We start from the raw sequence: 141823 nt of genomic DNA on the forward strand, positions 1-141823 counted from the left end.
TGGAAAATCTGTTTCTATGCAGCATTCACTCAGAACATGAAAAGCTTTATTGTTTCAATTAAAAGAGAAAACAAAAAAGCAAAATTGACAAGGAAACGTGGTTAAAGGGTGTTGTCACTGAAGAATTAACAGTCTGCACCCTTGAACACAATGAATGACGAGTGAGAAAAAATAAGCAGGGAAACATTTCAACAGCCGTAAACAACAAATCTATTGTTTCACGGCTATGGTATGTGCAAAATGACACCAGCTCTAACAATATGCACAGCTATAAAAGTAGACAGCAATGTTGGACAGGGCAAGAGCAGCACATTGGCAGCCTTGTGGAGAATGCAATAAGGAAGTGGTAAGAGTTTGCAGGGGTGGGTGGGGAGTTTTCGAATAATGTTAATGAGAAAATTCGATGCACATTTACTGCCTTTATTACAGGGAAATTGACTGTACAACTCGTCCCACTGCCAGTAACCTTGTCACGACACTGTCTGCAATATGGAGCACCTCTTTGTGGCACTTGGAAATTTAATTTCTCAGAATTAATCAAGCCTCATTATTGACGCTTTGATCCTGGGGCCAGTGGAAGTAGCCTCTGTAGCTCTTTGTAGTGCTAAAGTTAATGTCAGCATTCTAGAAATGAAAGGATGAACCACTGTTCAGGTGTCTATATAAATCAACCCTTGAAAGGTAAGGCCATGTTACATGCAGGCTTTGAAGATGAAGGAGCAGGTCAACCAAATGGCAGCATCTTGGCTCTGCTGCTACTGAAAACTATCATGGAAGAAAAATTTAAAATTAATTTAAAAAAGATAAAACAAAAAAAAAACTTTTTTTAATGGAATTACCCCAATATTGAGAAGAACTCAATATATTCCAAATAGTCTTTTATTGCAGATGAATACCAAAACAGGTTTATAGTGACAGACAGAACAACTACATGAGTCAACATTGTGATTTGTTGTAAAGTTTTTGGGAAATGGTCCAAGGTTATTTGGCTGCTACTTCTATCCCATTCCTGTTCTGGCAAGGCAGAGCAATACAACATTAGTTCTGGCTGGGAGGAACCAGCTGCAAACTACCAATTTAATCTTTGCTATCCTCACTGTACATGACTACAGATACAAAATGTGCTGTTGGCTGTCCTCTCTGACCCGTCAGCTGCTTCCGTTTGCAGGGGACTGGACGGCCGCCTGCAGGGTCCTCCTGGCCATCTCCAGGGCTCCTTCCTGGGTCTTGTTCCCGCCAATAAAGCCTCCGGCATGGACGAAGATGCAGCCCTTAATTCCGCTGAGTTCCGACAGTGCTTCATCTCGAACACCACGCCACTCTTCTGGCAGGGACAGCCTGGGACAGGAAGACAGAAGGGCAAACTGGCTTACAGATGGAGCCTCACTTCCTGTTGTCACATTATTTCAGTAAAACACATTATGCTGTACATGTCTGCACAAGCAGAAAATTATAAAATAAGTTATAGACCCAGAAAAAAATGCTAATAAATTGCAAAAACGGTAAAAACCAAATAAAGTTGCAAAAATAATACAATAAATGCATAAAGAGAACTATTTTGCTGAGTCACATTTCAAGCAAACACTTGCTGGTTTCTGAAAAGTGAACATTTGCTTTTTGTTTTAAATGACAGTATCTGTTATAGTAGTTATATAGACAAAATAAGCATAAATCATTTAACTGTGAAAATGATCATAAAACACTATTGAATATAATTGAATACTGTTTATAGCACCAAAAACAAAATTTTTGTTCCATTGTTTTTCAGATTATCATTCCCCCCTTTATTTCTGCATGGCATTGCACAAAGGCGTGAAAAGAATTTTCTGTGGCTGTGACCCCTTACCCTACCATCACTTCAAATCGATCCCAGTAAATAGACCAATAAACATCTGCTCTATTCTTCTCCTGTAATGTGGAAAAACACAGATTGGCCAGTGTTTGTGAAGAGCCACACAGCGGCAGTGGAGTCAACAGGCTATGTTTCAAAGTGGGGAAAAGATTGGCTCTGCAAGGGTCTACGAGCTGTCTGCGACAAAGTACCTCAGGATGTAGTGTATTGTGAGAGAAAATTCCAAAAATTGTAGAACAGTTCATTCATCACCCACTGCATATAGCAAATAACTCTGTCCACACCCTAGCAGATCCTTTAAAACACATAACCAGTTTGCTTTTGTAATGACAGCTTCACCACGATGATTCTGGGTGTGTTTGTGTTTCTGTAAGAGACATTCTCCTGCCCTTGATGGGGTTATTATCTCCATTACCTCAAAGTGCTGTTCCTCTCAGGGTATTGATATATGTAGCCATGCTTTATTCGGATTTTGATTTAAGTACAATTCCTCACTTTACTGTTCACCCCTAGTCCTTTTACAGTTTTTGAAAAAGACTTTAAATGTCTTAAAAATTGTTAAATCTGTTGGAAGCTTTAAAGTTCATGAAAAATCTCAGGCCTAACTCAGGTGCTTCTTTCTTGTTGTCACATGGTTGATGAATTATGGAACTGTGCTGTCAGAAATAAAGTGACATAGTTGTCAAATATGGCTGCAGTTTGAAATGTGTACAGTGTTTTCTATCGTTCGTGATTTTGAAGGGTCCATTGCCCAGACATTTTGCTTCTTCTTGAATATTAATTACCCTTTTGTATAACAACCTCTAAAAGTAGAAACCCGAGAGAGTGAGGTGCATTATAAGAGCTGAAGTGAACCTTAATGTCAAATGATTCACATGTAGACATGCAATTCTATTATCTCACAGTCTTGTTCCCATTAAGACTGTCAATGGACAACCTGGAGTGGAAAGCATGGCAAAGCCCTAATCCTTGTTAAATGAATAAACGAATCGATAGCTCCACAGTATGGCTAGAAAACAAGCTCTGAGGAAAGGTCAACAGGGAAGAAGCAGGAGGGGGATGACTACTGTTGTGACAGGCCAGGAGGCTGTAATTCTCAACAAGATGACCTGTCTAAGCATGAGTCGCCAATTAAGAAACTCCAGACGTTTACTATACCCCAATAAGAGTGACTAGAAGGAAAATATTACTAAAGATTAGGTCTACAGATTTTGTATTCATGCAGAAGAGCTCCTGCAGATAAATCACTGATTCATAGAAATGTTTGAATACTATAATAGCCCTAGGACTCTGAAAACTTAGCGAGGTATCACACTACAGGAAGAGTGTTCTGGCGTGACCAATCCAGAACGCTCCGACACACCCGTCAGGGGAAAGACCAATCATCTGTGCTCTATAAACCAGACTGCCCCCTCTTTATAATGACCTGAAGCTGCACACCTGATTGTCTCAAAAGGATTTCTTCCAATTGCCCCACACATGCAAGCAGGACAGTGTTAGACCTCACTCAAATTGCAGAGAACCCGGGCTACCTTAATAACCAATTAATATGGTAGATGCAATGGCCGACTCCCTGATTGCATGCTCCACAGCCTAAAACACCTTGACCCGAGAGAGGAGACGCCACAGACCATTCTCATGGGTTAGCACATTTAACCATCACTCAAGACTGGATACACTAATGAAGGTGCAGTTATGCATGTCCATATGGTAAAATTGCATAAATGTATGCAGGCATGCCCAACTACCAGTCGCACAATTGTCACTCAGACTCATCCTGAACAGTGCAGACTGCATTAAGCAGGATCTGATATTTGTTCGTGACAAGGGTTGAAATGGAATTTGCCTGGGATAATGGGTCCAGATGAGACATGGGTGCAATGGCAGCTGGGCGAAGTTATGTTAGTGACTGCTACAACTAGGGGGTCAGTGCCATAAAGCTCACTGTTCGTAATCTCCATAAGGCCTGGGACAGTGGGAATGAGCTGCTTTTAGCGGGATCTTGATGAAAAGGCAAGATCTTACCATTGTATAAATCCCTTTACTTTACCTTATCATCCAGCAATGCAGGCCAATCAATGCCCTGCTTGACTGCCAGGTCATGGCGCCATGGTGCCAGGCCACGACAGCTGGATGGAAGGAAGAATGCAGTGTTATCTTCAGCAGTCTTTATGCCAAGAAGATACATTTTGACATTATCCTCCTCTTCCTCTCTATCGTCAATCTCCGCTTTGGAGAAGCTGGTCAGAGAAATGTCCACAACTGGGTCCTCCGCTATAAACCCCAGCGTCTCTTTAGGTTTAGCTGCATCATCAAGGTTAAGGGTCAGACCACTGCCACCTACACTGACCACTTCCTTATCAGCAATGCACAGCAGTGCTCACATGACATGGGCTCCATGATCGACAGCTACAATCCCAACCCTAGAAGACCCAAATTCAAGATTATTTTAAACCAAGGGTTGATGAACAGTTGAGCAGGAATCCAGGAGTCAGGATGACCAAGGAGCTCAAGTGATCTTCACAAGGACTAAATTGAGTGTCCCTAAAGTGCAACTGCAGATAGTTGGGAAGGAGATTGTCTGGTCCAAGCAACACAGATGACTGCTTCTGATCCTACTTTAATCTATATTATATTTATGTCACACTTAATAGATCAGAAACGCATTAGTTTATTCATAAACTGTACTCGACAAATCTTTGGACTAATTACCAAACTTTACCAAAAAATTATAATATCGGCACAATTTATGAAATATTTTGTAGCTTTTAAAGTATTTCTTGGACACTTGGGCCTTTAGAAATTCTACTGGAACTATTTTCTGACATTCTGCTCTGTTGATTAATATGAAAATAAATAAATTAGTGAATGAATGAATAAATAAAACACATAAATAATAAAATTAAATAAATAAATAAAAATCCCTGCAAAAAGAATAAAGAAGAAAAGTCCCTAGAAGCACAACAGATAACTTCGAGAGCAGCCAATGTATTACCCAGGAAGGTCTTCCTTCCCCCGGTTCACATTTCTTAGCAATGTGGTACTGATAAAAATAGGCCCTTTCTCCCGAGGTGCAGTAGCAGGGACACAGGTGATAGCAACACTCCTTTTGCAGAGTTGGCACATGCTTACTGGGAGGAAGCAGCCCACCCATAGAAAGAGCCATCTGGAGCTATGTTTTTTTCTCTATCTCACAAGCCATTGTTCTCATGTAGCTCCACACCAACGGCCATGTTTGCATTAAATTAAATCTTTGAAGTGCCCGCAACCATAAACAGGTGCCTGTCTTTTTAGTTGAAAGCCTTGCCGCCTGATGAGATTCTGCAGCGGAGTGGGAAAAAAAATGAAGGGAGGGAGGAACGGAAGGTGTAAAAGGTGAGATAGGGGGAGTGGGTGGATGAAGGAGATGAGGGGAAAGACAGAAAAAAAAATTGGGATTAATGGGAAAAGAAACAACACAGGTAAGGAAAAGGTGATGAAATGGAAGAAAGTAATAATCAGAAAGACACAGAAATACTTTAAATCAGAAGAAAGAGAGACGTAGACAAGAAGCACTAACATGACAGCCAGATTCAAAGAAAACTCACACTAAGAGGTGAAAATAGAAGTCACGTAACCAAGCCGCTACTTGTCAGATCAGACCTGAATCAAAAGCCATTTAACCTTCTTATGTCTTTGGGCAGGATGTGCTCAGGAGACCACCTACTGCTCTAAAGCAACCCAGAGTATATTAATGAGACATGTCAAACCCATGATAACAGCACAAGAGGACATAATAGAAATAAGACACTCAAAATGTTACCCAGTATGAAGTAACTGAGATTCACACATTTACATTTGTCAAGCCGTTCTTATTACTGTTTGACAATTAGCATTATCTGTTTGACTAGATAATGCCCAAAGCAAACATTAGTGACTTTTATTGTAAGCAGTAACAGGCAATGCAGTTAATCTGTCACTAAGATTAGTGCAAAAGGCATATTATGAATTTTTCAAAAGTGATATTAGTTAGAGACTAAAGGATAAAAGGATTTAGACCAATTCACTTAGGTTTCATAACAGAATGTGTTTGCTCAGGGGTATCTGTACATAACACCTCAAATGCTAGGAGTGGTAATTATGTATGTGACAGTTTGTGACATAATATGATCCTCACTTTGACACTTTTTAAATAAGCTGTCATTTACAGTACATCAACTATTATATTTTCTATTAAATTTTCCCAGAGGATCAACCTGCATTTAATCTAGATAAAAATTGCATCTTTAAAAAAAACAGTCACATTGGTTTGGGATAAATAAATAAAATAGAAACACTAACATTTCTAATTATAAGCTGCATGACTTCAGCTTCAAGGCAAACAACTAATAGGAGTGAAAGTGTCAGAAGATAAAGATGGTTTTAAAAAAAAAAAAAAAAAAAAAAAACCACACAAAAAAGGACTATTCATTTTTTTGCTTTCTAACTGATGGCCCTGAACTACCGTTAAACATAATAGATTAAAAAAGATTGCACATTACTTTATAATCATGTATAGTAATAGGTGGAGTGAAGATTCAGTGTGACAAAAGATAAGGTCAAAATACTGTATATTTCAATCTTCTATGATTCATATGGCTCAAACATGGATACACATGAAGAAACACATACTCAACTGAGTCATAGAGACTTTATTAGCTGATCCACAAACACACACTAGTGACATTTTGCCTACATCATTCTCTACAATTTAATCTTCCTTCATTGCCATACGGCTATAAGTTACAGTCTCTGAGATTGAAGAGAATTTTATCAAATCATCAGGTTAAATACACTATCTTGTTCCCTTCTATAAAGCCAACACGTCTACTTGAAGCTACAAATCAAGTGTTTCAGTGGTTGAGAAAGTAGAAAGTTTTCAGTGTAAGATGAATTCATCTACACAACCTGGACCTACAACATGAAAATGAGATTAGTAGTATAACGAAGAAAATGTTGGTTAAATGCCCCTTTTAAAAACACAAAGTCTACTCATAGTTAATAGTTATACAGAGCTAATAAAAATCAATGCACCCATTCATTTGCAAATAAATCTACAGTATGGCTGCATTCAGCCTTGGACTGTTGCTGTAAAAAGCTCCTGTGACACTTGCTCACCCAACATCACTAGAAGCAGTGTAGAGATATTCACTTCTAAAGATTTTTAAATGAGGCTTGCCCTTCTAACCAATCAGAGAAGGTCACACTTAGTGCATCGCATGCCAACATGAAAGGGTTCCCAGGGAATAGATGCTGCAGGCTGAGACACAACATCAGTATTTGACACCCTGAGTGGACTGATTTTAACTCTTGTGCTACAGCTGGCTTAATTCTGAAACGTAGTGTATAGTAGCTTTAAGTGTACATGGTGAAAACATGAGAACCAAATGTAGCATAGGAAAAAAATAGCAACATGACAAGTGGAGTGGTTTTTATTGCTTAATTTAAAATTAGACCTTTTAAGCAGTTGCAACAGTTCCGTCTGTCATGTTCTGGTGTGAGATCAAATGGAAAATGTTTTTTCTGATGTGAAATATGAGGCTGTAAAAGACTCACTAGAAAACAGTAAAGGAGCCAAGAATCTATTTTACCTCCCCAAATAACCACAGAAAACTCTGGAGTAGGTTTCCATATGTTCCATGTGTTCTGTATGATTTAGAGCAGAAATCTAACAACACAGAACTAAAGCACGAGAGGGTCTTCAGATATATATAATTCACTTCTAGGGGTAAAACAGACTTGATAAGTTTTAACCATTATAATAGTCATTACTGCCATTATGTAAAGTGTCAAGACAAGAATACTAATATGGTTTAATAAGCATGAATGAGACACCGTTTGTTTGTCTGACATGTTTGAAATGTTTATTCATATCTACAAGATGCAGAAAGACACGCAAATGTAAAACAATTTCAGCTGCAATCAAAATTATACAATCTCTGCAACCTGCAGACATAAGATTTGGGCTTCATAAAAACTATTCCCCCAACAAATGCTTTTTTTACTAGTTTCTCACAAGCTTTGGAATTTCTAGAAGCCTTGGGTTTCTGTGCTGCTATGTATTTTTCAAAAAAAAACCAACCAAACAAAAAAAAAACACACCAAAGACTTTCACCAGGATTTAAATCTGGTTACTTTCCAGTCAAAGATATTCAAAAATACTTCGAAGCATTGGATCCTGCAGCACACTCACACCAACTTCTGGAGCACTAAAGTCCTAAATATTACTGCCAAGAAGATAAATCCTACTGACCTGATCCTATTGATCAATCCCCACTTTTGTCACCACTGTGAGGTCAAACGTCAGTGGCATGTCCTAACAACATAGAGTACATAACATGGTTCCCACATTCATGCTTCCTCCAGAATGATCTATAATTACTTTAGTGATTCCTTAACCTTTCATCAAGCATCATCAAAATATTAATTTGATACTTAGGTTTATGACTCAATTCCTGCTAAACTGAGGAGAATCCTGTCAGCATCAACTATACATTTGTAGATGCTTGATATATCATGTACAACAAAACCTTGCATGCCATCATAGCTGTATAGACCTAGTGTCGTTATAGTAAGAGAACTAGTATAATTTTTTTTTTGTCTTGGTTTAGCGTTTGAAATATATATCCGCAATACTAATATTGCTGATACGAGTTTACCTTGTATCCACAGAAAAGTCATGGTTAATTTGGTGATATTTCCTGTTTAACTACAAGTATAATACATTTTGGTTCAAGTTAATCACTTGGGCACATCATACCAGTGACGACTTCAGTGCCCACAAATGAGACTACACATAATGACACAGCTAACCAATTGTGGCCCTTTTCAATGGTCGTGACAATACAAAGGTGTAAATCTAATTTAAAAAATTCTGTTCTTCTATGACACAACAGTCTCTCCTTTAGCAAAATTCACCTCCTGGTGTACTTAAGGTAAATAGCTGGAAATAAACACTTTGTGTCGAACTGCCAAAACAACATGTTCTGTGTCTGACAGCTAGATTTACATGAAGCAAATGGGGTGATAAACCTTAGTAAAACAAAAAAGAAATGAGAGTGGGAGAGGTTTGAGCAAGCCATCAGGTGGCTTTGCTGAGGTGTTGTGGGGCCTTAAAGTCTTTAAAACCCACAGAGAGAAATGTGAGAACACAACATCTGCGTTATCCAAGAAGACCATATTCAAACAAGTGTTTCTTGTGAGTTTCTCTCTCACAAGATGACATGGCAACCCTCTGTGAGTAGTTGTCAAATGGTCCAATAAGCACCAAAGTTAAATCATACACTACAGTTTGTCTCCATCACCAGAGCTCAACTCGATTCAACACATCTGGGAAATTCGGGAGCTTTGCCTGTCAATGTGTTTTCCACCGGTTTTTAAAAAAAATAATAAATTCTGATAAATCTTGTGTGTGACACAGTGTCACAACATCACTTTGAGATCTGCATGCCTGATTTCTGCAATAGTAATTCATGCAAGGTGCTCCTTTCACACATGAGATCACATGCTGTACATCATGAAGCAGAAACAGTATTTAAATATCATTTAATAAAATCTGCTTGGAAATAGACTGAACTAAATTAAGTTGCAGCTATTTAGAATTAAAAAACAAATAATAAGAATAATAAGAATAATCACCTGTTCTGGAAAGTGTTAAGCCCAGCAGGGACACACTGGACTCTCCACTGTCCATTCTGGTCTTGGTAAAGGACAAACTTGATGGGTGCCTCCACCTGGAGCTCCTTCTCTAGGGCAAACAGATGCTCCTTCCAGGGACAGCCACCCTGGGAGAACAACACTACTTCCCCACTGGGATCTACCTGGAAACAAGAAGAACGAACCAGGAAATGATGCGTTACTAATGTGCATGGAACAGAACAAGCACAGAGTCAACACTTTCAGCTTTATAACATGCAGGTCTCTAAGTAATTAGGATTTCTTAAAAAATGAGAAGAGAAATGAATAAGCAAACAATCACTGATCTTTACATCTTAATAATAACTTAATTTATCAACACTGTTGATATTAAGGTAGTATATGATCTGAATAGAGATAATATGAGCAGTGTTTAGATTTTGGCACTGGAAGCACTATTAGTCCTCAAAATAATAACTAATGAAAAAAGGAAACAGTGGCATTAAAATACAAACAATTAGACATAAAGAGTGCACAAAAAATTTAAATAAAAACAAACACTATGTTGCAAGTGTACAGAAATTAATGTGTGTCAAATTAAATTTTATTGTCTCTAAAGCCATCTTTAATTCTTAACGCTACAGGATATATTTGGTGATTTGTATGCCAAGTTTTAGTTTCTGTATTGCCAGTAAATAGTTACTATACCAGTACATAATTTACACATTAAAACTGAATATTGACAGTGTTCAACAGGTAGTCAAACAAAGGAAACAGACACCTGATGCCTCTGTTTAACAGCTTCTTCCACGACTGTACGAGCCGGTAACCAAGAGGACTGGTAAAAATCCAGGCGGTCCAAGAACTCCTCGCCAACCATCTTCATAGCCTTCTTAAAACCCTCCTAGTGAAAACAGGAAACAACATTTATGGTTATTTCAACAGTGGATGTCATTTTTATGAAAAGAGGAGCTCACTGTTCATGGTTATATTCCTTATGTTCATTAACATATTTCTTCACTACAGCACCACATCAGAATTTCAATATGGTCCGATGTCAAATGCTTTAAGTGAGATTGTGTGCCACAGAAAATGGGTATAATGAAGTCTTGTCTAACAATCTCCCCACTGATCCCTGGAGTCCAGCTTCATCAGCTCTAACTCCAGTCTGACCTCCCTCTCTCATCATCTTATGAGCAGAAACCAGGAGAGCGCAAGAAAGAAAGACAGACTCTGATACAGGCACAAACACTTTGGTTGAGGGGGTTGAAGTGTCTTTGGGTTTGGGTCTTAACAGAGATGAAATTCTATGAGGGTGTTCAATTATCACAAAGGCAGTGTTTAGAGTTCACCAAGTCAGTCTAGTTGTCCAAAGAACATTTTTCAATACAAATATTTCTCACTTTGATTTCTTAGAGCTGCCTTTCTGCACACCGTGAGTGTGAGTGTGGGGTTCAAGAAACTGAAGGAAAGCGCCTGGACGTGAATAATAATAATAATAATAATGTCAGCTGAAATGTGTTAAAAACAAATAGGCCAGCTGCTCCACCGAGACAGCCCGAACAATGAAAAAAAAAAAAAAAAAAAAACAGCATATATGACTACTGGCTCAGTGAACAATAGCACACAGTATATGCAAAGCTGGCCTGCTGGTATCTCATGAGACTCTGCAGAAAACAGGTGCTATTTCCCTCCAGACATTCTCTCCTTCTTTACTAATGAGAGACAGAAAAGTCATACAGTGGCATTTATGGGCCCATGTTTTTTCTGCATGGATATAAAAATGACCTCTTACCATCCACTGCTCTGCATTGCACCTGTTAAGTTTACCCCATTCTCCACCTATATTCTAATTTGTTGCCCATTGTGTGTGGTTATCATTTAATACATTTTTATAACCTTTTTGTTAATTTTTCAATTGTCAAAACAAGACTGTGTTCAGGGTCAGGCCATAATTAAAAGTTATTGACTCATCAACTATAGAAGCGATCAATTAGATTTAATTGTTGTTTCTTGGCAATTTGATATCAATATTATTTGCAAAGATTTGCTTGCTGGTTAAATTCATGTTGTGTGTTATTATCTATCTGGGACTATGTTGTAAATAAGCAAGGCTGAAACAATTACTCCATTAATTGCTTAGTCAGTACATCACTACATATCATTTACCAAGGAAAACTCCAAGCCATACCCAATTCCAACATCCGGTCATTTTTTGAGCATTACAAAAACAAACAAATAAAACAAACAGTTTTACAATGCTTGTCTGTACCGTTTTACATATTTTTAAGTCAATAGATATATACACACACACATATTTACAAACCAAACCAAATATACCAAACCCAAATATCCATAAAAACCCAGGCAATCAAAACATTTTCAGAACACTATGACACACTAACAGAACCATTAATTTAGGCACACAGGATTAAAAGGCTGTAAAACCCGCTGCTAGTAGTGTTGGCATTTTCTAGTTTCTAGGCCAACAGTGAATGTGTGCGTGCGTGTGTTTGTTTTTTCCAAAGAAGTAGCTGGAGGATTAATGCAATGATGCACCACGATTTGTGTATGGTTGATGCAGGAACAGAGATGTTAACCAGCTCCACTAAGTCCTTTAAGCCGTTGGCTGTGACTTTAGGTATTTTTTTCCTCATACATTTTTCTTGTGCCTGATTCTCATTGACCTTCTGTGTCATGCTTCTCGAGTAGTCTTAGTGGCATAATTAGAAATATTCAAAGCAATGTTTCTTTAGAGTTCTCTTTTTATGTTCATATCAGCAAACACTTCTGCAAGTTTAAAACTATGATTTTTTTTTTGTTCAAAGTTGCTCTTACTAACATCTCCAGTCTAATTCCATTGACAGGACTCCAGGTTGGCTAATTCCTGATTAAAGTTAGCTTTTGGTGATGTTCACTTACTTTTTCCAACCTCAACTGTGAAAGTTCAAATGATGTAGCTGAAGAGGACAGATATCTCCCTAGCTAAAGACCACCTGACTGGAAAGTCATTTCGTCTTTATACTTGCAATAAATTATTTTCTGGGAACTTGGGGGTTGCAGCAATAGTTTTAAAAATACCATCATGCTCCTAATGACTTGTCATTTTAGGATTATTATTAGCTGTTACATTAGTAAGTGGGTATAAGCTTTAACGACAGTGTGAGACAACGTTGGAAAGGTCATCAAGTGAGCGTGGGAGAGACAGAGACACTGACTTGCTGAAGAGACTGACGAAGGATTTTCACATGCTTGTTTTGAGAACTAACCTATTCAAAAGAACTTTTAATTCTCCTCTAATAGATGTTTCTTCATGGTTTAAATGTAGGTTTCTGGTAAACCAAATCAACTGAAAGAACTGCCGGAACTGGCCCAAAACAGAGAGCAAGAACACTGAGCAGTGTGAGGGAAAACCTCAGGGCAGCGACAGAGCAGCAGACCACAAGGATACAGTGTAGTGGTCAAACCATGCTTCAGGCCAGATACCAGGAGTCAAGCTGCAGCACCAGTGATCGTTCACAGTGAGTGACAGCACTGGAAATTAGAGGTCAGCTCATGGATTCACTTATCCAGTCCAGCATCACATATACTTACAAACAACCACGTTTTAGGTAACAAGTTTGTTTAAATTCAATGTATAGTATTCACTATGAGAATGACATGCAGTGTATCATTGTTTAAAATGAACATATTAGCAAACACTGCAAACTGGGCTTTTGTGCCCAAAAATAAAAATGAGAAAAGCTAGATCTTCAACAAACAGCACATTCGTGTATTTTTCAAATCCAGTCACACATTGAGGCAGACTGTTGTAACCAGTTATAACCAGGGCAATGTTGCGTATGCAGTTCAGTAATTCAGATTTGAGATTCAGAAAAGTAGACCACATTACACACATTTTTAATGCTTTGCAGTGGCTCAGTATTGTTTCAATAATCATTTTAAAATCTGTTTACCTTTTTTTGTTTTTTCAAATCATGTAACCGCCTGTGCTGTACGTACATATGTGATCTACTAACTTCCTATGAGCCTATTAGAACCCTCAGAACCTAAGGTACTGACTCTCCCATGGGTCAGTACTAAACATGAAGAAGCAACTTTTACTTTTTAAGCTGTCTATCATTGGAATTTGTTACCCGTAAATTTAAGACGTAGATTTAAGAGTGTTGATACATTTAAAAGGCAACTTCACCAATTTTCAACTTGCTTTCTTAAGCTGTAATTTAGGGTGCAAGTGTACATTAATACATTAATGCTGACTTCCCTATATCAAAATGTTTCTCTGCTTCTAGCCGAAAAACTCCTCCAGCTGAAATCTCCAGTTTAGAGGATGTCATCTGGAGGAGCTCAGGAAAAGAAGGTTGACAATAATTACAAACTTCATAGTATGAGCGAAGAGATGACATAATGTGAACGGAAGAGAAGTTGAATTGCATTTACTTACATGTACTACCCAGACTAGATCCAAAAGAAGCAAATTCAAAATCAGTGAATGAAGGCCTACGTTTAATGCATACATAAAACATTTTCTCAAACCTTTAAATATTTATCCTAATTATTTGTTAATATATAAGTACATTTATTTTATAATTATCTTGTTTTTTAAATTTTTGTGTTTTATAATTATTTGTATGCAGATATATTTTATGCATTTTATTACATTTTGCCATTTTTTAAAGCACTATGTGTCTACATATGAAAGACATGGGATGCTCATTTGAAGACAGTGATCTGCACATTCTGCCCAAAGAAAACAGATAGGTGGAAGGGGAGTAAAGAAAGCCATGTATGTCAAACTTGGGCGACTAGGAGGTGGTTTACAACATCACTTATGACTCATTAATAGCAGAGTTGACAAATCTCCAGATGCATTTTCACAGTCGTTCACACTTTGACTCATGTGACCCAAATGACGCTCAGGATGGCAGAGTGCAACAAGGTGCTAACAGCTTAATGACCTTACACAGTTTAATGGTCTGGGACTCCTGAATCAGTCTATTAGAGTTGCATAAAGCTTTTGCATGAGAGGAGAAAAGACTTCAAGCATGTTTAGTTGCCATTTATTTACACATTAAGCATATACTGATTCATATTTATTATTCATTTGGAGTCATGTTTGTAGCCACCCGGTGGAGTATATGCTCTTCTAACTATGTTGTCTCTACCAATAAAATTAAGGCATCAGACATTAACATTCACAATTAGGTGTTTATTACACCAATCAGTGCGGGTGAAATGTAGGTAGATATCCTGTCTTATGGAATTACACACATAAACACACCTCCGTATCTTGAGTCTTGCTATTCCAGCGGGGGTTCAGGTGGCCAACACGTGCACTCAGCGTGCTGGAGATGCAGAAGCGAGCCTCGCCTTCATACTGTGAAATGCCGTTGTCTATTGCATCCACCTCCTCCACGAAGTTCTCATACAGCTGGAAGCATTACAAAGAGACATGTGACAGGAAAGATTATGAACCTGTAAAACAGGCCAGTCACCTGTTTTATGGCTATGCCCGTTTTAAATGGAAGCACTGGCTTGTAAACCCCAAATCAGTATGCTGCTGGATATGACTTTCACTGGATACAATGTACTGGAATTACTACATTAGTCTGAGTGAAACACATTTGGTCACAGTGTGTGGGCATTCACTCAAGCCAAAAGTGCATCGAGGGGTCATTAAACCAGAAATTCTCAAACTGCTGCCATTTTTCAGTTTGCTGGTAAATCTCCAAAATAGTGAAGGAGGAGCAGAATAGCAGAAAACATTTGGTGCTGAAAAGGCACTGCCTCAGTACATCAGAAGGGCAGTTACCAAAGAGTTGACATTTTTCAAGTGGCTTACAAGAGGATCTAGGCTTTGGGGCAAAAATAGAGGTTCAGTTTGTCTGAAGGATAAAACATGCATACCTAAAAGAAGTTCCAGCTGAGACTAAAAGACTTACTCTAGGCTGACAAACTGACACATCAAAAAGCCAATGATAATCTGTGTTAATAAAGTTAATATTTATGGTGTCCTAGCATTTTGATTGCTTAAATTGTCTGGTCATTAAAATGTTGAGTGTGTCAAGGCCTCCTGCTGGCCAAGCTGTCTGGAAATCATTACTTTCTGTTTGAATCTGCCACAGAAAAATTTTTTTTGTTCCAATCCACTGCAAACTGTCTTATGAAAGCAAAATGTCATAAATAAAACTTAACATGCATAACATATATACAGTGATATCTGTAGTGGCAAGAAAAAGTGGAGTTATCTCCACTTATTTATACAAGTGCTTTAAAATACTGTCGGATCTTCATTTTAGTGACACACACAAAAAAAACATTATTTTAACTAATGACACACAAATCATTGTACTGTCACATCACAGTGTAGTTTAAAAAATAAATGTAAACCCTTAAATTAAAGTCTATGAACCTCAATCCCCCACACAGATTCCAAAATGCTGAATAATTCTGTCTTCTATTTTTTAATAATCAGCCTATTCTGACATGATCACAAATACTACATTGTCAAGGCTTAGTATGAACTCAAAGACTTCTCAGAATCACAGTGTCTCTCTGTGTTGATCCTGAGAGACTGGAGACCTGCCCAGGGAATACCCTGCCTCTCACCCAATGACAGCTGGAATAGGCTCCAGCCCCAACAACCCTGAACAGGGTAAGCTGTTACAGATAATGGATGTATGTATAGATGGACAGAGGTCAGCATGGGAGAAATTTAATGGAGGCCATAATCAAAAAGTAAAGACATGCTCACTCTTGTCCTCAGTGTGTCTGCATTTTCTCTGCATCTTCTTTTTTTGTCATGATCATCATAAGTAGTGTCACAGTTCAGCTTACGCAGATCAGGCATAACATTATGACCCCCTGTTCAATTTGTTGTTGTAGGATGAAACTGTCAGAAAAGTGATAATTCTACTATGTGTTTATTATTGTATTAAAAGTGCGTAGTGGAGTGGATTAAAACACTATATAAAATAAATGAGGTGGCCAAAACAGTAGAACCAACTCTTTTTATAATGGTTTCCAGTACGACTACACTGCCCACTTTGACCTCAATAGAATTATCACCTTTCTGACAGTTTCAACCTGTCATAATGTTATGTCTGATCGGCGTAGTTATTAGAGCAGTAATCATCCGCAGAGATGATAATCACGAGTGCAGCAATGACAGTATTCCTCCCTGGTCAGCCAATTGTCATGTATTTCTGGTGTGATGCTTGGCATGTATAGTTAATGAAGCGTTGTTAAAAATAAAACCCTCTTGCTGAGTCCCCATAAACCACTCGCTGTTCCCCAATGCTCTACAATCGACTTTCAGTGTCACTGAGATCAGTTTGCAACCCCCACCGAGGCTAAATGACATCTACAAGCACTAATTAGAGCCTGGATTGGCCCAGTCAGAGCCAATGTTCAACCTGATGAAGATGCAGTTGATAGTCCTCAGAGGGCTGTCTACACCAGACAATAGGACTGAACATTATTAGTTTTCAAAACAATTTTGCAATTTAACTGTGCAATCTCATCATCTAGGTCAAAGCGTTGGGGTGACAGGGCCTTTGCTGTTGTTGCCCCGAAGCTGTGGAACTCTTTGCCTCCTGATATTCGTGTTATATCTGAACTCCACACTTTTAAATCCCAACTTTAGACTCACTTGCTTAAGCAGACATTTGATCCTTAAGTGATCTGAGTGTTGTTTTTATTATTCTATTTTATTGTTAAATGTTTTAACGTTTTGTTTCTGTTAAGTGCTTAGGTCAATCCCTGATGTGTTTTTAAGTGCTATATAAATGAAGGTCACATTACAATTTTCAATTCACAAAGCTGCAATTTCAGCAGATTACACTTCTCTACACACGAAGAGATGTGTAAACATCTGCAAACATCTGTCCCCACAAGTTCTACTTTCAATGGGAAAGACAAGATGCTCTGCAACCAAGTAAATATGAAACAATTTGGGGCCTTGATGAAATATAACATAGCCTTGAGCCAGACTAAATTAACTTATTACAGAAAGGAAAAAAAACAACAAATCACAATTGCAATATTGCTCTATTGATCCACGCACTTGAAGTTATGAGCTCTTAAATCCAAGTGTTCTTCTTTTTCAACCAGATTTGAATGTTTTATAGATGTGTTCAATATAGACTTGAACACTGAAAACCCCTAGTTCCATGGGGTTCAAATACTTTTTTGCCACTGTTGATTTTAACCGTGGAGAAAAAATATAACCTCTTTATTTTGTCTCCCAGCTCCATGTGGAAATTCTTTTTAGACTGTTTAGATTCAGTCAACCAGACAAGGCAGCATTTTGATGCTAATGACACAAATAAAAATATATATTTCTGATAAAGTGCTTTTGCTTTGAATTAAATACAATCATTGGCAATCCACTGCCTGCAATACAAAATGCATCGTGTTTGTCTTCTCACCTTGTCATAGAGCACCTCCAGCTGCCTGTCATCCTCTTTCAGCTGTGTTAGCTGGGACAGCAGCTGACGACCAAAGTGCAGGTAGACCAGGCCAGCTGAGCTGAGCTTGGTCACCCATGGTTTTTCTTGACACAAGCTGTGGAAACTCTCTGTAAAAGTCCTGAATAAAAAGAAAGAAGACAGAAAAACATCATTAACGTATAGATTCCACTTTATTCATCCTTATCTGGGGCTTCAACAAACAATTAATTTCATTGTCGATTGGTCTATTTTATTATTAAAGGTTTTAAAAAGAAATTGTGACAAATGATCACCAAGTTTCTAAGTCCAACGTCCAAATGTTTCTAAATGTTTTATTGTGTCCATTCAAGTGATTATACTGTTTTAATATTATAAAAACTACTTGTTTTACAAGTTTACAGTGTAACAAAATACTGCATGGACTACATTGAGTGCTAGCAGCTAACAATCTCCTATATTTAATACTTGAGCAAAAGTTTGGGTGATTAAATATGAGTTTCCTGCTCATAAGGAAATTATTCACATTTTTTCCAATAATTAGTCTTCAGAAGCGTGTCTGCTGCTACAAGATGTATGCTGTATATTGCGAGATGTGTTTTAAAAATGAATACAAAAGGACATCCATAAATATCTTCTCTAACCTCAGAGAGTGAGTTATCATTCAATGCAGAGAGAGTGCTCAGACAAGTTTCTAAGTGTGACCACACATGCAGTAAATAAAAGCAAATGAAGGTCTATTCCCAGACACGTGCTGAGATGGGTGAACTGCAGCACCGAGCCACTGCTGGTCATTTAATTCAGGCTTAATTAGAGTGCCTGGGCTGCAGCACAGCGGAAAAGAGACCGGCAAATGAATGAGTTACACGCTATGGAAGTAGGGGGGTAATCACAGCCATTAAGGGGCTAATTGGCCAAGCTGAAGCATTTCCACACTGATTATCAGGAGATGGAAGTGAATAAGAAGAGGGAAATGAGTAAAATAGAGAATAGCTGAAAAAGATATTCTTGGAAAAGAGAAGTCATCAAATAGTTGGTGTAAAATGTGCAAACGAGCACTGCACATACTTTATCAAGAATTAAGTCTTATTAAACATTGGAATTCAATGCTGCACTACCATGGCTCATGACACTCTGTCACTACAACGAATGGCCTCATGCATACTGTTTGCACTGTGTTCCTAAAAGTTTCTCCACCTTTTAATACCATAAAAAACACAAATACTTTGTGAAAGGCATATTAGTGGCCAATCATTTCTTATTACCCTGAGCGTAGTTGATCCTTAACAAATGATGAACTGGAAATTGGCTTGCAGAAAGACTGATATTGATTTCAGACATTGTAGTATTGATGAAGTCACAGATCTGTGAAAAACATGCAAGACTCCAGAACAACTTTGTAACTCAGTGCTACAAGATAAGTTATAGCATTAAATAGATTCACAAGAAAAAGTGATGACAGCTTGCACTTCTGGTTTACTGAATAATTTGTTTATGAAGTGTGATCTGGCTTTCACCAGTTTAACAAATTCCAAAAAACACAAAATTTCTAAGCTGATAAATCAAAAACAGTCATGATCTTTATGTAATTCTTGAACACACCCATAAAAAAAAATAATGATCAACAGCTTTTGGCTTGTCCCTTTCAGGGGTCCGTAGCGGAACGTGTTTCACACATCAATTTGGCACGAGTTTTACACCGCATGCCCTTCCTGCCACAAACCTCCCATTTTATCCGAGCTCGGCATTGGCACCAAGGTCACCCTTGATGGCTGGGCAGGGACACACCTAGTTTGGTGGGATTTGATCCTGCTGCCTTTTGCATCCCAACCCAATGCTATACCCACTGAATCACCAGGTCACCATAAAAATGATTTGGTACTGTGGTTACTGTGGACTGCTTGCCTTTGTGGAGGGGGAAATTAATTCTTGAGTTATTAAGGTATCCAACCAGATAATGTCAGAGTGGCTGTCTGCAAGCTGAAGCTCAGAGGAAGCTGGGTGATGCAGCAGGACAATGATCTTAAATGCTGAACTAAATCTACTACAGAATGGCTTCAGAGACCCAATCTCCCATCTGGATTGGTCCATTCTGAGCACAGAACGTTACCCAATAGAGATGCTGTAGAATGACCTCAAGATCAACAGTTATCCTTAAAATATGTATAAAATGTGGTTCAAAATTCACCCTAAACATTGTGCATTGCTAATCCACAGCCACAGGAAGCACATGCTCGTGGTTACTGTTGCCAAAGGTGGTTAAACCATCTAGTACTGTTGCCATTACTCACTTAATGTTTAATGGGTGAGTTTAATAAAGACAAGCTCATAACACATTTTTGTTCTTTTAAGAATATTGTGTTTGTTGATATTTGTGACTTTGGGCAATCTGGTCAAGATCAGATCACATTTAATGAAAATTAATGCAGAAAAGCACAAAATTCCAAACAGTGCCATTACTATTTTTGCAAATGTATTTCTCTTTAAAAAATGATCACTATTTGTTGTGAATATACCTCAAGTTAGACATGCACATAAAGTAACAAGGTATATGTATTAATCAAAAACAGAAACCTTTAAGGCCAAATGGCAAATTAAATTAATAAAATGTGATTGTGTTATCCTACGATGCTGTTATTTGTGGTGACTACAGGGAGATCCTGCTGTATTAGTGAGCAAGTAATACACAGTGCAACCACAAAGTAAATCATTATTAGATCTGATCTGTTGTGCTTTATTAACTTTCACTAAGAGTTTGGTCACCTCTACTTGAAGCAATTTCTTGCCCTGCTTAGGAAACTTCCACGACTTCTTAAATTATTTTTGAGAAACATGGCTTGTTTGCTCTGACTACATATTGGACAGGCAGATAAAAATGGTATGTAGCTTCCCATCTACAACTCGATAAGAGATGTAAATGTAGCTGCAATACCCCTTTAATGGCTTAAGTTCTAGCTCTTATTTCATATCTCCAACTGTTTTTCTGTCAACTTCATCTGTACACTGTCATTGTTTCTGGTATAATGATTATTGTCAGTTCCTTCTCCCACTTCCTGTAGCACCCCAGCCCACTTTATCCATCCATGCTGCTATCACAACCATCTTTTCCCCATATGCACATGTGAGTGACAGCCACATTCTCGAGCGGCCCCTAACAGTGCCGTGGCAGCCTCGGTGCCTCGTGAACCAACAGCAGGGAGCCATTCAATTGAAGGAGAGCTAATTATCACTAACCGCCTGCCAGGAAGGCAGACCTGGCGTATCTTTATCACCACGATCATAAAAGCTGTCTCTGATTATCATCAGGACATTAAACTTACAAGACACCTGCAATTGGCTGATTACTCAATGTGATGAGACTTCTAGTGAATGCAATCACTCAGAAGGAACTTTGGCAGAAATTTTTATAGGAGCCTGTTCTTCCATGAGTCATGCAGTCAAGGAGCTGAGATAACAAATGTGTTGATTATTGATTAATCAGGCAAAATCTCTCTTTTTCTTATTCTGTGTATAAAAATTAAAAATATAAAGAAAAATATTTGATGTACCTTAGCAGAATAGGACCTAATTTCTTTTGACTGAGAAGCAGTCCAAAGTCTAAAAATATTTCATTTGCCACTGAGGCAAATCCTCACATTAGAGCAACTGGAACTTGATTATACATTTATTTTACTGATGTGGCTATATCAGGAAAAGCTAAAATTTGCCTATGATATTTCTCTGATAAAAAACAAAAAGCAAGCATTAGCATAGGCATATGACATTTTAAGTAGGAAAAGCTTGGGTGTATTTAATTAGACTTAATGACCCACTGTTAATTATATTAGTTACATGCGTGCTCTGCAGCAAGACGTCAAAAAGTCTGACATGAAAGAGGCCCAGTGCGCTTCTTTACAAGGTCTGGCAAATTTTTTTCCTTCATTAAGGTTGTGCATTTATTTTAATTAAATCATGACGATTAGGAGTGTTTGTGGTACTATGACCACAGTAGACCACCTTAAACTGTTGATACTGCTGTATCAACCTCATAGTGATTGTTTTAAAAATTGCATCATTATTTATTAATCCAAAAAACAATTACAATGACAGTTGATGAAAGATAAATAAATAATAGCCAGTTGTGTCATCATCTACATCAATTATTTAATAATGTTAATTTCTATACAAAAGCTTTCTGTAAGTGCTGTACCTTTGGTGATGGTCATAGCGATGCCTCTTCGGGTCAAACTCTCCACCCACATCTACAACAATGTCACAATTTGCCAGCAGAGCTGGATCCCTTGTCCGAATGATCTCAGAATCCTGTGTAAAGAATAGAAAGATTTCTACATCTGTAAATATTTAATGGCGCATCTGATGGAAGTGAATGTGTTTTCTAAACCTACTTAAAACAGGAGTAATGTGGATTAAATTAAGTCTAACAATGTAGATTACTAATATAAACAAACTTGATACAGGACCAAAACAATAGCTGCTTAACCAATTATTATTTTAAATAGGGATGCATGATTGAAAAAAAATGACGGTAAGCGCTCAGGTAGCAGTTTATTAGGGATACATCTAGTAAAAATAAATGCAGTGTAAAAAAAAAAGTCCTATAACAAACCCTGCAATTAGGAAGGTAACATTTTTCTGTTTTTTTTTCTGTGGTTCTCTTATTTATCGTGGTGGGCTGGACACAGCAATAGAAACACCTGTAGGAATAACCCCACAAAGTACATCCTTGGCCATTAAATTGAATCAACACTTTTCTGAAGCACATTCAACAAAAAAGCAAACATTAAGGCCTTTAAGACCATATAATCTATTGCAGCACTAACCAGGTACAATTAATTAAACATTTATTTAGTGCATTTGTAACATGTTTTAAAGCTGCCAACTTTCACAGATTTTATCTCTGGTTGTATTAAACCATGGTCAGTATCAAACAATGGCTTTAACAAATATCGAATTTTTTTAAAAGATTTCTTGCTTTTTCAGGTATTTCATTTGGGTTTAAAAGTTTCTCGCCTTGGTTTCCAGAACATTTACTATATTAATATCTTTTATACGTAATTATTCTGTGACAGAGCATTTTGGTACTCATTCTTATTATGATGTTTAGATATACCTTAGTTTAAATTTAGGTGAGTGATTGTGCCTATACTGGAAAAATTTGTGCTAAGGATAATTTTTTGTTATAATTTTGGCTTCATCAACATTAAGGAATAGCAGGTGCCACTCTATCCAGATGGTATGTCATCTAAAAATTTTAAAATATAAATAAAAAAGACAAACTATTAGCATTCCCTCCTATAACGTATGATTAAAACGGAAATGTTGTATATATTTGTCATCTTTTCCATCTAGTCCTTATATCTATCCATTTATGCAGCAGCGCCCCCATTTGGCCAGTTAGAAAACTACACGGGACCCATGACAACAGAAGAAAATGAATGTCTCCGAAATGTAGCGCTAAGTAATTGCAAAAATTAGAGCTTATAGATTTAAAATGTGCATTTAAAGAAAGTATCTCAACGACAGTAGCAAACAAAACAATGAACTTAATTTTCTCTCCACTGAACTTACCTTGTACTCAGGCAGTTGGCGGAGGAAGAAACAGGCCAGAACCTCGTCACAGTGAAACGTTCCGTTATGTGTTCCGATCTTTTTAGCCGTCATGTTTTCTGTGCAGACTTTCTTCGGTTGACTGGACATGTATCGTGGTTTTAGGCGAATAACATCTACAGATCGCAAACAACAGCTGTTAGTCTGTGAGTTTAGCTGTCGTAAAACGCTGGCTGGTTTGCCTTTAAAGAATACTGACGTGAATTGAGTTAAATTAAGTGCTATCATATGTACACGGCGCATTCAAACAGAATTCCCACGCGGTGGTGACGGACTGATTTGGTAGCCGGACCGGAAAGAGTGCGTCTGTTTTCTGAACCGGAGAGGTCCGGGAAACAGACATTATTTTTTATTTTTTTCATACGTCTTCTACATTTTGAGTCATGTAATGTTAACATAACTAGGTTTAACGGAAGCATGCGATATATCTTTATTAAAATGTCATAAGACAGCAAAACGTTAAATATTTTAAAATAAAATTTTATTTACAGTGCTTTCTATAGCCTTTCTATAGTCCTAAACCATGAAAAACCTATTCAGACCATCAGAAGCCTCATAGGCTGAAGGATTATGTAGCAATTACTTTCCTTAATTTTAAATCAAGTCCAAAAGCCTACAGGGCCTGCATTTAAGCAAAAATAGCTTCTTTTTTTTTGCCATTGTATTACATTACATTATATACAAAATATTCTAGGCACTGTCAGCAGCAGTCTTGAAGTATTTATTAGACTATGTGTCAGATAAGTGTAGATTTAAAATATGTATTGTTGTTGTACATGTGGTTCCCACAAACAAATTTACACGTTTAATATATTGTGTACATTGCAAACAGCAAACCTGGTGGCTGACAATGATCTAGAATATGAGCAGGCCAATGATTGGTTTGTGGGGCTGTTTTTATTTTATTTTATGTTTTTAACTTAAAGGCTGAGGGGGAAGTGTACAGAAAGTGGCAATGAAAGGTGGACAGGAGCCCCAACACCTCATATTTGCCCCAGGGCTCACCTGAACGTCAGTCCACCTAAAACAACAACAGAAAAATGTTGTTGATCACAGTTTGAGAATCAGATACAACTACGATCATCAAGTCTAGTAGTAGTAATCTATAGTAGTTATTCCTAAAACATTTCCATTTTCCACCGTGTGACCTGTGTTTTTTACATAAAGCTTTGGGATTTGTAAATGTTGGTTTGGTTTGTTTGTTGCGTATTTTTGTAATGATTGTTGTACAGACTTATTGTTTGTCATGTCATTTGTCCTATATATTATAGAAAGTTTGAGATGTGGAATAACTTTAGAAATCTACATTGCCATTTCTGTGTCGCCTGTTGTCCATTTAGCGGACTTTAGAAGTCAAAACAAATGTTAATCCTGATAGAAGTCGCAATTGAGTCGCAGCAGGAGCGAGAGCACATACTCACCCCTAACTCTCGCGATGTTACTGTCAAGGTTTATTGACAAGGTAATTAGCCAGATGCGACTCTAGTAGTAGTCAGGCTAAACAGAGGTACCCCTGCCTTCAGGGCTTTCTTCTGTGGCTTTCACCTTCTTTACTTTCAGACCGACCTATCAGTAGAAAACCAAGCAGTCGCGAGGCTTCATTTACCAACACCGAGCCTACAAAAGGTAGGTTTTTTACTAGACTTATGATTGCAGTGTCTTTTTCCTTGATTCCTCTGCGACTGTGCGGGCGCTTACTGCGTTAAAAATACATCCGTTGAACACAGACAGGAACTGTGATTTCAAATGACTTCTGTCTCAATTTAGAGTCCATGGAAAAATCGTTCAATATTTCAATCTATTAATCTCGTAGCCAATGTGCGATTCAGTTTACGTCTGTAACAACCAGGTGGCGCTGTGGCTCAATCAATCTGCTTGAGCTGCTCTGTCTTGACCACATGTCCCCAGTTCACTTGGCAGTTTGGCAACTCTTTATCTCTGGGTAATGAACTCGATAAACATTGATCGGGGGGGTGTCCGTTTTCCTGAGAGTTTGAGTGCCGGGTTTCACTTTTGTTCACCCACTTCTTGTTATAAATATCTGACATTTCGCCTCATATTTGCTTTAACCATGTAGATGTGGGGGAAAAAAGTCTATAAATATTAAGTTACAGTTTTGATTGGTTTCATAACTACACGTTTATAAAATCACTACTTTATTTAAGAGAGAAATATTTTTATTAGAATGCCATCCAAGTGAAAGAAATTGAAATATTTTGGTCAATGATATAGCACTATTTCCATTGGGTGATTGGTTTTTATTTGGACCATTTCAGGACTATAAAAATTGCAACCTTTTACCATTTCCAACATCTTGTTATTATTCCCAGTTACAGTAAAAACATTAGGTACCTTTATACAGTAGGCTTTTTAGCTCTTCATCAGGACCATGGACAGTGGACTGCACTGAAACAACAAGCTGATTGGCCTAATGCTGCACAGTGAATGTTTCTTTTATACTTGGATTTGAAAGATGAGTCATTTTCATGTATATACTCACATTCTCAATGTACCATGACTTCCATCACAGCATGGTAACAAATAATAATTGACCTTTTGAGCTGAATGAATCACTCTTAATACACTTAATATTTGATCCAGTCAAGTGGGTAATTCGCATAATTCTGTATAATTGGTGACTGGTATTCCTCAGGAATACAAATTTGGGAAACAATGGAACTACCTCTCATTATGCCGAATATATTAGGCAAATTTAGGATCATCTCATCTTATGTGCGTCATTGCAGGATCTAGAAACCTAACAGACAAACGCAATGAAAGAAAAAAGGAAATTCAGATACAGACTTAGAATCCAGTTAGATTGATAAAAATAATAAAAAATAAAAAAAAACATGAAGCACCTTTCTTTAATTCAGATGTATTAGTTATAAATTAATTTTTTAGGGTGTTTGACTCATGTTCTTTGATTAATATTACCTTTCCTCCTTGATACAATTATTGGCACATGTTCATAATCTATAATTGCTCTTCCTTGAGTTTTTTGGGGTGAGGTCCTGTGTTTGTTTGTTTTTTTTTTGTTTGTTTGTTTTTTTCTTATCTGAATCATGGGTCTAGGCCTCCTGAGACATATTTGCAATTTCAGGAATGAAATTCCTGAAATCGTTATTTAACATAGGTAGAACAGTAGCACCTAATGTAACCTATAATCGATCTGATTGTATTGACAAAGTTAAAGAGATTGACAGTTTTGTCACACAAAATATAGGATATATACCAGTAAAATATAGGAAACCTATAAGGCCATAATGTATGATAAAGAATCAGATGCAAATATGAGTAGCTATATGTATCATTTTTGAGAGTTTGGGTGGTCACAAGACATTCACAGAGAACATCTAAAATAAACACAGTCAGGGGATATCAAGTTTTTGGTTTTGCCTCGGGGAGTACTGTAGTTGCTCCCTTTTCCCAAAAATCAAATGAGTCACACTCACACGTGAAATGATTAAAAACAACCCGAAGATATTGTTCATCAGCCAGGTTTCTACATTGTTGCAGGCCTGCTGCCCATTGGCTCGACCCATACCATGAGATTCAGCTGTGGGTGGTGGCCAAGAAAACGTCACAATGTTTGTGATTTTCCCGGGTGCTTCCAGTTTTATACACAGCAATGATGGGAAGTGAACCCTCCCTGGCTTTCCTTAAAAGGAAGAGCAAACCAGAGTTCAATCAAAAGTCAATTATTTGCTAGGGGCAAGTGTACGTCACATTGTCCTGCGGCATAACACTACAGTGGCTAATTTATCTTTTCCTGGAAGGCAGAGAGTTAAGATTGTGTGTGTGTGTGTGTTTTTGATTGTGCGTGAGAGACAGAGAGGAAAATATTTATACATGTAGCATCTACAACCCTCTATTTGGGCTCTGAATTAGAGCAGGTTGTTCACCAACCACTGGGTCGGTAGTTTGATTCCTGGCTGCTGTAGGTTGAAGTGTCCTTGGAAAAGACCCATCCCTGAGTAGTAACGCTTCAACAGCAACTGTCCACAACATTACTGGAATCTCCCTTAACATCAATAAAGTATATATTAATAAAATGATACAGCATATTTAAATTATTGTCATGGCATCTCATAACTGGATATTGATTATAACACAATGGAAGAAATCACTTCTTTAAACAGACATATGATGTTAAAAATGCTCATGACTATTTCATTAACTATTTATCAAAGCAAAATTATTGCAGTCTCTGCCCCTCTCAGTATTTACCTTCTCTCTCATTTAGCTGGGCTAAAATATTTGAATATTTAAAGATGCATGCAGTGATTAAAGAATGTTTAAGCATAATCAGGGATTTCACACATGTGATTAAAAAATTTTGTTAGCCAAATGTCTTGGCTGTCATAATAAATTGTTTTTCTTAACCCTGGAGCATCACACATCCCATGTATTTTTTGCTTTCTTGTGCCACACCCTGAGACAAAAAGTTCATTAGTATTTTCACAGATATAATGAGATACAAACGTGATCCCCTGCAGCCAAAAAGAAAAAAATCTTTGAAAAAAAAAACACAACCTAAAAAAATCATCAACATAATTATTAACACTTCCCCTGTAACAGCTGGTGAGTCTCTACACTCAAAGGCATATGGGAAGTGTAGTTAATCCAATGGTAATGTTGTGCATGGTTTACATAAATTATTTCTTTAATTGCCCTGCTTGCTGTGTAATTATACCATCACCAATTACACGCTATAGTTTCCTAGCCTGTCTAAGCATTTGCATCCCCCTAATAGGTGCCTTTTAGCAACGTGTGCAAGTGAAGCCACCCTACTCTAATGGATTTTCCCATTGGCTTAATGAATTAATTATATGTTTGAAATAAAATGGAGCAAGATGACGCTGATCCATGCTACCGATTAGTAGATATAGTGGAAGGAAAACGATGAGTTGGGTCAGAATGTAAGGTTGATTTATCCAAGAAAGGTGTATGGGTGTGGGTGTGTGTGTGTGGGGGGGGGGGTGCGTGAGCGTGTCTGCATGTGTGTCCATCCATTAGAATGCAGAGTGCGTCCTGTAGTGTGAGTCACCCCCTCCTCCCTCCCCTCCCATCCGCCCACCTCACACCACCAGCAGCATCTAACTGCAGTCACCGCCTAATATTACGCCTCTGACTTCAAACTGGCCAACTGAGGATTCTGTTTCTATGGCAACACGCTCCAGACTCCCCCTATCCACCCTCCCCCACCCCTCCCCTTCCTGGCACACACCATGTGACTTTCAGGAAGGTTTCTCCAACCTCCCCTTCACTGTCATTAACCCTCTCCTGACCGGGCCGCTGCCAGAGGCTCTCGCAGCAGGCGGCCAACTGGCTTCTCGTTTCAAAGAGAAATCAAATGTATCTGTAATCTCCCTGGAAGATCAAAGCAGTGCTTGATCGAAATGTGGGATTAGCATATTTTGAGACTCCCCAGAAACATCAGTATAGTTCATCCACTGGCCATCTATGAGGAACATATAATTACTATTAACATTTGTTTATGATAGTATGATTCCATCACCCAACACCGATGCTCTCATGAGCTCTAGAGAGTTTTATAGCAGCTGATGACTTATTGTTTTCTGGCGCATAAAATCACTGCTTTGGTTTGCCCTCACCATTTTTACAGCAAAAAAATAAATAAACTAAAAACCTAATGTACACAAGTGATTACAGACTAAAAAAAGACCAACAAAGGAGAGTTTATATTTATTTTATATAGTTTATATTTTTGTTTTATATTTATTTATATTTATTCATATCCCACAGAGCATTCTTACAGCATTCTTACAGCTACTTGTTTTATGTAAACTGCTCTAAAAACCCACTGTACTCTACTTGCTCATCACCAAACATAGGAACAGAGTCAGCAACTAGCTTGTGCACGTAGTGAGACATTTTTTTTTTATCTCTGGAGTATGTAGAGAGCAAATCCAAGCAATAATATGAATAAAATTTGACTTCATCAAGTGACCTATAGTGTGTTTCCATATGATTCCCAAAATGCTTCTATGTTTGCTAGATCTGTAAATAGCTACAATAATAAGTAACCATATGCTAAATGTGTGTATATGACTCGTTTTTGCTGCCCCCAAGTGGTCACAAAATCTGTTAATGCAGTTTTAAGCAAATTTAGAGAAACTGTAAATGTACTTGTATAGTTTATTACTAAAGATGCGCAAACTTATGTTCCTTTTGTCCACAGCATTAGTCTTCTGTGTCGATGTCTCTCCGCTTCACAGTTTGCTGCAATGCCTGACAAGATCAAATGATGAGAGACATCAAACACTTAAACACAACCCAGATAAAGATTTAAAGCGGAAAGACAGACCTTGGCACCCAGCACTTACCACACCTAAATATTGCCTCATTGGCTCAACTGTTTCCTCAGCATCCTGTTGGGAGACAAGTTAGTTATACAATACAATGTGTGTTTGTGTGCACTCTTTTGAGCACACTGAGCTTTATGAATGAAAACACTTATTCCTCGGCTGCAGACAGGAGGTGAGATCATTGTGTTAAAATGGAGAATCCCCCACCAACCGCCTCCCCTATGTGCCTACAAATACTGGTTGGCGCCAATCTTAATGAATCCATCAGTGGACAGTATGGACGAAACACAAAGCTGTGGCATCCTGATTGATGACATTGCTATCCAATATCAGCTTCCCCCAACAGACAGGAAGGAATACTGTACCTCCATACACAAAGACACAGACACACACTTACCTTTTTTTGTTTTTTGCCACCGTCAATGAGACGTTGAAGTACCAATTATCTTTACTTCTTTTGTTCACCTTCTGGAACAGAGCTGAGTGGGTTTGATGATTGGCTGTCTATTCAACAGAGTGTGGGCAAAGGTGACAATTAGCAACACAAGGGTCTCTTGATGAGGATCTATAAATAAGCTCTCCATTGAGCCAAAAGCTGCCCACCCCCGGAGTAATTCGCTAGTCTAACCCCCCCCTCCACACACACACACAATGTATACACACATGCACATGGACTGTTCCTGTTGACATCCTCCACTACAGGCTTCTGTTAAGTCCCTCCTACAGATTATGAAGTGTGTTGCCAAATTACACAGTGTTTTACATCAGCTAGTTGGATGGATACCTAGTAATTCCTGCAGGTTTACATATTTTCATTTATTTTCTCTGAAATGTAAAGGATAAAATTTTCGTCCATGCACTGGACATGTAATGCAAGAGTAAACAACACATAGCTCAATCAGAATCCGCTGTGCAATATGTTTTTTAAAAATCACTGGGAGTCCCACTGAGTTTATTTTTTAAAAGCTTTCACTTTGTAGATTTGAGGTTTTTATCTCTTAAGGAGTGATACCCTGCAGGAGTTTGTGCTGGAGTCAGCACAACAGAAGCAGAAGCTGTGTTGGTGCACACCAAAAGCAGCAGCACTGATCCTCCAAGGCCTGAACATCCATGACTAGGAGTTGTCTTGGAACTACAAGCAGCAATAAATAAATAATGGAAAAAGTTTTAAGAAAAAAAGATAAAAACAGAACAAAGGCTTTTCTACTCCATTCAGACTGCCTTAAGACAGAGGGAGAGGAACTGTAGATATGGATGGCATAAGAATGATTAAAGCTACTTTCTTGCACTATTTGTGTTCCATTTGATATTAAAACCGAAATGAAATATTAATAATCCCATTTTGGCTAGGGTTCTTTGAATATTTTGGGCTGTAATGTTTAATTCAGTCATAAAATTAAGACACACTTGATAGTCATCCCAATGACTGTCAAGATAATGTAATTAAATGTAGTCAACACCTTAATCCATGAGTGTCCCACTGTGATGTTTATTAAATATGCTGAAGGTGAATATGTAATTAAGTGTAAAAATTACGTCCAATATCATTGTGCCATTTCTCCCTGGTATCCTTTTATATAAACAAAACTGTTCTTAAACCTAAAAACAAATTGTTTTGTTGGTGAAAATATTATAGCATAGTTTGTAACGTCATTTTGCAAGGCTTCATTTGGAGGCAGAAGGTAGACCAAAAATGAACAAACAAAAACAAACAAATTGATTTTTCCAAAATTTTACTGGAGGTTTTAAAATCAGCTGGAGCACTGATCCTTTATCATCGGGTTTTCATAACCACAAACAGAGAAAAAGGCAAGGCTTTGAATGCTAGGGCGCGCACAGGTTTTTCAGTCTCACATGGATTGTCTGTGCACTAGTCAGTGTTTTCCTGCTGTCTACAAGCAACACGATGAGGTCATCGTTAGGATTTGAGCCCAACACGAGCTTAATCTCCAAGATAGGAACTGGATTTGGATTTAGCACTCAAAAGGGTCAAGCAGCTACAACCATTTAGACTCTCAGTAAATACACAGCTCAGACATGGGATCCCCAGCCAGTCCCACAAACTTGCATCTGCCTCTGTGTCAGCCAAATAGCTTGACTCTTGGAAGATTCTCATGTTTACACTGGTTTTACAGTCTCCCAGTGGGCTTGCAGTGTTAAACTGGCATCTATTTGTGATGTGGGATTCCCCTGATTTGAATGTGAGAGCTGTGTGATCTGGAAGAAGGGGAAAGTGAGTTTCTTTGGAACTCCGCAAGTTCACTTTTCCTGTGGAATAAACAGAAAAAGTCCTTAAGAATATAGGCTTAAGAAAGCCAAATATATATATATATATATATATATATATATATATATATACACACACACACACTTTTATTTTTTTTATTTATTTCAGACTTTGTTGGGACTTTCATAGGCTAGGAATGTTTTAATCCAGCGTTGTTTTTTTTGTAAGCCAAAGCTTGCAAAGTTTTACATATGACACAACAATGAAAACTTACTTAATTTAACTATGTATTGTACGAGTGCAACAATCAGCCTTAAAAATAACACTCATAATAGGATGCTCCGAAGTTGAGCCTCGACGGTTATTGGATCCTCAAACACATAATGAGATTTGTGTTGAAAGCTGCAGTTGTTTGAATTAGTGTTATATTTTCTTCCATTCAGGTTAATTAAAGTCGCTGAGGGAAACAAATCACGCCTGGGGAAAGTCCCACTTAGGGCCTGCATGTGCAGTCCCAGTCTCCCTGTCTCGGAGAAATGGGTCAGTAGAGATTGGAGGATATGATAATAATAAAACACGAGCTGCCGTTCTTTCTTCGCGTCCCCTCTGTGACAGACGGGGTGCTGCTCACAGATTGTGCACCAATTACACTCGATCGAGAATAGGGCGTTAATAGGGTTTGGAGGGATTTTCACGGCGCTGTCCAGTCAAATGCTGCATGCTTTGTGGATGACATCATTTTGATCACCTCACATACCAGCTGACCCCCTCCTCCTAAGAGTAGCCTCACTCATAAAGCCGTGTACCTGTTGTCCCGCGTCTCACCGGACCGAGAACGTCACAGCTGTTTCTCCTCTGATTGGTCGCCATCAGCACTCCCTCCCTCCCACCTTTCTACCCTTCTCTCCTCTCCTCTCCTGTCCTCTCCTCTTCACAACCAGTCGTGTTTACTATAGGTGAGAGAGGCCTATAAATTCCTGAGTGTGCGCAGATCGCATCCTCACTGGAGAATGGAAATAAAGGAGGAGGTGTAGAGGCAGGAAAACAAGCGAACCAGGGGAGCGTAGCTATAGCTGTGTTTACGGTTCACTGGAATAAACGCAAACTACGCTGTTCTCCACGGCTGGGCAAACGCTATTGGATGCACATAGAGCGTGGATGCTGATTGCACGGACAAACCCGCAAAGGAAGACGTATTATACAGTATTTATTACAATTAATTCTTAATTGGAATAAGCTTTCGCCTCCGCCAGTAATGGACCTAAGCTGAGGTGAGAAACGTTACACTGGCTACGACCAGTCAGCTGTGATAGGCGGGTCGATGATTACTAGGCAGCACAAAACACAGCATGTGTTTTAGTATTCGCAAATGAGCTACAGTAGTATGTTTGACTCCAGCATCAGTGCTGTCAGAGATGCGCCACTGGTGCACCGTGGTGCTGAAGCACGGAAGGTGCGACGATGCGCTTTTATCCGCATCCACAGCGCACTGGCCTGTGACACATAGCCTGCTCCTGCTGCTTCCTGAAGTGAGAGAAGGGAGCAGGACTATAAGGGGGCAGGATCCGTTGTATGTGAGGGATGTGTGATTATTCCAGATTTCAGACACCAGATGTGTCTCAGTGCAGATGCTTTGTGCAGGAAATTATAATGAGCATGGTATTTCCAGACTTTGGGGGTTTATGGATGTGGCTGTGTTGATGAATCCAGGCTGTCTTTCTTGTGTTGGACTATTTCCATGATTTCTCTCTTTGCATTTATTAATGCAACATACACTAAACAGGCTAGTGGTACCATGGCATAGTGGGCTTAGTTTTTGATAATACTTTTTGTCAGAGTATCTGCCATGGTAGGACTGTCAATATTTAGTAAATGAGTCAAAATACAAAACCGACATCCAGGGTAGGTTTAGTATTTAGAACAGGAAACAGTACACAGGAAACGATCCAGTACTGAAGGGCCCTTCACAAATAAACCCATAGGCTCTGTGTAAGGATTTTTTAAAAAGAAAACAGCTTTATTTCATGCCCTTTACTATACAATATGATGACTCGCCTACTGTGAAGGATTTAGATTTGTATCACTTTTTTTCTAAGCAGGTAAAACCCATCAACTTTTTGTCTTGTCTAGTCACAGACAGAGGAGGAGGCGTGGATCACTTCAACAAGCCTCTGACGAGAAATAATGTATTTTTATTGTCCACTGAGCGTGTATATGCTGTTGTCCTTGGAGAAATGACAAGCTTCAAAGTGGCTTGCAGAATTCTTCTATTATACAGCCATAATCAGATCTCTTCCATATCCAGCCATTTTCATCCCAGCGATGTGACTCAAATGCTGTGGCACCTTTCTGCTATTTAAATATTAGTTTTGTTTATTGTAAGCATGCTAAAAAAAATAACACATGTATGTGGGCGACACCCACATACATGGGAAGTTAACCCACAACAGGGGGCTCTTTCATTATTTGCTGTAGTGTAAAGTCTTGCTAGTCCAGAGAGGCTGCTGTTTTTTATTTTGACCCATATCCTGAATCATCTCTCATGTTTTAGTGTTGATTAGAGTTCTTCAGTAAACATAAATAATTTCTCATTTGTTAATTCAAATGCTTGGATCACAAGTGTATAATATGTTCACCGGTGTACTCTCACATTCACTTGTATCTGTCAAACAACAAAAATGCATCTGTTCTGCAATATCTATCGTCAGTGCTGATAATTTTTGCAATATTGATCACAGCTCAAAGGGCTTGTCTGGATTTGTAATGCTGCTTGGGTCAGATTGAGTTTCTTGGCCACACGTGATACTTTAATAACTGTGGCCAGAAGTTCCAGTTATAATATGCCTAAATAATCATCTTCAGGAGGTGACCACTTCCTTCAAACTCAATATTCAGCATTCAGTATTCAAAATTCATTCATTTGTTTCACTTTATTTTTGATCTGTAATAATTGACTTTTCCTCCTTCTCTTTATCTCATTGTGTTTGGCCATGTTTAGGCTCCCAGTTTTGAAGTTGTTCGGATGACTGCAGCCCCTCATGGCGCTCATTCATGAACCTCGTGGCCCCTCTCCTTCTCTTTCTGGCTTCAACACACCTCTTTCTGATCCTCCATCCTTTCGGCGGCTCGATGCAGAAACCCCCTGCACTCCAGAAATGGACCTTACCCCAACTCAGTGCGTCCTTCGCAACGTCCTCTCCATAGACACAGGGGCTCCTGTCGAGTCAGGGGGTGGAAGAGAAGAGGGGCAGAATACTGGGCATAACCAGACACCCGGCGAGGAACAACAGGAACACTTTGCCAACAGTGTCCTTAAGCTCCATGAGCATGATGGGAGTCCTGGAAGGACAGCGGGAGAGGGGCAAGAGCTGGACAACAGTGCTGTCAGGAGCCAGGCAGATGATGCCACCTTACAGTGTCAGTCTACTGGAGGGGGAGGAGGGTTTCTGGAAGGGTTGTTTGGGTGTCTGCGGCCTGTCTGGACTATGATTGGCAAAGCGTATTCCACAGAGCACAAACATGACCTGAGCGGTAAGTCTAGCAGTCAGATTCATTTCATAGTGCACACATCTACCGTGTATTTACACTGGGATCAATGGTTGCTTTTAGTTTTCCAATAAAAGCAACTACTAGCTGCCTTTTAATTCCAGTCCAAGCACTGATATGCTAATTAAATGATCTTATCCCCCAGTTTAATTACATTTAACAATCGGTGGAAAAATGACTCCCACAAAGGCCATGCTGTAAACAAACATTTTCCTTGATGTGAACAAGCCGCAGCCACAGAGAGAGAGACTGTCAAAGCGGCAAAGGGCTTATTTTCCCCTGACACCCCACTCCACCCCTCATCCTTTTGCCTGCTTGTGCACACCCCATCTTCCTCCTACTACTGCTACCCCCTCAATAAAACTAGCTCCCTGTGACGCTGTGTTGTTTATGTCTATAGCCCACTACAATAGGGCAGAGCTCCCCCGGGACTCCTCTGCCAAATCTGCTTCATGAATTATGCATGGCCACGTTCTGACCCTGCACCTCTCGTCTCTATTAACGCAAACCTCACACACGCACAGACACACGTATGTGAGCCTGTGCCCAAGGATGAATGCATGCACACATAAGCACGCCCACAAATAGACACTTTATACCAAGCACTGACAAGCACACAGATGCCAAAAGCAAACTTCATAAAATAAACACAGTGTCTCACATCCGGCATTAAGGTGGCAGTTTTCGATTTCTGTTTGTCTTTATAGCCTTCTGATATTTTATCACCCATTTGACTTCACATCTCCTCTTCAACCCTCCACCCCCATCTCTCATTGTCTCCTTTCCTCTTCTTTTAATCCTGTGCTGTTATCACTCACAGCCCATCTGCACCTCACTGCTCCACTCTAATGTGCAGAATCTCCCAGTCATACACACTAAGCGGAGGTTATAAACGTGAAATAAATAGGGGTATTGCAGCTGACTGCCTGCCAACTGTATGACAATGCCCTATTATTAAGCTTTGATTGGAAGGAACAATGTACCACAATAGAGAGCAGGAAAATTGTCTGTCCTTTATTGATTATGAAGGACTGTGGGGTCTCTGGTGACATGCTAAATTTCCTCAATTTTTTATATCAAACAAAGCAGATCTGGGGAAAATTCTGGTGTATCTGATGCTGTCTTTATTGTGGAAATTTAAGAGACTCATTAGAGACTAAGCCCTCAATCAGTCACTGGAGAGCATTATCATTTACATCATCCCTAATAATATGATAAATGTGTCTGCAGCTTCATTCCCCTTGTTAGGAACAGCAGCAGATCGGGCTGTATATTTTCTTTAAATTAACAGTCTGTCTTTGGTCACATGGACCCATGGGGAATCCTCCCCCCAGTCTCTTTCCTTACAAACACCCACAGACATCATTTCCTCTCCACCTCTGTCCTCACTACGCATCCAAATCATAGTCTCCCAAATCCCCTCCTTCTTCCAACCCTCTTTCTGAGCTTTGGACCCCTGTTTTGCGTCAACCCCACAATGGCACTAAGCAGGATTTAGAAGGCTGAGGGAGAATTACCCACAAGAGATTAGAGCTCTCTGTCTGTCTGCCTGTACTCCCCGAGTCTGAGGTTAAGATGAGGTTCTACGACAGAACAAGATATCACTGTGGGTTCTGTGTTAACTGTCAGAGACAGGTCTTACAAAAGCTTTATTTTTAAGATCTGTGGTGGTGCTACACTTCCAATGTACTCTTTACAAATATCTGGCAAATAAATATTGATTGAGATAAAAAAAGATAGATTTTTTTTAAAAATTAGCATTTTAATTATTTACAGTGGTACAGCACATTTTAATCATACATTTCTGTACAAATGCAATCTCTGTTACATAGTTGAGATGCTTCATTCTGGCTCAAAGTGGTGGATTGCCATCCACAGAGCTGCTAATGTAGTATTAAATATTCAGCTGCATTTGTGGCTTTATTTTGTCTCTCACACTCGTGAAATCACATAAGGCTAAGATAATTATTTTTCGGTTCTATAGCTATAATTTATATTGCTGCACAAATAAACCCACCAACCACTTTGCTTCTACTTTCTTTACCAATCACAGAGGCCTGGGAGGTCCCGTTTGAAGAGATATCAGACCTGCAGTGGGTGGGCAGTGGAGCTCAGGGTGCCGTCTTCCTGGGAAAGCTGCATGGGCAGGAAGTGGCTGTAAAGAAAGTGAGAAACATCAAAGAGACAGACATCAAGCACCTGCGCAAGCTCAAACACCCCAACATCATCACTTTCAAGTTAGTAGAAATTATTCTTTGGCTTATTATATTATAAGTGCAGAGTTTGCAAAATGAACCAAATAGTTCCAAAAGAGCATATGTGATGCCATTATAATGCCCAAAGACAGTTTCAAGTTTTCCCTCAATTACTGGCATAATTTTGAATGTAACATGTTCTACTTTAACGTACTGTACCTATTATTTTTCACTTCCAGAGGTATTTGTACCCAGGCTCCATGTTACTGCATTATCATGGAGTACTGTGCCCAGGGACAGCTGTACGAGGTGCTTAGAGCGGGCAGGAAGATCACTCCATCCCTGCTCATGGATTGGGCTATGGGCATTGCTGGGGGCATGAACTATCTTCACCTCCACAAGATCATCCACAGAGACCTGAAGTCACCGAAGTGAGTTTTGCGTGATTACAGTTCTGCAGTTCAAGTTTAAATCATAAGGTTGGAGAAAAACAACTCAATAAAGTTCCAGCCAAAGCATGAGTGCCACTAGTTAAGCTCAGGAAGCTGCCATACTAGAGACATATTACACAGTTGAATTTGTTAATAACAGTTTTCTGCGCTGTAACAACTGTGTGATTTACGTATAGATGCATAATATAAATTACAAAATTTAAAGTGACACTGTGATTTAAAGCAACACTGGGAATCTACTCATCCAATTACACTCCACTGTAAAGAAAGTTTTTATGCATGCATGCTGTGAGCAACAAAGTGGTCTGGTTAGTGCTGCCGCATCGCATCCATAAGAATGAAGTTAAATGTTCTTTTTCTAATCTGTAATGGGTGATTCCTCAATAAATAATTCATTATTATCAGTCTGAATTGGGTAAACTTTTGAGAGATCAGGAATGTTTCTCTTATGATTCAAGCTTAAGAAGAAATCCTTTTTTTATTTGGACCATATAGAAAATAAAAAACTTTTCACCCTATGTTGTATGTGTTAACCAAGTGAAATTGTATTTGAATGCATTTTATTCATCCCACAATAAACAAGAGAAAAACATAGTGCTTATGAAAAAATATAATATATGAAAAAATGCAATCCTTTGTATTTAGGTCATTACCAGTGATGAACCAATGCGTTGGATTGATACACAGGTGGACTAAACTTAATGATATAATTAATGGACAAATTTTTAAGCCTCTAAGATCCAGGTTTTGATCAAACAGGGAGTGATGATGTTTTGTGTTCTGTGTAGAACTGAATTAATTTAGATCATTTTAGTTTTTGTGTATGGAGAAATGTAAATTTGTAAACTTGAAAATTGTGTCAATCCAGCATGCTGATCACGTACGATGATGCAGTGAAGATCTCTGATTTTGGAACGTCCAAAGAGCTCAGTGACAAGAGCACCAAGATGTCCTTTGCTGGGACGGTGGCCTGGATGGCTCCTGAGGTCATCCGCAATGAACCCGTCTCGGAGAAGGTGGATATTTGGTAAGCACTATAACCATTTTAAACCATCTTTTGCATTGGTGAACATTTGTGATTTGTCTTATCTGTCGTTGAATCGACATAGAATCTCATTAGTTACAGCCTACTACAGTACAGAGTGAAGGATCCTATTTCCAGAAAATCTATTCAGTATTATGTACCATATTTCATTACATGAAATTCTATAGGGTCTCTGACATATCTGATGGCTTGCCCTGTGTATAGCCCTGGTCTGCCTCTCTCTTTTTTTCCCATCCCACATCCCTCCATCATCCCTCTTCCTCTCCATCCTGAAAGGAACGCTGGCTAATTTAATAATTGATTTGCCAGATGCTGCAGTACTCAGGAGAGGCTGGAATAACCTTCGGTGCCTGCAGATGGTTTGGCCCACGGCCAGTAGTGCATTAGTAGAGATGTGAAAATAGGATTAAAAAGCTTTTGATACAGAAAGAAAGCAATGCATTGGTGTATACTGTACATTTTTGCTTAAATTTATGTAACCAACTTGATCATAGGCCATACCACAAAAGAGGAAAATGCCGTGGTTAAGTCTAAATTTGTATGTATTCAGTTTAGTTTGTAGTGACATAGCATAACATCTCCTAGACTGTTGTTGTCTGACGTTTATTTAACAAAATATCCAGAGACAAAATTTAACATGATTGCCTTGTTTAGGTCATAAAAATTAACTAAAACAAAATTTTACATTTCAGATCTTCAACTCAAATTATTTCAACTATATTTATTTAACTTATTGAACGTATTTATTTTTTATTATTATTATCTCGCTGCAAGTGCAGTCAGTAATTACACAATAAACAGACGGCAAATATTCTTATAATTTTATTTATTCATTTCAAAGTTAAAACTAAACAACAAAACTGCTACTTAAAACATCAGTTTGTACAGAATTAAATGCTGATCCATCAAGTGGTTGTTTTGATATTTCAGCCTGTGTACAGTATGACAGAGCCATAGTGTACACATGGTTAAAAACACTAAAAATAATCGACCGATTATAAGACCAATATCTAAAAATTATATATGCAATAAATCAAAATATTTAAATCAGTACACATCAAATTGCACAACAAAAATGTCAATTAAAATCATCTTCTATATTAACCTATATATTGCTTATATATTATATATTGCTACATTGACAATTGTGCAATCTAGTTTTAAGGCAGCAAGAATTTTCTTTGCAGTCATAGCTGCTGGGTCTGAATATAAAATGCAAATAAATATGATTTATTGATTATATTATGTGGTGTAAAAAATACACCAGTACTTGCAGTCCAACATCTATTTAGCTCTATTTATTTCTCAGCATGGTGGTAAAATAAACAAATGCAGCCAGTTTATGCAGTTATATCATGAATCATAAACACGGAGATAGAGAGACGCTAAAAATACACATGTAAACCAAACATCACACACACCCACAATGCGATGCATGTGATGCTGTTCTCACCTTGGATACCGCATATGGTCACTATGGCAACCTAGATAGTCACCAACAACAGACTTTCTTTAGTTACTATCCCAGAGCGCCTTCTCTTACAAAACAGTTCCCTGTTTCATCAATGAAAAATTTACAGTAATACACTGTGTGTATCTTAATGGTGAAGGCAAATTTCTTTGCAAGAAAGTTAAAAATGTGACATTTCCATCCTGAATCCTTTCATATGTGCTCTTCACGTCTTTACAAAACCATCTCAAATTAAATGTGCGACATCTGTGTGCAGGTCATTCGGCGTCGTGCTGTGGGAGATGCTGACAGGAGAGGTGCCCTACAAGGATGTGGACTCCTCTGCTATCATCTGGGGAGTAGGCAATAACAGCCTGCAGCTGCCAGTGCCTGATAGCTGTCCAGAGAGCTTCAAACTGCTCCTGAGGCAATGCTGGTAAGCAGGCAGGATGGGAGGATGGAGAGGATAAGGGAGAGTAAAGATATGGGGGGAAAAAGAGTTAGGTTGACAGAATATAATAAAATTGTAAAGGCATTAAGAAGGCTTGGGGAAAGACAAGAATGAAGTCAAACATATCGGCATGTGGGCGACTGTGGTGCAGGAAGGTAGAGCGGTCGTCCACCAATCTCACAGTTGTTGGTTCGATCCCCGGCTCCTCCAGTTACATGTCTAAGTGTCCTTGAGTGTCCACTGAACCCCAACTTAGTTGCTCCTGGTGAGTGTTGGCCAGCTGTATAGCAGCTCCCCCATCGGTGTGTGAGTCTGTGTGTGATAGTGAGTGCGAATGGGTGAATAAGAAGCAGCGTAAAGCGTGTTTTGTGACTATTATATTACTGAAAAAACTATTCACAGGAACTGCAAACCAAGAAACAGGCCGTCATTTCGACAGATTCTCCTACATTTGGACATCGCCTCAGCTGACATCTTATCCACTCCACAAGAAACTTACTTTCAGTCTCAGGTAAGTGTCCTGTACTCCTCAACAACCCAAAGTCTAATCCTAAGTAACTTTTTTTTTGTTTGCTTAATGTTTGTTTGTCTGAATTAAACACATCAAGACAGGTGTTTGTTGTGTTACCCTTGTTCTTTGAGTTTCCTCAGACAGCGAAGATATACCAAAACTTAGTAAAACTTACTAAAATTACTTGCCATTGTCTAAGTCACATTGCAGAAGCTTCATACTTGCTTAACCCCGACTTGTACAAAATTTACCCCATTACATTGAAATTACTTTAATAAGAGATTTCTAATAAGACAACAGGGTGAACAAATTAAACCACCTACTGTACATATGGGCATGTCAGTATGTCTTTATTATAGTCACAGGCACCTAAAAGTTGTTTAATTAAATTTTTATTTTAAATTATTATCAGTGCCAGTGTGGATATCAGAGACAAAGCGGACATAAAAGAAGATTAAGGCCAAAAAACTATTTGAATGAGGAAACTATAATTGAGTCACCAAACAATTTGTTTCCAGGGTGCTCCAATACCTACAGGAAGTGAAGAGTGTGCAGCTGCACTATAATACCTGTCCTTTCAATGGCAACATATTAATGTTTTTTCCTTGGCCTTTGTTCCTTGTCACATGTGAGTGTTGATTTGTGATCAACAGGAGAGCCATTACCAACCTTCATCATATCAAAGTGAGAAAGTCTGTATGGTGGAGCAAGAGGGTGTGCGCCTGTCTATAATTGGGTGGGGGATGGGGCCCGTGACAAATATGATAGACAACTGCAAGCTCAAGCAGTTGAAGGACAGCAGGCACAGAAAATAATAATTGGGTGGAAGATATGTCTTTACTCTGCCATGCAGAACCCAAGAACTCATGCATGTATAATCCTGAGATATGCTTGTGGACACAAACACACAAAATAAGATGCAGTATTCCATCTTAGCTGCAACCCCATTTCCTCCTCAGGTTATGTCTCATGATGCAAACCTTTTTCACTCTCTCCACTTATCCATGGCCATTTATTTCTCCCCGCCCCCCTTCTCCAACCCTCCTTAGTTTCTCTCCTCTCTACCCCATAATGGATTTTACTTGTGACGTTAGAAAGAAATATTTGCTGCTGAAGTGTATTGATTGCTTTAATGGTAGGGAGCAAAGAGCACAGAGAGAGAAAAAGAGGGGACTGGAGACATAGAGAAGTGCACACGGGAGTCCATTAGCTTAATAAGAAGCAGACAGACAGAACACACACTCAGAAAGAAGGTACACACACATGCACATGCATGCACACACTCATATATCTGACTTCCTTCGTCCTCTGATATGACAGGTATCAGATAGCAGCTGTCACGGTCCACTGTGTACAAAAAATGCCCACTCTGCATTTTGTGTGTGTGTGTGTGTATGTTCATGTCAGGTTAGTTCATGTTCACTTTTGCTCCCTGTGTATTGATTAGCATCTGACAGCTTAATGGGTTTTGTTTCAGTGACACACATGAAGCTCAGTCTCTGCAAATTAAGAGCTTTTGTGATAGATCAAGGTGCAGTGAAATCTAATCTCAATATTTCTATAATTTGTTGTCAATATCATTACTCAAATGAAGTCCAGCATTAGTTTATTATCACAATGGAAAATACAACAATGGCATTTTGCGAGTATAATAAATTACATGTAAAACAATTTTAAAAAGGTGCTTAAATTGGTTGACATATGTTCTGCCAGCTATAAAATTTTAATTAATTTTTTTGTCCTTTCCACTTATCCCGTGAGTTCAGGGTCACCACAGCGGATAATTGTCTGCATGTTGATTTGGCACAGTTTTTATGGATTTCCTTCCTGATGCAACCCTCCTCAATTTCTACTGGGTTTGGACCTGACACAGCTGGGGAGGGGAATGGGCTGTGAGGGGTTCAGTGTCTTTCCCAGAGACACTTTGACATATAGCCAGGGCCAGGGATCGAACCACAGACCCTGTGGTCTGTGGATGACTGCCTTTACCAACTGAGCTACAGCCGCCTGCTGTTCTGCCAGCTGCCCCCTGTTCTGCCAAATATAAATGATCTAGTTAAATTTTCTCTGCATTCCCTTTAAGTCAAGGCCACTGACTGTTTTGATTGACATATACCGAACACTTTTAATTTAAGTAATAGTAAACGTAATAGCAATAAGGGGAATAATTATTGGGAGTACAAGCATTGATTATAGGGGTAGCAGTGGTAGTGTTAAAACGATGATCAGGATATCATTTGTTTAACCTATCTGAACCACAAACATAAGTAACAGCATCAAGACAATTTTTTAGGTGCAAAATAGTGAAATATTTATTCAGTGTAATGAAATAATACTTATGGATGTGTTTTGTTTCCCACTAAGGCGGAGTGGAGAGATGAGGTGAGGCACCACTTTGAGAAGATCAAATCTGAGGGGACTTGTCTTCACAGGCTGGACGAAGAGCTAATCAAGCGACGCAGAGAAGAACTCAGGTTAGAGAAATAACGCAAAGAGGGAAAGCGCAGAATAAAGAGCATGGAAATCTTAAAATATAAAAAAAAATGAAAGCTATTAAGAAAACTGAAGTGGTATGGCAGACACATCTGTTGTAGTAAATAAAGTGTGTGTTTATGTATATCTGTCCACTTTTCACTCTCTGCACAGACATGCACTGGACATCCGGGAGCATTATGAGAGGAAACTGGAGAGAGCCAACAATCTCTACATGGAACTCAATGCCATCATGTTGCAGCTGGAGATCAAAGAGAAAGAACTACTCAAGTATGAATATATTGGAATGAAGAGACAAATCCTTTAATAATTAGAAATTAAGGTGTAGGGAAATATAAAGTCCTACTTACAACTGTATCGTATCTTGTCAGAACTTGTTATCCGTCTATACTGGTTAAGAATCAGTAGTGATTGAATTGAAAAGTTCATCCATACTGGCTATTACATTAAGTCATACAGCATCATTATATGTAGCTACTGTAACAAATGGCTGACTATCTTCCATTGAATAAATATTGGCTTTGTGTTAAACAAAGGCGGGAACAATCTCTGGACAAGAAATATCCAGGCTGCTTCAAGCACCATGGTTCCAGACAGTCAGCCTCCTCCAACTCGATGGAGAAACTCATGAAGAAACGTAACATACCTCAGAAACTGCCCGCACACAGCAAGAGGTGAGACAGGGAGGACGTTTTCACATTTGAAGCATTCTAAGGCTATGCTAATGCATATGGTGAATCGTTTTGCAGAAAAAAGTATTGAAGAGCTCAGTCTTTTGATTACTCTGTCATTGTCCCTTCTAGGCCAGACTTGCTAAAGTCAGAGGTCATTCTGCCCAAACTGGACTCATCCATGACCCAGGTCACAATCCCCAACAAAAGCTCTACCTCCCCTGGCCGGTCACGCCGAGGAAAACCCCGCTATAGGAAGGCTGGAAAAGGCAGCAGTGGGGACTTGGCGCAGCTAAAAGCCACCCTCTCTTCGTCTTTAGCTATGGTTCACGCCACATCATCTGTTCCCTGCAGCAAGCACCATCTCGACCCTAGTGCAGCCCTCAGAGGCCTGCAGCATGACCTGCTGCTTAAGAAGATGTCCTCCTCCAGCCCCGATCTCATTTCAACCACCCTGGAGGCTGAAGGTCGTAGAAAGGGACAATTGGGTCAGGCGCTGGATAGAGCAGGCAGTCAGAGTGCCTCAGCTGGTCTGGGGGAGAGTAGAAGGACTGGAGTTCCAGCAGAGGGCCCAGATGTTGGTGTAGGGAATGATGATCTGGGAGAAACACCTCCACGCAGTGACACGCCCAGTGAAGATGCAGCTTCGATTCCATTCTCCAGTAGCCCCGACTCCCCGTGTGGCAGGGGAGCAGCTGCAGGGAGGGCGTCAGTGCTTGGGACCCCACGGGTCCCCCACGAGGGTGAGGAGAAGGAGGAAGGGACGGTGATCACACGCTCACCCAGAAGTCAGCGCCTCACACCTTCAGCACTGTTATATAGGGCAGCAGTCACACGCAGTCAGGTGAGACTTCAACAGCCCTGGAAATTGATGGGTACTGACTGTGGTTATTTACACAAAATGATTTTGACTTCTGCCCCAAAAGGGAGCATATTTTGGCATGTTTTGGGGGAAAGCAAATACATTTTGCCAGTTTTCACATCAGTATTTTAAAGAGTTATCTGTTAATAAAAGAGAAACGTTTACTCTGCAGATCAGAGACAACATGTTTTCTTCTTGCAGCAGCATTGATTTAACCTTAAAAAGTGTCAGTGTGTTCATAGATGTGTGAATGTTTCCCTCTTTTTAATGATGCAGACACTAGGTGTGTTTTTTTGCAGACAATTTAATTGGTAGTGAACAACTGTGCAGCCTTCATTTGTCAGTAGCGGTAGCTGCTTCTTCAGTTGCCTGCCTAACAAGTGTTAGTTGTGATGACCTGTTTATAAAAATGTAATAAAAATAAGTATGCTACAAAATAATTCAGTGAACCTCATGGTAAAGGATATAAAAACATAATCTGACTTGGAATTTAGATAGTGAGACATAGTGTATCCAAAGTGTCATCAGGCTCATGAATCTTGGCAGGATAATGGGGAATGTGAAACAGGTTAACACTGATGTTTTATACACATCCTTGACAGAGACGTGGTGTGTCATCAGAGGAAGAAGAAGGAGAAGTGGACAGTGAAGTGGAGTTGCCAAGAAGACGGTAAGAGTGCTCATTGTAACTGTAATCACAGAATTACATTTTAAATTAGATTTTAAATAGTTGTCAGGATATTCTTCAGAATTTTGTCTTGCATACTCAGGTGTACGCTGTTTCACACATATTTAACGCCTACACATTGTTGTTACACCCAAATTTTATTTAAATTTATCTGATTAGATACAATAATTCTCCTGTTAGTTTGCACCTGTGAGAATGAGACTAATTAGACCTTTATTATTCTTTCCAGTAGTGTTTGGCATCCTTGCTTACTTTAATTTAACATGAATAACTTGATTAACATGTTGTTTTGGAGTATGTCTGTGTCTCTTTATCTCTCTGCTTAGAAGCAATTTAAATAAATGCATTAATAGCAAGAAACTATATAGAAATGTTTAATGAATATATTATGTCTTTTTCAATGTGTATCCCCTCAGGCGTCCCCTGAGCATGACCAAATGCCAGTCCCTGTCCACCTTTAGCTCAGAGAACTTGTCGGTCTCAGATGGCGAGGAGGGAAACACCACTGACCACTCACATAGTGGCACACCTGATGTAGTCAGCACCAACACCGATGAGCGTCTAGATGACAAAAGCGACGATCTGCTGTCTCAGGGCTCAGAGATTCCCGCTGACCCGTCTGACCCGACCCAGCTGGGCTCTGATGGCTTGTCTGAGAAGGAGGCTATTCTACGGCAAGTCAAGACCCAGCTCACGTCAAATGACCAAAATTATGAGGTAGGCAAAAATGGAAAAGACACATGTAGACAAACATTTTAGCTGGTAGATACTGACAATGGTAAAAAGAATCAAATAATTCATGTTTTGTCCAAACCAGGGCCTGTATGATGACTCAGACTGTGACAGTGCTGAACTGGACCATTCAGGCAGTGCAGAGCCCAGTCAACCTCCACCCAACTGGTGAAAACATGACACTTCATCCCACTCAGACAACTATGGACCTCCCTCACAATACAGCTTTTCACTCCTACAGACCCTAGAAAACACTCAGTCATGATCAGAGACATTGCAGAGAGGCAGGAAATTAAGGTCTGCCTCCCTCATCACAAGCAAGAACAAGAAACAAACAATCCGGTATCAAGGAAAAGCACTGAACAATCCATTTCTCTTTGAGATAACTGCATCACAGAGATGTGATGTAAAACTGAACTGGGGCTCGAGGTTACAGAGCAGTCATCGTCACTGTTCCCTCCATAGCAACTGGCCCAAGATCAGCTTTGCAAAAACACATGCTATGACACCTCAGTGACAGAGGCCTCAGTTAAAGAAAAAAGGGGGCCACAACCAATTATGTATTTATGTCTCGTCATCTTCCATATCAATTTGTAATTTTATATGTCATAAAATTGTGTCATATAACAACACCGAAATCCGATCAGGGCTTCTATTTTATTTTATGTTTCTATTACTGGGACAGCCACTGATGTTGCAGCTTGCACTTAATTTATAAGTTGTACCACTGTCCTTGTGATTGTGTCATATCCTCACAAAATATTATGCACTATTTATAATTCACTTAGTGAATTTATTGTTTTTTTAAAACCGAGCTTGCATTTTTCATGTCATTTACATTTATTTATTTTATATTTCTGGTATGGATTATGTTGCCATTTTGTACGTTGTTTTAAGTGTAAATATGAGATATAAAATGAACAAATTTTAATAATGTGAGATTGTAATTAATTTAAAGGTGCTGATGTTTCTAATTGGGTGGCACTATTCTATGTGAACCTCAAAAAGTTTATGGTGGTAGAATGTACTGTAGCTGCTGTTCATGTTTAAGCTTTGAAACACAGAGAAAAGACCAACAACATGTAAAACAGCAATATATGTGCTCTGGTACCGTTAAGTCATAGGTCAAAGGAACTGCAGCTGGCTTTGTTCAGGGCAAATGTGCTTTTTTTTATTACTGTTGCAGTGTTACTGCATTAAAATGCAACACCAGTTTAAAAACAAATTTCCGAGCATCTTGGGGTACATATAGCATCAGAGAACCTGCTTGTGAGAAAATATGGATAGTCTATTGGGTATTTTGTGACTTAAGACTGTCACGGTTCATGACTTGGATCTAAACAAACCTTAAACCCATCCATAAAGAAAAAATGAAACAAGGCAAAGATAGGAAATTTTGTGTTTTATGTTTAATCTCTGAAAGTGTATCTTTGACGGGAACATGAACCCCAATAAAGACCTCAGGATAAATGAAAAACATGATCACATCACTGGCATCTAGCTTCACTCAGTTGCACAATTGCCAGATCATTAGGCACTTATGTGCTAAACGTAATGACTGGGCTCATTTGTGGGAACTCCATCTTGGTTTTATATGGTGAAGTTTATTTAAATCTGTGGTACAAATATTACATGACCAAAAAAAAAAAAAAAAAAAAGGGAAAAAAAGTGCCCATGTAAAGATGAGGCCTGTGATACTGAAGCATGATTTGTCCACTTTAGAGGGATATATATATATATATATATATATATATATATAATTTTATTTATTTTTTTTTTAAAAACCCTGTTTGAAAAGCCTTTAATAGACACATGGTTTAATCTGACTGTACAACAGCACATTAGATCCTGTTCCGTTAACCCACAACTGATCTATCACACTCAATAAGCTATCAAAGGCAGCTTATTTTTTCTTCTTCATGGTCATTAGGATTAAAGTTTAAATTTATAAGAAATATGAAATTATTGTCCCCTGTAAGATTTAGATCTAAAATCCTCATGCAGGAAATGTTGCCAAGAAGCAAGATTACTGCCCTCTAGTGTCTCAGTCAGAGGTATTTGTTTTTCGTATAATGCAGATTCAAAACAGCCTGTATAAAATGTTTGCTTTTTATACTGCATTTAATATAACTGTACAATAAATATATTTAAAACTGTTTAAAATAAAAACATGTAAAAATATTAACTTGTGTGTTCAGTATATTTTTAACAGTGACAACTCATAAGACGATTTGTGGTTTGAGCATTTCACATCTTTATTTCTGTATTTTTTTTAACAATGTTGTGGCACCTGGGTCTACAGTCTCAAAAACGTGCACAATTATTTTTCCTTTCCTGCAAATAAAAGAATAAAATAAATTCTGACATAAGCAAAGCAAAGAGCAGGAAACTAGAGCTAACAACCCTTTCTTTGTCTAGTTCCAGAGCTTTGATGATTTCAGTTCTCAGCCTCATCACATTAGGCAGATCTGTCAGTGTCCAGGAGTTAATCTCCCTTTGGTAGTTAAGAAAAAAATATTTCCTCCATTTAAAACAAATATTTAAACTTTTTTTTAGTATATAGCAGTCTTTACAAAAAAGCGAGGACAAGCCTCTGCTTCCGATCCCTTGAGCCAAACCCAAAAACCCCAAAAACCTCCCATCCCACCAAAATATCAACACATGAATCCAGGACCTGGATAGAGAGAGACAAAAAACAAAACAAATCCAAAAAAAAAAAAAAAAACCTCAAACATGTGACGTGTAGAGGGGGGAAAAGTAAAAAGTGACATGCATAGTAATGCACCTTTTAAAATAACGTGGACAACTCAGTGTTAGAACATGTTGTAATGACCAAATATGATTAGTGACAGTGCATGTACAGCTAAGTATACTGCTCAGTGACACGAGTGTAATTCATGTTACAAGCACTTCAATTAACGGGGACAAGGAGGGAGAATGCAGTCTATATTTAAAGCAAGTATGGACATGAAATGGACAGATCCACTTGTGGAACTAGGGGAGAAATAGGGTGTATATATAACCACAGAATAAAACAGTCACTCTAATCTTATTTTTAATACTTTTTTTATTTTTCCTTTTTAAAGAAAACCTGACTGTACAGAACTAACTATGCCTATTCAGAGTTTTCAAACTCTACTCCTCTGTAATGGCAAAATAAAGGGGGAAGAAAGCAAGGGATACAAAAAAAAGGTCTAGTAACAAATCATTAAAACCTCCAACCTGACTCAAAAAGGGAATTAAAAACCTAATGGTTTGCTTTACTTACTAAAACCAAAACAAAGAAAATAAATAATGACCTCAGTGGATCAAATCAGTGGTGGTTGACATGATTATAAATGAGGAAGAGGCGATATAATATATAAACTCTTAAGTTGGATAGTTGCATTGACTGCTTTATGGTAGCCGATGATATAAAAGTGAGATTTAGTGCAGTTGCAGTGTCATATCAGTTGGCTGCCAGTCCTGTGGCCTCAGAGGAAAGCCTGGAGAAAGAGACACCAGGAGACCAGGGAGAGAGAGAGAATAAGGCATGCAATCAGACAGACATGATAAATTTCAAATGTCTCATTTACTGTACAGTATATTGGTGTTATAAAATTCTGTACAAGGAGATCAGCTGGATTTCTTGAATGGAAAATGTGTGCTTTGATTGACTCAAAAATAATGAGATGTTTATTAAGTTTGTCTGTTCCTATCGTCAGCTGATCTGTTGGATCCCCAAATAAAAACACAATGTTTTGGTTATGGATCTAAATTAGAGGAAAGGTTCATAATTTTGGAATATATATATACACACACACTTGGCATGAGTTCAAAAAACAAGTAAATATCCAACTACAGCCAACAACTGGTTAGCTTAACTTAGCATAAAGCCTGGAAACAAGAGGAACAGCTAGATTGACTGAAGGTGACAAAATAGATGTTGTAACATCTCCGACAACGTAAAACACAAAATTATATTTGAACAAAGCCAAGTGAAAATAAAAAATAAATAAAACATGCATTGTTTTACAAGTGTTATGAATAGTACGATTTCTTGGCTGGGCAAACTAAGTTTGTGAGATTTTAGTTTTTGTTTGTAAATTACCAATTTAATAAATGCATTATGGCATTTAATTTACTGTTTGCAAATATGCAAACGATTAGTGAGGGCAAAAGGTGCTGGTAGGCAGATCTTGTTACATTTGGATATGTGGTAAATGTGTCCTCTCTGCCCCCCAGCCCATTTCCAGTCTTTATGCAAAGCTAAAAGGCTGAAAACATGAGCTGCATTGTCACTGTAGAGACAGGACAGTGGTATTGATATTGCCTAAAAGGCATGAAAAAGTAATCACATTACTCAAAAGGTCATACTAGTGCTTTACACTTCACAAGATGAACCATAACCCCAAGACCAAAAAAAGTTGGGAAAGGTTAAAACAAACAGAATGCAATGATTTGCAAATCTCATCAACGCATATTTTATTCACACTAGAACATAAACATATTAGGTGTTGAAACTGAGACATTTTACCATTTCATGGAAAATATGACCTCATTTTGAATATGATAACAGCAACACACACACTGTGTAGCATCCCCTCTTCTTTTAACAACTGTAAACATCTGGGAAGTGAGCTGACCAGTTGCTGGAGTTTTACGAGATAAGGGTTGTCCCTTTCTTGTCTTGATGCAGGATTCTAGCTACTCACCATTCCTGGGCCTTTGTTGCTGGATTTTTTCCTATTAGGACTTTTTGGTTTATAATGTACCAAATCTTTTGGTGAAAGGTCTGGACTGCAGGTAGGCAGTCAGACTCTTCTCCTGCGAAGCCATGCTGGTGTGATGGATGCAGTATTTGCTTTAGCATTGTGTTGATCAAATATGCAATGCCTTCCCTGAAGGAGACGTTGCCTAGATGGGAGCATATGTTGCTGTAAACCTCTGTTTTTCAGCATTGGTGCTGCCTTTCCAGATGTGTAAGCTGCCCATGCCATGGGCACTAATGCACGTCCAGACCATCAGAGATGCAGGCTTTTGAATGGTCTGCGGATAACAAACTGTATGGTCCCTCTCCTCTTTAGTCCACAGAAAATGGTGTCCATGGTTTCCAAAAAGAATTTCAAATTTTGATTCAGTTTGCCATTTTGCTTCAGACAGTTTTAAATGAGCTTCGGCCAGGAGAACATGACGGCGTTTCTGGATCGTGGTCACATACGGCTTCTACTTTGTATGACACAGCATTAACTTACATTTGTGGACGTAAACTACGTTCACAAACCGTGCACACAAAGACTCCTCCAGATTCTCTGAATCTTTTGATGATATTATATACTGTAGATGATGGGATCTTCAAAAGTCTTCACAATTTTATGTTGAGAAACTTTTTCTCAAACTGCTCGACACTTTTTAGAAACAGTTTGTCACAGTTTGGTGACCCTCTGGCCATCTTTACATTTGAGAGTCTCTACCACTCTCGATTGTCAAATGCTTCTCCATTTTTTTGCAGCAATTACTTCCAGCCTTTTGTTGCCCCTGTTCCAACTTTTTTTAAATATGTGTTGCTTCCATCAATTCAAAATGAGCAAATATTTTCCTTGAAAGGGTAAAATATCTCAGTTTCAATATCTGATGTTTGTTCTATTGTGAATAAAATCTTCGTTGATGAAATTTTCCAAATCGATGCTTTCTGTTTTTCATTTACGTTTTATACATTCTCTCAACTTTTTTTGGTTTGTTTTTTAAATTGGGGTTTTTCTTCAAAATCTTATTTTTCACATCAGCATGATTTTAAAGGATGATTTGGTACCTTTGATTCCTGAGGGCAGATTTGCTTGGAATTTAAATTACAATTATGTCTTACATTAACAAAAAACTATACATATATATTTTCTTACAACAGCTAACAGTAGTCACTTAAAATTCACAAACAGAAAAAACTATTCCCATAAATACAATGTGACATCTTGAAGAGAGCCGCTACCTGAGCAGAGCTTACACAAAGAGAGAAATGCTTCAGTAAATCAGTGAAATGATTCACTCTCCATGCTAAGTTCAAAGTCATTTAAAAATATAATGCACTCAACATTTACTTAATTTCTTTAGGAGACAGGCCAAATCAAGCTACAGATATCTATTGTATAAGTATGGCAACAACCATCTGTCTGGCTGTATAACATGTGTTTGTGTGCATTTCTTTTGTGTAGTAAGCATGGCATGGCACAGCCAAATACAAAAGCAAGTGCAGGTATAGACAACAAAGAATTGTCAGTACTTTAGTAGATGACTTATGTTTCCTTCATTAGTAAGGGGAGAGCCTTCGCCTTTTAGACTTGGAGCCCAGCTCTGGGGCGATTTTGGGCTCAGTGGGGATTGGGTGTGCGGGGTTACTGGGCCCGCTGACAACATGGAGGGCCAAGAGAGGGAGGGGCTTCAGATTGAGGAGACTTGACACACAGGCAGGAGAGCTGGGGAGCAGGGAATCAGTGGAGGAGGAAGAGGAGGAAGAAGAGGAAGGAGGAGGCGGCCCTGGAGCCAACAAGGACAGAGGAATGGAGGCTGAGGGGGGCACCACACAGGAGGAAGAGGAGGAGGAGGAAGAGAAGGAGGAGGTAGCAGCAGAAGAAGTGGTGGTGGTGGTAGTAGTAGTAGTAGTAGTGGTAGTAGTAGTAGTAGAGGTGGAAGGAGGGCACAGGCTGGTCTGTTCAGGGTTCAAGGAGGAGGAGGAGGAGGGAGGAGGTTTAGAGGACTCTACACTGTAGAAAGAAAGACAAGGAGAGAGGGACAACACAGTCGGGATGGGTCACAGGGCAGGCTGGTGATGAGCAATGGGCGGCGGGGTTGGGGATGGTGGAAATTAGGGGTAGTAGGAGTGGTGGGGTGTGGGGGAATCACTCAGGGATGTGAATAAATTGCTTCATTAGAAAGTAATGAATCAGCTAAAAAAAAAATAAAAAATAATAGCCAGAAAGAGAGAGAGAAAAAAAAAAAAAACTACATTCATGAATGTAAAACTAATAGAGAAAAAAACTAGAGATAAACACAAATGCTGGCAGAATTTGCAGACATATCCAAAAGAGGAAACTGCATTCCAGATAAGCAGATAGCCCAATTGTGTAGTTGCACATGATAATATATAGACAAACTGTTTTATGATTGTAGAGATAATAATTGAAGTCATTAGGCAAATTTCAATACTTTAAGACCAAATAAAGTAAAATTATAGTTTTAAAATTTACTGACAAAAACTTTCTTAAAGTGAATTATATTAGCTAATAGGGCGTTTTGGTGTTTTTTAAAACCTGTGACTGAACCTTTTTGGAGGTAATGTGGTGTGCAAGTTATTGTCTCACCTGGCGTTGATGAGGTACTCAGCCAGACTGATGCTGGCAGGCGAGCCTGTGATGGTGACCTGGCGGTCAGTTGAGCCATCCACTGGATTTGCGATCTTGATCTGGGCACCCGACATTTGTCTGATCTCGTTAATCTTTGCTCCCTGGCGGCCGATGATGCACCCAATAAGCTGTAACGCAAAGACGGCAGAAAAGTCAAGTGACACAATGACACTGAATATGATAAACCCACTCTTTGCAAAGAATTTTAGACATGAAAGGTTGTCATTATTGTAATTACTTTTTCTGATTTAATCCCGGTCTAACACTAAAATGCAGTTTTTGATGAATAAAATGAGTGGATATCAAACATGCCTTATTTAACAGTGGTACAATTTTTTTAATTACTTACATCATTTGGAATGGTCATCTCATGGGAACTGGTCTGGGCAGAAGCTTCTATTCCTGATAAGCAAAATTATCACAAAAATCGCAGCAAACCATGATTAAATGAGAAAGAAGTTGCACGTGTACACCTTGGAACTCATAACCAAGGTCTGTTAAAAAAATAAATAAATAAAAATAAAGTGCAGAAACCCCTTTGTGAGTTACCTTAAATTTATTTCTGATATGGGAACACTTGTAATACCTACTTGTGCAATAGATACTATGTTAATTAATAAAAAATTATTTTACTAAGATTTTTCAAAATAAGAAAATGCTAACTTTTTCAACAAAACTGTAAATAAACTTTACTTAATACAGTAAGGATTTTTGGACTTTTGAGGAAAACAACTTAACAAAATTATGCACTGAGAGGTGCACTTGGTCATGCCAATATACGTACCAGTGAATCCCTGGTTGCTTGGTGTGATGGGGAAGGGGCTCTGCTGCATAGCCAGCTGGTGAAGCTTGGTGAGCTGTGGAGAGATAGCAGCAGAGGAAGACTGTGAGAGTGAGAGAGGAGACAGGGAGAGAAATGGGAGAAAATGGAAAACACAGGAAGAGGAAAAAAAAAAGCAAAAAAAAAAAAAAAATCACAATCAGTAAAGATGGTTATGCAATGACTCTCCACAGGAAAAATTAATTTCCTCAATACCATGGTTTCCTTTGGTTCTACATGGATCACTGGTGTCTATGTAAGGTACCCCATATGCATTCCTCCAAGGTGCAGGTTGCATCTCTTAGTAATGCTTTCTCGCAGTCTTCAGGGACAGGAGTAAGTCCCAATACACAATGGAAGGAGCTCTCAATGTGCAGATGATTTTCTAACCAACAGCAATACAGGTCCCAGACATGAACTGACAGCGTTTAGGTAAACTGAGGCTAACTATTACAACCGCTACATCAGAAATTAAATATTTTACAAAGACTTCTGTGTATACAGATTTTAAAAACTGCTATAAGCAAGTGATCACACGGCTAAAAGACCTTTAAAAAATATTGTGACGGAATGAGTAGAGAATTATTATATCTGACTAGTACTTCCTTGCTCTTTTGGCAAAATTCAGTAGCAGCTAAGACTGATAATATTTAGCCTATCAAAGCAGCTGCCTTTGACGGAACATCTAAAAGTGATTTAGAAGAAAAAAAAAGATTAATTGAGTCAAGAGACAAGTGGGCAGAGCTCAAACTAATAATGAAGGGTTAATAAAGAGGGAGGAATGTGTTTATCTTGGAAAGTATAATGAATCAAACATGAAAAACAAGACAGAACAAAAAAAGAGAAACAGAAAGAGTGAGCAGCAGGAACCGATTATTATTCATGGAACAGTGGAGAGTTTGGACAAACACAAACAACAAATGTCAGTTTAATTAACAATAACAACTGACTATCAGTCAACCCAGGAACTACACAAACAATGTACTAAGAGTGCTGCTCTCTAAATGGCTACAAAAATTTGATAATAGTAGGTCAAAGGGAGGTATAATAAAATAAAATTAGAGGGAAAATTCAGCTAGTTACAGGTAAAAACAAGGTGGGCGGTTTCACATTTTGGAAGGGGACAGTGATAATTATGGGAGGCAGTGGTGGGGGTCATGTTAAGACATCTACTGCACTTACATCTGGCTGTGGAATCGCGTGCTGCCCTTGTACAGCATATGCCTGAAACAAATCAAAAAAGATTTCATAGGCCTCACATCTGAATTGTCCGCCAAGTTACTTCTCCAGCTACATCCTCCTAATAAATATTTATATCTTGAAGACTTTAACACATCAAAGCCTTTTTTGTACCAATATCAATTAACAACATCCACACGTATGCCCTGTCCAAAGTCTCCACATTTCTGGAAAAAGGGAAATCTTCAGAGACATTACAGTGGAATTAGGAAAAAAACAAGAGAGAAATATTCTTTGAGAAATGAAGAAATTTAGTAAGATATAAGACCTTGTATTGTTAAGCCAGCAAGCAATAGGAAATGTTTTGGTTCAGACCAACAGCAGTAGGAAATGGGTCACCTCACTTCTAATGATCATAATAAAACAAACTTTGGAGAATCATACAAATAACTTAAATCTTTTCAACAGCTACATGCTATAAGCTGGATTTAGAGCAATTCATCACATTTCAAGAATGTAATATTCTGCACAAATATGCATCCCACACAAATACACAAAAATTTAATCAAAGCAAAAATAAACCCATTAACAACAAACTGGTAGGATCTCATGTTCCTTTGAAGGGTCATATGTACCTGTCCACCTGCAAAAATGACGGGGGATCCTGAAGGCTTAGGTCGGTAGGGGATAGTGACTCCCTTAGGAGGAGACTGTAAAGGAGACAAAGCATGTGTCATTACATCACTTCCTGTGCCATCATACATTTCACTTTATGTTCACCAATTTTCTATACTGTTTTGTCTATACGCTTTCATTAAAGTCATAAAATTGCCATTAGGTCCATGAAAATGGAGATTTTTTTTTAGGCCTCGTCAAAATCTGGCTTTACAAATAAGCTGCGTTGTGCACAATTAAACCAACATGGACAATGAAATAAACAGTTACAATATATTAAGAAATTTTAAAACGTAATTAAAACACTACAGCATAAGCCACAGTTCTATCGATTAGCTCAAAATATCCCTGGTCCAAATCCAAAAGTCTAGATATTGCAGTAAATGACATTAATAATTTATGGGTCAACAGCTGTCACTGCATTTACTTTATCCCTTTCATTAGTCAACTTACCTCGAGCATAACTACGCAGATCTGCTTCACACACTCAATTATTGACTGGGGAGTGCCAGCAATGGTGATGGCACGCTCTGTGGAGTTGGGGAGCATGTCTCCTGCCACTTGTACCTGAGCACCGGTTGACTGAAATATGCACACAGATAACATGATAAATAGATAGATAGATAGAGATAGGAAAAACTCAAGTCCTCTTGGAATTCCAGAGGCAGAATAGTTTACAATGTTTCGTTTCACATTATATGCTCTTTGAAAGCCCACCTCTCGAATTTCCTTGATCTTGCAGCCACCTTTACCGATGAGAGAGCCACACTGACTGGCAGGCACCACAATGCGTAGAGTCACTGGGGGCTTGCTGGTAGCTGTGCTGTTTGTCATTGAGCTGCTTATGTCCTGCCAAACAATACAAATTCAAACGTTAATCCACTTCTTTTGCCTGGTTACAGTTCATCTGTGATTCCAGTGATGAGTAGAGTGTAACATACCTCTTCCAGCTTTTCAATGATCATGGAGAATGCCTTAAAGATGGCGGTGGTTGGACCTGCCAAAGTAATGATCCTCTCAGGACAATTGCCCTCAGAGATGTTGATGCGTGCCCCACTCTACAGACAAAATGAAAAGAAAAATATGGGAAATGTTTGATAGTAAAGACAAATTGCACAATTATGCTAACTAGTGTTTTTTTGATTTTAAGGCATTTTGTGTGTATGGTGGCTAGTGTAACAAAAGTAAAGACCTCACCTCTTCTCTCATCTTCTTCACAGATTCCCCTTTCTATTTGAAGAAAATCACAACAAAGTCAGATTACAGTCATTAACACTTAGAAACAGACATTTTGCAAAATATTATTAAGATAACCATATTACGCAGCAGCTTACCTTTCCAATAATACTCCCAACTTCCTAGAGTAGAAAGAAAACACAGTTCCATTAAGCTGAATATGAATCTTTTCACACATTTTACTGCCCCAGAGCTGGACCAATCTAACCTATCTCTTGCCTGTTTTTTTAAACAATGGCTCTTCTCTTTAAACTAAAGGAAAATGCTAAGATAGTTTCCCTAGTTCTCTTCAACAGGCAGTTTTGGTTTTGGTTCCAAAATCCCAAACAAACTCACGATGGCACTTAACCATGGTGAAACTCTGCGCACATCCAAACTCACAGCATCTGTAGGCATTAGCAGCCTACAGATGCTGTGTAGCTACTAATGTCTCGGAGGTGCTTGGGCCTGTTGTACTTTACCTTGAGCTAACAGAGCTTATGGAGCACCATTCACATGTTGGAGTTTGATTTTTAAACAGCCGCTTATTGCCATATGGCATCTCAGCAGTTGAAACCCTGTGCACGCACAAAAAGGTTGCTGTGCAACAAGTGTGTAGCAGTGCCCTACCTCCTGGTCGAAAATATTACAAACACGTTACTCAGCCATTTGGTATATCACCTGATCTTTAAAGCTGCACTCTGGTAATTTTTATAGTATTGCAGAGAATGAGATATTTTTAACATTTTAAAAGCATAAAAAGAAATTAAACCGCTAATTCCAGGGAAGCAGGTACTAACACTCACTCTGCTCAGTAAAATAGCCCATGATTTCTGATGTAGCCAAATAATAACAAAGCATAACAGGAGGATTTAAATATTTTAGGACATGGGGATGGCTTGAGGGAAACTTGTTTGGTTCAGTGGGAACTTTAGCGGTAAAATGCAAAAAACAAATAAATAAATAAATTCCACTTTGCTTTGAGATACAGGATACCATCACTAAATCAATACGGTGTTACAGTAAATATAATGTCACTATTAGAGCGTCACACAAGCAGATGATGGGTGACCTCACCTTGCCATGCATGAGCAGCCTAATGGTAAGAGTGACATTAAGCCCTCCTTCAATCACACCGGAGTCCATAACTGCAACTGCAACCTAGCCGTTCGTACAGAACTGGGGTCTTTGGTCACCGTGATGGATCTAAAAGATACATATACAGAGCAGACAAGAAATTATTTGCCAAAAATTAGCATTATGACATGACTAAGTGGCAAATCAGAAATGAAGACTACATAATGGGCAAGATGTGTTGGGCCTGATTGTTGTTTATTAAAGTAAATTGTTAACTGTGATTTGGACAATTATTAAGTTAATTAACAACAAAGATCTTTCTCTGCAGCATAACGTTACAGCACCATTTCCAACCATGGCGAGATCTTCACAGAAGTTACATTTTAGCAATGTTAGTACACCAATAAATGTATAACTTCCTGATCTACAGGACTTGATATTCTTTTTAAAATTCAGGCAAAATTTTCTTATATGGTCACTGATTTACCTGCAGTCAAAACACACAAGTATCTGAAGATCCCTGGATCATTGATGGCTAAGCAACTAATGATATCTTACTTCTTGTATTATAAACTACACCATTCAACTAAGTCGCTCCAAACCATGGCAAAGTCTCTGGCTAAATGTGTTAATTCTCTTTGGAAATTAAACAAGAATCCATTAGATAGAAAAGCAGCTAAGCCTATGCTAACGCTAAAGCCTGTGAAAAACTAATGCGTAAAACGTTGAATCAAATTTAAATAACGGGGGTCGTTTACCATTGCCTGCTAAATGCTGCACGATAGTGTTTTTATTTTCAAACATCTGCGGATGCTGCCGATTCAAGTCATCAGATTCCAAAAGTCCAAATTAGCTATAAATGCATGTAAGTTTGCATGCTAACGATGCCTTCGTCATTGGCTACGACTGAAGTTTGTCAACAAATGTGATGATAATTGTCCTTCATTACAACAGTTAGCCCTATATTTCTTAAAATAAACTTACAAGTATATTCGTTTTTAAAAGTCCATGGGTAATTGCTGCCTTTGCTTGCGCTGCCAAGTTTAAAGTGTGTCGAGTAACTATTAACGTGTTTTGAAGTCTGTTAGCCATTTAGCATCTAAGTTGCTCCCCGTATTGGGAAAATGAATGGAGCATGCGTGGGCTACTTAGCAAAGCGAGCTAGTTAGCTTTATTAGCTAAATGGTATTCACAGGTAACCAAATCTCAGCGTATTTAGTAGCATGGTACTTTGGCCCTCTTCTGACTTAATAAGAATACTAAACAGCACAGAGCTGTTTAAAAGGTGATGTATAAGTTAAACTTTTTCGTCGCCGGCTAAGCTAACAAGATCATTCCGTGTGCAGACTGCGTGCTCATCATCCTGCGGCCTGTTAGCACGCTGGACAAGCAGTCGCTAAATGCAGGGCGCGATTTCTTTCCGCTACTTCTGATCATAACAAATATTAAAAACGCCAAGCATCAACATAAAACTCACCTGATTCTTGCGCTGTTAAGTGATCGGGGGGAGGGTTGGGGTTGTAAGGGTAGAAGGGGAGAGGTTCGGGAGGGTAGACACCCGGGGGAGAGTTTAGAAAGGACTCGGGGAAGAGGGAAGAGTGATGTGAGATCGAGTTCCTTTATACAAAGACAACAACATTATAACCTCTGAACCTTCCCCTTTCACCCAACCCAAACCCCCACACTGAGTTTAACCCGAAAATACACCGAAATCACTTCCTTCAAAGTAGCAATGGTGTATTTGTCTAGCCTGTGTGGAAGTTTAAATGTAAAGGTCTTTAAAAAAAAAAGTTATTGCGCACAATAGTAACATTGTTGTATTCATTTGAAAAGTCAAATCAGAAAGTTCCTAATTGGGAATATGGCTCACTTCTTTTACACATATTTAAATAAAATAAATCAAACACGAGTTCGCGTTACTGTAGCTTCTATATTGTCATGTTCACAAACTTTAATAAAATTATTTGTATTTATAAGGACACTAGTGGACATAAAGTGTATTGCAACTTAGTTTGTAGTTTATTACCATTTTTTGGGATGACAAACACATCCTTCACTTGATTAGCATCGTTTCACTGAACAGGATTAAATATACATAATTACACAGTGCAAATACAAAGAAATTTGGAATCTGCACTCATGTACAGTATTGAATATACAATTAGGAAACAAATTAGATCTCAGTAAAGAAACCCAGTATCTGTATCAACATCAACTGTAGTATAAGGCTTCCTAAGAAAAAAAGACAACACCATTTCTTTTAAATAAGTTGCAATGTTAGTTTTACCCAGTTTTAGATTATCTCCAAAAAAAATCAAATGACTAAGCAACTGTACAGAAACCTTAGCCTAAGGACATCTGACAGAAATACAGAAAACCAAACTGAAATTGAAATTTATGACATGGTGAAACACAGAGACAGATTAATGCAATGTATATCCTCACAGGTTATTCGTACATTTCTTAGTGTTATGAACTAGATATGATAGAATAATTAACTTTCTAGAAATTCTGTTTAAATTGATATGCATTGATTTTATGTTATAATGGTCAGTCAGGTTGCTCTTTTGCAATTTGTCATTTTTGTCATAGTTGTGTCTTGGCCTCAGTCTGAGTCACTGCTGCTGCTGCTACTACTGCTGGACTGTTGAGAGAAGAAGGAAGATTATATTTGTGACCATTCTAATTTACTTTAAAGGAAAAATTTCATTAAAGACATGCAAATAAAAATCTTCATTGAGGTTTGTCAATAACCTTCCCTTTTTTAAAAAGTTGAGAGGGTCAACTTTAAGATTAAGTGGAAGGAATGGTATCATCATCTATTTTCTAGTACAAATCTATTGTCATAGATCACTGACACCTACAGTCAAAATTAGGTGTTGAAGGCTGAAAGGTAACAATAGTTGTATATTTTCATTTAGCTTGTATTGCCCTATATAATTCCCACTGAAATATTTTTGTTCTGAGCTCTTTTCTTCCTGAAATAAGTAAATTTAGCATGCATTGCTAGATTCACTACAACACATTGCATTCATTTGTCTTACTCATTGTCCTCACAACAACCATGCTGAAAATTTAACTGCTGCCTTGAATTAAACCAAATACATTTTTTGCTTTTATAGATATTATGTAGTAGTTAACTCAGCTTAACAGCTGCAGCAACCGGTAATGGGCAGTACCGAGAAGGATTTGGTAGCATAATCAATACTTAAAATAATCTATTGCAATAATTTATTGCAATTGTTAAAAAGTAATAAAAAGGTATATTAAAAAAGTAAAATAGCATAATAATAAAAAAGTAAAATGGTACCATATCCAGCTGTTCTATTTAAGATAAATTGTTCTATTCATGCTCGTACAAGTCATAATCATGTTTCTTGATACAATCTAGTGGCCAGTTAGTTTTGATGTTCCATGGCAATATAATTTGTCTTAAATCATAAAAATTTACAGTACCCTTCTTCCATCTTGAACCATGTTGATTCTCAACTGTGCTGTAAATCTTTCTGAGCTACACTTTGCACTCAGTGAGTCATGGCTGGATTCACATTGTCTGGTGATTGTGTGTTTGCATTACTGACTGAAGTAATCTTTGAAGGCCGGGCTCAGAGGGGCGTATAAAGGTTGAAGTACTACTTTTTTTTAATCTACAATTGGCAATAATATTTTACCAGCAGGAGGAGCCAGTTTAAACAGCTAATACATGGTGTAACATTAAACCCAGTCTCACCTTGCCATGTTTGTGGTGCCCATGCTTATGTGCTTTCTTCATCTTCTTCTTCATCTTCTTGTTTGCTTTGTGGCCAACCACCCCCATTCCTACTCCTGCCAATCCTCCAGCTAATACTCCAGGCAGGGCGCCATGATGTTTATCCTTGTGGTGGCCTTTATAGTGGCCTGCATTTGGAGAGTGGGGGTAGGGACCTGGGTAAGCACCTGGAGGTGGGGCTCCTGGAAATCCACCTGGAACCACGGGATAAGTGTGAGGTCCTGGAGGTCCATAAGGAGCATGTGGTACCATGGCCGGGTTCATATCGGCTGGGTAATGGCCAGGTGGGAACGCTGGATTTGGAGGCTGGGGGAATGCTCCTGGAGGAGCCACAACTGGATATGCAGGGTTGCTGCCTGGAGGGTAGGCAGGGTTTGGAGGGCCCATTGGAGGAGGAGGACCTGATACACACAAAAGCACATATTACACATATTTAAAAAACAAACTAGATTATGAAATGAGTTAAAAAATATCATCAGTGTGTTGTGGTCATGCATGATATCCCACCTTGATTGGGCCACATTATTATGTTTGACCTGACAAGTCCAAGACTGTGTACCTTGGCAAAAAATGAGAGAAAAACATTAAAATTAACATTTACTTGTGTAAAAATATCTTGCAACCTTTATTAGGGCTGTAACTACACTGTATGTTATCATAAAATGTATTATTTAGTTGTAGCAATTTGTTGAAACCCAAAGTCACCATACAGTTTTTTTAAATAATGCATTAATAATGCTATATAAATGCAATAATTGTGAATTATTGCATTTGGTTGTTGACAGAATGTGACAAATGCAGTAACTATAGAATGTGGTACCAATAAAGTTAATAGCTGATATGCACTATATTATGTAAAACAAGATTCTTCCACAGTATGTTTTGTCTAGTATGTCTAGTATGTGTATCCCTACTTTTGAAACATCCAGTGTGTAATCTGCAATTTAGGTTTTTGGTTCAAGTTTTGTAAGCATGCACAAATATCTGGGGAGACTGTGAAAGTGATAGGTATTATTAGCCCATGGAAATGTTTATAGATAAACTGCAGTACCCATATTTTTCATATGGAACAAGCAAGTCATCTAGTGTAACAGTGTGACTCATGTGTTTTTGTTGCTAAATTTATCTAAATCACGTACTAGGCTCATAGTTAACAGACACAGTTCATTGTTGATTTTAGCCTCTAGATGGGATTTGTTAACAATAATAAAAATCTCCAGCCCAATCCTTTAACATGCTGCTTACATAATGTTGCATCAGTAATATTAAAGTGAAAAGGACTGTTTTGCTGAATAGGTACAGGCAACCTTTTCTTTGTACTTTTGCTTAAGATTACATTCAATTTACTTTAGTAACTAGCTATTTATTTCAGATGAAACTCGAACATTATTAGTTGTGCAAATTTTGTTCTATACCGAGTTGTTAGGTAAATTTGGCCCTTAGTTTTCATTAAATAGAAAACATTGGTACCATAAAGAAAACACAATTTTGACCTTTCTGAGTTTGTTGAATAAATCTGGACAAGACTTTGACATTTATTTTATCAACATTATTTTTATTTTTTAGGCAAATACTTGCAACTTCACTTGTTTATTGACTTTGTGTACTTTTACCACAGTATTTTATATTAGAGTCTAGTTATATAAAGATCTGACTACTTGGACAACTGGAAATTGTGCTGAATGACAACATTACACATTAGTAAGTTAGGTTAATCTACAGTTAGTGCAGAGTTTACAGCACAGGTTCGACGAACTGAGTTACCAATAGATTTCGTCCTTTTAAAAACCAAATGTTTCTCTGGTTTGTAACATCTGAAGCACACACGAAACTATTTCAAGTACATTTTTTAAAATCTGTAACTATGTTGGATTGAAGCCCGGAGAAATCTGCTTATGCTTAAAGTACATTTTAGAGCATGTCAAAGAATGTAAAGTAGCAGTGAAGTACTATTTCAGACAAATACTTGCACTTCTGCTTAATAAAGGTTGTATATTCCTGCCACCTTCCCTTTATTAGGATTTTTTGATCATTTTCAAACACATTACTAAAATTAACTTATCAAATGTAAAAATATCAAAGGACTACGAAATTGTTGTCTAATCTCTCTATAAACACCATGATGTCACAGGGCTTCCTCCATTTAAGGTGACATTACAGGTGGGGAGTTTAATGGACATGACAGAAATGGCAACAACGACAACAAAAAAAGGCTCTAGCCCATCAGACTGTAGTAGTTTCGGGGTTTGTTTTGTTTTTGTTTTTTTGTTCTATACACACCATTTATAAACAAAGTCTGCAAACTGCAATATTTTATAGACGTACCTTATGATCTTCTGATCTGGTGAAGTTTGTCAGGAATTCACCCAGTTCACTCCGAGTTTCTCTTCCGCATTGGGCTGCACGGAAGGAGTAGAAATGCAGCAAGAAGCCACGCCCGGTATTAGAGGCTACGCACTTTACGCAGTGGCAAAAGTCCACGAGACCGTGCGTGGCAAGCTGGCCTGCTGCTTTATGGTACAAACAGTGGAATTCATGTGCTAATGGAACAGTTGTTTACTCCTGACTATTTTAAAACGGAGAAGTCAGGGGGTTGTTCAATGACGCACTCACATATTATACATATCCATAAGACACACAATAAGGTGCTGTCTTATTATCGCCTATGCATACTTCATAGGCACCTCTGCATCCATAATATTATGGTTACATAAACACTTTTAGTATGCAACAGTATTTTAAATAATTTTTTAACAAGGAATCCAAACTTTTTTTGCGAGGGCTCAGCTACATAAGCTAACCAATCAAGTGCAATATTTTCAATACACTTTTATACATCAATAGCAATACAGCAAACAACACGCCATGACATGAACAAGACTGCAATAACAGCAATAACTAAGACGCAGATGTGCTATATGCATTTTTTATAATTGGCAAGGGTGCGTGTAAAAAAGAAAAAGAAAAGGTGATACTAATATTACTAACAATGACTCCAGGTGTCCAGGTGAACCACCACAAAGTGGGAGTAAGTCAGGATGAACAAGATCAAGTGCCTGAAACTGAGTCAGCTCAATGGATCATTAATTTATTATTTACACCTGCCTTTCTCGGTGTGACATGAAAAAAGGGCAACTGTGCATGACAGCTCAATCTTGCTTTAGGAGAGTATTTAAATGTAACCAGCCATTGTTTGACAGTATTAGATTCACCTGTAGTTTTTCTGCTGGGACAAATCAAAATATCTGATACAAAAACAACTATAACATACAGTTTGTGGGTTTTATGTTTAAGTAAGAATCTCATTTAAACACTAAACTAAAATCATATACCACAGATACAAAAGTTTAGGGGGACAATAAAAAATCAATAATATTGCTGAAAATGTGGTTTCATTTGTATTCCCACAATTTGTTGCATTATGGCATTATGGACATGCTTTTCAAGTTTTCTATAATGCTAATGGATTACATTTTTAATCCAGCATTTACATTTTTTTTACATTTTTAAAACAACATTTTAAGCATTAAATGGAAAGACAGACTGTAATGGGAACAAGTAACCTACAGATCTTCACAGTTCAACACAATGTAAATATATTAAAAAAAAACTGTGTAAATGCTTGAATGCAGAAAATGTCAAGTCAAACTGAAAAAAATTCATGGAGAATAACAAGGCTGAAGAGAGGCTAATCTCTCCAAAACACACTGAGTTGTCAGTCGGGCATCAGGGTCCCAGTCCCAACAATCTGTCAGGAGCTCCTGCAGTGCTGATCCCTGAAAGTCAGTACATTCACAAATTCAGCACAATATTGCTCCCTAGCCAACACAAAATAACATGTCCATGAAGCACCCATGTAAAAATACCTGTGGTAGCAACGCCCAATGTTCAGGTATGGATGGTCTCTTTTGCATTTGAAATACAAACTGGAGGAGATCTTTCAACATTGGATCAGCTCCCAGCTCAGATTCATAAGGCAGAAGATGTGGAGGAACAATGCCGCCTGCAGATGGAGACATTTGTGCAAATTGTGATATCCATTGAGTAGCATTTCATATATACTGTTGCTTTAATAAATTCAAAGAAAGTTAAAAAGAGAAATGATAAAAATGTGATTATAGTGATTGATGTTATTCTTATTCATATGTGGGTTCTTTAGTGTTTCTTCACAAAATTATGTGGATCACAAGATCCAATTTCATCTAAAGTACTGATACTTTCTATGATTATCCAGGCTGCCTCAGACTTTATAGCAGTTGATAGACAATGTCTGACACCCCATCCACAACCTTACAGTTAAGCAGTAGACTATCTTTATTGAAGCACAAAAGACACTAGAGAAAAAGGGCCACCTCTGTTAGTGAGCCCTTACATAACTAGGACAGACTGCTCTCACCTGAGCTTATTATTTTTACAGGGATTAGTTACACTATACTGTATATCTGTCTATATATTGATCCCTTGCAAAAAAGTGTACCTTCAAATAAATCAGAGCAGCGCATCCAGATCTCCCACAGTAGCAGTCCCAAAGAATAGATGTCGCCCTGCATGAGACATGAACTGCTACTTAGGTTTACAGAGCCTTCCAGGATCTCAGGGGACATGTAGCGCAGTGTGCCCATCTGAGTATGACCCTAGAGATAAACAGGGATGTGAACTACAACACAACATTTTATAATTTATTCTCAGCAAATATGAGTATTTTTCTGGTAAGCTCACAGTTCCTTTTATATTATTTTACTATGCTGTGAATTCACAATAATGGTTTAAACTGCATCTGACCTCCACGCTTGTCATTGGGCTCAGCCATTGTCCTGAACAGGAACGCAGGATGGTGGAGCATCCAAAATCACACAGGACACAGCTATCATCTGCTCTCACAAGCACATTGGAGCTGCTGAGGTGCCTGTGAGCCACAGAAGGTTTATGCACATCTGCAACAAAAGATATGAGTAATTGCAATTCTAAATGTGAACACCTATAATATATCAGCTGTTTTTGTGAAGACTTCTGCTTTTTTTTACTAAAACCCACCTAAAAATGAAAACTGTACTTAAAGTATTAAAGTTTATTTGAAAAAGTGTATATTTAAATATAAATGATTAGTTAATTCTACTTTTTAGATGCAATATGCCAATATTCTGACGAGAAGTTCACTTATACTTTCTACTGTGTAAAGGAAAGCTAAAACGTGTACATGCAGAGACACACATATTTTTCCTCAGTAACATTCTGGCCAATACCGTATTTGTGAAGGTCAGAGTGAAGAAAGGAAAGTCCCTCTGATAAAGACTGGCAAAACTTCAGTGACAACGTCCAGTTGGTGGTGTGTTTACACAAATAGGAATGGAGAGAACCCTAAAATCAAAGAGACAATTACTCATGTCTGACAACATGAACAATAAAAGGTTCGTCACACTGCCATTACGTTAGGATAGACTGGGTGATTAGTCAGGTTCTAGACTTAAAATCAGGTATGTGCTTAGAGTATGCACAGTTAATGCTAACTATCCCGAAGAGAAAATAAAATTAGGAACATCAGAGGGATGAAGTTACAATACTCATTAGTGACTTTAAGGTCATAATTATTTGACTTCGATGTTTGTGTTTGAATGTCACTAGTTAAAGTTCTGCAGTTGTGAATTGACACGAATTGTTAGAATTATCAACCTAATCTAAGCAAAATTTTTTTAAAACCTGGACACACAAATATAACTTATGTTTAATGGTTTAAGGGGTTTCAAGAAACTTTGTTTAAGAAAAAAATGCTTTTAAAGTGAAATATTGCAATGCTAATTTCAGCTTCTTTGTTTTCCTTTCATAGTTGAAATTGAAAAATAATGAGCATTAAGAAATGTTTAAATTTCACAATTGAGTAAACAAGATCTTGTAAGAAATAAATACTTTTGCAAATTCTTTGTTTTCTGTCCCTCTCTTATATTCCTGTGATCTCTTAGAACATAGGTAAAAACACATTTGAATTCCTGGCAATGAATGACTTCCACTTACATATTCAGCAAGTTGCAGGACAATAAGCCAACTGCTACAATCTGGTTCCTTCCCAGTCCCCAGGAAGTTGACAATCCCAGCATGCTTCATCAGTGGCAGCTCATAAACCTCTTTCTCTGCAGTAAATATATGCTTCCATTCTGCAGGGAAAACTTTCACAGCCACTATGGATCCCTGGTATTCTCCCTGCCAAACAGTTGCAAAATGCCCACGGTGTAAAATCTGAAAAATATATCATAAAGATACAGCAACAGCAACAATATTAGCAGGGTAAAATGTAACACCTAACTGTATGATATACTAATATTTTACATGCTGTAGATTATTCGATATAAAACGCTCTAATTGCCAGTCTTACTTGCTGTAGTTTGATGTCATCAATTTCAATCTCAGCGGTCCCTGTTGTTTGGCAGGAACACAGTGGTTGGACATTGTCATCAACAGGGCAGGACAGTAAATTGTGCTCTACAATAATTAATGTAATAAACACAAAATCAGTGAGGGTGATGTGAAACTAAAATAAAGTCACTGTGAAAACCTAGTCACAATTCAAAGTAGTATGCCACAATAATAATGGAAAAGACACAAAAATTTGATGGAGGAGTAACAAAGAAAAGACACGTGTAAAGGGGAGTATTCTAAGGGAGATAAACACCAAGGTCAGGCCACCAGAAGAGATAATGCAGCAGTCCCAAGATCAAACAGAGACATCATGAGAAGTGAATCTGAGTTTAGAAAAGGTATAAACATGACTAAAGAATGTTTGTCTGCAATCCAATGGGGATTAGAGAAGGTTTTTGATACAAAACAACATTATCTAACTTTTATGCAGCCTGTCTTTTCTGAATCCAGTCCTAAGCAGGACTGATTATTCAGGAGCTATACTATACTATACTATACTATAACTCCAACTTTACCTATAGGATCAGCAGTATGCTGGTAGCAGGATGTATTCATAATCTGGGGATCAGGACAACATACAGTAATCCTTCTCTGTGTGTTACACCTGGGCTTATGGAAGAAATAAAGTTGTCATAATTATTTTTTTATTATTTTGTTGTTGTTTTTTCTGTTTAATTGGAGATATTCTTAGATTTTTACAACTACATTGGTAAATTTCTTTGTTACTAACAAATTTAAAGAATAAATATAGAATGATTATGGCAAAAATTTCCAACTATCTTTTACTGGAACGTTACTTTAGCAAATAATTATTATCATATACAATACATATACAATATAATTATCATATTATCAGCGATTAAATTATCTTCTTTTATTGCTTTGATGTTGTGATGATTTTGAATATATAAAAAAAAAAAAAAAACCTTACTTGGCTCTAAAATGAGTCTTTTTGACTTAACAGCAACACACATAAAGAACAGGATGAGGAACAGTCCAGGAAGAATTATGACAGTGGCTTCCAATACTTCATCTAAGAACACAAACAAAGAAAAAAAACATAATTGATTTTTTTTTCAATTAAATAAAAAGCTACATTCATTTGTAATTTCGTTTTCAAGAATAATTAGAGCAGTTAAGGTCTTTATCTGTATTTAGTGAATAAACGTTGGCTTGTTAAGAAGAAAAGAAAACTAGCTCGACATAAATCATTTACAGATTAAAACTGTGAGTGTTAGATTTTCAAATTAAAGAAGAATGAACCTTGGTAATGTTTGAAGCATGGGTAGAGGTGTAAGGATAGTGTTTTTTTTTTTTTACTATATGGGTTGCAGGTGAGATTTGTTGATTGCCATACCCTTAGAGTTAGAGTAGGTGAGTTGAAGCTGTTCGGATCCTGTGGTCCAAGAGATGTTCCTGTTGCAGAGGTCTGTGTTGCACACGCATTTAATGAGGCGACCATTAAAGCGTGTTTCTGCCTTGCAGGTTGCATCGGGACAAGACTTTTCAACTATATCACAAGCTGCAACAGAAAAATGAGAAACATAATAGAATACATAAAGAAACATACAGTATAAAAACTATACTAAGCCTGCATACCAAAGGCTATTTATTACATTTACAGTATTAGAAGTAACTACAACTATTACTACAAAAGTAAATGTTGCTAGGATCATTTAATTCAATATCTGTAACTGCTTATCCTTAGCCCATCCTAGGTGTCATTGAGGGAGAGGCAGGTTACAACCTGGACAGGTTGCCAGTCATACACAGACAGACAATACAGAGACAGAAAACCATTCAAGCTCACATTTAGACCAGCTTAGTCACCAATTATCCTCACATGCATGTGTTTGGATTGTGGAAGGAAACCAGATGCCCTAGATTTTAAACGGTTGATATAATACGAAATACAAAAATGGTTGTGACCCTTCATAATACTACAACAATCAGCATTTGACCAGCTTAGCTTAGCTTTCATAGTTTCTTACCGAGAACGTCAACCTTCGGCTGACCATTGATGACCACGTAATAACTCACACAGCACTGGGTGTTTTCACAGACCTGCACAGACTCATTCACCTTCCCAGCTGTTGTGTACTTGTTGTTCTGCGCTGTCACTTTGAACGCACACCGTCTCTTAGGTAAAGTCTGGCTGTAGATACATACAAAGATGCATTCTGGAAAGAGAAAGAAAGGACAAACAGACTGTAGATGTAGGTTATTTGAGAAAAAAATCTCTGCATGTTTCTTTACGGTGAACTGGGTTCAATAATGTCTGTGTTGCTGGTTGCTTACAATGCTGGCAATGAGGACTCTCAAGCTAATTGTCTACTATTGCTGCTTATTTTTCTCTTAAATATTAGTAACAACTGTCAAAACCATGCTGGAGCATTCACACTAATGATATCCTAATCTTTATTATTATTCTTCTTATCATTATTCTGACTTCTTTTTTTCCGTATATTTTTTAGCGTCTAACTACTTCGGCCTACTTTCAGCTAGAAACACCGTTCAAACTTCAAAACATTCAGCTCATTAAGGACATGTGCAGCTGTTTAATATCCTTTATACTTTTTAAAATATTCAGCTTTTTTCAGCAATTTGTTTTTTCATTCAAATAATTGGAGAGACTCTATAGCTGCTTTTTAGCTTTGTCCTTTTTCAGCTTTAACTAGTCCGGCATAATTCAGCCTAGAGAGACCATCCAAACCTAAACTTTAAAAAATTCAGCTTTTTTCAGCAATTTGTTTTTTCATTCAAATAATTGGAGAGATGCTATAGCTACTTCACTTCAGCCCAGAGAGGCCATTCAAACTTTTAGCAACTCACAAGACCTTCAGCTATTAGTCTTCCATACATCTTAATATCTTTTACAGTTTTTTAACCATCGTAGTTGAAGTGTGATACTTTTTGGTGAATTTTTTACTTTTCTATTAGTGTCTATTGCAGAATGCTGACCCAGCTAGAGTGGGTGTTATCAGACGCACTCTGACTTCTAGCTTCAAAATTTTATCAACTTTTTTTCTTCTTTTTCTTCTTTTCTTCAGTGAAATTTCATCTTTCATTTCAGCTATTTTAGTGAAAGCTAAAGTTTGACTAAATAGTTCAGTTACAATTCAGCTTTCAGCAAAAGTAAACATTTCAGCTCTCTCAGCAAAAACAGTTAAGTTTTTCTTTCAACTTTGCTTGGAAAATCCTTTCAGCACTGAAGCATTCACAGAGCGTTTTCCTTTTGGAAATGCTTTTTATAGTTTATAGGAGTCAAAATAATCTATGATATCAAAACATCTGTTGCATTTGTTTACACAGCCAAGTAACTTTACTTCCACTAAACTGTCACAACCAGACTTGCTGAATGGCCAAACTGCACATACTGTACAATAACTTAAGCTCAACATAAAGTGTTCCTGTAGATTTATTTTGTTCTGGGTGTTTTTATGTCAAGAAGAAGTCAAACTACTTTTAAACATCCACCAAATTCAGAATTGCTGTTCAGATGATCTCTTCTCCCCCTGTGTTCCCTAACACTTCCTTAAGCAATTGTTGCAGCACATAATGCTGGTATCATTTGTCTAGGTAAAATATGCATAGTTAACATATTAGAGAGGGTTTGCATGAGTTACTAAAAGCTTTTAATTGCTTAAAATGAAAATATTTCCTATCCAATAGAGTTTTGTGAGGTGATAAAATGTATTGAGTTTATGAGTTGTGGCAAGCACATGCCAACTGAGCTGTTACTTAAGTTTTACATTATACAGTACAATGCTTCTGTAATCCTTCTACTAAATATTGTCAAACTACGAAATATAATCTAGTGATCATTCAAAATCCATGTAAAAAAACCAAGGAAAGAAAAGAAAGAAAAAACACACAAACCTAAAGAGCATTAAAATGGGTTACACTCACCCACAGTCAAAATCAGCCGCCACAGTTGCAGGTTCATGTTAACTCTAAGCCTAGACTGGAGTCAGGTGGGAGTTTTTATCAGTCCTGGGAATGTGAAAAAAGTTTACCATTTCCCAGCATCCCTCCCACACACCTGCGTGTACTACACATACCATCTGCCAAACAATGGGCTGTGAGAATACACAACATTTATTGACAAATTCATCTGCAGCTGAGTTGGTAAGGCAGTTGTCCATGGACCACAGGGTCAGTGGTTCGATCCCCGGTCCCAGCTATATGGCGAAGTGTCTCTGGGCAAAACACTGAACCCCCAACAGCCCTTTCCCATCCCCAGCAGTGCAGTGCCCGTTCAAGCCTGGTAGAAATTGGGGAGGGTTGTGTCAGGAGGGGCATCCGGCGTTAAAAAAAAAAACTATGCCAAAATGCAGACAATGATCCACTGTGGCGACCCTGAACTCACGGGATAAGCCAAAAGGACAAAAAAGAAAAAAAAAATCTCCCACTGTTTAGGAATTTTGTCTGATTGAAGTGGAGTCTTTTTTTGCAGCTGTTTTAGTATATTAAGACCCCGCCTTTCAGAAAACATCTATCTAAGCACTTTATTTGAATACATTTCATTTGAATAAAATGAGAAAAGGAATTTCTGTTTGATGATTTACACTAAGAAGAAATTGCATGTTAGAAATTACGGTAATAAATATACTCATGGTATCTCAAAAGTATCATATTCTAAGCCTTCATTTGTATTCATGAAGTAAAAACCTTTGAAAAACTCAAATCATGAGCAGCTTCAAATGATGGAATACATTTAATTTTTTGCCATTGGCCATTGCACCATTCCATAGTGAAATATCTCAAGTAATATTGGATGGATTGCCATATGTGTTTTGTACTGTATATTCATGGACCCCAAAGGATGACTCCTGACTTTGGTGTTCGCTGACTTGATTATAGCGCCATCACCTGATCACACTTTGCATGTGCACTTTAGTTTGTGACTAACTATGTGAATACATGTTGACATCCCGATCTGCTTCAGCTGTAATTTGTGTTTTGTTAGCATGCTAACATGCTAAACATGCTTACCTGTCCTGTAATGTTAATACACGAGAGGTCAATCTGGGTTTTATCCCTTTAACCCATTAACCTTAACCCACTTTTTTCTCTTTCTCAAACTCGCCTTGTTGAACCCAAATTAAGTGTTTAAGATTTTGGAAACCTTGTCTGGGACACACCCTTTAATCGAATAATCTACAATAATCAGAATGTATCAGAAAACTGGCCGCACGTGTGATCTTTCGCTACAACCTCCGGGGGGCGGAGATCAAAAATAAAACATCATTCCAGGGCAGTTCTGTAGATTTACGCTGCCCTTAAGTACAAATCAAGCGCATCTGAATTTGACTGAAATCTTAGGCACGTGTGCCTGCGCGTAAACTTTACAAGCTAGAAGTCATCTACAACCCGTGCTATCCCCTAATAAAATGGTACAGTAACTCAGTTTTACACATTCGTTAAGCTACAGGTCAGAACAGTTTTTCACTAATTTTGTTGATGCATCTTTCTTCAGACTGGTGTTTGGGGAATGCACACTCTCTCAAAGGAGTTAGCCGATGTTTTCGCGGAGGACTCTGACAATGACTCCACGTTTTATGGCTTTTCTGAAAGTGAACTCAGCGACAAGGTGGGATTTATTTTTTTTCGGCTGTGGGCTCCACGACTCCACAAACAGCGTTAGATACCAACGGGGAAACAAAAGTCTCAGCTTTAGGTATAATAGCTGCTGGCATAAAGAATTCAAGACCTGTAGATGCACTTTTCAAATCCAAACCAAATCATGGTTTACATTATTTACATTTAGATTTATGAGATCAAAACATGTGAAAATTGTGGTTTAACATTGAGAGTTGTAACCAGCCAAGTGAACGATCTTTGCTTTTTATATCCATCAGAATTCAAATTCTGAAGATGAGGACAAGCCTGATCTTTCCCCCAAGGAGCAGAAAACCACATCTAAACAATCTGCTGCTGCTGCTCAACCCTTCAAGCTGAGGGTGGCTCTCCGCTCCGCTGTTTCTGCCCAACAATCCACTGATGATGAAGATGCAGGAATTGAAGAAAAGAGGACAGCAAACAGAGTGATTAAGAGGGCAGGAAAGCTTAGTCAGGCAAAGCAGAAGAAACAGGTAAAATTTGAAGATGAGGAGACAGCAGTTACTCGGCTGTCTCCTCCTGTAGAACCTGGATCGGATTCAGCAGAAGATGTGGTGGATTCTTTCCTTGTCAAGAGAGAGCAGAACATCAAAGCCAACAAAGCAATGGTAAAGCAGAAACCCAGAACTCCACACACAGTAATCTGCAGTATTTGTATGTTGTATAACGCTGTGGTTCCTCTGAAAGTAGCCCCTTCAAATACCCAGGGTTCTTTTGGAAAAAATATACAAGTTTTCTAACCAAATTACTGCTCATACTATAAATTCTCTTACATGTTACCCCATACACCAATCTATTACTCTGGTTACTCCTTTTGTTCACAGTTGATCCTTTTGTTGAAGTAGAAAGTCACATGCTTCAAGAATACGATCAAAAGGGGAAAAAAACACATTTATTCATTTTTTTTTAAAGGTGACATACAAATGTGGCACAAAGTAAATGCCTTTTTAGTTTCATTCTAAGTGCTAGACCAGAAAAAAATAAATTTAGGTGCATAGAAAGGGGCAGAAGAGTTCTGTCCTCAAGCTTTAAATATTAGAAGTGGGGCTGCTGGCTGGTTGTGTAGAGTTTGGTAGCTCATTCCACTATCTCACTGAGCTGAAGAGCTTTGCTCGCGATCTTTTGCATGTAGGGAGCTTAAGACAACAAGGATTGTAGACCTGGAGGATGATGTTCAGTTAGGCTGGTGCTGTTGAGATAACCACACTATCAGTAAGTCAGAGCTTTGAAAATGATGCAGGCAGCCACTGAAAGCCAGTGCAGGGATATAAACACTGTTGTGAAAATTAGATGCGTTGCTACATTTTGAATTATAAGTCAACGTTGACTTTTACTACTGATCAATCACAAATTCCTTTCAGCATTTTTAGCACAAGCCCACCAGTTTTTCCTGGGAAAAGATATAGTTTTACCTAGTCCATCAGCAAGCCATCAAACAAGCGGAAAGAAAAGCTATGTTTGTAAGTGCAGATCAAAAGACAGACGAAACATAATACCAAATGTAAAAACTGTTGTGGAGTGCCACCAACCAAAACTGTACAGTGACTGTGTTGTCATGGATGTCAAGCCTAGATACAGTGTTTTAGCAGAGACTTTGGACACATGCTTCAAACCCTGAGTGTCCTGTAACATGACTACTGTACAGATTCACTGTGATATTGAATGCAATGCAAAAATACAGTAGACTTGGTTTTAATAGTTGGCTGAAGGTGTAACCATCTGTACGTATTCAGTCCTATTTTTCTCTTCACTCTTTAACAGTTGGCTCAGCTCATGGCAGACTTGCAGAAAATGCCAGGAGGTTCGGGGCTTCTAAAAAAACAAGCATGCTATCAGAAGACAAAAGAGAGAAGCTCTGTGAGTAGAAGATGACCAATGGGCAATTGTTGATGATTGTCTAAATGTATGAATGATGGGTTTTTCTTTGTGGGCCAGTGTATTTAAGTGACTTTATCTAACATGAATTGTAGCGTCCACCGCGCTCTCGTGTCGCTGGAGGAGAGGTAAAGAGGAACCCAGAGCAGATGCCCCGCAGACAGACTCGCTCAATGGGGGGATGTGAGGCTTCTTCAGCTTTTAAGAAGGAAGAACTTGAGCTCAGCTTGGAGGAGGAGTTGCTGGAGGTCGGTTATTTTATTTAATGTAGTTATGAATTCACCATTCATAACTATTCACCAGTCATATTCAAATTTCTGGGGAGAACATAAATCTGTTCATGCTTTTTCTATTTTTATTTATTTATTTTTTTCCAGGTACACAGAGCCCCGCAACGCCGTGCCACCCCACGGCCTAATCAGTGCAAACTTCATAATATCCGTCCCGTGGAGGATATCACAGAGGACGAGCTTCAGCTGGTCGCAGAAAACTTAACTGATAAAGTCTACAACAAAATAACAGTGAGTTCACAGACCCTTCCCTCAGTCCTTCTACAGTGAGAATATGAAATGTATACAATAAATTGAAACATTTGTGAACAAAGCTTTGTTTTAAAGTACTAAGGTCACTTTGTCACCACAGGTGGGAATCTGTCTTTAACTGAAGTTTGACAATTGGGCTTCACCTCTGTGTAACAGAATATTTCAGATGGTGCATGTAAAGATAATGACATTAAATGGTCCAAAATATAAAAATGAAGACCTGTCCATCAGTTGTTGGCATTTGTGTATTTTTAGGGCTCCACATGTCACCAGTGTCGTCAGAAAACGGTTGACACCAAGACATGCTGCCGCAGTGAGGACTGTCGTGGCATTCAGGGTCAGTTCTGTGGGCCGTGCCTGAGAAACAGATATGGAGAGGATGTCAGGAAGGCGCTGCTTGATCCGGTCAGTGTTTTACCCACTTAGTCATGATAATTTTGCCTGTGGGCTTAGTAGAAAACTAGGAAAAAACTAACCAGAAATAACAAATTTTGGCACATTAGTCACACACAGAAATATCAAAACTATTTTATTTTTTTTTGCCAAAAGACAAGATCAAGTCAACTGGCGGAAAACATTGCTTTCAAATTGGAGCCTAATCACACATTTTAAAAAGCTTACTGAGAAAACAGGCTTTTCACAGCTGCTAAAGGTTTTGTCTGTCTATGCTCTTTCTTACTTTTAACCTTGTAGAGCTTATGTAAAGTAGAAAGTTGCACTTATTCTCTATGGCTTCTCCTCAGTCTTCTGTAGTATGGCTTAAATGTACCTCGTAAATCCCTTTGGACGTGTGAAAAATGAATAAGGCAAACATCTTCAAGTATTCGGGCTTGAAGTACTTGAAAGAACAATCATGTGTAAACGTAGCTTGTCTTTCTTTAATACCACTGTTTCATAAGTTATCTTTCTCAGGAGTGGAAGTGTCCTCCTTGTCGTGGCATTTGCAATTGTAGCTTTTGCCGCCAGCGTGAGGGCCGCTGCCCAACTGGTATCCTTTTCCCCTTGGCTCAGTACCATGGCTTCTCTGACGTCCACTCTTACCTTAGCAGGTGGTGTACTGTACCTCAAGCTTTGATTTTTATAAACATGTTTTCTCCTGTTTATTGGTTTCTTACATTGAATGAGGGGTTTTTACATAGAGCACGTATGGGCTCAGGTTGTGGTGTTGCAGTAAGCTCTTTGGTGTTGGTGAACATAATTTGTCAGGAATTTGACCTAAGGTTTATGAAACTGGACTATATTACTAACATGTTGAAACCTGACAAAACTAATTTGTTTCTCTTTCAGCCTCAGAAACAAACTGAGCAAGAGTGATGCTGTATAGATGTGATTTTATCACTAGGGGGTGCAGTGGTTTTTATATTCTAAGCATTATGAATAAAGTATTTTTTGGATTGCTGCTCATTGTGTTTTGCTTGACACAGGTTTGCAAAGAAATAAGACAAAGTATATTTATTTTATTTCAGCTGTTGGCATTTGCAGTAGTTGTATACACAATATCAATTCCCTTATTTAAAATGGGGAAAGTAAGAGCACTTGTCTGATAAACTGAAGTCTATAGTTTCAAATGGACATTTACAAACATACATCATTTCTCAAGCAGAAGTCTAAAGCATAGAAAACGGTGGTGAAAAGCAATTTTTTTTCCCCAGGAAACACTGACCATATGGTCTTACTTCATTTAGCAACGTATTTAAACAAAGGATCTGTGTTCAGGGTTTACCTCAAGCTGGATCTTTTCCAATTAGAACTTAACATATGCATTTTAAGTTTTATTGACCAAACAAACATTCCTTTATTTTTAGAAAAGGAGTATGAAACTTTGGTTTCAAGCTTACATGTTTATGCTGTCTAGATATTACAAAATAATCCACCAGATATGAATAATCAAAAATTCACAGAAAAACTGACACCAAGGCAAAGTCTCAGGTGATAATTATACCACAGAAAATTAAGTACTGGGAAGATCTGGTCTGTATAGACTGCATAGAATAAATTATTCTATGACAGGCTCTTACATTTACACATTTAATCTAAACACATAAAATAACATAAGATTAATTGATTGTGCATGAATGGTTCATACGACAGAAAGGCAATCTGCACTTACGTCAGATTATGCTGCCTAAATCAACTCTTCCTGTAGCCTTTACATTACCAAAATATATACACACATAAAAATCTAAATGTTTTTGCATGATGGCTTGGATAGTTGTACCTACACAGGAGGTTAAAGAGTCTTCTCAGGATTTCAATGCTCTGACACACCTACATCCTCACTGATTAGTGCGTCTGGCTCTGACCTGGTTGTGGCCTCATATAGTCTATGAACCCTGAAACACTTGACATATTTTTACTTGGAAATTTAGTTTGTTTTCACATCCAAAAATCGGAGAAGCAAAGATTTGCTGGTTAACATGGTAATTTTAGTTTTACAGGAAATTGCTTCGGGCGTTCCTTGATGCAGCAGCCCAGTTTGAGAGGTAAAGAGGAACAAGCTCACAGCTTCGACACAAGGGTGAAAGTCTGATTTAGTGTCATCTCTTTACTAAATAACCTTCTAGAGAATATTACTAGCTAACAATTCAACGTCAAGTTCTTGGTTTTATTGCAAGTTTGGGTATTTGTGAGACAAATGTTAGTGTAGTGGCATTTCCATTTATGGGAAAACGAGGATTTCATGGTGACTCACATTTTAATCTAATTCACCCACCTTGGACCCTAAATGCCACAGGTATCTAAACACAAGATGGAAATCATATTCCCACCTTTTTATTCAATAGTGTCCATTTTGTTCCATCTGTGACCACCTCTGCTCTGTGAAGCATTTGAGAGGTTCAGTCTGCACAGTGAGATGTGCCCTTTTTAACCTCAAATGTCTTAATGCAACATCCAGGTTGCCTCCCTGCTCCTGGGTTCTTAGTAGCTGTTGCCATTAATCTGGTGAATGTCCACTGGCATCATGTTGATCCCACTGCTGGCTAATCGAGCTATGCTCTCTGCAGATAAGGTTTCCATGGTGACAATGGTGTGCTGGTCACTGGTAGACACTGCGCCAGCTTCTGTTCCTGCTGCAGGAGAAACGGCATCAGTTGAGATTGTGGAGTTGGTGGCGGCAGCAGCTGTTTTCTTGTTCGAGTGGGTCTTGATGTGCTTTGACAGGTGGTCGCTGCGCATAAAGCGCTTGGGGCACTCTGTGCAGACAAACTTTTTCTCACCTAAAAATGAAGTAACAAATCAATATTTAAAAAAATGCAGCTGGTATTCCTTAAGATTATGAAAGATTAGAGTTAAAATAGTCAATTCATGAAGAATGATAACTGGCCTATTCTACAATAAAAACTTTGAGGCATTAAAATGTGAGATTGACAAAGATTATAAATCTTGTGGGGGGGAAAAAACAAACAAACACACATGTCAGACACACTGACATGATAAAGGTAAATGCAAAATTGATTTAGATTTATGCATACAGACTTTTCATTTTCTCTTTTACATGAGGCATCACAAGATACAAGCCTACTCTAAGCAGGAGCCATTTACTTGCCAATTAAATCAAATTTCTTATTAGAAGAGCAAATCAGTGTGCAGCTGAATTTAAAAAAAAAAGTGACTAAAAACAATTATACAAGGCTGCTGCAAAACAACCACACACCTTTACACACACATCATGGTATGAATCCTATTTAACAAAAAAAAAAAAAAAAAAAAAAAAATTACAGAGGATCATTAAGCCCATGGTTACAGACCCTTCCTTCTTTGCATTTTTTAAGTAAGTAATATTTTAATTTGGTAATGTTTTACAGCATATTTGGCAATGTGATGTTCAACACGAGGGAGAAGACGACAGATTACACATTGGATTGATGTAGACTAGTAATAAAAATAAATCACCAATATTTGGTCATGAGTTATTTTCTTAGGGGGGCTGGTGGCTTGGTAGAGCATTGGGTTGGAATACAGAAGGCCGCAGGTTCAAATGCCATCCCACCAGGTTTGGCCCCACCCAACCACCAAGGGCAGCCTTGGTGCCGGTCCCGAGCCCAGATGAAAATGGGAGGGTCGCAGAAGGGCATCCGGCGTAAAAACACATGCCAAATCAAAGTGCGGAACACATTACCACGACCCCTGGAGGGACAAGCCGAAAGCCGTTGATCTTATTTTCTTAGCTTCCAATTCTTGAGCAACACAGTTAATGACACCATTGAGGTATCTGCTGCTGTACCTAATATTATTTTTTTTAAATGTAATTGTCATTAAGTGAAAACAGGTTCTGGGGATTGTGATGAATCAGATAGTGGAATTTGGTTGCATGTCACTTATTCTCCTCCCAGAAAAGCAAAGTGGTAGTGCACTGTTTTTGGTGCAGTTGGCACAACACATTTTCTGACAGGATACTGCCACTGTAATAGGGCTGTTTTACCACGGTGAAGCAAATCAAAATATCAAAAGTTATTGGAGGTAGAACATGAACATCTATTAGATGGATGTGTTGAAGGAGAAGGGAAAAAGACAGGAGTCAGAATAATAAAACCTTATAAATGCCATTTTACTTAGACCCGGCACCTGCTGCTCTTTCAGCACAATTTAGGAAAGAAAAAGAGCGACCAAGGAGCGCAATTTATCTCAGTATTCTTATAACTTAATGACTATGGTAAAATATTAAAGGTAATCGAGAAAACCAAATAGCCTATATGGACTATTGATCCTTTGTAGAATTACTTTTTTTTTTTTTTTTTTTTTAAAAACACAAATGTTAAAAGGATAAGGCATTAGTTTTGATTTGCGAAAGCCAAGACATTAATTTAGATTTTGACCAATCATCTCAATATCATGAGAAAATGAAATCTGATTTCCTGTGATAATGAGAAATATTTTCTTATCACAAGAAAATGAGCTTTGGTATCCCAAGATCACAGCATAAAAAAGATAAATGCAGCCATGGCCGTTCCACCTCCATGTGTCAAGATGCATACAACAATTTCAAAGCTGTGAGTCTGCACCAGCTGGTCCATACTATGGCAGCATGCAGCAAAGACATCCAACTTCAAGCCTGACCGCTAACAGTAGTTTCATCTTGAGATTATCCTGTCTTAGATCATCTGTAGCCATCAGCCTCTCAAACTCATAACTATAAATTGGAGTGACTTTGGAGTGACTAGCCTTATAATAAAACAAGCTAAGGCTTTGTACCTGTGTGCGTTCTCTTATGGCGCTGAAGCTCATCTGAACGCGTGAATCGTTTGCCACAGAAAGACCAGGAACAAACAAATGGTCGTTCCCCTGTGTGCCAGCGGAGGTGGGCCCTCAGGTGGGATGTCTTGCCATAGATTTTTCCACAGCCACTGATGTGACAAATGTGCTGCTTCTTTTTACTTGGGTCACTGTATGATGTAAACACCAGAGAGTGAGGGGGGGGAGAAGGAGAGAGTTTAGAGAAATGTATTAAAGTTAGATTCATAGTTTTCCATGTCAGGAGACAAGTAAATGGTCTGCACTTATATAGCACTTTTCTCCCTATTGGCACTCAAAGCACTTTACACTGCTTCTCATTCACCCATTCACACACACTCATACACCGATGGGGGAGCTGCTATGAGCTGCTATTCAGCTGCCCAACGCTCACCGGGAGCAATTAAGTTGGGGTTCAGTGTCTTGCTCAAGAACACATTGACATGTGCTATAGTGCGTACAATTTACAACTTGTGTTTTATTTTTGTACATCTGGACCTCAGGTCTAATTAACTGTACTTTAACTTATAATAAATAATATTAAATCACAAAGCTCTAATGAAAAGACAGGGTTATGTTTAATCTCACTGACAACAGAAGAGTACCAAAAAAAATCATATCGTAACAATTTTAGAATTGCACAAGTTGTGAAAAAGAAATTAAGATGCCAAATTAAATCTTCTAAATGAACACAATGTCATAATGTTTGGCAAAGTCAGTCATACTAGGGTTCAGTGACATACCGTCCTTCGCCATCCTTGCAGAAAGGGCAGGTACAGGCTTCCCTCCGATTACGTCGTCCTTGAGGCTGTGGGCTGATATCCTCATCATCCAGAGCTGTGCTATCATCCAAACTTTCTCCACCTGTCTGTAATGCCTGCTCTCCTGCCATTGTTGAAGAGGAGATACTTAAGTGTAATGATTTATGGTTTTGATTTGATGGTACTGATTAATTTACATTTTGTTTAAGGAGCTGAGAATGCACTCCAACTTTTTCATTCATACATCCAACTTTCCTGTGAGGAAACAAATTCTTAGAAAGATTACAGCTGATAGTATTTAAAATCAAAGACAAAAGAACATATCAAACATGCTAAAATTATCTTGTATGCTTTTATCAAAAGAAGGTATACTAAAATGGAAAATTACTTAATCTACCTCACGTTTATGTGTTAGCCTCATCTGTAAATTGCCTGCAACTAAAATATGTCATTTCTGATGACATCTACTGTGAGTCATGTTCAGTCTTAACGGCACAAGGATATAATTTATTACTTTCTGCTATTTCCTCACGTAGATGCTATTTTGAGTAATATAACGTGTAGATACAGTTACATGCCAAACACCCCTTAATGCTTAAAATACTACACTAAAGCCAATATTAATTTAATGGAAGCACTGACAAAAAAATCCACCACTGAGTACTGCTGCAGACCAAACAATGTCTGCTACATGATTGTCGTGTTAATAGGACTCCTGACCACTAAGCTAAACAGATATGCTCTGAGCTATGGCTGGCCATGCAGCCACAAAACTGTAGGGGCATCTTCCCAAGGTTCTATGTGTTAATTATGAGGTCTGAGACCCCCTGTATTAGTCTACTATTATATAAATCTAATGGTAGGGGGTTGCCAATGACAGACACATTTTGGGATTTAGACACAGTAAAAGTGGCTATAACATGGGAGGGGTCAAGTTACACTCCAGCTATAACACAAGTTGTGGCAAACTCTATTTTGTAATGTTACCATCTTCTTGAGATATGCAGGGTCACCAAAAAATAAAATTAAAGATTAACTTCATTTCAGCCTTAGCTGTTATAACCTGGTTAGAAACAAGTGTAAAGAACTTTCCTTCAATGTTATAACTACAATTGACAATGACATATGATAATGCAACTGGAAAGCAGGCTCCTGACTGACCTGATGCACTAGTGATTGTGATGGGAACACCCTGCAGCTGGTGCATCTGCAGCGCCGAGCCTCCGAGAGAGTTCAGATTTATGGTCTGGATGCCTGGAATCTGCACTGTGTTGACAGATACTCCACCAGCTGCAGTTGCCCCCTGAGGCTGGGTAAGCTGCTGGAGAGACTGCATAGGGGCCAACGTGATCTGTGCTCCTGCTGGGCTCTGAATCTGAAAGGACTGCCAGGTCAACTGACCATTGGGACCTAGAGTACGCAACAGGATGGGACCTGTGTTTGGCATAATCTGAAGATTTTGAAGCCCTTCCTGGCTGAGTGTTGGAGCAGCAAACACCTGACCGCCTGTGGTCGTGACAGTACCAGCCTGGATGGTCTGAAGGGATGTTCCACCTTGGATAATCTGCTGAGGATGGATGAGGATCTGCTGTGGCTGCTGCACATCTCTGTTGTCTGGCTGTATTGGAACACCCAGGGAAGGTGTTGTGTTATGGTGAAATGTCGCGGTCACTGCCCCATTGGTGTTTTGCGTCATTCCATAAGAAGAGGAGCTCGGTGTGGTGACAGTGGAAGTGCTTGTCATGTAAACTGCCCCGCTGCTGGAAGACACTGGCTGTTGTGATTGCTGGTGCTGTAAAAGTTGATTTCCACCTGTGTCGCCACCACCATTTGCATCCCCCGCTGTACCACTTGTTCCAGAACTGACAGGCAGCAAGGTGATGTTTCCATTTAGTGAGACAGGCATATTTGCCAGGAACTGGGTTTGGTTTTGTAACATGCCACTGCCTAGGTTTATATTTTGTATAGGGATGGCTCCCTGAATGAGACTGGGCATCGTTATGATGTTACCTGCTGTACCAGCTCTATTAGTTGCTGCTATAATTTGCTGGCCATTGGGAGAGGACATAATCTGAAACTGCTGCCCTGGTGCTGCTGCTGCTGTAGGTACAACTGAATCCTGCTGAGCATGTGCAAACTGCAGTGCCTGCCCATCTACTGTCTGAAACTGGGGTATAACCTGGTACTGAATGTTGGGTACCACACCCGATATTGTTGTAAGCACCTGCTGGCCCTGCATTGATGGAGCCTGTGCTACTACATATTGCTGTGGCTGCTGCTGCTGTCCCTGAGTGCTTGCAGCAGCTGCTGATGGTGACAGCACCTGTCTGGTCTTGCCTGCGTTTCCTCCTGTCATTGCTCCTGAGGAGTCTGTAGTGACAGTGCTGGTGCCCGAGGATGCTTGAATGCTGAGAGGGATAACTTGCCAGCCATTAGCACTGGAGGAGAAAACTCCTTGGTTTAGGTCCAGCTGTTGCTGCTGATTCTGCTGTTGCTGGTCTGCATGCGAATCATTCTCTCCTGGGGTGTCAATTCGACTACATGTGGCTGCCAGCAGGGCAAGAGGAGATGGTTGCTGCGAGTCCTAGAATAGAAATAAAAGGAAAGGAGAAAAGAAGGAAAATACAATTTTACTATCCAATGTGTTGTATAAACAAACTAACAAAACGTGCTGTGCACTCCAGCTGAGTGATATATAGTTAGGATAAATAATGCTCACATAAACTACAAAAAGCATTTCCAAAAAGAAATTACACGGTGAACACTTCAGTACTAAAAGAATTTTCCAAGCAAAGCTGAAAAATGCTGAATTGTCTTTGCTGAAATAGCTGAAAGTTTTGCTTTTGCTGAAATTGTTGAAACTACATGCAGCTTCCTTATATTCTGGTTAGGCAAACTTCAGAGCTTTGGTAAGCCTTAAAAAACTTCAAAGGCAAAAACGTCAAAGGCAATTATCTAATGGAATTGATGATGTCATCACATGTCGTCACCAAAGCAATCGTTATAAAAATCTTAAAAAGTATAAAAGATATTTATAAAGCCCTATACAAGTAATAATTTCCTTCATAAGCTGAATGTTTTGAAGTTTGAACGATGTTTCTAGCCACAAGTATGCCTAAGTAGTTAGACGCCAAAAAACGTGCAGGAAGACGGACATCACAATAATAATATAATTATTATAATTTTCAAATTCAAGATGAATCATGTGGCTTACTTTGTCACAAAGCAGTCTAAACATGCTATACTGCACCACGGTAAACTCTATAGATAGGCTTGTCTACTGTAATTGACAGGAAGTGGGCTCCAGTGACTGTAGGGGAAAGCAGGGTGGGAGACTATGGGAGGGACCGCATTTTTCCCAGAGCAGCGGCGGGCTCGGCTTCCCCTCCCCCCAAATCCACCCATCTCCCTCCCACACTTTATTTTGCCCTATAAACTGACACACTCATCTAGCCACCCCCTCCAAGGGCAGCCAAATGGGCCGAGCAAAATGCACATGAAGTGCCGGGGTTTGACGGGAACACCCCGTGTGGGCGAAATTTACCTGCCCATTCCCCACCCCAGCGACATGTGCTCCGGAGAAAATCAACAACAGGTTCCGACACAGATCGGTCACTGAATCAACCAAACACACAAAAATGTTACGTTCATATTTATATACACGTTTCAGTGAGCACAAGTGAGTATGTTCAGGGTGTCCCGGGTTACAAAAGTCAAATTTCACAATAGCGAAAGTTAATGCTTCCAGTTAACCTACTTGAGAATTTGTGTTTCGCTTTTGACTGAAGCCTCCACTGTTCTCCACTGCGGCCATTTCACTCTGCTGTTGATCTGCGGAAGAAGAGTTCGTCACATCAGTTCCCAGAAAGAAGTTGCTTTGAAGAAGCAGAGCCCTGAGTCAACCTGAGTTAATGGCTCATTCAGATTGGCTTTAAAGCACAATATACGCAATGCCTAATTAAAAACAAATACAATTAACGTTAAAACCGTTGAATTAACGTGAAGCGATTACGATATGCAATGAAATCCATGCCACAAGTGCTCGAAGGGCCAGATAGCCTAATAGCTAAGCTAACACGAACTCACAAGTGGAAGTACTAAATAGTTTAATCTGCACTACAACTAATTAGCTAACTCGAGTACATTAAACTAAGTTAAATAGTTGTGCAAAATGGGAGTGTCAACTAAGAGGAGAAGTTAGGTAAATGTTAAACAGCTGGCTAGCTTTAACTATTTGGTTGGCTAAATGTTGTTAGCTAGCGTTAAGTAACGTTACCGACAATTAGCTAGCAGTTAAGTTGAGCACTTTTAAACTGCTTGAGATGTTAGCTAGCAACATAAAAAAACAGCATCTTATTTACAACAGCGAATACATTAAAACGATTAACTTTAATTTGCCTTTTAACTGTTCACTTGTAGCTTCGTTCACAGCATGCCACTGAGTTTTAAAAAGTTCACTTACTGCTCATAATTTGAAGACGGGAGGAGTTTCTCGGATCTTTTTTCAGGTTGACAACTTTTCACAACTTCACACAAACTTGACGGGCTCTCCTCCCTATGAAGGAGAAACCCGGGTGCATTTGATTTAGGAACCTGTATAACCCGACACGTACCAAATAAAGCTTTCGTATAATGGATTTAAACGCAAACACTATAATTTGACAAAACAATTATTACTTACTAGTAAAAAGTAAGGGGAGGGCAAATTTTGCATTATTCATTGTGTCTTTAAAATTATAGTCCATTGTAAAAAAGTCTTTCAATGTCTTATCTAATCCGCCGTCCAAAATCGCAAGTAATTCAGAGTAATTATATTCCCCTCCCCCCAGATCCGCCCATCTCCCTCCCAGACTATAAACTTCTTACTTACAGTAATAGTATAGTACGTAAGTTTGTACAACGCCTAGTAATATCGTACTGTCCCAAACCATAAAACAAGCAGACTGCTCCGAGATCCTCTGTGAAGGATTGCAGCTTGTGTCCAATGGAAAAGGTTGTTTCTGCTTACGAGTATCTAGTAGCCAATGTAATTGCACCAAAGGCGGGCGATTGTTAGGGACTAAGCACGATAGGTTTTACACCTAGGTATGATTGACGTTGTATTATCTGTTTTCTGCTTATTAGGCGCCATTATGGTCACGTAAATATTGATATTTACAATTGCTCCATCTGCAACATTGTCTTAACATTAAACAATGTACGTACGTAACGACTTATTATCTTGTTTTGAACACAAACGCGGGGAAGGAAGAAGGCGGACTGGGCATTTGAGTCTTGCCTCCGTGGCCGCAGGCCACTCCCTGGTGGTTCCCCGTGGGTTGGGAAAAAAGCGAGGAGGCGGTTGGAGGAGACGAGACCCCATCGCACTCACACACCGGCTGTAACCGATGGGACTGGGAGGAGAAAATGGGTAGTTTGTGGGAGGGCTTTTATTATTGGGATGCGTGAGGGGGCTGTCAGTGAAATAGCACATGTGCCCATGTAAACAGGACCGAGGGTGGAGTCCATCTTCAGGCATGTCCTGCGTCCACCTAGCTCTGCCGCTGGGGCTATTTCTATGTTTCTCCATACATCACGTAAACACAACCAGAGATTTGCTTACCTGCTCCCACTTTCATGTCAGGTCATTTTTCCATATCTATAAAACCATAAAGACAATAGACTGCAAAATATATTTTATGCCCATCTGTCATCCAGTGTAAATTGGTAAAAAAAAAAAAAAAAGGTTATACGTCCCCATATCTGCAGGCTTTGTCAACTTTAAAATCCTTTTAATGTTCACTAAGGCTTTAGACACTTATAAAGTTGTAACAGCTTTGGATTGACAGGTTGTGAAATCCCTCAGCCTGCAGAGCTAATAAAGTCATCCGAAGTGATTAATCCAGTGAAGACATTCTGATAAGGAATCTAATGAGCATATTAAACGATCATTTAACGTTATTAAATGATTACTTGTAATAAACCATATGATCTCTAGAAAAGTAATTTTCTATTAAGAGATTTAAAAAGTTATTTACGGTCAATAATTTGAAACAACATACTAAGATATTTAAGTACTGTTTTAGACACTTTTGCAGAAGGTTTGCAGAGGTCAAACAAATGAGCTTACTGGAGGAACTATACTATATAGTACTAGGAACTATATTATAAAGCGGCTAACTGAAATGTTAAACTCCATGAAGTTTAGGGAGTTGTAGATGCTTCGTGTACATAAGTACCAATAATGTCAGCTGTGGGATACAAGCAAGACAGGTGCAGGATTTATGGTTTCTCATTTTGCCAATTAATAGATTTGTTTTAGGTTCCTTTTTGCTAATTTTGATACATGTTGCTGCCATCAAATTCAAAATGAACACGTGTTTTCACATTTCTCTACATTTGACACGTGTTTATATTAGTCTATTTAAAGACTAATATTTGTGTTAAAGACTAATATGTTTTAATTTACTTTTTACACAACGTTGCTTTGGAGCATTTCTTACAAAGTAAATTTTTTTTCTGATCATCTGTTGTGCTGTCACCCTTCACCTCTGACATTTGCAGCAACCTGTTTCAGTCAGCCTTTGTCTGTGCAGGATGTGCGTCCCGCGCTGATAAAATTCGTATTTGAGATGAGATGCAAAGTTACTTCCTACAGCCGGCTCAAACCCCATCCCCGACCATGATCCGCGCAGATAGCTGCCATGCTTCCGAGAAGACAACCGGAGACCCGATATCGAGGATTAAAGACTTGAAACGCCACGACATTCCGGGTGATGTTTGAGAATTTGCTGAAGATTGCACATAACTTGCAGATATCTTAGCCTGCAATAACAGGAAACGAGAGAAAGAGCGCCACTGACACAGAACTGAAACCTGCGTCGGTGAAGGTAAAGCACCTCACTTTTAATGTTCACTCTTTTTATAGATATTCACTAAGTAGCCTATAATTTAGCTGAAAATTACATTTAACTGGTAGGTCAAGCTGAAAACATGTTTTTATATAGAGAACATCCTATTAATTTCAGTTTTGGAGCAGACTTTTGTGATCACAAAAAAACTATAAAACACTGAAACAAACTTTCAAGTGTCGTCTAACATATTGCACCACAGTTGCACTGTGGTCCTGCAAACATCACAATATGTTATCAACTGTATTGTCATACATTTTTTTCAGACTAAACTTGAGTTTGAATCTGATCTTGATGTAATGCAGATGTGCTTATTATTCCACCTTCCTTTTATATTATGGTTAACTTGATATTTGGCTGATTATGGTTTGTACAGTAGTTGCACTGTATCAGTAAATGTCATCCATAGAAATGAGACTGTAAAAAAAGTGATACAAGAATACATTCTTGTATTGTTTGCTAATGAGCTCTGCTGGTTCTCAGCTTTAAAGTCTAAAAATACTTCTAAAATATGCTCAGAAAAAACAGTATCATCTCTTTTACGCTTTTATCCTAAACAAAGTCTATTTTTCTTCTCAGACTCTGTCTCAGCAGCTATATTTCCAGCATGCTCCACATCTTTCTGTGAACTGAGGCAATGGACAGCCCATCCTCTGTAGTGAAGCGGAGAGCCTGGATAAACAGCAGCCGACAGTGGCCCACTGTGGAGGACCAGGACCCTGAAGCGCCACTGTGCAACCTCCGATCTGCCTCTATAGCCGACGATGATGTCTTTTCTGACGGTATGTGCAAATTCATGTGTGAATGATCTAGTCAACCATCTAGACAGATTTTCTGAGTTTATCAGCGCTGTGAGTTTCTTATAAATAAAAAATGAAAAATCTGAAGCAATTGAAAATAGATTTCTTTCTTTTAAAAATGGCAAATTACACAGTAGCTACTCACTTTTTTCAATACTGTGATCAGTCAGTAGACTGTATGCATGTGTGTCATAATGCTGAATGCTCTAATTATCAAGAACTAGAGTTCTAATTCTCTAGAATTCTCTAGATTACAATGCCAAATAAATTATGTAGAAGTATTACTAAGTACTACTGATAAAGCTAAAGGGTGCGCCGATGTGATTTCCACAGGATGTTTTACAGGAAAGATTGAGACCTGGCTCCAGCGCTGTGGGTAAGTGTGCTTGCTTTACTCCTTTTTCTTTTCTTTCAAGAAAACATTCTTTGAGCACTGACTGGCTCTACAGAACAAGGTCACAGTCACTGGAAACTGGTTTATCAAACAGCTGTAAGTAGAAAGTGGAAACTCTTTGAGATCAGGTGTTCCAGGAAGAACATGTGGTAAGGTAGCCACAGTATTGTTTTTTACCACATTAGCCTAAGATATGCATTTTTACGACTCTGTTGGAAAAAATGTTTAATTTTTTGAAAACATAATTCAACCTTCCTTCGAGCTGCCTTTTGCCTTTAGGAGACCTGCCAGCGTTGAGTGATACAGCTGTCTAGGCCTTGACATGTATGTGGACAGCTTTTTAAAACAGTATGAATTATTGTACAAAACTGTACTTACATTTTTCAAAAGAATTCTGTGTTGTTAGGAAAAACAAGATTATATTGTCATCAAAGTGAAACAGAAGTGCCTTTTTCCTGTTAGGGAAAGCCCCGAGACTTTATTTAATGTTTCTTATTGGCACTGGTGCTAGCCAGTGAGGTACAACAGTAGTTACAGTGTGTCCGCATCTATAGTAAATGGCGCTTAACACTCAGAAAGAGCTTAGTAAAAGAAGTGATGTGATAATTGTATGCATTGTGACATCTGAACTTGAAAATTACCAGTGAGGTTTGGAGGTTTAAAAAGGGTGTGAACATTTATACAAGAGGAAGTTTTTAGACTTTGGTTAAGACCCAATGAGAGATATGAATTATATGAGATTGGCTGCTAGCATAATCTAGAAGTTACATATACAAAATGTGATCACTTATTTGATCGAAGTGAAATGCAGATAACACTGCACACACACAGATAGTGTGTGTGTGTGTGTATTTATGCACTACATTTTGGGGTATGTCTTGCAGGACGGAGGTCTGTTTAGAGAACACCACTCAGCTGAGTTTTGGTAAGTAGGAACCAAACCAAAACTTTGTCATGTATAAACAAGCCTATTGTGTGAATATTGCATTAAGTAGCTACGTAGATAGCATAACCTGTTTTACAAAAAAATAGCATAAACAAAAGTACAAAGTTAGATGTGCTGGAGAAAAACATAAATAAAGTAACATACTGTTAAAATCCACACACTGACAAAGTAACAATATTTTGTGTCCTCCTCTCAAAGCCAGCAACCTAGATGATGACCTGAGTCTTGGTGCTGACGGTATGTGCGTGCAAGCACACACACACAAATCAAACTAAAAAGGCATGAAATATCCTTTTAGTAAAATGAGGTGTGCATGAATGATTTTGTTTCTTTGCTCAAACATGTTTGTTTTGTTTATAATAGCGATGACAAAGATGTACAACAATGTGAAAGCAAGTGTACACCTGAAACTGTTGTGATGTTAAACTTAATTTCACCAGGGTATACATACACATTTTGAATATGATTTATATTAATTTGCAAACGTAATGTGAAGCCAGCATTGATATGCATATCAACATTCAGTTCTTTTATTCTTTGTTACAGCGTCTGTGTTAAATGGTTCAGAAATTACATTTGAAGCCGGGTGAGTAGCAACGTTCATCTCATAGTTGCAGTATAAGATTAGTATTATACTAATCGTTTTATTAGTATTTTTAACTTAACACAAGAACTCCAACCATTTAGGAGATAAATGAACTTGAGCTGTTTCTGATGTTTCAGTCAGATCTATAGAGACATATGATTATGTATGAGCCTCTTCACTGATATCTTTAAATACTCTTCACACCAAATTTGCTCATGCAGATGTGTAAATGACATAACACTTATTTGGTTGTAGACTAAATTATATTTAATTTTTGACTATGAAAGAATATGTGAACACAAGAGGCTTTACCTTTAGTAAACCAATACTGAAGGAACTTAAAACAATTTTACCTTTTTCTTTTCCTTTCTCTTTTCACCGTGCTGACCTTGAAGCCTTGCACAACATTTTTCTTCCAGTCGACATCACAGCAGACTCAACAGCAGGTTGGTTACGAACCACTTCCTTAAGTCAAAGCGAACAGATCTGAATGCTGTAGTTTTATTTGTGAATAGCAAAATGTCTTTTACATTTTTTAAAATACAGAAGTGAGGGGTTTAGGTCTACTTCTCAGATGACTAGTCATTTACTACAATTTGACGCCTACCCTGGTATTATTAATTTCTTAATACTTGGTCTTACTAATGTATATGTTTCTTCAGCATTTAATGTTATCATCGTAACTTTCTTGTGCCATATCTGTAGTACCCCTCGTCCAGGACTATGTTTGCCATCAGTAAACTTAGGTCACAGCATGGCCTCCAGCTGCCTCTCCTCCTCCACCGGCAAAACTACATCAACGTAAGGCTTCGCACTTTTTGTACATTAAGTGTTTTGTGGGTCTGAAGGCTCATCCAGGTAATTTTACACTCAAACACCGATGCAAGGTGCTCACTAACCTATCCGGAGTAACTTGGGTTTTAGTGTTATGCCCAAGGACACTTTAACACGTAACCAGAAGGGTCCGGCAATTGAACCACTGACCCTGTAGTCCCTGGACGACTGCCTCACCAACTGAGCTACAGCCACGTAATTTGTAGTAGTGTGTGTGTGTTTGTGTGCACATACATTGCATCTCCCACACGGACTATTGACTTTATGATCTTTGTTACTTGTATGTTTTAAATGACAAGCAAACCATTGATCAATATGTAGATATGTAAATAAATGCACACACGCATGCGATGGCACACACACACACACACACACACACACACACACTCAATACATAGAGTTATTGTAGCTAGCTACTTTCACAAACTGTAAAATAGGCAAATTTGATGATGGACGATAAGAAACACACACTCTTTCACACAACAGTCAGGAATGACACACACAAACATGCAGTACATACACTTATGTAAGCATTATTTGTTTACCTCAGAAATGTGTGTACGTGTCCTTCATGACTACTGTGTGAAAGAGTTTCTGTTTCTTAATCATCTGTGTGGTCCACAGAATATAGATTCCTGACAGATAAAGAATCAGACTTTCCCATGCAATTCCATAGAAAATGAATCATTGGTCATTTTTGACCCACCTATTGAAGCTTGTGGTATTAACACAAAAACTAAATTTTTTTGTAAAGTATATAAATGGTAGGTTAAAAGTGGCATGATATCAAAAACTTTTTTGAGAAATAGCTGGACTATGAAATGAAACAACTTTTCATAATTATCATTTTTTAACCACTTATGCGTCCGAGGGTCTGAGGGTCCAAACTGAAACCACAAGCAAGTTGAAAATGGGTGAAGTTGCCCTCTACCATATTTCTGTTATTTTTGCATGTTACACCTGAATAATACAGTGCACACAGTTTTCATTCTTTTTTACATTTGATAATAACAGCTCGGCTGTTTTGAAAAGCATGTTTCAACCTAAATCCTCTACTTGCTTTCCAGTGTATCCGAGGTTCTACAGATGTGTTCGGAAGATGCAGAGGAGACACTATACGAGCTGGGTTTTGGCTGCGATGAGCCACAGGTCACGGTTCGCATCCCTCCTCGCTTCTTCACGTTCCCCTCTCAGGCTCAGGGCATTAACTTCCGCCTCTTCCTGGACTCACAAATACGGCGAATTCGAGAGGAAGACCCCAGTCTCTCTCTTGCTAGTAAGATGGATTTATTAAATTACTCTGTCGTAGGTTACCTTTGTCATGTGAATTATTTGATATGGTTCAATAAAGTGAAATAATTCTAGGATGTAAGATATTAGATCTGTACTACTTGTATTTCATTCTTTCCACAGGTCGTTTCAGACAAGTCCAAGTGCTCACAGCTATGGCCAATGCATTCTACTCCCTCTACTCCCATGTGTCCCGCACTCCTCTTCAGAAACTGGACACACCAGAGTTTACCTTCTCTTCTCCTGTGGAGAGGATTGAACGTTTCAGGAGCAGCGTTCGCAGTGAGCCCCGTTCTCCAGTGGAAAGACTCAAGGACACGGTCTCTAAGATGTGCCTCTACACAGGCTCTCCTCGTGGTTCTGACTCCAGCTCTCCACAAACATCCCCAAGGAAAAGGGCAAGCCTCCCTGATGTTGTGGGTGCAGTTCTGAAAGTCAAGACAAGGGCTTCCAAAAACCTGGATCTTGGGGAATGTAACAGGAGTAACTCAGCTGTTGATGTTAGGCTGGTCACTGATGGTGATAAAGCCTGTAGCAGTGGGAAAGAAGAGGGAAACCAGCAGACTCTGTTGGGCACAGAGATTCTGCAGAAGGGAAATAAAATCTGTCAGATAGATATGAAGAGCAGTAAACACATAGATAATGCAGACACTGATGAAAACAGTGTCAACTTAACAGACTCTGCCAGCAGGACTCACAGTATAAGAACATCTTTAGCGTCAACATTATCAGGAGAAACCGTGATAGAAACAGATCATCAGTTTCTTTTATGTCAGCCAGAGCCAAACTCATGCTCGACTCAATGTGACCCAAGCACAGCGGATCAGACACTTGTTGCCAAGGTTACGTTTGACCTAATCTGCCCACAAATACTCGAAAGTGTACACCAGGCACCATTCTGCTGTCAGTACACACACAGTCCAAAAACAAACAATTTGCCCCATATCTCCTGTGAGGCTGAAAGCATGGATACAGCATGTCCTGGATCACACAAATCTCACTTAAAAAACACTTTCCTTGAGCCTGATGAGGAGTCACACACTGCTAGTGCGAAATCTCGCCCACTTTCCATCCTGGCCCCCAATGGCAGCCATTACTGCATCACTGTGACAGGATGGGAGGGGGACGGTGGGTCTTCGTTGACAACACTAGATTTCAATCATACTTCAACTGTCCCACCTGCCCAAACATGTGAGGAGGCATTTAATGAGGGGGCAAGCCAGTACCTGAATCCCCTGACACATCAGGTCCCAGGGCAATCAGTTAGTAACCTTCAACAGGTTAACTCTTTTGAGCTGGAGGAGGTAAGACAGCAACTACAGTAGTACTACATATGCAGGAATGAACGTGGCAAAATACAAAAGTGGATATGTTTTTTTCTCTTTTATAAATTCTCAGAAGGATTTTGGTAAGTAAGGTTACCTTTCATGCAGGTAGAAAAATGCTTGCACAACCAGTATTTAATCTAGTCTGGTTTACTTGTAATTATTCACAAGTAAACCAGACATAATATAACATGCTGGAAACCTTTTGTTTGCATACAGGTGCATAGTGCAGGAGAGGAAGATTTCGGACAGACAGAAACTCCAAGAACAACTTCACCATTGTCCACAAAACATCAATACAAAGGTACAAGATATCTGCATTTTATTTGTGTGCTAGTGACATTATCTGCGTAAAACATATTAAAGTCTCAATATTCAAGAAGCTTTATGGTCATTCCACTTTATGCACAGACATATGGTGGACTCAAATGATTTTCCGTTGGGTCGGTGATCGTGAAACATAAGGCTCAACATGATGGGTGCATAAAATTACACGAACACACATATAAAACATGATTATACCATGTTATGAACAAGACAACAGAATAAGATAAAAATACAACAATAAAGATGGTTTTTCCAACTGTTGAACACTGCGGTTTTATTAGTTTATGAAGACTATGAAGACTCATAATTCCACTGGGAATTTGTGTGGCTAGTAGGTAACACATTACGGGTGCTGTAGCGGCTACTTTAACCAGAGTGCAGCATGCTATCATTGATCTTTACTTCGTTTTGCACAAAATTTCTAAACTTGCATTTTTTGTACATTTGGCTCACCATAGATAATGAGGTCAGACATGTCGGATTAGGATATTCTAGTTATGTGCAAGCATGAAAATTATCAGGAAATGGAGATTTCTGACTGAGACACCCATGTGTGTACATGTCACTGTGTAGCTGTATTTGTCACTAGAATGTGCCTTTGTGTAATGGTATACAGTAAACAGAGTTGTTGCCTGACTCTACTTGTGTCCTTGTGTAGATAAAGTTGTCAGGGGAGACAGCATACAGTCAGACAGCAGCGGCTACGCAGATGAAGAAGTCAGTCCCTCATCACACAGAAATGGGAGATGATGAAATCTAAAACTGCATCTAAGCATCAAAAATGATGTTTTCTCACTAGTAAACAATTTCCTCCCCCTGCACTGAAGACTCTCATCTCTAAAATAAGGGTCAACAGGTCAAATACTTTGAAAGACCACATCTCATGAACTGAGGATCTACGCTGAAGAAAGAACTTGGAACTTGGAACTTGGAACACTTGGAAGTGTATTCCAAGCATAAAATTTCTCATCCAGAATACACAATACTGTAAACAAATAGACAAAATGATGTTTGATAAAATAAATATAATTATATTGGAAGAGAATGATAAGTGACAGTATTTATTGCAACAACAGTTTGGAGTAAAATGTATAAAACCTGTTTTATTAAAAAAAAAAGGATATTTCACACGGTACTCACATTTTAGTTTAGTTTTTCTTAAAACTCCACAACAAATCAATATTGTCAGCACATAAAATTCACCATGAACCAGTTGTTAGCTTCCCTATTCCCATAATCAGAAAAACACCATGCAGCTCTTCCTTTTCACAGAATGAGATCAGCATTCTGATACACATTGTACTTGACACCAGTGGGCGTTAACATACAAAAGTGTGGTTTGCCTGCATTGTTCATAGACATTTTATTTTCAAGTACTGCCAACTAAGTGGTAATGAGAGACCTCAGCACAACAGATAATTTGAGAGTATAATCTGGAAAGCACCATGATTAGTTTTCATGTTAACAGAGCAGGCATAGTTATAGTAGGGGGAAAAAAAAATCTCAAGTTCAATTTGTAAATGACAAAATAAAATAATCCGCACAAACACTTCATGTAGCATTTAAACCCATAGAGGAATATGTGCTAGCTTCATTTTTCAGGTCTATGCTTAATAGTGAAAGGTAAGGTTTTGATTCATGATCCAGTAGTTTCAAGAGTATGCAGTACTATTTCCTCTTTTGGCACAAAGAGGAAGCCCTTTGTTTTACACATGAATTAACAAAGCTCTCAACACAAGGATTTGGAAATAAAAGACAGGTAACAGCAAATTGCTGAATTTATAACTATAATAATAAAATCTTTCACTGTCGTGAAAACTGTCGAAGGCAAACATTGGGAGCATTACAGAGAGACAATTTGAATTCCTGGTGTTTAAATTAATATACGTACAACAATAGCTACATTTTTCCAAGACTCATACAAGCTCATCTGAAAAAGGGTCAGTCTTTGAAAACACGATTCTCTTATGTTTATTGAGCAAGAGTCTCTTTCTCCACATTTCAGCAGCATGGCTGGAATGTTTATTACCTCCATCCATGAGAGCAGGGATTAAACAAAACACCAGCGATCAGCGATTCCATAACCCAGTTTCTAGAAACCATTTAATCTAACCTCTGCTGTTATTTGGGAAGTCATTCCACAAATAACCCTTTACATTTTTAAAATGACCCGTTTTAAAAAACAGTGCTGTGTGGACAACAATTAAATAAAAACGAAATATATTGGAAATACTTTTAAGAAGAGAGGTATATATGAGTTTTGGGAAATGTTATCCTCATTGGCAAAAATTAAAATCCAAAGTGATCAAAAAGGGGCTCAGGTATTATTGTGGGGAAAGAAAATATCGTCATTTACAAATCTGAGGTAATTCACGTTATCTGAACTCATCTCAAAAGTGCCTTTGTTGTCCAAAGTGGAAATTTGTCCCAGCATTGTGTAGTGGTGAGTTCAAGTCTGTGAGGAGGAAGAAGATATTACTTCCCTCCAGCCATGATTTTGAGATACTGCAGTGCATTGTGGGCTGCGTTGGCTCGAGCAGCATCTATGCTCGGAGCAAAGCCATGGCACACTGTGATTGGCTGTGTGGATAGCTCCACTAGACACTGGCACAGGCCGCTTAGACTGCGCTCCTCTGTAACAAGCAAGAAAATTAAAGTTAAAAAAAAAATACAAAAAAAAAAAAAGAGGAAAAAATGTTTCAGCAGCAGTATTAAAAAAAAACTATAAAACTTATATTTCCCCCCACCATTGCGACTTTGGACAATAAGTAATACGTCTTAGCCTCCACATGTCATGGCCTGAGAGCAATACAGCATATTTCAGTATTTAACAAATTTTTATTTTTTAAATTTTTTTTTTAAATGTCAACCACTATTTTTTATTCCTTATTTAGTAGTCATGTTGATGATAGTTACAATGAATTATTATTTTAACACAAAAAAATTGAAATTGTAATAAAACCATTGGGACATTAAAATTTCTACTGGTAATATTGCCCAATAAGTTTGAGCAAACTGCTCCAGTTTTGGAGGGTTTGATTGGTGCTCCTAACTCCCAGGTCTTTTCATACATAAAAATACATTGTTCGAGGTAATTTAAAATAATTTATCATTCCTGTCCATAACTGTGACAATGTGCAGCTGCAGAATTTCGTTCATGCCTGATAAAAGGATTAGTAACCACACAGCATGCCAACAAAATGAATATATTGTGTTATGAAAGACTTAGTTTGTGTAGAGAGTTTAAGAAGCTTCCAAACCAGACCAATGCACAGTATAGAGATATAACCCGGGATGTCCATTTACTTTTAAAACACATCTTAACCTTCTACTGTAGGCCAAATGTAGTCCCAGCAGAAGTGAAGGGCTTGTCAACTCACCTAAATCCAGGTAACTGATGTCAAAGTGCTGCTCAACAGACAGGTCAGTCAGCAAAGAGCAGAAGTTGGAGTCAGAAGGCATACCCAGAGGGTGGCTGCGGAGCTGAAGGATCTTCTCTCCAGCAGAGTTACGCAGAGAGTCCCACGTGCAGCTGAATCCTTTACTTTTGCCCGACTCGGCTCTGCTCCCCATGTGCTGTATGTGCAGGATAGGTGACGTTCATAGCAGTTAGTTAACAGTGTTTTATCTTCCAGCAAAACTGATAAGTAACTGAAGTTGTAATGGGGTGTCAGGTGCACAGCTTATACTATTCAGCATAACAACTTAAGCACTACTTTATCAACCGCTATGTAACACTAATACAATATCTGCATGTAGTAATTACAGTACTTGAGTTTTATAAATATGTTATGTAGTGTTGAGCCGCCTTTCCTGTATTGTGACATACACAACATCTTCACAAACCTTGTCAATTCAGTACTGGAGCACACACAAGATTTTATCTGTTTCTCACCATGGTGAACGTGTCATCTTCTGCGTCAGCATCATTGCTGGTCCTTAGGTCTACTGGGACATCGTGTATACGTGCTAACATCTTTGCTGCTGCATTTCTCTTAGCTAGCTTTTTGGATGTACCACTTCCTGGAGATTAACAAGAAATAATCTGTTAATAATGATTTCTGATTTACTGATTATCATTAAATTAGACTATAAGAAAGCACAGTTTTGTTGCGTATTTATAATAAATTAAACCTATATTACACGTATAATATAGTTTATATTATATATAATATAAGCTGTACCAGAGACCAGACTATGCTCCTGCAGTCCACATGTTAAGAATGTAAGTCAGTGAAGATCAGAAACCACGCATAAACAGGCAATGCATATACATTTTACAGTTTCAATAAATTGTTTTCTTTTAGCATTCATACATAACTACAATTACTGTTTAAATTATCATCACTGGTGGCTGACCTTAATTAAATTATTATAAGTTGATTAGATCTGAGACAATAACCTGCAAACACATATATTCATAGAATTAAACATGCATATGCATTTTACCGATTTCAACAAATCTCTCAACTCTGCAGGTCATAGTGAACTCTTTTCGATGTGCTGGACCAGATTCCTGCGTGACTGTGTACTCTGGCAAACGCCATCCTTTCTGCACCACCAATTCCTGTCAAAGAAACCCAGGCTTATTTTAAAAAAAAAAAAAAAAAAAAAAAAAACTAAATGCATTAAACATAAACTATGAAATCACTTATTAAAGCAAACGGAGAGAAATTGCAGTGCTAAACAGAAGGGTACAGTAGTTGTTTTTGCTTAATCACCTGCAGAGCCCCCACAGGGTTACATTCGGACTGCTGAGAGCTGCCTATGGTCTTCATCTCTGGCTGGGAGCTGCACAAAAGATCAGATAAAACAACACTGAAAGTGAAGTAATGGAGTCACAAGGGCTATACAGATCAGCCATTAGATTCCTCACATGAACTGATGCTGGATCCACGCATTTTTACACTCTAGTTTAAAGAACTGAAAAAAAAAAAAAAAAAGACACTGACCTGTCTCTATCAGGAGACACATCAACACCAATAAATCCCTCTACTCCAACACCAACTCCAGTGGAACCTCCAAAGCCTCCCTTGAGCATCTTCAGAGCAGCCTCGGCTGCTTTGTGCTTCGCTGCCTTCTTGCTGGGCCCTTGGCCGGTGCAGCTGATTTCTCCAACGGAGACACGGAACGTGAAGTTGGGCTGGTGGGCCTGTCCCTCGGCCTTCAGCAGGTCATACACTGGGGTCTTGCCTATCCGCGTTCCATACTCCTGCAGCAGACTGATGGGCGTCTTTCCGGGATTCACAGCCAGCATTTGCTCAATACTAAATAAAAGACAACCGGAGCATGTGAGAGGAAATTAGACTGTTTCTTCTTCTTTCAAGTCAAATTTTGAGAGATTCTCATAATAGGGTTTCATATATGCAATTAAATTGTATTTATATAGCCTAAATTCACAACAGTCACCTCAAGCCACTTTACATAATAAATTCTATAAAAATATATTTAAAAAACGCAACAAAGCCCCCTTTAGCAAGCCCTAGGGAACAATGGAGAGGAAAAATCCCTATAAGAAACCTCCAGCAGAACCAGACTTTTCTGGCATAACAATAAAGCAGAGTTGAAGATCTTTTAAATAGTATGCCATACTACTAAAAGAATCTATATAGATATCAGACTAGCACATTAATTTGCTAGCTTGTGTGTAGCTTAACCTGGAGCACCCGGAGCTTCTCTTCCAGCAATCCGGTGCTGTCTCGTCGTTCATTCCCTATTTCACACAGACAGAGCCGATCGGTTTCGGATGCCAAATCCCCCCCACCAAAGCAGACACTTTACTTTCATTAGATTAGTATTTTCTCAGACGGCTGGTGGGGTAAAGACATTGAAGAGCAGACGAAGCCCCCTGCGAAGCCCCCTAGCAGAGAGAACACCGAAGTCCTTTTGGTGCACAGTTATGACGTAGGAGAAACTCAAATTCTGATTGGTCCAGATGCGCTTTGGGTTAGTTTGATGTGTACACCGGGAATGGCGGAAAATGTGAACCAAAAGTAGGTTCCCATGTATAGCAAGCCCCTAGTTAAAAAGACCCCCCACCCCCCGAAGATCTCAAGAACCTCTTGGTTGTTTTGCACGTTGACAGTGGCCATTGGGCGTAACATACAGCGGAGTAGAAGAAGCAGGTGAATCAATGACAATCAATAATTCTTAAAAGGCCATTAAAAAACGCGTACCGTTGTTTTATTAATGTTTAATTTTTAATTAATAAAAACCATCTGGACGAAATATTTCCTCTGCCGCACAGTTAATACTTAAATAACCAGTTTCCCAATTGGTGTTTTATAACATGCTTAGACGGCAGCCGCCATCTTTGTTTTGTCGCATCTTGGGAAACACATTAAAAAAATGTTTTATTATTTAGCGAACTAATTATGTTATCATCCAGATTGTTATAATAGTCTTTGTGTATTGCGAAGATTTTTTCAGAACAATAGCAATCGACCTTAAACGACCTTCTGGGTTTTTCAAACTTTGAATACTACCTTTTAATATTTTTTAAGAAACGGTCAAATCTGTAACCTCAATGTACGCGGGGCAAAACTGGGTCTTGTATTAAACAGACTAGTGGAAAACGCATCACTGTTTTTATGATGAAAACATAGTCATTCTAAAGTATAATCTGTCCAAAAAAAGCATAAGGTTCAGAAAGTTATTGTTTAAATTTCTGCTGTTAAACAACGGCAGCAGGGGGGAAAATACTAGACAGAGGTTATTTCCTTCTCGTTTTGTAAACTAATAGCGATTTGGCTCAGAGAGTGAGCAAATTATTATGCCACACATCATCCTTTCTTCGTCAGGTAAATTTTTTAAATGACAGATTTCTTAAAATGGTTTCACGTAATTACAGTCAAAAGCAGCAAAAGAGCTCCAGCTGTACCGGACAACATGGGTCTGTGAAATCATTTGTTAGGACTAAAGTGAACCGCATGGGGGCGACAGTCAGTCACTGATCTGCACGGCCGACAGGCTTCTTTTTTTGGACGTCGCTGCTGCTTTGACACCTGTCATATTCACTACAGAGCAACATGGAAACGTGGGGAATATCTGTAGTTGGGTTGACAGATAGGTCTTGAGGTAAAAGTGAGTGTTCGGACATCGCCTTACTGCAGTGTCTGCTCAAAGATAAATCCTTTTTCTTCCTTTGTCAGAGCACCTGTCCACCTCCAATTTAAACTCCAGGCTTTTACGTGGGAATGTCTTTTCAATTAAGTAATTAATACAAATATTTGCTACTTACAAGAGCAATATATCTATATATATATATATAGAGAGATATATATAGATATATATATATATATAAACCGATATAAAAGCACAACCTTCAAAGTAACATATTGAGAAAGACCAAAATTCCATTTAGACTATGCAAGTACTGTATGTGGCCTAACCAAACACTGAACTCAAGCTTTTGTGCTGTCTCTACTGGAATGAAAAGGTTTCTTTTATTTATTTATTATTTTGTCAAATAAAAAGTTATGCAAGGGAAATTAATTATCCCTTTATATATGAATATATAACATTGCAGACCGACAACAGACCGACAATGTCCAGTTTTTGACCTTGCCTTGTTTAACACCCAAAAGAATCATGCAGATGCTCAAAATCTTTTAGACCCACAAATTCAGATCCTCCTGCCCAGCTAATGTAGCAGTACTTCCATAAAATATGTCAGTACATTTTCCACGTTTCCATCATTTCCTTTATTTCTGTGGCTGGACAATTAATCCCATGATGGTTTGCTTGTAAACCCCTGCTGGCCACCACTGAAAAAGAGCTTGGATTCTTATGGCTTCATTCACTGGCATCAGTGTGTCAGTGTGGATACGCACATGTTGCCAAATGCAACACAACTTGAACTGGCCCTGACAATGAGTAAACTTGTCTCCCATTTGAACTCTCAAACCTACAATTGAAGTATTGTGATTTGTCTGTGACCCTCCTACTCATTATTCATGCTTTCAGTGTTAATTTGCCTTGTTTGCCTGGCCTTCATTTATCGGGTGAAGGATCTAATTTATTGACCTATAACGTGATAATGCAAGTGTTTTTATTGAGCTAGTGGTTAAATCACTGGCTGAATGAGATCAGATGTGAATACATCTTAGCAGTTACATTATACTTCATCCAAAATGTATGCACACATAGACACACATTTCTGCAAACACACTTTCATTTTCCCTGTCTTGGCTTGGTGCATTAGTTTGTGTGGTTCTCTGGTTGCCAAAATCATCAGTAGATATCTTCAAGCATGGAGTTGTATGAATACTCTTTTTCCCTCCTTCCACAGTATGATGTGTTTCCTTTTTTGTGTGTGTTTTGATCCCTCTCTTGCGGCCAAGCTGTGCTGTGGTGAGTCGCGGGTTCGAGTGGCGCTCCTGTGTTATTTTTGGCAGCAGCAGTGGTTGGTGGCTGTTGAGGAGAGAGGAGACAGAGGGGGATAGCATGAAGCCCAAAACCAAGGCTGTTTAAGGGATTTCTGTCTGAAGGAATTGCTTTGTAATGATCAAACTCATTATGGATGTGTGCATGTGTGCGCCCATGTGTAAATGCACACTCACAAAAAAAAAATTAAACGCTGAGATGCATATTTGTTCATTTAACACATCACAAACACCTCATATACGTGTTCTGATTAACAGACCACACACTCAGAGATGCTAAGTTGTTTAACATGTGAAGTGCTTACCATTTTATAGAATCAACACCCTCCATGTATGAGGAAAGCTGCTTGTTTCTTTTTCGCAGTTCCTCTGTCACATGGGAACTATTTCTTGTTTGTCAACCACTTTGATAATGCTCTCTCTCCTCTGTGGGAGTCAGTGGGAGACATGCTGCCTTCTGAGGCAACATGCAGTGTCAGACATTCACGCTCCTCCCTCTACGCTTCTGAAAACACCATTTGAAAAAGATTTTCTCCAACTCTATTCTTGGCCACAGATCAAGAGAACGTTATTACTCAACTTTATTTATTTATATATTGTGGTGGTAATGTGTGTGAATGTATGTGTGCATGAATGTATGCAAGTGTGTGTGGGACATGTAATTGTGAATGTATGTGTGTTAACCCACAAAGATATTTCAATTTCTTCAGAATATTAAATAAACATGCTGCAGCAGCAGCAGCAGCTTCATTGAAGCGCTGCCTGCCAGTGGGTTTTGGGTTGGATGGGTGGTGGTGCTGGTGGTGAAGGGGGAGAGGGGGTTTGTGGCCGAGGCTCTGGGGGGGTGAGGCGGCTCATGGTCAGGGCCCCCGCCGGACACACTGGCGCCTCGCGCTGGAGGACTTCTGAACCACCACACTCCTCCACCAAAACCCTGCCAGCCCTGGCTCCATGCTCCTGCTTCCAACCCAAATCGCTCAGTTCACTCTCTGCATTCTGTGTGTCTCTCTCTCTGTCTCTCTCTGTGTCTCTGTCTATCTCTCCCTCTGTCTCGCTCTCTCTGTCTCTCTCTCTCTTCCTCTTCTCCCTCCTTCCTCCCTGACTCTTTTTCATTCTACGGTTTCCTCATTCAGTTGATCCAAATCCAGATTCATTTGCTATTTGGATGCCTTCTCTTTTCTCACTTACCGCTGTAGTTTTAATGGCAGGTCTCCCTGATTGTGTTTTCTCTACCTTTTCTCCTGAGGTTTTTGTGTTCTAACATATCCTGCAGCCCTTCTCCGCACTGTGTCTCTTAAATCGCTTCACTTTAAATGTTCTAAGGAAGTATTTAGTGGCTTGAACTTAAAAGAAAAAAGCAAACAAGAATGGTTTGGGCTGTATGTCAGTCAGAATACCATCATGATAGTTAGCATTTTATAAAGAAAACAACAGTTTATGGGATAGTTGTAAGGTTCTTAGATTCTTATGGGCCGTTCATTTTCCTATTTTTTCCAACCATTTCCAAGAGATCTATAGCTGTTGCTATTGTCAATGATAAGACTTTCCACTGAGGTCATTTACTATATGTGCTTTCACCATAGATACCCTAAAGTGTTTGAAAATCTTTATTTAAAATCAGTTGTCATAAGAACAAGTACACTGATGTTGCATGATGAAAAAAATTTGAATAACTGAGAAATAGAAAGCATTTACGATTTATGTCCCAAACAATCCTACAGTACTTGCACATACTGCTGAGTATAATTGAATTATGGATGTCAAATATCTTAAGTAGAGTACATGTCTCTATGTGTCACACATACAGTACAATCGTCTTAACTTATTTTTCCCCTGGAAGCAATTTGTCATCCGGAGGCCATTAAACGGGAAGCATATTATCTTTTTAAAGGGGCACAGAGTCACCCACAACCCTCCCACAGTTCCTATAAACAAAATATCCTCATTTAGTGGCACATTTGATGCATTGGGCAGCAAGGGAGGACTCCCTTTAAAGTTTAAAGGCAGCTCTCAGGCTAGAAAAGACTGTGACATTGTATGAATGGAGTAATTAGAGCAGCCTACTCTTGTGTTTGATGATGCTATAGGCACAACATTTATTTTTATAAAAGCGAGGGTGGTTCAGCCTCTATTACCAAAGTAATAATGACTCGTAGCGCAATGATCATTGGAATAGGTGGAGCATGATTGTTAGATCAGCTGACGTCAATGACATGTCACCACAAAATGAAGATAATTGATCACATAAATATAGAAAAGAATGCTTAATGACTGAGGAGCATTTTCTGTACTTTTTCCAGCATTGTGCTTTCTCCTCCTCTCTAATGTAAATGATGGCTTAGAATGACGCAAAGTGGACATAGCATGTATCTACAACCTAGTCTGACCTTTTTACCTTTTGCCCATTATTATCTGTCATGTTTTCCTCTTTAGCCCCTGTTTTATTTACCCTGACCTCTTCTGTTCTCCAGGTCATGTTATGGTTCACACAGGTCACTTTATCTTTCCCCTTTGTCAAAAAAGCCTTACCTTGTTTTTGCTTGAGGCCTAAATGCTGAGCCTCTGGCGATAGTGACATTCTTTTTGCTCCCCCAACTCTGCCACAGACCCAGTCACACCTGCAGACACCTGTGCTTTTGTCCTCCTGCGTCACACCTTCCACAGCCCTCCCCCGGTGTGTGCCACCCACCCTACACACACTGATGGGAAGTAGTAGATACCTATGCCTGTGGCTATGTCACAGTCCATTGTTTCACTTGACTACTCAGTTAGGACCAGATAATAGCAGGAAAAGGAGGTTCATTAGCATTTTGTTCAACACACCATGATGATTTGTTCTCTCATTTTAAGAGTTGGATCTCCCTGAAAGTTGAAACTCCCTAGAGTAATTCATTAAGCCCAAGTTTTTGTAGCTCATCAAGTCAAACGCTTCATCCATGATTGAATGTTGTAAAATTACCTCTTTGTGTTAGGCTGGAAACGGACTGTATGATGGCTTACACAGGTGGATCCTCTGAAATAACCTCTTTCTTCTCCTATAAGTGTTTTGATTTTGTAAATGAAGCACAGGGCACAAGTGGGCAAACCATATGGAACAGATTGTCCAGCTCCTGGTTTTGCTGCTATGTGTCACTGCATGTATATTTTCTTTTTATGGCCTTATTTGAAGCAACACTTAATGTTTCCTGGCTTTCTAAATAAAAGAAGTAAAAATAAAGTTAAGGGTACAGTATGCCACCACCACTGCTGAGGGTGTGTATTTTTAAAACGGAAGAGAAAAACAGTAGCAGCAGAGGTTTTAAAAGCCGCTGACCATCTTCTTAACCCCCCACCCTCACTCACTGGCCTGACACACCCTACCCATACCCCATTCTCCCCGTTTGCCTTTTATGTTGTGGACTCGACCACGCGCCCACTTCAGACCACCATAAACATGTCTGTTCCTGATGACAGAGTCGGCCCCGGGACGTTTTATATAAATTGACCTCAACTACAGCTCATTAGAAGCCCTAAATTGGAACCATGCAGGCAGCGAAGTGTAAATGTTACAACAGGAGAGTCGGCAGCTTCAGGGGGGTTCCAGCTGTACAAGTATGCGCCTATGTGATGAAAATGTTCACTTTTATCAGAAGCATCCTTTGTATAGATTTATCACAAAAAGTTTGTTTATTTTATTGTACTTTTCTTTTTTGTGACTGGTTGTAAATACATTTTATTTCCCAACTGGAGGGATGTGGGCATATCTCAGAATTTGTTTTTATGTGCTTATTATCCATTTAAACACCACCTGTTATCAGTATGGTTATTAGCATGTCATAAAGTCCAATAACTCTTTGGTGCTACTACAGAACACAAAACATCTGTTGCAGGCTTCATTTAGATTTTCCTCAGGCCAACTCTCTTTCAATGGAGAGTGGGTAGTCCTCCCACCTCAAGTATTTTTATTAGTCTGCAGTATAGCCTCAATGACCTGACAGGCAACTGGACAGAAATACACACAAGTGCCACTTGCTGTGACTTTAACCCTTGCACAAACACAAGACAATTCCATGTACAGTGGCAATCTTAAATTGGAATTTATTTAAGTTGATGTTCAGCTCAGCTTCATCTCTGCATTTGTATCTCCACATTACGTCTTCTGTTCTGCATCCTGCCTTAATTGAGGTCCTTTGTTTGACCGCCTCCCTCAATAAACAATACAACCACAGCTCTTCTGTCTTAATCCCCTCTTCTCCTCTCTCCTTACTCTGCTGCAGCATCGCTCTCAGTAATTACTCCTCTCAAGCTGAAGAGTGGAGTAATTGTCTTGAGTGTAACTACAGTGGCTCTCTGAAAGGGGGTCATTGTGAGGAGTTAAGACTTCACTTCAGTGGACGGCTTTGTTTGTGCTGCTAAAGATAATGAAAGTATTTGGTTGACCATGGTGAGTTGGAAATATAGTAAGATATGAAAGGAACGACAGTAAGTGAGAAGAAGAGCGGAGGAGTGAGCTTCACACATAACAAACACTGCTTCTTGTTTTTGTTTTTTCATTTTAAAGTCGAGGCTATATATATATATATATATATATATATATATATATATATATATATATATATATATATATATATATATATATATATATATATATATATATATATACGGGGCATGTATAATAAGAACACTGGTGAGGGAAAATACTTTTGATTGATATTTCTTTACTTTTAAAGCACCAAAGTTTTCACGATTCCACACACAACACTTACACGTGTAGCTAAGCAAGGTGTCATGCTTTATCACTATTTACAGTATTTTATATACTCATTTCACAACAATTTAGCAAGAACAGTCCAGTTATACCATTATGAGCACAATTATAAACAACAAATTAAGCTCTTACACTTGTGTTTTTTTTTTTTACTCAAGCAACATAGACATCTTTTTAACGCTGGAAGTAACACAAAACACAGAAATACATACAAAAAAGTAGAAAAATAACACCTAACAATATCTATATACTGATGTAAATATATAGTATGTACAAACAAGGAGAACCTTTATTTATTTATTATTACTTTGCCAGGTGTGGAAGACTTCACAATTTAAAGATTATGTAGAAATAGTTTAAACGCACATCTAACTTCAAGATCTATAAATAAACCTTTAAAAACACAGCCCCCAAACTCAACATAATAACTAATAAATAAGAAGAAAAGTCTTAATTTAATGCATTTTATTTTCTTTTTGGGCAACTTCAACCATCTTGCATTCCTTTTTTTCAGGCATTGTATTTCCTGCATGGTGCAAGATAATCTGCAATGTGTATAATTTAAGACATAAATTAGGTTATTTATGTAAATATGTTATTAAATTAGACATAGTAAGAAGCAAACAGAAAACAAAAGTGAAATGCAAAATCCTTTACATCAAAATGTCTTTGGCAACAAAAAGCAGTAAGTGAGACTGTTCATTGAATGTTTCAAGAATAATGACTTAAAGTACAGCTGTAAATCAGATTTTTATCTAGGCATGCAAATATCAGTCATCCCAACCGTAAGTCTAATTTTTAAACTACTTTGGCTTCAGAGCTCTTATGCTTTTGCAGATTAAATTTCCCCAGTGGTTTGTCTCATTAAAAGTCAAAAAATGTGTGTCGGCTAAAAAATGCGCACGTCTTTTATTAGGTGCTTTGCATGTATGTATGTGTTATATATGCTGGCACCCTTGTTCATAGTTAACGCTATGCACGTTATGTGTTTATGTTGTGTGTGTGTTTGTGTCACTGCATTTATTTATGCATTTGTATGTTTGCTGGCTTGCTCACGTTGTTGGTGCATGTGTGTGGTCCAGAGAAAATGAGGTGATTGCTACCTGTAACATACTCAGTCATTTATTATATCAAGTCTTTTGAACTTGGTCTAGGGTCCTCTGGGTGTGTTGAAATAAATTCTGTCTTTTTTTTTCTTTGACAGGTAAATCTCAGCATGACAATTAACCAACCGTATCTCAAAATTGTATTGACTAGAAGATTTAATGAAGTCAAATCTCCAACAGTCCACTGCTGGTCTCCACTCCATTGGCTGTGCCGGTCTTCTCATCTCCGTTTGGGATCTGGTCAGCGACAGGATTGGAAGGTACAGCGCTGGTGTTGAGCTCTGCGGCCTCTTCACTCCGAGGATCTGTGTCTCCCTCCACAGCAACAGCTTTCCCCTGCATTGCAGAATCCGCATGGGTCTTCTGGTGCTTTGAAAGGTGGTCGCTTCGTGTGAAACGCTTGTTGCACAGTACACAGGTAAACTTCTTTTCACGCGTGTGGGTGCGCACATGCCTCTCCAATTCATCAGAGCGGGTGAAACGCTTTCCACAGAACAGCCAGTTGCAAACAAATGGCCGCTCGCCAGTGTGCCAGCGCAGGTGGGCTTTGAGGTGGGAGGCCTTGCCATAAACCTTCCCACAGCCTGGAATGTGGCAGCTGTGGACTGGCTTCTTCCTCAGGGATGCTGCAGAGGCTCCCAGCCTCTCCAGTTCCTGGCAGTTGGGGCAGTCACATGAGGACCTAGTGGGTGTGCCTCCTCCACTGTAGCCCCCTGAACCCCTAGCAGGCTTTAGGCTCATGGGATTCTCAATTAGCCCTGCACTTGGCACAGGTTTGGGCTTGTACATGTCCTGGGGCAGCATGTGCTGGGAGGACTGGAGGAGGTGTGATGAGGAGCCCAGTCCAACAGATGGGTAAGGAGCTGGGTTAAGGGGTGTAAAGTCGGTGCTGTAACTGGGCAGCTGTGGGCTCAGGGAGGCCTGTGGTGCTACAGGCTGCAGGGAGGCCTGGAGACCTCCGTCCGCCTGGGGCTGCGTTGCTGACAGCCAGTTGGAATTGGGGTGGACGTCCCACCAGGAGGATGTGGCATTAGCCTGGGCAGCAGTAATGCCAGGATGGATACCAGTTTTATACCAGGAACCATATGGGTGTGTCATATCCAGTGAGGTATAGACACTGGTGAGACAGTCAGCTGTAGCATGGGACTTGGACACTAAAAGAGATGGGTCCTGGGAGACAGAGGTCTGGAAGGAGTGGGAGAAAGGGTTATATTCTGTAGTGTACCCTCCAGCTGAAGGAGGGGGGCTCCCAGTGGGGGTTAGCATCCCACCACCTCCTCCTCCTGCTGTGGTGAAGGAGCCAGTGTAGGAGTCTGCCAGGCCACTGCTGTCTGCGGTCCGCCCGTTCTTAGTTGTCTGAAGGTCAGAGGTCATGGTGTAGGGTTTCTTTACTGGAGTGGTGCTGCCGGTCTTACCGGGTGTAGCCGAATCCCTTACGGGGCTGGTGCTGCCGAACTTGTTACAGGTAGCAGTTAACATAGCCAGAGGACTGGAGCCATAGCGTGCGTCTTCCTGGAAAGGAGGAGACATGGGAGAAAATGAGACTGTCTGTCTGCAGGAAATGGCTGCTTGTTGTTGCTGCTTCTGTCAGTGTCAACTCTAATAAAAAACTTATGTCCTCACTGCCACTGCTGGCTTTTCCTGCTGTTTTCATTTTCAAAGTGGTCAGGGCAATTTCAAGCAGTGGATGTTTACACTTGTGAAGGTTCTGTTCTGCTCTGCAAGGGACAAATTCCCCTTATTCTTTGTTTCATTTAAACCACAAAGCTATTCTTAATTTTACAGTTAAGTTTGCTTTAATGTTTTTCCACCTGCCTGCAGAGTCGGCAAGACACATAAATATACATTGTGTATTGATGTATCTAGGCACTGTGCTGTTAACTTTAGCTGTGTCTTAGAGTAGGCACAGATATCTTGTCAAACATGTTTTGTTCTCTAGTGGACACCATGGCATGGAAGATGGTTGCACAAATGCATGGTGCATTGTGTCACAACAAGCTCATTGTCCTGTTTATGTTTTTACAGATTTAGATTCAACCGTTGTCACTTTGTGCCATGGTATTTCCTGTAAGCATTCTGAATCTTCATTAGCCTTTTCAGTAACATTTTCTACTTTCTACACTAACACAAACAATTAAAGCAGTTTTACTTTTACATAAAAATTATTTTATCTATATATTCTTCTCTTCTAGTTTCCTCCTTTTTGACAGGGCAGGTAACCATAGCACACCATAGCACAACATTTCAGAAGCGTTGTGTCTAGCTTTCTTTCCCTTTCTGACTCGCGGCATATTTGGAGTTAACTAAAATCACTAGTATTTTTACACCAGCATAGGGTTTAGGCTACATTGTTAACTTCTGCGGTATCTCTGTGTGTTGAATAAATAAGCTGCACTTTTTCAGTGTAGACACACTTCACTTCTTTATTTCTAACCTGTGCTTTGCATGTTTATTAATAGCAATCTCCTAAAATATTCACGCTTTCCATGCAATCAAGTTCTATCTATAAATGGACTAGTGGTTATCTTCCACTCTTACAGCCGGTTCTGGTGTCAGCTTTTTGCATCCTGTTGATTTATTTTCCTCTGTTTTGAGGTTAATCATGTTTCATCATAGATTTGAAGGTGTTTCACTGCCCCTGCAGTCCCTGTTGTCTTCTCAAATTCTTGCTCCATCAGCTACTGGCAACTGTAAAGCTTCTCGTGGGCATGTTGGATAAAGTATTTTTGAAGTATATGTATGTTATTTTGGTTTACACGACGTTGAACACAGATTGAATCTCGAGTATGCGTGTAAAGTATGTGTGTAAAGTTTCATGGTACAGAGAAAAACTGTCAGCAGCTCATCGTTAAATTGCTTTGAATCAGCATCAGGAGGTCCACAGATCTTGCTTTAATAATGCAATTTATAATTATCATTAACCAAAGGCGTTATTTTTTCTAGCATCGATGTAGTAGCTTCAAGTTAAACTCTAAAATCCAGTTTCTTCACATCAATTTACAACTGTATGACTTTATTATTACGTTTAAATAGGAGCAATATTCACACAATAATAAAACGTAGAAAGAGGAAGAAAATTACTTACAATTACATTCCCTACCTCCAGAATAGATGCGGCCATCCCTGAGAAACTAAATCCTAAGGAAGCTGAGGGGAGCGGAGAAGCGCAGCTCTGAGTCCCGGGACAGTTTGGAAGAAGTTGAGCACTAACGCGGGGAAGTGTTTTGAGGCACGGGGAGCCCGCCCCCTAATTACAGGCTCCCGGCTCTTTGAAGACTCGCTAAGAAGCAATAAAAACCCCGAGATGGAGGAAACTGGACGGAGATTGGCGGATAAAATGAGGACACCCCTCCCCCTCCTCAAACGGAGAGTGTCGAATCATTTTTCAAGATAAATGCATGAATGGGTTACTCATCAATCACCATGTGGACATTATTTCAATTTCACTGGCATTATATATTTTTTCCACTGGGATTGAAGTCTTAAACAAGGGAACGTCATCGGACAAAGAATCGTCTATGATCTTTTAAAAATAATAGACTTCGACATACTGTAAATTGTATTCACTCTATAGGAGAACTGTATAGAAAAAGTAAAACTCCGACTAACCTCTTTCCGGTTTCCTCTGAGAGAGACAGAGGGAAAGAGGGAGAGGAAAAATAACAAAAGAACATGTAGCCTCGGCCCAAGCGGCATAAATCAAAAAAAATTAAGCTGACCCAAGTCTGTGGTTTCCATCTGAGATTTTATTATTCTGGTTTCAACCCTCTCTCTGGTTCCAATATTCTTAAACGCAGTTTACTGCCTTTTTAGACATTAACTGTGATGGTTAAAGAGTCTGAACTACAGAGACAAGACTAGAAGAAAAAGATCGAGTCATTAAGTAAAATAAAGAAGAGATTATCGCATCAAATAAAATGCATTCAAAAGGCGAATTCACGAGGGGGAAAAGCTCTTTAACTAAAAAAAGGCGAAATGAATGGTGACAGCAAACAGAGTTCGAAAATGCAAACATATAAGGTCCAGTCAAAGAGGTTTTCAATTCAGAATTGTTCAAATATTTCTCTATTATCAATTTTCTACCGTGGATTTAAATTCTTACTGAGGTAAATAAGTCGAAGCAAATCTGTATCATACAAAATCGACTTCAGCATCTGAATAGCAAAGTTTGAAATTGAATCACCACCAAATACTTAGTTTTGAAATTAAATACTGTTGAATTTGTTTCACTGAAATATTTGACTTTGAAAAGACATTTATGAATTTATGGGCTCTGAATTCGACATCGTGTGTTATTCTCATCAGTAAATTTCAAATAACAAAATCTCAAAAACTTGATTTAAATATAATTTGTATTAATATTCTGAAATTCGGATTAGAATGACATGCCTAATATTTAAAACCTATATTCTAGTTTGTCTGTGGTTTCCATGATTTTATGTAATGCACCTGTCCAGCCAAACCGTGTTTAAATAGGTTCGCTGTCAACAGCTGAACCAACAGTTAGTAAGATACTGCAGATACCTGCAGATACCTTTGCAACAGTATTCAGGGCAAACGTTACACTGTTATATCCCAAAGCTCAGGGGTGACTAGAATGTACGGCTGAGTCTTGGGATCTAACCTTTACCGCTTGGATAGTTATAAAAGTCAGTTTGGGTAACTAAACTAATGTAGTTATTTCATAAAGAGTTGTATGTTAATGTTAGTTATTTATTTATCATTAACATTTATAAAAATCAACTCTGTTGGCTGGACAGGTTGCTTGATGTGATGTGATTTTTGAGTTATTACGATCTACTCTGGTCTTTATTTTAAAAGATGTGTTTATTACCAATACTGTGTGTTCATGCACACTACTCAGATCAATACATTTTCTGTGCCCCTGTTGTTAGGTTTCAGTCCTTCAAGATGAAACTTTATCCTGATGGGGAGAATCAACTGAGACTGTCTGTGACTGCACCTGGATCAACAGGCTGAACCTAGAGACAGGTTAGCACACATTCTGGACAGGGCTGTCTGTCATTTGGACAGTAACACTTTTATTGGGTTTGGCACTGTAGCGTGGCTTATTTGATTTCAAGTACAGAAATGCCTGAAATTGATGCAGTGACTCTGCTTTAGGATGTTTTACTTTTTACGTAAACGGTCAGACAGTTGCCTCCTTTTTATATATTAGCAATTTTAGGGCAGACTGGGAAGATTGCAATCTTTAATTTAGAGCCAATGCTACCAGTTTTATCTGATAAGCTGTCAAAGTCATTAATCCGACCTAAGTCCACCTTAGCAGCCATGTCCCTCACTGTAAATCAGACTACAATCAAAAGCTCAGTTTTTAGCTGAGGCAGGGCAGAGCATAATCAGGGGAGATACCACATGTCTTGTAATTTCAGCAGATCCTAAACTAAGAAGATTGATGTGTTCACATCATACTCTGTTAAGACTAAAAAAGCTTTATGCAAAGTCTCTGCATTAATTTGTCAAAATCACATCAAACAACTAGTGAATCCATGCAGCTGTTCAGCCAACAGAAGTGTGATTTTACTGTTTAGTTGATTATAACTGTAGACATTTCACACAGTCTTACATTCCCAAATACCCCCTGAGATGCAGAGCATACAACTTTTTATGAAATAACTACATTAGTCTGGTTACCCAGACTGACTTCTGTATCCATCCAAGCGGTAAAGGTTAGATCCCAAGCCTCAGCAGTCACTAAAAACTGTAGCAAAGGTATCTGCATATCTTACTAACAGCTAGTTCAGCTGTTTGCCACAGACAGTGAAACTAATTAAACACTGTTTGGCTGGACAGGTGCGTTACATAAAATCACGAACACCACAGAGACACAGCTAAAGGTCAATTAATCTCACGGACTCAGCTGTGGCTCTCTCATCTTAATTTAATGAGAACATGGGTAACATGGACCCCAGTCAGCAGTAGCCAACATAGGCCAAGGGTCTGCTCGATTCCATCCGGGCTTGGCTGCTCTTTCTGATGGTCTCATCTGAATTTAAAACATATTTTGAAGTCAGAAGTTTGAGTCGATTTGAATATTTAGGTCAGAATCAAGCTTATCACAATGGAAAAACTTAAATTTAGAATTTGAATGTTGGGTGTGTAATTTTTAAAATACATTTCAGGATCCTCAAATAAATAATTTTGAAATCAATTCTTTTGAAATTTCAGTTTTTAATTCTCAACGGTAAATTAAAAAAAAAGTGTGGAATTCAGAGCACATGAATTCAGATATGTTTTTTTAAACCGCAATGTTTCATATAATAAATCCATTAGTATTTACATTTCAAAACTATTTGACGGTTATTTAATTACAGACTTCGCTATTCAGATCCTAATATAATTTAAATCTTCAATATGGATTTGCTTCCATAAACATCTGAAAATATATAGGCCTATTGTCCTAATTTATGTTGTACCTGAACTGCTTGCACAGGTTAGCGAATGGTAGTGCTTTTTTTGTTAAATCTTCAGTAAAGCATTTAGAAATATGAGAAAAATTCTAAACTGAATTTCAGAGAGTTTTACAATTTTTTTAGATAAATAATACCATTCAGCAGTGCTCTGTGACACTGAAGCTTTACTCTTCTTTATTGAATGGCACAATGTTTTTCATTTTTTATTTGTTGTTAACTTTACACATATCATTGTAATAATATCCAAGTATATAGAAATTAAATTATATACATGGTCATTGTATATAACTATTGAGGAACATCTTTTTCTATTCATATTTTCTTAGAAAGTAACAGCTAAAAGGGTGTTTGGAGAGCTGAAGTTGTAGCTAATTATCAAATTATTTCATAGGTAAAAGTAATTTTATTTATTATAGCCACTCTAAGGGTGTGATAAATATCAGCTAAAGATACATCTAAAACTGTGAAAATGCCTTTCATTGGCCATTTCTCTAATTAAGTGTTTTTTCTTTTTCTTTTTGTAAGTCAATTTACAATTTATTGATTTCACTTCTTGGTTAAAAAAGTCAACTCAACTTTCAGTCTCAAGTTAGACAGATTCTCAGCGCCTTTTTGTGGGAGTCTCATTTTCTGAAGGAGAGCACAGAAGATTAAAATTGTTTTCAAAAATAAACATATAATTTCTGTCCTTATTTTCTCCTCAATTACAGGGCATGGTCAGAGCTGGGCTTGTCGTTCTGGAGAGTCTGGCCCTCACATGAACACAGCGGCTATATTTGGCAGTCTGCTCTCCAACTGACCTTCATAGCTTTATTTTCTTATTCCAGAATGGGTGTGAGTAGAAGAACAAAGACTGCTACATGCAATAGTTTACACTGTCACACACTCCTATAAGATTGTGCTTACAGTCAGATAAACCTTTGAACCTCACCTGAAACTGAGGGCAACCACAGGGGACAGATGATGACAACATCTATCACACGTATCAATCTGTCTAGTGAAAATCATAAGATGATTAATAAAGTTTCTAATGGAGATTTTATATCGTGACAGAATACTCCTGTGTTATACGTGGCAACCTTTTCACGTTTGCTGAGGCATTTCCTTCCCCTTTCATTTGGCACATGGTCTGTGTCTGGTGCAGGTCTTTAAGTCAACTAATCCTTTTCTTCTTAGTGTTCATTAATGCTTCATGTTTTACATTTAAGTGAAATGAGAGGGGAGGTAAAAATCTCCTGTTGCTAAAAAGTGGTCCACAACAGGCTGCTTTTCCTCGTTTTTATAAGACTTGTAGTAATCTCAAACTTTGGCGTGTTCCCATTTACAGTTCTCTTCAAAAGGGAGCAAGTGAGATCTATAATTAGAGAATGCGTTAAGCTCTTAACAGCCTCTTCAAAAAGCTTTCTCTGGTCTATTTACTATTTTCTGCCCAGTGTGGTTTAGATTTTTGGGCATGTACAGTAGGCACTGCAGGCTTGATGAACTTTGGGGCGTTGGGTGGGCACAATTAAGTTCACCAGGGCTGATTATATGTTTAGTTATTGTCCATATGACAGCTATCAGATGTATTAGTAGTTCCAGCTCATCAGCCCATGTTTGAATGCAACAAGTGGCATGTTATTGTTGAATTGACACAACTTATACGAGTTCAGTTGTCATCCTAAAAACTGTCAACAGCAGAGTGTTTGTCTATTAATAGCTAATAAGGCTTGAACCATAGGCAATTAATGACTTACAGATAACTTGTGAAGACCTCAGCTCTCAGTGCTGGGACCTCAATTAACATGATTTTCATACATTATATGGAACTTTACTTGTTTCATTCAGTTTTTCCCATATCATAGGAAAAAATGTCCACACAAAAACATGAAAACAGAATTTTATGTTCAGTTTATTTTATCATAAATCACAGGACCATTGTCAGCTCAAACTCGGTCTCACAACCTAAAAGGTCCCTTTTTTGTCACATATTAGACATATGTGAATTAAATTTGTATGTGTTTTCTTTTTCTTGTGGGCATTTCTTCCTATCATTTGTTACTCTTTACAACTTCTTTACACTTTACCTGTGACTGCCTTCTTTATAAAACCCCCAATGTGAGGTTGAGAATTTGGATTGCAGAAGGAAGGCAAGTGTAGTTTCAGCTTTGGTCTAAACAAAGCAAACAGAAAGTTGTTTATTACCAAAAGTGTAATACTTTTACTGTAGGCATGTTCTAGGTGACTGCAATTTACTGAAGTCATTATACACATCAGCTTTATACACATCTTGCGGACAACAGTTTGAGTGTCATGTGTGGTGTCCAGTGGCAGAACCCAGTGAGCCTTAATGGTCAGCAGTAGTTTTACCTTTCTGCTTTCTCATGGATGTCATTTCTACTCAGTGTCTCTCGGATGGTGGAGACATACATAGCAAGTGACCTTTATTGATTTGATCTGCAGTTAGATGTTTTAGCTTGGATCTTTTGTGACAAATCATTCGCTGTGCAACAAATTTTGGAAGCTGGGACAATTCTTTACTATTTTACTTTTACTAACTTAGACTTTTACTAACTTGAATTAGATTTTTTGCTGCCTTGTACCTCACTTGTAAGTCGCTTTGGATAAAAGCGTCTGCTAAATGACTAGTGCAGATCTGTGGCGTCATAGAGCCTTAGAAATGGCTTCGTAACCTGTCCCAGCCTAATGTAATGTGTAAGTTTAAATCTAGTAACTAAAGGGGGTGCATACTTATCATCCAAGGCTAGTTGACCTTACATCACCTTAATAATTGGAAAAAAAATACTCATATCAAAGGGTCAAATATTTTTCACAGCCTTTTTTCACTGACAATTTTTCACAAGCTTTACACACAGACACACTTCTAAATCTATCAGCATAAATTATTTAGATTAAATAACAAAATCTAAAGCAGTGGATCCTTGTGCATTTGTTGCGTTTGAGATATTTTTATCCTTTTTTTTGCCTAATTGAGACATTCACACTTGGGAAACATCTGGTGGTTCAGGCTCATACAAAATGACACCACTCTCAATGATGAGCTGATTGAAGGGATAGCAGTGAGTGTACAGTTTGTTTGGTTACATCCAAGTCTAAGAAAAGTTAGAAAGTACTTCTTGATGCCACATGGTTTACATTGTGTTGTTGTCACCACCCTAGGAAGATGGTGAGAGTTAAAATTGCAGAAGCATATAGTTTTGTGTTTTAACAATACTCAACTTAGTAAAAAGGGATAGAAGCAAAGCATAGAAAGGAAAAGAATATTATTCTTAACACTTTTTTCTTATCTGAACATAAAAGTGTTATCATAGGCTTGGACACATTCTCCTTTATTAACCTATTACCTTTATCTCCTTTATTACCTTTATTAAAATGCCTGGCTAAAGTATTCATTTCAGAAGGAATTGTTAATAAGCAAAGTCGTGGTGTAACTTACTTTGTTAAGTAAAAAAAGGTAAAGAAAACATTCAGTAATCTGGATACTTAGATGTTAAATAAATATGGACTGTAGAAACATGTCTCGGTGATGTGTTTTTATTCATTTTTTTATTATTTGGACAACAGATGTCCATGGCACAGATGAACAAGCGAATCCAGGTTGCAGGCTTACTGACTCTAAACATGAGCGTAAGCAATTTTTTTTTGTTGGTTTTAAAATATGCACAGGAATAATCGAATATAGAATTACAACCCCAATTCCAAAAAAGGGGGGACAATGTGTAAACGTAAATAAAAACAGAATGCAATAATTTGCAATTTCTCATCAACCTATATTTTGTTCACAATAGAACATAAACAACATATCAGATCTTGAAACAGACATTTTACCATTAAATGGAAAATATTAGCTCATTTTGAATTCAATGGAAGCAAGACATCTCAAAAAAGTTGGAACAGTGTGATGTTTACCAACACACTCTCTATGAGCTAACCAGGATTTCTGTTTCTGATCTCTGTTTTTTGTTTAAATTGTGTATTGTAAGGTTAATTAGATATATATTTTAATATAATATAAGTGTACATATAGTCGTAATGGTGACGTCATTAGTGACATCGTATGGCTTTGATGTGTGGCTTTGAAGTTTTAAGTTTGTTGCTAGTTGTCAAACAGGAAAAAATGCATAGCAATTGTTCGTTACAAGACAGTTCAGTTTAATTCAGCTATTGAAAGGAACAGACGTGGAATACAAGAGAGAAAGTAACTGAAGCAAAGGAACGTCCGGACTACAAGATAGTGGGGACCGCAACAAGGTAGGGAAATGTTCAGTGTATAGCTGTGGAGGCACTCGATTTCTTAACGTGTTCTGTAGATTTAGCCATACTTACAGAAACGAGCTCTGTGAAATAGATATAAGAAATGTGTTCTGTGGCTTTAGGATTGTTTGATGGAATTAATTCGTGAACGTGAAATTACTGTTCGTAAACGTGTATTGTAGAAATAGATTGTTATCGGCTAAGTTGAGAAACAAGGAATACAATAAATGTTCAGTGTTCGTCATACATTGATCTCTGGAGTGAATAATTGTTGGACCATCAGATACAAGTTAGTTTCTTCTACACCCTCTACTTTTAAAAACTCTCCTTAAACGTCTGGGAAGTGAGGAGAACAGTTGCTGGGATGTACGAGATGAATGTTGTCCCATTCTTGTCTGATGCAGGATTCTAGCTGCTCAACAGTCCTGGATCTATGTAGCTTCATTTTACGATGTACCAAATGTTTTCTATGGGTGAAAGGTCTGGACTGCAGGCAGGCCAGTTCAGCACCCAGACTCTTCTCCAGCGAAGCCATGTTGTTGTGATGGATGCAGTATGTGGTTGAGCATGAAATATGCAAGGACTTTCCTGAAAGAGATGTTGTCTGGATGGGAGCATATGTTGCTCTAAAACGTGCTATGTACATTTTAACATTGATGGTGCCTTTCCAGATGTGGAAGCTGCTCACATCATAGGTACTCTTACACCCCCAATACCATCAGAGATGCAGGCTATTGAACTGTCTGCTGATAACAAGCTGGATGGTCCCTCTCCTCTGGATGTCCTCTGGATGAACAGGATGTCCATGGTTTCCAAAAAAGAATTTTACATTTTGATTTATCTGACCACAGAACAGTTTTCCATTTTGCCTCTGACCATTTTAAATGAGATTTGGCCCAGAGAACACTGCATTTCTAGATTGTGTTCACATATGGCTGCTTCTTTGCATGATTACAAACTTACATTTGTGGATGACACGGTCAACTGTGTTCACAGACAAGTGATTTCTGGAAGTGTTCCCATGCAGTGATTTCCAGTAGAAAATTGTGACGGTTTTTAATGCAGTGCCGCCTGAGGGCCTGAAGATCACATACATCCAATTTGACCTTCAGTCTTGTTGATTCCTCCTGATTCTCTGAATCTTTTGATGATGTGGTATACTGTAGGTGGTGGGATCTTCAAATTTTTTGCAGTTTTATGTTGAAAACATTTTTTTTTAATTGTTCCACAATTTTTTGGGCACAATTTGTCACAGATTGGTGAACCTCTGCCCATCTTTAAATGGAGGCTCTGCCTCTCTGAAATGCTCCCAGTCATGTTACTGACCTGTTGCCAGGTAACCTAATTAGTTGTCAAACACTCCATTTGTTTATAATTTGCCGTAATTTTCCAGCTTTTTGTTTGTCCCTGGTCAAACTTTTTTTGCAATGTGTTGCCATCAAATTCAAAATGAGCTATTTCCCATGAAATGGTAAAATTTCAACATGGGATCTATAGTTTGTATTCTATTGTGAATAAAACATGGGTAGATGAGATCTGCAAATCTTTGCAATATGCTTTTATTTATGTTTTACACATCTTCCCAAAACTTTTGAAATTGAGGTCGTAATTTTAAAATGACTAATGTTATTACTTTATTTACTTATTTAATCTGCCTTGTATTTTCAAAATCATCATGTTTTATTAGATAATTCGGTGATTTTTTTTTACCTTTTAAAATTAAGGGAAATACAGTAACCTACTGCCTTTTTATAAACTTTTTTTAAGATTTCAGTATAGTACCACTACTTGAGGAGGCAATTACAATAATCTTCCATCCAAACACTGCAGGCATGCAGTACTATCGCAAGCAAGTTCATCCAGCAGCCGTCTTTCTTGAAATAGTAGTGAAGGCTTTGCCAGATATTTCATCTTGGTGGTAACACAAAAGCACAGCAGCAGTATAGACATGAAGTGAAGGACTCTTGAGATTTCAGGCTTTGTCTATACATTTTCATCACATGCTTGGTTTTTGATGCATCTTTTGGGAGTGAATAGCCTTCTGTTTTCTACATTGGTTTTAAATTGGCCTCTTGGTATCATTAGGTCATTACAGCAACCAAGTAAGTGTGTATAATGGTGGATCAATGGAATATCTCGCCATAATGCATTTCCCTTGACATTCCCCTCTAGGCTGCAACCCTCAAAAAATTAACAATGTTAATAATACTGCGACGGAGGGGGAAAATTGAAATGATTAGATGTGTTTTACTTTGCTGCTGATGGAAATGTGGTGAGAGGGAATCAGGGTCAGGGATAGACTTGCCTTGCAGCATGACTCCGTGCTATTTTTCCAGGCTGTGTGGTCAAAGATTCAGAGAGCTTGTCAACGGAAAATGAGAGAGGGAGAGAATTGGGGGAGAAGAGAGAAAGAAGGACATGTATAGTCAGAGGGACTGGGAGAAACGGAGACAGGGTGGTGGGTTATACAACACACCATTGAATATCATGTTCATTTGTACTAATTTCAATGCTGCTGATTTTTGCATCTGGTGTTAGTCACTTATGCTTTTTCTGGTTAAACATGGAAAGCGACGACATGCTTTCAATAAAATGACCTGGCCCCAGCTAGAGTGGTCTGTCTCTACTTTTGGGGAACGTTGGTGGTTTAGAGTAATTCAACCAGTGGACATAACATATTCACTCACTAGACACAGCGGTAATCACATGAGGTGAAAGCAATCCTTTCCCTAGGTGAATCTTTTTTTTTTGCTTTTCACATGTGAATGTTTGTACAAATGCAAATAGAAACAAAGCAAAATGTTTACTGCTGATTATTACTTTTAAAGAGAATCATCATTTCAGTCTGACATCTCCACGCCCAGCAAAGTCTAGTTTGTTCCCATCTCACTGTGATGTCTCAGTGACCACACGTCAGGAATAATCCAACGTGGCAATGAGGGAGACATTAATGGTATTCCTCTATAAAGTTTTTTTACTGTTTACAGAATGGTTGAGTTATTATCCTACTTAGGAATCGCAAATGTGGTGTACCATGCTGAATATGCTGTTTGTTATGCAGGGTATTACTGTACATGCAAGTATCAGCTCTCGAAACACAGAAGTCCATCCACTCCCAAACAAATCTCAGTCCACCGCCTTCTTGCTGTATACAAGCCGACATCTGGCCTGTAATCTCCCTGTCTGTCGAGGAGACATGCGGCCACCTAATGACCCCAACAGGCGTCATGCATGCAATTGCTCAGGATGGCGCAATGACAGCAATGACAGTGTCTTTCAAGATCTCTTTATGCTTTGTAAAGTAAAAGGGACTTAGAGGAATAGTACACTTTTTACTGGATGTTGCAGTGTTGTACGTGTATTTGAGTCATTATTAATATTTGAAGCAAACTGCAGAAGTTATGAAACTATTATGTGTAGGCTTATTTTTATTAATATTATTTCTATATTGTAAGTACTGTTCTATGGCTTTGCAGAAGGCTTCAGACTCAAGTTAAACGTAGGTAACAGAAATTTGACTTCAGACTTCACTTGTACTTGACTTAAGTAATACTTTAGGTAAACCCTTTATCTGTCTTTTGACCTGGTAAAATTTCAGAAAAAAAATTATAAAATTGAGCATCATCAGTCCTTGCTTAGCCTCAACGCTATTATTGAATAATTACACTTGTGCTTAATGTTCTCAGTTATATAAACGTCATTATAAGAAATCTTAAAAAGAACAGGTACAGACCTGCACTCAGACCTGAAAGATGTGCTTGTTGATTTGCGAATTGCTTCTGAAGACGGTCACTTGATTAGGACTCACTGTGGAGGACTTAAGTGTCTCAGTGTGCTTCAAAAGTGAGACATCAAACAGCGTGTGATTGGATGTTGTGACCAAAAACAGCCCAGTATTGAAACACTACAGGCGTCTGTGCTGATGGAGTTATATTGCTTCAGTCACTGGAGTCCAGGTTGAATAACAGATCTGTGGATTTGAAGGCTTCTCAGATTTATTGGTTTATAATATTCTTATACATATAATTTTACAGCTCTGGAGAACTACCAGGTAACAATTATTTACTCACAAGGTAAACATTAGAAATAACAGTTTATGTTATGTACAAGGCCTGTGAGCTGCTTGCTCAGCGAAGCATTATGTAATACCAACAGCCTTGAGCCTTTTACATTGTTATTTTGCTGTTTTGCTGGAGTCTCTGCATTGGTGCCTTCACTGTGCACCTGGAGTAGCTTTAATCTAATCAATAAGAGGGTTAAGTTATGTATGGTTTTCCCGTGGAACCAGTTTCACTGTGTCTGACAATATTCGTAACTTTTTTTAACCACTGGAACAATTAGCCAAATGTGGAGACACTGATTCTCTCTTTCAAATTTTCTTTGCATTTTTCTCCACAAAGGTAATGCCATAAACATTCAAGGAAAAACTGTCCAAATATGTGCACTGTAATTCCCACTTTAATTATCATTTCATCTTAACAATCTTTGACGGCTGCCATTTTGGTCTGCTTTCAAATGCAATTAGGAACCGTTACGATAAACACGTTTAGCTTTTAGATGAAATTTCACATGAGTTAGTTTGTTTCAAGCACATCCCAGCTTTAAGACTTGAATTGAGACTTTGTCTGAATGGTTTGAAACGTGAATTGGACTTGGCTAAAAAGTCTTGAAAGCAGCCCTGTCTTATTGTGTTAAAACATTATAAATGTAATGAATTTTGCAACCAGTGTATGACAGTTAGGACTGAAAAATTATTGTATCGCCTTGTAAAGATTATTCAACATGGTGGGCTGCATGTGTCAACCAAGACACATGGGAAAACACCACCATATAAACACAAATTTTAGTGTTTGTGTGGTTGTGTCCAGGGGGCAGCAATAACTGTGTGTGTGTGTGTGTTAGAAGTGACGTGGAGTGTATGTGCGTTTGTGTGCCTCCACGTTTCATCAGAGTTATCAGTTAAGCCTGTTTCCGTGCTGTGATCCCTCTGATCAATTAGATTTTTGCTCTCACATGTTAACTCTTATTGATTTCTTTGAACGCTGTTTGAGGTACTGAGCTCTACCGTGCGCCACAGAGCAGCCCACCACCTTCCCCTCACTCCTTAGTGGTTTATACATATTTAGTCAGTGCCCCCAGACCCTGACAGCAGCTGGTGCTGAGGTTTGGGTGGGAGCTCATTACTCTTTGGTGGAGCCCAGCCAAGAAAGAGGGGAGGGTTTTTAAAGGGAGTAAATTGAGGTTGTCTTTTTTTTTTGGGTTACTTTATTTCGTACAGGCAAATCCAACTCCATGCGTCCGGGAATCTGTTCCATGTGCCGTGCGTGTGCCACAAGCAGTCATTTCTGGTCCCCTAGAAATAACTTCTCTTCTTCTTGCGTTAATGAACTCCTTCCTAAATCTTCTTATTGCGCTGAAATAAACAAAATTAAGTTTGATTTGAACAGTTGACACAACTTTACAATATTGTTCGTTAAAAATATAGTTTTTCACGTTTCCACAGCACACAAGACATTTTTCTTAATTATTTTACTAAGAAGAAAATTACTTTTACAGTTACAGAAAATAATTATTTGTATATTTTTACATAAAAGCTACAAAACTGCACATTGTGGGGCCTGTATTTAACTATAATTCAGATCTGTTCTGGTGTATAGCATTTTTTTTCTCCCCGTGAGACCCACTTCAGCTCTGTGGTCTGCCACTCACAAGACAAAGCCTCCAACCCTATAACTCTTTTACTCCTAACAGAGGATTGTTCAGAGCTTTACATTTGATGTCTTAGTGCCATAACAATGTGGTTTGGAGGACTGCAACTATCGTTTATTTATGAGAGACATATTGTGCTGAAGGAAAGGGATAACATCTTCAAGTGGGTTAAAAAAGAGTGACTTTGCCTCTGTGTTCTAGATGGGTGACCAAGAGTATCAGATGTCCTTGTCTATTGAGTGATTGTGTGGAACAGAAGTGAAGTGTTCTTGATTTGTATTTCCTCCCTTGGAGAGGAGAGTGATCTGGGGACTTACTGGTGATACTGATCAAAAAAGATGGGGGGGGGCAAGATGAGCAATGGCAAGGTTAGAAAGAGAGGGGTTGTCGAATAAACCAGGGTTCAAGGCTTTCAAAACTAGGCCCTACATTTTAGAGCTGGAAAAAGGCTGTAAGTGCTCACAGAAATGGTGAGAGGAGTGGGCAGGGCATACAATACAGAAATAGAATGACATTATAGGTGGGCAAAATAAGCATGTTCTACCTAAAGGGGACTTTATTACTTATAACTTAAAACCCCTAAAATCAAAACAAAAAGGCCAAGCCGCACCATATGTGTGCAAGAGGAAGCTCAAGTCTTCTCTCCTTTAGACCACCCAACGCTTCACCCACACACACTCCTGAAAAACACTGAGACTTTGCAGGACTGAATAAACCAAACTTCACATATTTCACGAGAGCTTGGAAATAATTTCATAAGCTGCACTTCACCTATTCTTCTGTGACCCTGCGAAACAACAAGCCACAGAAGTAAAACAGACAAATGAAAGGTGCTCGGCTCTAAAATTAAAATTTTCTCAAATGAAAATTAACCTCTTGCTAAACAAAATTTCAATCAGAATGCGGGATGAGATTACTTTCAATTTCATCTAAGAGATAAACCACTTTTCCATGCTGAATCTGCTGGAGTGCAAATGTAGAAATTCTCCCAAAGCTCATGGTGCTTTGACTGAAAATAAAGAAGAAATCTTCCTTCACCCCCCCACTTGCTTGAAGCCACAGCATGTGGTCTACTCTGTTGCTGCTCTAAAAATGGCAGGCAAGCGGCCTCGGGAGAAGCCCAGAACAGCCTCCACCGTAATGGCCATGTGGGTGTGGCCCCTCGTAGATGGCTTTTGAGGGGGCCCCTCCCGGACGCCCGCATCCCTTGCCAGCGCCCAAGGGCTCCAGGCTGCCTGACCAGAGACACCGCGATGCGGCCCACGCTGAACCCAGGCCGAGCTGGGCTAGGGTGGGCTGGACTGGGCCAGGACAGGCTCCACAGCTGTTTCATGACAGGTTCCTTCACTCCTGCCCTCTGCTGGGGTCACAAAGAAACAAAACAAAAATATGTGTAAAACAAAAAGAGTGAAGTGGCCGTCAAAGGCATGCATGTCACGCATGCCACCCAAGTTTTATACAACACAACCGGTGCTCCAATGAGATGTTTTTTTACAACCAAAATTCCAATTTGCATTTTTGTTTTCTGTTTTTATTATTTATTTGTTTTCACTGATCCATAGTATATCAATAGTAACAATCCCATATAAAACATAATACCTTTCTCTCAACTTAACAGTACATAACATTTCACTAAAATTCTTGAAAGATGTGGCGTACTTTGATCAGTGTGCTATGTGCAAGGACATGCACAATGCAATGGTGGACTGTAAATAAATACTTACTGTGATATCATGCTTAAAATCAGTAATTTTGAGTTAATTGTATATTTTTTATATATTTAGTTTTTACGCTACATTATGGTTGAACTCTACTAAAATTTAGGGGAAATTGTTACTTTGAAGGTCTCATTAACAGATGAATCCATAAAATATACAGCATATCTTAGGTAAGTAAGGGTTAAATAATAAAGTGTCACCAAACAGCAATAAACATGTCACCAAATATCCATGAATAGTAATCATCCTATGCATAACACAAAGATCCACTGAACAGAGTTTAGTTAGTTGTAACAAACTTTAAACAATACCAGAGGATCTGAATACTTCTACCTCTGCAACATCTGTAAAAACAAAATAGGGACCAATACACTTGTGCAAAACACAGACAGTATGTGCAGTCAGCAGTAGGTGTCTTTCAAAGACTGACGCCAAAAAAGAATGAAATTAGCTGGTATTCTATGTGCTACCATTCCCACTGTTTTAATGTGGTGACGAACAGGCTTTAATCCTTAAAAGGATCTTTGGCAGGTCAAACAAACACAGTGCAATTCCATGTACGCATCCTGTAGAGGAGTGCCCTGTCATTGGAGAACACATACAGCAACAAACCCTGAAGAACATGGTCTTTCTGAGCTCTTTTTTCACATTTAAACCCTGTAATACAAAGACAACTGAAGCACTGAATGAGCGTGATAGCCTTAATATGTATATGTTCTGTAAAAGTCTCTAAGCTTTTAGCATTTTTATTTTTGTTATACAGTTGATATGCACCATGTGTACTAAACAAATGCATTGGTTATTTATTTTGATTTTTTTGGAATGTAAAACTGCACATTTGATGATAATGCAGCTTGAACAGTGATAGTGAGTGATAGGGTGAAGCCAGCCAGTCACCTTCTGGTTTGAATCAACGGAAGGGGATTGGAGGGGTTGCTCTCGGTAGGTTGGCTTTTATTGCTTCTCCCCTTTGGTTTTAAACAGATCTGCCTGTTTGTGGAAGTGTGGCTGGCGGTTGGCTCCTCAGCTGGCAAGGCAGCAGCATTTAATTGCTCTTTGTTGTGGTGGGTTGGGGGAGAAGGAGGCTATGTGGTCGCCTCTGCACAATGGCGCTTTGGCCTGCCAGCACATACATGCGCACACACGCAAACACACACAAGCATGCTTTGCATACTTGAACTCACACACAGATTAGCATTCAAGCCCAGATGCACATATGTGTACCCAGCAGATTTTGTGAAAATTCCCATTTTCCATATTCTTAATTTTTCTGCATTTAAAGAAGATGTTACCACCCACAGACCGCCGTATAATGGTGCCCGTAGCAAACTGCTTAATGGTGTAACAATGTTGGTTTATAATGGATTAACTAAGTGTTAGGGGAAATAAAGGAGAAATTGCAGGGAGAATAAACAGAAGCAGCATGGTTTGTATATATGTGCTGTTCTGTGAATGGGAAAGCATATAATTATCACATTTACGGGGAAGAACTGCTGAATAACGGGGCATAGTGGTTGTAGTGGGGCAGCGTACGCTCCCATTTTCAGCTCCTCCCAGTGTGTGTAAAACCTGAGGGCATTTGATTAAGAGTTGTCTTTCAGGTCTGGTGCTCTGTACTCAATGATATGATGAGCTAACGTTTGAAGAGTGCTGAATAGCGAGCAGCTATTACATCTCCCTCTAAACCAGATCACATTCCCATTCTCCTAAATGTGCCAATAACATATTACATTGTAGATCACACATTTCAGTGGCGTTTCACCTTCTTACGACTCAACTTCACCGTCTCCAGTGATGCATTCGTTCCAGACAGAAGTTTCTTTCCCTTGTTTACTTCTCTTTTAGCCTTTGCACGTGTGTTTACCCAAATCTAAAGTATTCTCTTTTTTCTGCTTCTCCGTCACGGTGGCTTTTGTGCTCAGCTGTGGTGAGCTTTGTGTATTTTTGTGTAATTTACTCCTACAATTGGAGGAACGATGTGCTCCCCTGCTCTGCCCCAGCCCCCCTTTCCCTTCACCCCCCTCCCCCCCCAGAGAGGTTCTTTTCCATTGATGCACTTACTGTAAAGTGTTCCTGCTGCCTCCATCGCTGACCACATCAACTTGGCCAATTACTGATGACTCATTATACACACATAAACAGAACAAAGCACAAACAATCATCACAGAGTAACTGCATACGTTTACACATACAGCACAGCAGAGTGTCTCTCAGCTCCCTCTATTCCTGTTTTTATTTTTCGCCCTCCTCCCCTCTTCTTCTCTGTCTTTCTTTCTCTCTGTGTCTCTCTCACTAACGCACGCACAGTATGGATGTGTGTAGAATGAACTGAACGCTACACCACTGTAATTTTTGGAAATGAAAATGGAAACTGGCACCAATTAGGGAAACCAATAAAGCAACCTCAGTTAAATATGTCTGCCAAGTGGTAGAGGGGATTCAACTGGAGAGTATAGTGTTACATCCAGCTTTGAGGTTATCATCCAGATAACATCACCCAGTCCATTTTTTTTTTTTTTACCAATGAGTGCAATCACATCATTGCTGCTACCCTTCTGAGCTTGTTCTTTGGTGATGTAACGTCTTATCATCTCACATATGACAGTTTTTCCTCAACAAGACAAACCCATCGGCAAGCTTAATAGTCTTTCACTAGGCAAGTCACCGTTTACATCCACTGGCAGCACAGCTAACTTACAGTTGAGCAGGGAGAGGGACATGTTTTGACACTTACTAATTGCAGCCCTTATGGCTGCTGCGATTAATTGGTTCCTGCAGCAGGCTGTATAAAAGGAAGGAGGCAGTAGGGGCAGCAAGTTTAATCATGCTTCTGGTAGAGACAGATTGTAATAGGGTAATAATCCTGTGGCCCTCTGCTGCTGATGTGGTGTTGAGAGAGTGCAAAAGAAAAAGGAAAAGAGAAAGAGACCTGAGCTTCAGGATAACCACTAAATGCTGCCACATTCATCCACAGAAGGGACACTGCCACATGCAAGTGACAAACACACACCTCCTGGTAAAATACACACAGCCAGTAGCCTACAAAGACAAGAGAGCTGTGCAGTCCACTACATCCAGAAAAATAAAAATGAGCCCAGAACTGTGAAGACACACCATCACATATGGCCCACACTTGTGTTCCAAGATTCATGTAGTAAACTCCGGTTTCATACATTAACTCTAATGATTTGTAGAGCAATACAAAAAACAGAAACACCCGTGCATGTATTTTAATTATAGAACCTACATAATTCAGTTACAGATTTGATGATGATTTTATTTCTGTAGTTTAAATCATGCAATTGAGTTAATGCACTAACAAGTACCTATTAAAAACTCAGTGACTAAAGTACCTGGTATTTACTGCAGTGTATTAAACTATATTTCTGCTCTTTAACTGCATTTTACTACATTATAGATAGTGTGAGATCAGACTTATTCTTGTGTGGATGGTTCACTCACTGTGTCATGACCCTAAGGCAGAAGAAGCCTGAAAAGTGAGCTTAGTTCATGGATTAATAGATCTGTCTCTATGACAACTGAGGAAGATCAGGAAAAAATAATCTAAAAAACAAGTTGTGAATGCTTTGATTTCGCATTAAAACTTGGATGAATTTACCCAGAGTCACAACTTGCTAAAGTTTACCATTTGTTTTCAGTGTTGGAAAATAAGGTGACACTGTTTATTTCAGATGGCAATTATCTAATATTACTCACAATATAGAATATACTTAGCCTGAAGCCCTTTTCTTTAAACCCTGTCCTATTTTGCTGTATGCTCATATTTTATGTAGCTCTGGGATTTTTCATGCTTGCATTTTGTCCACCGTGATTTGAAAGTTCTAATGCACCGATTGATTTAAGTCATCACTCACTCACATGTGTATGAAATCACACATACTGGCACAGTACACCTACACAAATATGCATGAACATGCAGGAAGAAAATGGGCTGTCTATGCACAGAATCAATTCTAAGATTCACATGCAAGTAAAAAGTATACATGCATATGAAAAGACAAAGAGAGATGTGTAAACATCCAGTTGACAAGAATGTTGTTCTGGGTGATGAAAATATATGCACAGTCACAAACATCTCTGTGTGTTTTCTTTTTATGAATCCTCCCGCTCTGACATATTTTTACATTATGAAAACAACTTAATTCCGGACAGTAGTTTGTTTTTCACAAGTTAAAGTCCCAAAACCAGTTGTCTGTGGCTTTTTGTGAGCGAACCATTGAGCTGAATCCTGACATTTGCTTCCTATATTGCTCTTTTCCTTCCTCTGGGCTGTCACTCCTCCGCTGCTCCTCCTGTTCTATGCCATCTACCATTTCCTGTCTCTTTTCCTGTCTTCCATCCTTCCCTCATTTCCCTCTCTCCATCCTTACCACCCCCTCTGTCTCCATATCCGAGTCTTTCTGGCCTCTCTGTCTCTCTCTCCCTCTCACTTGGACTCATGTGGGACTGATTGAGTTTGAGGATCCAACCCTCATCAAAGGCCGAGTGTGGTTGAATGCGAGCAAGCCACTGAGGCTCCAATCTCGCACTGGTTAATGAGCCCCCTTCTCCCCGTTCCTCCTACCCCTTCTCTTCTTCCTCAGCCCACCCCCACCCCTTCCCTCCAGCGGTATACTTATCAACCCTTCCTTTTCGTTTTCCTTTTTCTCCTCCTTCCTTCCTCGTTCACCCAGCCTCTCCACACTTGACAATATTCTCAAACAAACTCACCTGTTTTACTTCTGGCCTTTTTCTTTCTTTGAGCTCATTTGTTGCTAACATGGCTCCCACCTCCCTTCTGCAATTTATCAACGTTTCAGCATTTTAATCCCTAAATTCTCACTTCTGCCTTCACCTTCTCTCCCTTGTTCCCCAGTTCCTCCGCTCTCCGTCATCCATCGTCCACCTCAGGCTCAGTTCCAAACCGAGGCTGGCATCTGTGTCTCTGTGTCGGACCCCCTCCTCCTCGTCCTCCACAAACCACCAGCACCATCACCACACCGTTGATACATACACCCTTTTGCTGCGGACCCTGGCTTTAATCACTACGTGCACTTTGGCACACTTTGGCCACACTTGTGCACTTTATGCAAGTGCACAATGTGTGCACACACATAAACAAAAACTGTAGACAGCTGGGCAACTTGCAAGCTGCTAAATGTATGCACATGTGCTTGTAAACACACACATTGGCATAATTTAGTTTGAGCATACATGAATAATTTATAATTTCCACCGTTTCTGTAGAACTGTTCTCAAGCAAGAAGAATCCTACAATAATTTACATGAAGGCAGAAAGACAAGGCTACAAAGGAACCACTTTTCAGTTCTATGCCAGATGGTAACTGGGTTTTTGGTCATTAATATTCAGTAATTACTTTTAAACTTTACAAGAAACCAGAGACATGACAGTACAAACAGTCCCAATAAATATCACTGAAATTTTAGATGCTGGAAAGGTGAGATAAATCTGTCAAAAAACAGATACATGATGGGGCAGAATAAATAAGACTCACTTGATATCAATCACATTTAATGAGGGGAAGTAGTTCTATTTGAAAGAAGCAAGATTACATTTGCTGTTCTCATTCAACATCGTAAATGTGTCGCTGCAGCTTTTACTTCGAAAAAAGGATTTTGGATGCTAAATATAGATAAATGCAGTTTGGAACATTTTGGGTGCTGGGAGACAAAGAAAGGCTTGTATTGCCCTAACAGGTTTGTGATTACAGGTATCAACCTCTAATCTAATTGCATAAAGGGGTGATGAGGGAGGGAGACTGGGGGTAAATCAGGATTTAACTAGGGCTGTTGTAGTTGATGTCCACTTGTTTCTTAATATTTTTATTATATTATATTAAAGAAGGAAACAGAAGTATATTATGTTTTCTGTCGGCAGAGTCCACATTTGAACCTTTTAATTAATTTTGTCCCAACTAGAGACTTTCATGTAAAGATTTCATGAATTGTTTAGGCATCTTATTGGGAGTGAAATCACTTCCTAAACCCTGGGGCTATAACCAGAATATGAAATCTGAAATGCAGATAAAATTTTAGTGACACAGTAAAAACAAAAGTCTACAGCAACAGAAGATGCAGGATTGAAATAATGCATATTAATTTAATATAATACCAGGTATATTCTATATCCAAATTCAGTGTATGTATGAATTTAATTGGCATAATTTTAATACTCCAAAGTGTTCATGTCCAACAACCACAATATTAAACTGTTGCCCATCTTCATTTCCCACTAACAAGTTACTTAGATCGATATAACAATAGTAAAAGGTTAACGTGAGGATTCAGATCATTGTTCATTGTCATCTAGTTGTCTGTTGTAAGATTTGACAGTTGCCAATTCTGTCTAAGGCATATTTGCCATGACTATGCCTGGAATGTTAATCTGACCAAATTAAAATGTGATGTGTCATTTTAAAGCTTAGCTGCGGTCAGATTATTGTTGTTGTGCAAGACCTTTGACTTACCACTTCACGAAACGGTTTTGGGCAACTAGGACATATTGTCCAGTCGGGTATGTCTATCTTCGAGGAACAATGTTTTGCAGTGCACTCAGACACCGACATCAGTATGCAGAGCATATTTGACAAACAACAGCCAAGACTTTAAATTTGTAATGTGGCCAACTCATCAAAATAATTAGCTACAGCTGGAGAATCCAGAGGCATTGGTTGTCATGACTGCTAATATAAAGAAGGCAATCTGTGTATTTGTGAAATAATATTTTTTAACAATGTGAATTTTTATGTGGTTATGTGTGGTTATATGTGCAACTTTAGACTTTCTTGTTCAAAATACAACTATTATGCAATTAGTTTTTTCTCCCATTAAATAACACACATACACTTGGAAAATAATACACAATGAAAACACACACACACACACACACACACACACACACACACACACACACACACACACACACACACACACACACACACACACACACAATATACTCTTCTAAAAATTGTGTCGCCTGCATTTGTTTAGCATTTGCCAACCCCTGCCCATGTATCATCACCTTTGCAGTCAGGCTCACACAATTTCTGGCCGATCTCCCGTCTTTGTTGTATGTGGTTGTCTGGATTAGGCAGAAGGGGGAAAGACCAGCAGTCAGACCACGGCATATGTTTCCAATCCCCCTTGTAGACCTTCCCTGTCCTCTCTTGGCCTCCTATTGCCCTTCCTCTTCTTTCTTCTCTTCTCTTCTCTTTCCTCCTTTCCTTTCGTCCTTGTGTGTCTTTCTCCCTCCATGTCCACCAAATGGCCCACTACACTTTCTGTTTCTGAATCTGCCACCGGTCTGTAGCAGACAACTAAAACTATCCTCCACTTCCTGTCAAATACAGCAATGCTTCTAAAATTTGAGTCTTCTTCATACACAGTCACAGACATTTATGCACCTAAAAAGAAACTATTTATCGGAGTAATGCAAGATGCACATTCACAGAAATTTTGTGTCTAGTAAATACTGAAGAAGCAGCTTTTTGTGTTATGCTTGAGAAATAAAAATAAATAACTTTAACTGATCAATACAAAAAAATACATTTGTGGACACTAAAGCCCCTTTGCCCTGTATTTAGTTTTATATTCATCTTATAGTTGAACATAAAACTGTAATAACATTGTTGGTCATGACATGACATCTGGTTTTATCCTCACTGAGTTTCAAATATACGTAGGTCATGTATATGCTCCCAATGCTTTTTTTAAACGTCTCTTTTAAGACACGTTTGAAAAAGTCAAAAAAGTCCCCTGGTCCAAGAAAAACTGACTGATCAACCTCACACATTTCCACTCCAAGACAGTGACCAAAAGAAGTCAGATGATGTGGTCACATGCTTAGCTAAACATTGTTGTTACATACTGTAATAAAGAAAGGAAACCTGCAAAACCAAAGGCCCTCTGAGAGAAAGTTATTAATATCCTGTCAGCAGTAAATTAGCTGTATGTGTACATGTCCCTTTTCCTTCTCTTTGTTTTGTCTAGCAGTGGTCCTTCCACCCCCACTGCTGGATGAGTGTCTGTCCCCTGTAGCGGTGAGACAGCAGGGTGATAAAACTGCTGACAGACCTGGGTAACAAATGGAACCCATGCATAGTACATGTGTAGATGTGCTTGACTTAAGAAAGGATGATATATGTAGTCTGTTAAGGGGTGTGTTTTAATATGTGCTGCTTCTATATGTGAGAGAAATAAACCAAGGAAGCATTAGGACCGAGCCCTACATAACCATGGTTGACATGAGAAGCATGATGGATGGAGATGTGGATAAAGAAACAAACAAGAGACAGAAGGTTTGGACTATCTGGGCCAATGAAAATTTAAGAGCATGAAGAAAGAAATGAATGAACCGAAGGTGCCAATCAAAACAGTATATACCCATGAACTAGTGCCACACACTGTGAAAGGATCCTCTTGACAGTCCCGGTGAGGTCCCTCCGATGACAGGGGTGTTTGCCTGCCTGTAGTAGTACAAAGTAATTAGAGACAGACTCCAGTAGGTCACAGTTTAGTCTATAGTGGCCTTAGAAGAGACAGAGTGGGAGTGAGTGCACAAAGATGTAGGTGAGAAGAAGAAGGAAACTGGAAAGAAAATGTAATAAATATACTTTGTGTTGAACCAGGACGATGTTCTGTGGCGGAGGAAGGATTCAGATCCTTTGTTAACGCTTATCTGTATCTTATCTGTATATCTTTGTCATTAACAATTGATGATGAGCCCAAAGAGAATTATCAATAGGGCGATTCCACAGCACCTCTCCCCATAAGTAGAAGTTTTGGAGTCTAATTCTATTAAATAAATACTAAAAACAGTATTTAATGTATCAAAACTAAACCGGGGTAACCAGAAGGACATCTCCGAATTAATACTAATGTTGCTCTGTAAATGGTGGCACATTTCTATGGCATAACATTAATATTATGTAAGATGCAGAATTTTGGCTAATTTTGCTGCCCCCAAGTGGCCAAAAATATATTTTGCAGCTTTAAATACTGTAAAGTAGCTGATACCAAAATGGGAGAAAAAACCTTATTGCATTGAAAATTGTTAACATTCTCCAGTTAACATGATTATCATAACAATGGCTGAAATTACTAGACCATTCAATACTCTTCCATTCAATTTGTCCACTGGACAATTACGTATATATATATATATATATATATATATATATATATATATATATATATATATATATATATATATATACGGGTATATATATACGTAATTGTCCAGTAATTTCAGTATACAGTCTACTGTGCTTGGTAGGGATGGGGGTTGGCTGTTGGGGGTTTAGCGTTAGGCATTTTGACATGTGGTCGAGAAGAGTGGTCGATAGGTGGCCACTCTACTATATATATAGTAGAGTGGCCACTATATATATATATATATAGGTATATATACTATATATATCTATAGATATATATCTATATCTATATATCTATAGATATATATAGATGTATAGATAGATATATATGGTCAGTTTTCTTGAATGTCCTTGACTTTTCCTTGAATGGGACCATACTGATACTTCGCATTTGGTAATGTCTAGAAATGTGTGAAGCTGAAAATAAACTACGAGAGAATAAATCTAAATCACAGACATTGAGATTTTAGGAGCATTTCATAGTAACACATCGACATATGCAAAGCAAACCAGTGTGGCAGATCGATGCAGCTTTGGAGGTTTATTTCCCTGGAAATGGACCAGGCTACATCATGTTCTAACTGTCCAACTCAGTTAAAAATTGCAATGCATTGGAAGCCATAAGACTGAGGAAGTTTACTCTGCACGAATGCCATCAGTGCTGGTGTAGGCTCCTGCTGAAGTCTGCATATCCCGCTTGCCGCCTTGTTAACCCAGAATACCCTAATGACTTCCCTTCTCTCATTGCAGAGCCACACTGTGAAGTCATTCATGTTTCCATGTAGACTGAGGAGAGAAAAGAAAAGGAAAGGAAAGGAGACAGGACAAAGGACAAGTGGTACCACTGATGAGGTGTACTTTAATGTCATAAATCCTCCTCATAGAGTGTGGTATCTGAGGGACTCGCTCCACTAATGAACATTCCGCATAGATTATGCTCATAACCACATATAGGACCATATCCTACCTCACTGAGCTTGTAATGTTTTTCCATTTTCTACTTGAAGCTTTAATATTTCTACTGACTCAATTTCAGCTGTGGAAAAATAGCTAAATATCTGATTCGACTCATTTAAATCTCTTCCTTTAAGGGAAAGGCAAAAAAGAGGCGGAGGGGCAGTATTGTAGAAGAGCTGCTGGCCACAGAAATTTTCACTGGGTTTTATCACTGTTTTACATCAATGTCAGCTTGTGAAAATTGTTGTTGCAAAAACCTCAGACATGGCAAGTGTGATTCAAGTTTAAGGAACTACTAATTAAACTTAGTCGAAGGTTTTGTTATATATAGGCACATGTTTCACATTTGGTTTCTATATATCACTATCATATGCAGTCAGTCTCATAGTAAGACTACAGACAGTAAATATGTTAATGTGGTCATTAGCACTGATAGTATTTTTTTAAGTTTGCTGTCTAGCATCTATACAGTCAGTACTGTACAAATGGTAGATGCTTGGACTTGATAGGTATGGAAAATGTAAATTGAATGTCGCCATCTTGTGGTTGCCTGAAACTGACCATCGCTCATACTTTAAACAGGAGCAAAAATTCATGTGCAATACAAATACACAGATAAGATATATATGCATACATAAACAACGGCACAATGATGCTTGAAAACAAATCAAACTTGAAAACAAATGAGCAACAGACCTTTTATATTCGGACATGTGACAGTAGGAAAAGCAGTTATTACTAATACTATTAAAAATAGTTCGATTTTGTGAGCCATGTAATCCAGTAGAACCCTGAAACTGAAGCAGCTAATTGGGATTTAGCCATCTTTAGTGGCCTATTTGCGAAGACATACAACGATCAGCCACAACATTAAATCCCCTAGTGTTTGGTGAAATGTCATGTTGACTATGACTAATAGGTGTCAGGACGATGGGTGCATTACAGCTCACTGTGGGGATGTGTAGCTACAGAGCAGATGGTTTTAATGTTTTGGCTATTAGAAAATGCACACGCATGGAAACACATACATGTGTGAGTGGGCATGCACAAACAGAATAAAGGCTACAGTAGGTGTTTGTTAAAAGCTTTAAAAATGTTTTTCCTAAGGGCCTGTTGACAAGCATGTTTCCGCCATGTTAATGTCATCCTGCCTACATGGGATATATATTTAAGTTGGGGTGAATGCCACCATTTGTCCAAGGAAAAAGATAAGTTCAGAGCAATTTTTATCTACAGTTCAAACAAAGAAAAATTGTGAGATTTTTAAAAGATGTGAACAAATGGACAAACAAAAACGCAAAACTCAGAATTCAGTTGCATTATATTTTATACATGCTTGTTTCTATTGAAAATAGTTTCTACATTATTTCCAATCTTGTCTGCACTGTTTTCTATTTTAAACGTGAAAGAGAAACATTGGTGAATTTGTGCCGTTTTGTTTGCCTTTCATGTAAAAAATAGGAAAACAGCGATTAAAGAAATTTCGTTGTCATTTTATTTGCTCAGTTCAGGATCGAATTTGTCTTCAGTCAATATATATAAATATATATGCTAATGGGAATCCTCTGTGGGACGCGTGCTGTAACCCACCTGGGCGGACTACGTGTGCGATGTCCTGGCGCCCCCGTGCGGTTTCTCTCCAGCTCGTTCGACCAATGGCCCCAGTCTGACATACTTTTCTCAGAGCCTTTTTTGCATTCCATGCGCCTCCCTCTTTTGTAACACCCCCCCTCTCTCACACACAAACCCCAGACACCCCCCAACCCCCTGTGATGTCAACTGCTCCATGGCTGGGCTGGACCGCTCTTCTGTCGAGGCGCTGTAATATAAAATCAAACCAGGATTTTATGGAGCAGCCGCTTTGTCGACGTAGGTGCAGCGGCGCATGAAAGAAAACGGTGATTACATTTGCAGCTATGCACATTAACATCCATTTGCCTTGCAGTGAGTTTATGCCGCCAACTCTCCTCTCTCTCTCTCTCTCTCTCTCTCTCTCTCTCTGTGTGTGTGTGTGTGTGTGTGTGTAAACAGGGCATTGCCACACTTGTACACATCATGATCATTTGTTGTCTCCCCATAAATAATCCCATCGCGTCTGTTGTTTCCTTTGCAGGCAGGCACGGCGGGGATGAAATATGATCGGCGATAAACGTCCAGACAAACACCGGGATACAAACCTGA

The 141823-nt window shown here is 38.7% G+C and overlaps 11 protein-coding genes and 1 long non-coding RNA gene across 27 annotated transcripts in view; 4 read left to right on the forward strand and 8 right to left on the reverse strand.

Annotated features, from left to right (window-relative positions):
- Positions 1-857: 857 nt before the first annotated feature.
- On the reverse strand, positions 858-23856 carry myg1 (myg1 exonuclease). 2 transcript variants are annotated; one of them, XM_067503527.1, is made up of 8 exons: positions 23521-23856; positions 22142-22254; positions 17935-18094; positions 14787-14936; positions 10287-10409; positions 9509-9690; positions 3903-3981; positions 1152-1338 (listed from the first exon to the last, which is right to left on the reverse strand). In XM_067503527.1, exons 1-8 carry the CDS (start codon positions 23800-23802, stop codon positions 1300-1302), a joined length of 1128 nt encoding a protein of 375 aa, XP_067359628.1. In that variant the 5' UTR covers positions 23803-23856; the 3' UTR covers positions 1152-1299. The 2 variants fall into 2 exon arrangements, with proteins under 2 accessions (XP_067359627.1, XP_067359628.1); XM_067503526.1 differs by lacking the exon at positions 3903-3981 and having other exon boundaries at positions 858-1338; positions 23521-23854.
- A 1163-nt stretch (positions 23857-25019) lies between these two features.
- On the forward strand, positions 25020-50293 carry LOC137127145 (mitogen-activated protein kinase kinase kinase 12-like). Of its 3 annotated transcripts, none has more exons than XM_067503648.1 (14): positions 25020-25185; positions 35117-35649; positions 37718-37901; positions 38099-38290; positions 39180-39338; positions 41084-41242; positions 41660-41768; positions 44133-44242; positions 44415-44531; positions 44798-44935; positions 45065-45776; positions 46397-46464; positions 46899-47199; positions 47300-50293. In XM_067503648.1, the coding sequence occupies exons 2-14, from the start codon at positions 35157-35159 to the stop codon at positions 47384-47386; spliced, it is 2829 nt and encodes a 942-aa protein (XP_067359749.1). In that variant the 5' UTR covers positions 25020-25185; positions 35117-35156; the 3' UTR covers positions 47387-50293. The 3 variants fall into 3 exon arrangements, with proteins under 3 accessions (XP_067359749.1, XP_067359748.1, XP_067359750.1); XM_067503647.1 differs by lacking the exon at positions 25020-25185 and adding an exon at positions 33033-33389; XM_067503649.1 differs by lacking the exon at positions 25020-25185 and adding an exon at positions 33482-34983.
- Positions 29336-30564, reverse strand: LOC137127148 (uncharacterized). The gene is made up of 3 exons (XR_010914380.1): positions 30289-30564; positions 29910-29954; positions 29336-29814 (listed from the first exon to the last, which is right to left on the reverse strand). It is a non-coding gene; the product is annotated as an uncharacterized lncRNA (long non-coding RNA).
- On the reverse strand, positions 50264-61194 carry LOC137127146 (poly(rC)-binding protein 2). Of its 6 annotated transcripts, none has more exons than XM_067503656.1 (13): positions 61034-61194; positions 59557-59685; positions 58599-58622; positions 58462-58494; positions 58206-58322; positions 57982-58113; positions 57718-57846; positions 57225-57299; positions 56593-56634; positions 55375-55447; positions 54940-54992; positions 54549-54718; positions 50264-50699 (listed from the first exon to the last, which is right to left on the reverse strand). In XM_067503656.1, the coding sequence occupies exons 2-13, from the start codon at positions 59623-59625 to the stop codon at positions 50663-50665; spliced, it is 954 nt and encodes a 317-aa protein (XP_067359757.1). In that variant the 5' UTR covers positions 59626-59685; positions 61034-61194; the 3' UTR covers positions 50264-50662. The 6 variants fall into 6 exon arrangements, with proteins under 6 accessions (XP_067359757.1, XP_067359756.1, XP_067359752.1 ...); XM_067503655.1 differs by having other exon boundaries at positions 55375-55474; XM_067503651.1 differs by lacking the exon at positions 50264-50699 and adding an exon at positions 51015-53951.
- A 358-nt stretch (positions 61195-61552) lies between these two features.
- Positions 61553-65801, reverse strand: prr13 (proline rich 13). The gene is made up of 4 exons (XM_067503657.1): positions 65651-65801; positions 63833-63884; positions 63287-63726; positions 61553-62200 (listed from the first exon to the last, which is right to left on the reverse strand). The coding sequence occupies exons 2-4, from the start codon at positions 63846-63848 to the stop codon at positions 62162-62164; spliced, it is 495 nt and encodes a 164-aa protein (XP_067359758.1). The 5' UTR covers positions 63849-63884; positions 65651-65801; the 3' UTR covers positions 61553-62161.
- Positions 65802-66984: 1183 nt separating this feature from the next.
- LOC137127965 (anti-Muellerian hormone type-2 receptor-like) lies at positions 66985-73682 on the reverse strand. The gene is made up of 11 exons (XM_067505559.1): positions 73646-73682; positions 71728-71916; positions 71094-71258; positions 70668-70769; positions 69693-69799; positions 69335-69556; positions 68569-68683; positions 68108-68259; positions 67803-67959; positions 67192-67328; positions 66985-67101 (listed from the first exon to the last, which is right to left on the reverse strand). Exons 1-11 carry the CDS (start codon positions 73680-73682, stop codon positions 66985-66987), a joined length of 1500 nt encoding a protein of 499 aa, XP_067361660.1.
- Positions 73683-75026: 1344 nt separating this feature from the next.
- LOC137127959 (cell division cycle-associated protein 7-like) lies at positions 75027-79160 on the forward strand. The gene is made up of 9 exons (XM_067505546.1): positions 75027-75132; positions 75216-75329; positions 75598-75966; positions 77120-77215; positions 77329-77481; positions 77611-77754; positions 78031-78180; positions 78688-78824; positions 79063-79160. Exons 1-9 carry the CDS (start codon positions 75130-75132, stop codon positions 79097-79099), a joined length of 1203 nt encoding a protein of 400 aa, XP_067361647.1. The 5' UTR covers positions 75027-75129; the 3' UTR covers positions 79100-79160.
- A 57-nt stretch (positions 79161-79217) lies between these two features.
- On the reverse strand, positions 79218-88578 carry sp1 (sp1 transcription factor). Of its 2 annotated transcripts, XM_067505539.1 has the most exons (7): positions 88450-88578; positions 88231-88323; positions 87526-87599; positions 84930-86352; positions 83751-83892; positions 82969-83159; positions 79218-80993 (listed from the first exon to the last, which is right to left on the reverse strand). In XM_067505539.1, exons 2-7 carry the CDS (start codon positions 88235-88237, stop codon positions 80695-80697), a joined length of 2136 nt encoding a protein of 711 aa, XP_067361640.1. In that variant the 5' UTR covers positions 88238-88323; positions 88450-88578; the 3' UTR covers positions 79218-80694. The 2 variants fall into 2 exon arrangements, with proteins under 2 accessions (XP_067361640.1, XP_067361641.1); XM_067505540.1 differs by lacking the exon at positions 88450-88578 and having other exon boundaries at positions 88167-88240.
- A 1712-nt stretch (positions 88579-90290) lies between these two features.
- Positions 90291-98151, forward strand: tespa1 (thymocyte expressed, positive selection associated 1). 3 transcript variants are annotated; one of them, XM_067505541.1, is made up of 12 exons: positions 90291-90637; positions 91238-91440; positions 91792-91834; positions 92737-92777; positions 92997-93035; positions 93345-93384; positions 93780-93830; positions 94090-94185; positions 95286-95494; positions 95632-96812; positions 97053-97137; positions 97819-98151. In XM_067505541.1, exons 2-12 carry the CDS (start codon positions 91296-91298, stop codon positions 97908-97910), a joined length of 2022 nt encoding a protein of 673 aa, XP_067361642.1. In that variant the 5' UTR covers positions 90291-90637; positions 91238-91295; the 3' UTR covers positions 97911-98151. The 3 variants fall into 3 exon arrangements, with proteins under 3 accessions (XP_067361642.1, XP_067361644.1, XP_067361643.1); XM_067505543.1 differs by lacking the exons at positions 90291-90637; positions 91238-91440 and adding an exon at positions 92132-92176 and having other exon boundaries at positions 91817-91834; XM_067505542.1 differs by lacking the exons at positions 90291-90637; positions 91238-91440; positions 91792-91834 and adding an exon at positions 91845-92176.
- A 54-nt stretch (positions 98152-98205) lies between these two features.
- On the reverse strand, positions 98206-103050 carry tarbp2 (TAR (HIV) RNA binding protein 2). Of its 2 annotated transcripts, none has more exons than XM_067505548.1 (7): positions 102818-103050; positions 102113-102427; positions 101882-101951; positions 101610-101727; positions 101056-101183; positions 100541-100736; positions 98206-99793 (listed from the first exon to the last, which is right to left on the reverse strand). In XM_067505548.1, exons 1-7 carry the CDS (start codon positions 102868-102870, stop codon positions 99636-99638), a joined length of 1038 nt encoding a protein of 345 aa, XP_067361649.1. In that variant the 5' UTR covers positions 102871-103050; the 3' UTR covers positions 98206-99635. The 2 variants fall into 2 exon arrangements, with proteins under 2 accessions (XP_067361649.1, XP_067361650.1); XM_067505549.1 differs by having other exon boundaries at positions 102942-103044.
- A 7180-nt stretch (positions 103051-110230) lies between these two features.
- On the reverse strand, positions 110231-114615 carry sp7 (Sp7 transcription factor). 2 transcript variants are annotated; one of them, XM_067505544.1, is made up of 2 exons: positions 114483-114615; positions 110231-112909 (listed from the first exon to the last, which is right to left on the reverse strand). In XM_067505544.1, the coding sequence occupies exons 1-2, from the start codon at positions 114516-114518 to the stop codon at positions 111563-111565; spliced, it is 1383 nt and encodes a 460-aa protein (XP_067361645.1). In that variant the 5' UTR covers positions 114519-114615; the 3' UTR covers positions 110231-111562. The 2 variants fall into 2 exon arrangements, with proteins under 2 accessions (XP_067361645.1, XP_067361646.1); XM_067505545.1 differs by having other exon boundaries at positions 114498-114601.
- Positions 114616-141379: 26764 nt separating this feature from the next.
- The window catches only part of igsf8 (immunoglobulin superfamily, member 8), a 12879-nt gene continuing 12435 nt past the window's right edge, over positions 141380-141823 (forward strand). Inside the window, exons 1-2 of one of the 3 annotated variants that reach the window (XM_067505552.1) lie at positions 141380-141511; positions 141756-141823. The exon at positions 141756-141823 is cut by the window's right edge and continues 89 nt beyond it. The gene's annotated coding sequence lies outside the window, so the exon portion shown is untranslated. Of the gene's footprint in view, positions 141587-141755 lie in introns of all 3 variants that reach the window. The other 2 variants (XM_067505550.1, XM_067505551.1) reach the window with 2 other exon arrangements.

This window comes from Channa argus, chromosome 5 (genome assembly GCF_033026475.1).
Source record: "Channa argus isolate prfri chromosome 5, Channa argus male v1.0, whole genome shotgun sequence".
Taxonomy (NCBI): domain Eukaryota; kingdom Metazoa; phylum Chordata; class Actinopteri; order Anabantiformes; family Channidae; genus Channa; species Channa argus.

Bases quoted from the DNA above. Each gene is read 5' to 3' on its own strand.
- myg1 (XM_067503526.1), bottom strand. From the start codon at position 23,802: ATGCGCCGTGTACATATGATAGCACTTAATTTAACTCAATTCACGTCA. The intron at 18,095-22,141 runs GTACAGCACTTA...CTTTTTATTCAG, and splicing joins CGCTATGACCATCACCAAAG to GACTTTTACAGAGAGTTTCC. The intron at 14,937-17,934 runs GTGAGAAGACAA...TAATGCTTCCAG, and splicing joins TGGAGGTGCTCTATGACAAG to CTGTATGAGAACTTCGTGGA.
- LOC137127145 (XM_067503648.1), top strand. From the start codon at position 35,157: ATGGCGCTCATTCATGAACCTCGTGGCCCCTCTCCTTCTCTTTCTGGC. The intron at 38,291-39,179 runs GTGAGTTTTGCG...GTGTCAATCCAG, and splicing joins AGAGACCTGAAGTCACCGAA to CATGCTGATCACGTACGATG. The intron at 46,465-46,898 runs GTAAGAGTGCTC...GTATCCCCTCAG, and splicing joins GTGGAGTTGCCAAGAAGACG to GCGTCCCCTGAGCATGACCA.
- LOC137127146 (XM_067503650.1), bottom strand. From the start codon at position 59,625: ATGGACTCCGGTGTGATTGAAGGAGGGCTTAATGTCACTCTTACCATT. The intron at 58,495-58,598 runs GTAAGCTGCTGC...TTCTTCAAATAG, and splicing joins TTGGGAGTATTATTGGAAAG to AAAGGGGAATCTGTGAAGAA. The intron at 56,635-57,224 runs GTACATATGACC...GATTTGTTTCAG, and splicing joins TCATTTTTGCAGGTGGACAG to GCATATGCTGTACAAGGGCA.
- prr13 (XM_067503657.1), bottom strand. The intron at 62,201-63,286 runs GTGAGACTGGGT...TTCTCTCAACAG, and splicing joins GGCACCACAAACATGGCAAG to TCCAGCAGTAGTAGCAGCAG.
- LOC137127965 (XM_067505559.1), bottom strand. From the start codon at position 73,682: ATGAACCTGCAACTGTGGCGGCTGATTTTGACTGTGG. The intron at 70,770-71,093 runs GTATGGCAATCA...TTGTGTTCTTAG, and splicing joins CACCTACTCTAACTCTAAGG to ATGAAGTATTGGAAGCCACT. The intron at 68,684-69,334 runs GTAAGTGGAAGT...CTTTGATTTTAG, and splicing joins TCCTGCAACTTGCTGAATAT to GGTTCTCTCCATTCCTATTT.
- LOC137127959 (XM_067505546.1), top strand. The intron at 77,755-78,030 runs GTGAGTTCACAG...GTGTATTTTTAG, and splicing joins AAGTCTACAACAAAATAACA to GGCTCCACATGTCACCAGTG. The intron at 78,181-78,687 runs GTCAGTGTTTTA...TATCTTTCTCAG, and splicing joins GGAAGGCGCTGCTTGATCCG to GAGTGGAAGTGTCCTCCTTG.
- sp1 (XM_067505539.1), bottom strand. The intron at 86,353-87,525 runs GTAGGTTAACTG...TTTCTATTCTAG, and splicing joins AGCGAAACACAAATTCTCAA to GACTCGCAGCAACCATCTCC. The intron at 80,994-82,968 runs GTACAAAGCCTT...CTTCATTTTTAG, and splicing joins CCATAAGAGAACGCACACAG to GTGAGAAAAAGTTTGTCTGC.
- tespa1 (XM_067505541.1), top strand. From the start codon at position 91,296: ATGGACAGCCCATCCTCTGTAGTGAAGCGGAGAGCCTGGATAAACAGC. The intron at 94,186-95,285 runs GTAAGGCTTCGC...CTTGCTTTCCAG, and splicing joins ACCGGCAAAACTACATCAAC to TGTATCCGAGGTTCTACAGA. The intron at 97,138-97,818 runs GTACAAGATATC...GTCCTTGTGTAG, and splicing joins CACAAAACATCAATACAAAG to ATAAAGTTGTCAGGGGAGAC.
- tarbp2 (XM_067505548.1), bottom strand. From the start codon at position 102,870: ATGAACGACGAGACAGCACCGGATTGCTGGAAGAGAAGCTCCGGGTGC. The intron at 102,428-102,817 runs GTTAAGCTACAC...TCTTTTATTTAG, and splicing joins AGAAGCTCCGGGTGCTCCAG to TATTGAGCAAATGCTGGCTG. The intron at 100,737-101,055 runs GTGAGAAACAGA...CTGCACATACAG, and splicing joins AAGATGACACGTTCACCATG to CACATGGGGAGCAGAGCCGA.
- sp7 (XM_067505544.1), bottom strand. From the start codon at position 114,518: ATGGCCGCATCTATTCTGGAGGTAGGGAATGTAATT. The intron at 112,910-114,482 runs GTAAGTAATTTT...CCTCCTTTCCAG, and splicing joins TGGAGGTAGGGAATGTAATT to GAAGACGCACGCTATGGCTC.